General features: G+C 42.6%; 7 protein-coding genes and 1 long non-coding RNA gene across 14 annotated transcripts; 3 read left to right on the top strand and 5 right to left on the bottom strand.

The window, feature by feature from the left end:
* Nucleotides 1-1,445: 1,445 nt before the first annotated feature.
* rwdd1 (RWD domain containing 1) lies at nt 1,446-10,293 on the top strand. The gene is given in 6 exon segments (NM_001160642.2): nt 1,446-1,586; nt 2,005-2,070; nt 2,251-2,381; nt 6,115-6,397; nt 9,476-9,538; nt 9,690-10,293. Coding segments are annotated over 6 exon segments (729 nt in total). The 5' UTR covers nt 1,446-1,513; the 3' UTR covers nt 9,803-10,293.
* Nucleotides 10,294-12,095: 1,802 nt separating this feature from the next.
* LOC110485095 (amine sulfotransferase) lies at nt 12,096-18,527 on the bottom strand. 2 transcript variants are annotated; one of them, XM_021556158.3, is made up of 7 exons: nt 18,086-18,527; nt 16,695-16,856; nt 14,628-14,836; nt 14,112-14,238; nt 13,752-13,846; nt 13,457-13,637; nt 12,096-12,830 (listed from the first exon to the last, which is right to left on the bottom strand). In XM_021556158.3, the coding sequence occupies exons 1-7, from the start codon at nt 18,111-18,113 to the stop codon at nt 12,697-12,699; spliced, it is 936 nt and encodes a 311-aa protein (XP_021411833.3). In that variant the 5' UTR covers nt 18,114-18,527; the 3' UTR covers nt 12,096-12,696. The 2 variants fall into 2 exon arrangements, with proteins under 2 accessions (XP_021411833.3, XP_021411835.1); XM_021556160.3 differs by having other exon boundaries at nt 18,275-18,376.
* A 7,012-nt stretch (nt 18,528-25,539) lies between these two features.
* Nucleotides 25,540-45,682, bottom strand: zup1 (zinc finger-containing ubiquitin peptidase 1). Of its 4 annotated transcripts, none has more exons than XM_036943690.2 (12): nt 45,603-45,680; nt 43,416-44,065; nt 40,249-40,350; nt 40,035-40,091; nt 39,661-39,768; nt 32,729-32,838; nt 32,343-32,511; nt 31,824-32,012; nt 31,440-31,605; nt 29,538-29,701; nt 25,943-26,169; nt 25,540-25,705 (listed from the first exon to the last, which is right to left on the bottom strand). In XM_036943690.2, exons 1-12 carry the CDS (start codon nt 45,632-45,634, stop codon nt 25,658-25,660), a joined length of 2,022 nt encoding a protein of 673 aa, XP_036799585.2. In that variant the 5' UTR covers nt 45,635-45,680; the 3' UTR covers nt 25,540-25,657. The 4 variants fall into 4 exon arrangements, 2 of the variants coding, with proteins under 2 accessions (XP_036799585.2, XP_036799591.2); XM_036943696.2 differs by lacking the exon at nt 45,603-45,680 and adding an exon at nt 44,336-44,503; XR_016485389.1 differs by lacking the exon at nt 31,440-31,605 and having other exon boundaries at nt 45,603-45,682.
* Nucleotides 44,474-54,342, top strand: LOC110485096 (importin subunit alpha-6). Of its 2 annotated transcripts, XM_021556171.3 has the most exons (14): nt 44,474-44,666; nt 45,838-45,965; nt 46,383-46,484; nt 46,889-46,988; nt 47,360-47,454; nt 47,813-47,944; nt 48,560-48,648; nt 48,844-48,943; nt 49,159-49,322; nt 49,402-49,480; nt 49,596-49,721; nt 50,654-50,781; nt 50,994-51,172; nt 51,743-54,342. In XM_021556171.3, the coding sequence occupies exons 1-14, from the start codon at nt 44,663-44,665 to the stop codon at nt 51,928-51,930; spliced, it is 1,614 nt and encodes a 537-aa protein (XP_021411846.1). In that variant the 5' UTR covers nt 44,474-44,662; the 3' UTR covers nt 51,931-54,342. The 2 variants fall into 2 exon arrangements, with proteins under 2 accessions (XP_021411846.1, XP_090050061.1); XM_090193935.1 differs by lacking the exon at nt 44,474-44,666 and having other exon boundaries at nt 45,816-45,965.
* Nucleotides 54,343-65,515: 11,173 nt separating this feature from the next.
* LOC110485107 (G protein-coupled receptor family C group 6 member A-like) lies at nt 65,516-71,058 on the bottom strand. Its single transcript, XM_090216671.1, has 8 exons — nt 70,441-71,058; nt 69,982-70,147; nt 69,708-69,842; nt 68,797-69,579; nt 67,962-68,174; nt 67,245-67,368; nt 66,717-67,021; nt 65,516-66,479 (listed from the first exon to the last, which is right to left on the bottom strand). The coding sequence occupies exons 1-8, from the start codon at nt 70,992-70,994 to the stop codon at nt 65,613-65,615; spliced, it is 3,147 nt and encodes a 1,048-aa protein (XP_090072797.1). The 5' UTR covers nt 70,995-71,058; the 3' UTR covers nt 65,516-65,612.
* Nucleotides 71,059-78,979: 7,921 nt separating this feature from the next.
* On the bottom strand, nt 78,980-87,635 carry LOC110485118 (beta-Ala-His dipeptidase). The gene is made up of 12 exons (XM_021556194.3): nt 87,445-87,635; nt 86,589-86,729; nt 84,889-85,032; nt 84,601-84,763; nt 82,540-82,628; nt 82,077-82,274; nt 81,897-81,981; nt 80,946-81,106; nt 80,346-80,510; nt 79,799-79,940; nt 79,559-79,706; nt 78,980-79,436 (listed from the first exon to the last, which is right to left on the bottom strand). Exons 1-12 carry the CDS (start codon nt 87,469-87,471, stop codon nt 79,370-79,372), a joined length of 1,530 nt encoding a protein of 509 aa, XP_021411869.3. The 5' UTR covers nt 87,472-87,635; the 3' UTR covers nt 78,980-79,369.
* A 3-nt stretch (nt 87,636-87,638) lies between these two features.
* LOC110485134 (cytosolic non-specific dipeptidase) lies at nt 87,639-96,705 on the bottom strand. 2 transcript variants are annotated; one of them, XM_090193960.1, is made up of 13 exons: nt 96,579-96,705; nt 92,561-92,701; nt 92,251-92,381; nt 91,929-92,072; nt 91,555-91,717; nt 90,581-90,669; nt 90,207-90,404; nt 90,030-90,114; nt 89,662-89,822; nt 89,217-89,381; nt 88,896-89,037; nt 88,226-88,373; nt 87,639-88,050 (listed from the first exon to the last, which is right to left on the bottom strand). In XM_090193960.1, exons 3-13 carry the CDS (start codon nt 92,377-92,379, stop codon nt 87,978-87,980), a joined length of 1,497 nt encoding a protein of 498 aa, XP_090050086.1. In that variant the 5' UTR covers nt 92,380-92,381; nt 92,561-92,701; nt 96,579-96,705; the 3' UTR covers nt 87,639-87,977. The 2 variants fall into 2 exon arrangements, with proteins under 2 accessions (XP_090050086.1, XP_021411881.1); XM_021556206.3 differs by lacking the exon at nt 96,579-96,705 and having other exon boundaries at nt 92,251-92,379.
* An 8,732-nt stretch (nt 96,706-105,437) lies between these two features.
* LOC149984922 (uncharacterized) lies at nt 105,438-114,232 on the top strand. Its single transcript, XR_016485391.1, has 2 exons — nt 105,438-106,130; nt 108,294-114,232. It is a non-coding gene; the product is annotated as an uncharacterized LOC149984922 (long non-coding RNA).
* Nucleotides 114,233-118,996: the final 4,764 nt, after the last annotated feature.

Genomic DNA, 118,996 nt, shown 5'->3' on the forward strand with positions numbered 1-118,996 from the left:
GTGTAAATTTCCTGTAGGGCTAGGAGCTCGCCCCCAGTTATGGGCTGGGCAGTTTTCACCACCCTCTGTAGATCCACGTCCGAGGGCGGTGCAGCTGCCGTAGCAGGCGATGATGCAGTCAGTCATAATGCTCTCAATGCAGTCAGTCATAATGCTCTCGATGCAGCTCCAAGGTCCGCTAGAGGGTGCTATTATTGTCCTGACGTCAAGTAATAGCGCCCTCAGCGGGCCTTGGTGCTACTCTCGATGGTGCATCACACACACACACACACACACACACACACACGCACGCACGCACGCACACACACACACACACACACACACACACTTCCACAATGTTCTTTTCTCATTTGGGTAAAAGTCCATCCTCTTTCCTCCAGCCTCTCTCCTCTGTGACCTGGAAAACGATAAGTGGTTGAGTGGTCGAGGAAGTGCCAATTCTTTAGTAAGCAGATGTAGCCTATAGTCAAAATTTCACCGTAGAAACTTGGAGGCAATCATTTTATGTATCCCTCCATTACTTTGGCGTATCCCTCCATTACTTTGTATACCCAATGCCCACTGAAAAATAAGTTTGTATATGGTAATACAGCAATATACCCTCCAATACACCACTGCAGAGGACGGAGGAGAGAGGATGCAGGATTTAAGCAAACCAATTGAGGAAATGCCAATGACTACAGTATAAAGGAAAAGGCCAATGTCATGGCCCTTTACGAATATACTAGACTAAAATAATCTACTGAAGAAAAGTATAAAACGTTTCATACATGATACCGAACTAATAATACTAATGAGTAGATAATAACCTAAGAGATTTGAATGGAAAATGTATCCGTATCTAATAAATATAATTGCATAAATAGCCATTCGATGAGTAAACTTTGTCAAACCAACCTTCTGCGACTCAGAGTGCGAACTAAAAAGGATTGCCGATGTAGTCGATCAACAGCGGGCCCACAGACAGATATTTCAGTGGATGTATAAATGTGAAGCATCCGGTTGGCGTTTCCACTAACTACCAAATATGGTAGTGAGAGGAAGCCCACTGGCGCGCAGTGGGAGAAGATGTAACGAGATGGATTTTGGCCGAAATTCTACAAATCTTCTCATCAATTAAACATTTGATCTCAATATAGTTTTCTGTTCCCAAAACTAGAATATATTATGAACAGAACAGACTAAGTCTTGTAGACTCCGCCATTTTCAAACGTTTTACAAAATCACGCTGTTTAGGAGTGCAAAGTCGAATTGAGTTATTGCACACGAGCACTTCAAAGGGTAGGCGTTCCCTAACGGAAATATGCAAAATACATACTACAACGCGCCAATAGGATAGCGCTAGCGCTTGCTTGTTCTGCCCACTATGACTATTTTGTTCCCATTGGAAATGACAAGCTAAGGTTTATCTTGGTTATATAAAAGTCTTTGGTGGGCCCTTCTTTGAGCACGCACACGTCTGTGCCCGGTTGGTTAACTTTGCTAGCTCATTGATGGACCATAGTAGAAGAAAATGACAGATTACGCTGAGGAGCAGCGAAACGAGCTGGAAGCTATAGAGTCAATTTACCCGGACTCGTTTACAGGTTAGTTTTCTACGAGTTTGTCTCGGTTGGTTTCCAAGCTGGCAAACGCTTGCTAGCCAGCTGGCTAACGCAGGTTAGCAGTGTGGTGCCAATTTAGCTGGCTAGCTAGCAAGCCAACAACCCTCAATATCTAGGAGAGATTGTTTTAGCTAACGATCACATAATGAAACGCCCTCGATCACCACACACTCAAAGTTAGTCAGTGCCACTGTCCTCTTTAGCTAGCTAAACACACTCAACTGCACTTACAGTGCCATACAGTTAGTCAGGCTCTCCAGCAGGTGAGTTGATCATAGTCAACATCTTCCACTTTTCAATAGCGAAATTATTTTAGAGCAACTTTTTGATTTGTATTAATTTGCATAACAATGATGTGACTGCTCTGCTGACTTTCATATTTGTTTTGGCCCTCCTGTAGTGCTATCAGAGGTGCCCACCAGCTTCACCATCACTGTGACATCGGACGCAGGGGAAAACGATGAAAGTAACCTAACCTATCACTCTCTTTCCCGAGTCTTGTGTAGATCTGTTCAGCTACACTAGCCTGGTCCCATATGACTCGTCAGTCGAGTTGGCTAAAGCACTTACGGATCTGGGACCAGGCTAGGGTTCTACTACATTTATTGTTTGTTTATTTGTTAACCTAATGCCTCTGTTATTGTAGCGATTGAAGTGACTCTACAGTTCACCTATGTGGAGAAGTATCCCGATGAGGTGCCGCTGTGGGAGATATACTCCCAGGAGAACCTGGAGGATTCAGACGCAGAGGGCATCCTCACCTTACTGCAGCAGCAGGTCTGTTACACGCATGTGCACACACTCACTCATAGGGCTGTTACGGTGACTATTACCGAGTCATGATGGCAGTCAAATTCCATGTGACAGTTTAGTCACTGTAATTAGACTTCTCCAAGCTCTGATGCTGCTCATGGTCATTAGTAGCCTACCAAACTTGCTAACTGCCTGGTACTCTGCACTCTATTGTCCCTCAAATCACTGACATCAATGCAAATGTAATTGGAAATCAAATCAAACACTTCATGAGAGCTGATGAGCGCAACATTTCTATAGGCTATGCAATTGCGTGAAAAAACAGAGTAATGGCCTCTAGTAAATAGAGGAGGATCCCATCAGCTTTCTATAGGCTAGACCTACTATATTTATTTCTCAATCTTCCTAATATTAAGCACATTGCTTCTCTTTAAAACAGGAGTATAGCCTACCTGGCTGGCATGAAAATGAACCCCAATAGGGTCCTTCCATTTGCTATTTAAGTGCAAAGATGATGTATTTTTTTTTCCCCGCTGCCCCTGTTTCAAGACCGGTGCATGCATAATGGTCCATTTCAAAACAAATTTCACGCATATTATTTACTATATGTAAAGACTAAATTACATCAAGAATATTGTGATGGGTGACAATATTAGCCTTGTGAATGATGTGGTAAGATGGCGCCGAAGAGGATGGCTGTCGTTTTACATGCCGTAACCAATTGTGCTATTTTGTTCGTTTTTTTGTAATTTTTTTATTTTTCAATTTATTTTGTACATAATGTTGCTGCTACCATCTCTTATGACTGAAAATAACTTCTGGAGATGAGAACTGGGATTACTCACCACGAATTGGAAGAAGCTTTTTCCTTTAACAAGTTCGACGAGAAAGATACACTGCTCCCTCGGGAACAGGCCCAGATCCCCGTCATTTGAGTGAAGAAAAGGAGGAAAAGAGAACGCAGATCAGGCTGCCTTTTAAGAATCCGAAAGCGAGCGAGTGATCTCCCACTGCCATCAATTCTACTTGCTAACATGCAATCATTGAAAAATAAAATTGATGACTTATGATTGCCCTACCAACGGGACATTAAGAACTGTAATATCTTATGTTTCACTCATGGCTGAACGACGACACGGGTAATATAGAACTGGAGGGAGTTTCAATGCACCGGCAGAACAAAGAAGCTACGTCTGGTAAGACGAGGGGTGGGGGTGTGTCTTTTTGTCAATTATAGCTGGTGGGCGATGTCTAATACTAAAGAAGTATTGCACCTTATCGAGGAATTGCACCTTATGATAAGTTGTAGACCACACTATCTACCAATAGTGTATTGTAAGAGTGCATCTATATTATTCGTAGCTGTCAATTTGCCACCACAGACCGATGCTGGCATTAAGACCGCACTCAACCAACTCTAAGGCCATAAGCAAACAAGAAAATGCTCACCCAGAAGTGGCGCTCCTAGTGGCCGGGGACTTTAATGCAGGCAAATTTAAATCAGTTTTGCCAAATATTTACCAGCATGTCACATGTGCAACTAGAGGGGGAAAAAAACTCTAGACCACCTTTACTCCACACACAGAGATGCATACAAAGCTCTCCCCCACCCTCCATTTGGCAAATCTGACCATAATTATATCCTCCGGATTCCTGCTTACAAGCAATGCAGGAAGTAGCAGTGACGCGCACAATACGGAAGTGGTCAAATGATGCGGATGCTATGCTACGGGACTGTTTTGCTAGCACAGACTGGAATATGTTCCGGGATTCATCAAATGGCATTGAGGAGTATACCACCTCAGTCAACAGCTTCATCAATAAGTGCATCGACGACGGCGTCCCCACAGTGACCGTATGTACAGTTGAAGTCAGAAGTTTACATACACCTTAGCCAAATAGATTTAAACTCAGTTTTTCACAATTCCTGACATTCAATCCTAGTAAAAATTCCCTGTCTTAGGTCAGTTAGGATCACCACTTTATTTCAAGAATGTGAAATGTCATAATAGTAGTGATTTATTTCAGCTTTTATTTCTTTCATCACATTCCCAGTGGGTCAGAAGTTTACATACACTCAATTAGTATTTGGTAGCATTGCCTTTTGAATTGTTTTACTTGGGTCAAACGTTTCGGGTGGCCTTCCACAAGCTTCCGACAATAAATTGGGTGAATTTTGGCCCATTCCTCCTGACAGAGTCAGGCCTCCTTGCTAGCGCACACCTTTTCAGTTCTGCCCACACATTTTCTATGGGATTGAGGTCAGGGCTTTGTGATGACCACTCCAATACCTTGACTTTGTTGTCCTTATGCAATTTTTGCCACAACTTTGGAAGTATGCTTTGGAAGACCCATTTGTGACCAAGCTTTAACTTTAACTAACTGATGTCTTGAGATGTTGCTTCAATATATCCACATCATTTTATTTCCTCATGATGCCATTTATTTGCCAGGTGCACCAGTCCCTCCTGCAGCAAAGCACCCTCACAACATGATGCTGCCACCCCTGTGCTTCACGGATGGGATGGTGTTCTTTGGCTTGCACACCTCCCCCTTTTTCCTCCAAACATAGCGATGGTCATTATGGCCAAACAGTTCCATTCTTGTTTCATCAGACCAGAGGACATTTCTCCAAAAAGTTTGATATTTATCCCCATGGTTTGCAACTGCTTTTTTTATGGCAGGTTTGGAGCAGTGGCTTCTTCCTTGCTGAGCGGCCTTGCAGGTTATGTCGATATAGGACTCGTTTTACTGTGGATATAGATACTTTTGTACCTCTTTCCTCCAGCATCTTCACAAGGTCCTTTGCTGCTAATCTGGGATTGATTTGCACTTTTCGCACCAAATTACGTTCATCTCTAGGAGACAGAAGGCGTCTCCTTCCTGAGCATTATAACGGCTGCGTGGTCCCATGGTGTTTATACTTGCGTACCATTGTTTGTACAGGTGAACGTGGTACCTTCAGGTGTTTGGACATTTCTCCCAAGGATGAACCAGACTTGTGGAGGTCACAGAAGACATGGACTTTGTTTAGGGGCATCATTATGGCCACACAAAGGGGATGCAGCCGGGAAATTCAAGGCAAATTGTGAAAGAGACTGATGAAGTGTTTACAGCCTGCACAAAAAAAAAAACAAAGCAGAGCTCATGCCTTTCATACAACTTTTTTCATGTCATCTTTAGTTGCATCACGCAACCTTAGAATGTATTAAAAAATCTAAACATATATCACAACTAAAGTTACATAAATACCTCTGAATTAAACATATAGGAGTACCGGTTTCTTTGTTAACCCCTCAACACAGAATAGCCACATGTGCACATTCCCTCAAATAGTTTGGAGAAAATATCCTATCTATTTTATTCAGCTTTGTTTAATTGTATTCTTCATACTTTAAAATAACGCCACGCAATTCGAAGCAAATGCTAAATGAACTAGTGTAGCCCACAGCCATTTGGCATAGCCATTTTTCAAATGTAGATGTTCCAAGGGTCTGCGTCAGTGGCTTGTAGGCTATGCGTGGAAGACGGGAGATGCTAAATGTTTGTTAATTAACGGTCAATTTCCGCGAGACCGGCAGTTATTTGCTTTACAATCACTGGCTAACAGCCCTACTCATTCACTCACTCACGGTCTGTTTCATCATTCTCGCCTTACTGCAGCTCTGTATGTTTGTCCGGCAGTCTCTCTCCGCCTGTCTATTCAGCCTTACTCGGCAATGACAACGCGTACATCTGTGTTTTTACATTTTTCTAGGCTGAGGAAAACCTTGGAATGGTGATGATATTCACCCTAGTTACAGCAGTTCAGGACAAACTGAACGAATTAGTCGACGAGATAAAAAACAGAAGAGAGGAAGAGAAGAGGCGAAAAGAGGAGGCAGCGGAGGAGGCTGAGAAGGTGCTCTTCCAAGGAACAGTGGTCACCATCGAGAACTTCCTGTCATGGAAAGCCAAGTTTGAGCTGGAGATGGCTGAGTTGAGGAGGAAACGGCAGAAAGAGGAGGAACAACAGCAGGCTGGAAAGATTAAACTCACAGGTATGCGTCTACCCCCCAAACCCCTCTTCATCCCCAGCCAAGAGCCATCTGGATTAGGGTTAAATGGCGGGAACCTGGTTACTGAGATTTACTGGGATTTACAGCCCAAAATCACTCCCTTTTCCCAGGATCAATAACTGCGAGACACTGGTAAATATATTAAATTAGTTATACGAACAGCTTGGCTTGAAATGGAACTGTTAAATTATATGCAATGTCTAAATCTGGCTTCTCTACGGCCTCTATGATAAATCATGCGTGCTCAGGGTGGGGACAGACAGCCCATTTTAGTATGGAGCACAGTTCACAATGCATGTAGACCTATCATCTCATCATGGTAACTTTTCTTCTAGTGACAGGTACATTTGCATAGTCTATGCTTCAGTAATATAAAGACCAAATACATGTCTAATTTACCCATCTCCATCTGGCTTCTTTTTTTTTTTTTTTTTCAGGCCGTTTTAAAACAGCAGCTATCTCGAATATCATTGCTTTAAATCAGTGCACTTTGTCAGTCTCTCTCTCCATCAACGTCATTTAAATTGCATCCAAAATAGATAATCCTGTTCTAGATGTCTTAGCCTACCTCTTTCAGGTAATACATTCAATTCAGTATTAGCCTTATATTTAGCTAATTAATGATGGGTTATGCATAATAATCTTCTAACTTATAGCCTCGGTCTCTTGCGCAATAAGCACTCATCAGTGTTCCACTGGCCCCTCTCCTTTCCCATGCAGGAAAAGCTAGACTGGAATAGCTTGCTGGACATGATTTTTCATAGTATTTCTTATACCAATAGACTATTCGGAGACGGAAGCTCTTGTTTACTGAAAGTTGAATGCAGCAGCCAATAAAACTCACGGGTAGTTTGAAATAATAGTCAATGTGTGATGCCTGTAGACTATAGAAGTTATTTGTTCAGACCCATAGCCATTCAGTCTTTGAAGTGAAAGCCTTCTACATCTAATTCTAGTCCTGTATTATTCAAGGATGTCTTTAGAATGAAGATAATGCCAACTTTAACTGTTGAAAGTGAGGAAGGATTGAATCAACAAGAAGTAGGCTAATAACATTTGGGGAAATATTATGAAAGGTGTATATATGCGTCAGCCTACTAATTATACAAACAGACCCTATTATATTTCGATCAAATTCGCTAGCCTATACTTGTACATTTTACTGAGCAGCACATGCGGCCTACAATGTATTTTAATGTATGGCTCATCAGGCTCAGGTAGCATCAGGCTTGAATTTTCAATAAAATCCAGACAGGCCTATTTATATGCTTTTGAATGGCACTTCCAGTTTTGGCGGGAAATACCTGGTTACCGGTAGAGAAATGATTTATTCTCAGGATGGAACATTTGGAAAATACCTGGAAAATATTAAACCCTAATCTGGATGCTACATCTCCGCCATCATGTACAGTCAAAACAGGAACTCAAGTGCTTCAAGTTTCTGCATTTCTTTTATTTAACCAGGAGAAGTCCATTGAGTCTCTTTTAACAGGGAGACCTGGTCAAGAAAGCGGCAGCAGTCAATACAACATTACAAAATGTAAAACATACAATCAGCACAACACGATCCGGCCTACAGGAAACATTTACACTCCTCCTGAACATAGATAGTTAGTTAATTACATGCCTCTAGTGCACAGTAGGAAAAGGTAGTCCTAACTTGGTAATGGCCCTGGGGACTTTAAGTAGCAACCATATTGAAGACCATGTCTGTAACTGCTAGTGGTGAAGGAGAGCAGGCTACAGAGGTAGAGGGAGTTTGCCCAGAAGGACTTTATATTAGAGGTCGACCGATTTTTATGATTTTTCAACGCCGATACCGATTTATTGGACGACCAAAAAAGCCGATATCGATTTAATCGGCCAATTTTTTAAAAATTTTTTTATATATATTTTTTTTTAAACATTTTTATTTTGTTTCATTATTTGTAATAATGACAATTACGACAATACTGAATTACCACTTAACTCAATATAATACATCAATAAAATCAATTTAGCCTCAAATAAATAATGAAACATGTTCAATTTGGCTTAAATAATGCAAAAACAAAGTGTTGGAGAAGAAAGTAAAAGTCCAATATGTGCCATGTAAGAACAATAACGTTTAAGTTCCTTGCTCAACATATGAAAGCTGGTGGTTCCTTTTAACATGAGTCTTCAATATTCTCAGGTAAGAAGTTTTAGGTTGTAGTTATTATAGGACTATTTCCCTCTATACCATTATTTCATCAACCTTTGACTATTGGATGTTCTTATAGGCACTTTAATATTGCCAGTGTAACAGTATAGCTTCCTTCCCTCTCCTCGCTTTTCCCTGGGCTCGAACCAGGAACACAATGACAACAGCCACCCTCGTAGCAGCATTACCCATGCAGAGCAAGGGGAACAACTACTAGAAGGCTCAGAGCGAGTGACGTTTGAAACGCTATTAGCACGCGCTAACTAGCAAGCCTTTTCACATTGGTTACACCCGCCTCATCTCGGGAGTTGATAGGCTTGAAGTCATAAACGGCGCAATGCTTGACGCACAATGAAAAGCTGCTGGCAAAACGCACGAAAATGCTGTTTGAATGAATGTTTGTTTTTTAAGATAAGTTTAATGCTAGCTAGCAACTTAACTTGGTTTACTGCATTCGCATAACAGGCAGTCTCCTTGTGGAGTGCAACGAGAGAGAGGCAGGTCGTTATTGCGTTGGACTAGTTAACTGTAAGGTTGCAAGATTGGGTCCCCGAGCTGACAAGGTGGAAATCTGTCGTTTTGCCCCTGAACAAGGCAGTTAACCCACCGTTCCTAGGCAGTCATTGAAAATAAGAATGTGTTCTTAACTGACTTGCCTAGTTAAATAAAGGTATTTAAAAAATACAGATTTCCGATTGATATGAGAACTTGAAATCAGCCCTAATTAATCGGTCGACCTCTACTTTATATGAACACATACCAATGTAGCTGTCAGTGCATGTAAAGTGAGGTCCAGTCCACCATTTGAGACAAGGTTCTCAATGGTTGGTGAGCGTCTTGGCATTTGTACATGATTAACACTTTTTTTTCTCTACCAGGAAAAAAGCTATTTGAGACCGATCACAATCTTGACACATCAGATATACAGTTCCTGGAAGATTGTAAGTATAGCGGAGTTATACAACTGTAGTGTGTGTGTGTGTGTGTTTGTGCGCGTTTGCCTCAGTATGTCTGAGGTAAGAGAAGTATGGTGATTAGCGAGGGGGATCTGTAAAAGGTTGTACAATGACTTTGCGCTTCCCTCCCGTTCAGCTGGAAACAGTGTTGAAGTGGACGAGTCCCTCTTCCAGGACCTTGAGGAACTTGACCTGGATGAAGACGACCCTGACTTTGACCCTCTGGCACTGGGCAGTGATGAGGACTGAACTAGGAAGAAGAGAAAGATGCCATGGGCATGTTCCAGGCAGACCTGTTTTCAAATACTATTTATGTTCAATCAAGCCCAGAAGAAAGCATTTGAAATGATTTGAAATAGTATTTGAAACCAGGTCCGGTCCCAGATCATCTTTATTGCAGTCACGTTGCGCTGCACAGATTTCAGATCCCCCAATGCCTGGAGAAGTGTTTTGCATCTCAGGAACGACATCAATGAGATATAGAATTAGTCTGAGATGCGCAGCACGACTAATATTTACGACTTTGAACGCAACCGATACTAACAGGAGGGGATCATCACAGGAAGGGGAGTCACAGTATCTGACCAAGCACAGAGAAGACAACCAATAACTCCCACATTTGTTCTAAACATGAACTATAACTCCAGTTGACTGTAAACACAGAATCACCTCAAGGCATTTATAAACCCTTGTCAATGAGTTGATTTATACCCGGATGCCATTAAAGATGCACTATGCAGAAATCTCTTCACCATTTCCTGGTCACAAATATTCTAGTTTGCTTAATTTCAGTTTGACAAAACAAGTATAGTGTAGAGAATCATTGTACCATCTAAACCTCTGTGACATGTCTTTTCCATAAACAAAAATCTTGCCAGTAGTTTGAAGCTGGTGTACAAAACAAAAGATACTTAAACAGGTAGCATAGAAATAGCTCACATAGAACAGTCTGCCTCTTTCTTAGACTTGCTTTCGATGAGTGAATTGTTTTAAGTACTTTTCTTGGATGTGGGGGACTAAGGACTTTACATTGCCATCTAGATAATCTGAATGTGGAAAAATAGGGAATAGGTGCTTGCCGGCTTGGAATTCACAAGGCAGTTGTAGAAACCCTGACTGGTCCACAGAGGGCAGCAGCACTTTGTTACGGAACATAACCTTAAAGACTGGTTGAATTCACTGTTTCCTTATTCTATCACCATATAGCTAAAATGAGACAAGACAATTGATTTTAAAAATATATATTTCAATTCTTTAAACTTTATGAATATGTTTTTTATACATTAACTGACTGAAACTGTGGGTACAGCGCATGAGAAGTTACTGTACACTTGCAAAACTATTTTTCCCTCTGTAAAATAGATAACTTAATATACATTTTGGATTGATGGCTACTACACTGAACCAAAATATAAATGCAACAATTTCAAAGATTTTACTGAGTTACAGTTCATATAAGTAAATCAGTTGAAAAATTCATTAGGCCCTAATCTATGGATTTGCATGACTGGGAATACAGAGAAGATTCTGTTGGTCACAGATACCTTCAAAAGGTAAGGGTGTGGATCAGACAACCAGTCAGTATCTGGTATGACCATTTGCCTCAGAGCAACATCTTCGCATAGTTGATCAGGCTGTTGATTGTGGCCTTCGGAATGTTGTCCCACTTCTTTTCAATAGCTGTGGATATTAGCAGGAACTGGAACACGCTGTCATATGTTGATCCAGAGCATCCCAAACATGCTCAACAGTTGACATGTCTGGTGAGTATGCAGGCCATGGAAGAACTGGGACATTTTCAACTTCCAGGAATGAAAATCCTTGCAACATGGGGCTGTGTATTATCATGCTGAAACATGAGGTGATGGCGGTGGATGAATGGCATGACAATAGACCTCAGGATCTTGTAATGGTATCTCTGTGCATTCAAATTGCCATCGATAAAATGTAATTATGTTTGTTGTCTGTAGTTTATGCCTGCCCATACCATAACCCCACCGTGGGGCACTCTGTTCGCAACGTTGACATCGGCAAACCACTCAACGCCACATATGCTGTCTGCCCAGTACAATTGAAACAGATTAATTTGTGAAGAGCACACTTCTCCAGCATGCCAGTGGCCATCGAAAATGAGCATTTGCCACAGAGGTTGGTTATGATGCCAAACTGCAGTCAGGTCAAGAAACTGGTTGGGACACAGATGTGTTTCCCCGAGATGATTTCTGACAGTGTGCAGAATTTCTTTGGTTGGCTGGTCTCGGACGATCCCGCAGGTGAAGAAGCCGGATGTGGAGGTCCTGGGCTGGCGTGGTTATGCATGGTGTGAGGTCAGTTGGACGTACTGCCAAATTCTCTAAAACGGAGGTGTCTTATGGTAGAGAAATTAACATTCAACAGCTCTGGTGGATATTCCTGCAGTCAGCATGCCAATTGCACACTCCCTCAACTTGAGACAGGTGGATGGATTATCTTGGCAAATGGAAAAATGCTCACCAACAGGGATGTAAACACATTTGTGCAATGAATAACAGAAGAAATAAGCTTTTTGTGTGTATGGAAAATTTCTGGCATCTTTTATTTCAACTCATGAAACATTTTTGTTCAGTATAACTAGCTTATTAAGTTATCTAGGGTTACTTGTAACCAAGGCAGTGTTTTTTTCTGGATTAATAATGGGCTTAGGTGGTGGACGTGGCAGGGGCATGAATTTTAGAGAACATTTTAGAGACCCTCATCTTCGCCGTTTTAAAGCAAATTCCCTGCGATTCTATGCATTTTGCGATGGCTAATTCTGTGTTATTTTGCTCAAACATGAAATATGTAGTGCTAAATTAATTATTTGAGGGATTTTTCAATTGGCCCTGACTTTCTGACTTTCTAGTATTTATTTAGGTGACAGTTTTCAAAGGTTATTTTATGTAAGGGATAAATGCCCACATTCTGTACATCATAAACAAGTATTCAACAATGCTGTGGTATAAAAAAAGGCATTTAGTCATTTAAGTTTACAGTAAAAGCGTTTTTCCATCCTAAAAAAAATGTTTTTTCTTTTTACACTATTTGGACTTAGGTGACCTGAAAAAATGCTTAGGGGGCCCGCCCAAGGATTAAAAACATCCCTGCAAGACGTGACTAGGATGTCATCACGTGACACTAGTGATGTCATTGATGTCCCAAGCAAAAGAGAGGGGCAGGTCCTTCATCTTCTCCTGGAAGACACTGTCAAATCTCTCGCTCTGTGCAACAGTGAAATGGTTCTTCCAGTCCCCAATGGTCCCTGTCAGAGTGTGGATGGAAATCAGTCAATGTAAAAATAGTATTAAAAGGGCAATTCCACCATTTTCATTATCTCCAGCATAATACATACAGTATGTGAAAATGGCACATTTCGTATCTAAACATCTAAGGTTAAAGTTCTACCCGAGAACATCAAACACTAGGAGATTCGCGGTGACGTGCGGAGCAAGAAAATACCCTTCCTCTGGCTAGAAACTTGTTGTAAATCACAGTTTCTTACTTTTAATCCTATCCTGTGATGTCACAGATTTTAAAAAGAATAGGACATTAGCTTTTTAACTCACCATTTTCACATATGTAGACACAGGTATGATTCCAGAGATCATGAATATGAGGTTGAAAAGTGGCAGAATTGCCCTATAAAATCAAAAAGTATCAATTTAATTGTTCTTTAGGTTTGCACAGATTATAATCCGGATGGTTGTATATCTATCGGAACATTGGTTCAGTGTAAATGTGTGGGGGCCTGGTGTTACAAGTACAGTACTGTAAGGCCTTTGTGGTTGCCCTTGGCTTGATTAAGGCTGAAAGCTTGTGCAATCCTCATACCAAAGTGTATTGATTCTGTTATCACATTATATTATGACTTAGGTGTGACGGGCATACCTTTCCTCATAAACGTGCCCTTGTTGTGGTCAAGCAGGGAGTCGGGCACCGTCTTGTAGTTAGCCTGCGGGTTCTGTTTCATGGTTCTAAAGGTGCTGTGTTCCACCACACTGGCCATCTGCTCCTCTGTCAAATCCTTCCCTAGAAACCTGCACATCCTCTCCACCATGGAGCGCAGGTCCTGCAACACACACACCGTTCATGCTTTGAGACTCATGTAAACTCACAAGCCAACTCCGAGTACAGGACAGGATGGACAAGTAGATGGACAGGTAGGTTTTGCCACCATTGGTACCTTGATCATCTCTTCATATGTGATGTACAGGAAGTTCATGTTGTCTCTATTAGCGTACCACGTCTTGATGTGCTCAAACCAACAGTTCCCAAAAACTGCAACACACACAGCAAAGACTCAAATGGATGCTTCATACCCAGCCTACCACCATGAAAGCACAGCTGAACCTAAGGATACTACAGATGAAAGTGTTTAGAAGGCTTTCGACATCATTCATTTAAAAATAATCACAATTAACTGACTTAACTGTAAGCGTAACGCATTGTTGGCTAGTCCCCATAGAAAAAAAATACTTGGCTTTGCACATCATGTACGATATTCATAGTCCTTAATAGGACCAAAGGCACACATTCTACTTACCTTTCCCTTCCATGAATTTCTCAAAGAAATCATTGAAGTCCTTCGGTGTCTCCAGCATGGCTGCATATTTGTGGAAGTGGTAATAGGACACGAGAACATCCTTAGGGTTTCTGGCCACATAGATCACCTTAGGGAAGCAAGATCATACTGCATAGCAATAGATTGTCTACAAAAAACGATCCATCAATATCAGTGGTAATAATTTAATGAAAGTAATCCTGAAGGTAATGACAAATAGTGAAAATAGACTTCGGGTAACACTTAATTTAAAGCCTGCAGGTATTATGCATTCTAAGACTTATGATAAGCATGTATACTGACCATTTAGAGTATTTTGATACACAGAGATATAAAATATTAAAAGCCTTATAAGGCATTAAAAAGGCTCATACATAACAAGTAATAAAGCATTATACATGCAGGCTAACACCAATACCAAAGTGCTAATTATGCTAAGTGCTAATACCACAGAATAATACCCAAGTGTTACCAAAATTTGCCTTGCATTCCACTGACCTTTCCCCTCTTTTGTCTGATGGCGAGAGGCATGAACTTGTACTGCAGGTGGGTGACCCGTAGCCTGGGGGAAGGGGTAGCGTTAAACTCCTTCTCACTACCAATCAGCTCGATCCATGGGACGCGCTGCGCGTTGAGATGCTCTGTGTTTGGAGTGACGTCCCCTTTGGCTTCTATCAGAGTCAGAATCTGCTGCATCCAGATCGTCCCTGTCAATCACAGGTCACCCAGAGGTAATTTCAATTCAATTTAAACTTCAATGTCAGTCCTACCATACAATGTACAATACTGGATAGCTTGGCCCTTTCACCTCACTGCACTACCTTGATTTGATAACACCCACACACTGTTTAACTGACAATTCAGGGGTTATTTTTATTGGGGAAAATGTAGTGAACTTTTGTTTCTCAGGGATTTTACACTAAAAAGTATGTGGACACCTGCTCGTCGAACATCTCAATCCAAAATGGGCATTCATTTGGAGTTGGTCCCCCCTTTGCTGCTATAACAGCCTCCACTCTTTGGGGAAGACGTTCCACTAGATGTTGGAACATTGCTGCAGGGACTTGCATTCATTCAGCCACAAGAGCCTTAGTGAGGTTGGGCACTGATGTTTGCCAATTAGGCCTGGCTTGCAGTCGGCGTTCCAATTCATCCCAAAGGTGTTCGTTGGGGTTGAGGTCAGGGTTCTGTGAAGGCCAGTCAAGTTCTTCTGCACCGATCTCGTCAAACCATTCTGTATGGACCTTGCTTTGTGCACGGGGTATTGTCATGCTGAAACAGGAGAGGGCCTTCCCAAACTGTTGCCACAAAGTTGGAAGCATAGAATCGTCTACAATGTTATTGTACGCTGTAGGGTTAAGATTTCCTTCCACTGGAACTAAGGAGCCTGGCCCGAACTATGAAAAACAGCCCAATACCATTATTCCTCCTCCACCAAACTTTACAGTTTGCACTATGCATTGGGTCAGGTTGCGGTCTCCTGGGATCCGACAAACTCAGATTCGTCCGTCGGACTGCCAGATGGTGAAGTGTGATTCATAACTCCAGAGAAGGTGTTTCCACTAATCCAGAGTCCAATGGCGGTGAGCTTTACACCACTCCAGCCGACGCTTGGCATTGCACACAAGTCTAAGATCACCATGCGCAACTACTCGGCCATGAAAACCCATTTCATGTTGCTCCCGACTAACAGTTTCTGTGCTGATGTTGCTTCCAGAGGCAGTGTGGGACTCGGTAGTGAGTGTTGCAACCGAGGACAGACGATTTTTAATGCGCTACGTGCTTCAGCACTCGGCGGTCCCGTTCTGTGAGCTTGTGTGGCCTACTACTTCGCAGCTGAGACGTTTCCACTTCACAATAACAGTTGACCGGGGAAACTCTAGCATGGCAGAAATTTGACGAACTGACTTGTTGGAAAGGTGGCATCCTATGATGGCGCCACGTTGAAAGTCACTGAGCTCCTCAGTAAAGCCATTCTACTGCCAATGTTTGTCTATGACGGTTGCATGGTGGTGTTTGATTTTATTCACCTGTCAGCAACTGGTGTGGCTGAAATAGCCAAATCCACTAATTTGTATATATAGTGTATTTGAATGTGGACATTGTCCTGCCTACCATCACTGTGCTACTCCTGCTCTGATACGATGCTTATGGGACATCAGTCTGATACGATGCTTATGGGACATCGGTCTGATACACTTTAATCTAGCCTGGTTTAAACCATTGTTTTCAGCCAAGGGGAGAATAACAGGGCATGGCAGCATTCCACCTAATGTAAGGATGCGGGCAGGATTCTGCGCAGGGAGATTAGCGAAAATACCAGTTGTTGGCTTAAAACAACTAGGACATTTCTTTCACTTATCTGGGCTGCTGGACTGATACAGGTCGAGAACAGAGCCCATTAACAGATAAGCAAAGTAAACTCGCTGAACGAGATCTACTCAGTTGAGCTGAAACTGTGTAAGAGGATCTTAGAGATAAAAGAGGTATGCAGGAATGTTTTTTAAAAGTGGTAATCAACTGGGTATTCTAGGTAAGTACATCCATGCTGTCTCCAGTATTCACCTGACTTGGGATAAGTGACGGCGAATATGTCGGAGTCTCGGATCTCCCAGTTCTGGATTTGGTCGACCTCGTCGGGAGAGTGGACCCCATTGATCAGGTTGAAGTTCCGGTGAGGAACCAGCATATAGTCCAGAACCTGGGGATCAGTGGAATCCAAAGGATCTGAGAAGACAAGACATAGTCAAAGGCCCACTCATTCAAGCAATCTGGATCTATGTATGTAAGCATTAACACACAACAGGGAATAACGATACACCTCCAGCCGTGTGAGAAGGCACGAGGCCGAAGTCCTACTCATCAAGAGTTGAAACGCTGTGCTTGATTAGACAAAAATCTGAAATAAACACCCAAAAAGCCCAGTAATTAAGGCTGTTATTCCAAACAAATGTTTATATAGCCATCAGATCACAGGGAGCCTGGAGGAAGCCAAGTGGAAATGTTTAAAGGGGAAATCTGGGATTGCAAAAAACAACTGGTAAACAGCTGAGGGTTGGGGCTGGAGAAAAGTAAACATAAACGGAGTCATGGATGCAAGGACTGACCATTAATGATATCAAAATGATAGTTATGAAACCATATAGGGTTTGTTTAGAATAACATTGTTATTCTAAACAAATAACACTATTTTGGGTTCTGGTTGGGTAAAACAGTTGACCTAAACTCACGAGGCATTTACAAGTTATATTCTTCATGAAGCAGCAATGGCTCAAAAGTCCTAAAATGTATGTCACAATCCCAGATTGCCCCTTTAACAAAAGGAGACATTTAATAACATTCAAGTACCTATAAACAAAGCCTGGGTACAAAAAAAAAGTATTCCTATGAAGGACTAGCAAATATTTCAGTAAAGATAAATGGTGGGTTTGCTGTGCAACAATGCAGTTCTAGCTGTAAATCATAGAGGGGCAGAGAGCATGTTGTTCTGTTCACAGGCTGGTCTGAATCACAGGTTTAAAAAAAAGTTGCCTAGTTTGTGTCCATCAAGCTCAAGCCTTGGTCACCATTCATGGTCCTATGTAATCCTTTCTATCTCTTACAGGGTGAGACAGCTCTTGCATGCAACAGTGCATTATTTATATATATATATATATATATATATATATATGCGCCTGTGGACAGTAATGTACACTTCAGATATGCAAACATCTCACTGAGAGGTTCCAAATATGAATACAACAATAACACAATTACGCAACGAAGTATCACACAGAGAAAACAAAGTAATTACTTGTTTCTAACTATGCCACTCAGATTCTGGTTAAACATTCAATTAACATGATAAAATGGCAATACAAGGTTAGGCACTGTATTCTGCAATAGGCAATATAGCAACCTATTTGAACTCCCAACTATACCTCCACGCACTGCACAGAGCGCACAGTATTCCCTACCTGTCTTTGTACGGGTGGAAGTTGTCATTGTATGCCAATGTGACAAAATCCACAGTCGGTGTTGGCTACTATGAAATCCCTGGCCCCAGGTAGTTTTTTGCAGTCAATTAACAACTATTCTTAAAAATAAGGTTTTATGATGGATAGCGGGCAGAGCGAAGTTAAATTCACTCGGTGTCCAATGCCTACCCGAATATCACCTACTGTCCCAAATAGAAGACGCGGAAGACAAACACACGTTTCAGCTGGGTTTTTTATTCGTGTCGTGCTCGAGGAATACTGACCGCCTATACAATTTAAGCGCGTTCGCGCACGCAGCAGTAGGGTTTGTTTTTTTGCGCGGTCGCACCTCAGATTAATTTGCGTTTTTTAAACACAGCGTTACAGACTCCATGCAATATGCCATATTTTGCATCCCCCATGACCGACGAAAAACGGGAAACGATTTTGATTAGGCTACAGAGGAAATCCGGTATTCTTAACTAGTTTGTTTTACTGAGAAAATTAATTGAGAAACGTTTTTGTGAGGCCAAATTATTTTTTGTTTTGTCAACATTTTGTGCACTCACTCTCACACACACACGTTCCACCCTGTGCATCAGAGGTGGCACCACACGTACTAGAGTGGTGTGGTGAAAATGTATTATGGGGCTGTAGTCTTTCCTGTTCTGGTAACCTAACCAGGTAAAACTCAGGACCTTATACGGTATGCCGTGATTCATCTGTTGTATTAAGGTTTAACATGGGCTATGATGGGACCAGAGTTGTTCTAATCAGGTCACATGGTTTAAACAAACTAATGTTCTTGGGGAAGATGAAAATACTGTCAAACTGCAGCAACCTTGTAGTTTACATATTAATTATATTAGGACTTGGGTTGTTTACACAGACAGAGAAAGCAACATGATTGGACAAAGCTTTCTGTATGCGGGTTTGTTGCGTCATATTGTCCCGCCCTATGCAACTCTAGGCCTAATTAAAAATGTACTCAGCCTGTTAGCTATTGTGTTTATTGATTAATTCCAGTTAATCATTTTGGATTGAAAACGCCTAGGTAGTCGAGTCAGTCCAAGTTTGAATATAAACCAAATTTCATCCAATTCACATTTTCTCACAAACAAATTGGCTATAAATACACCAAGTTACTGCTTCCTTCACCCTGGCCAGAGACAGGGCACATAGCAGTGATCAGACTGAACAATTATATTGTTTCCATGCAATACAGCATGTCAGATCGCTAATGTTTAAGTGCATAGGCGGATACATTTACGGAGGAGTTATTTTTTGTGTCTGTCTGGTGTGATGCGTTATCAGGCTTGCTAAATAAATACCAGCGGAAAGTGGAGATTGCCTTAAACTTTGTGCATTGTGCCCAGCCCGCGTGACCTGCGATTTCTGTGAACCTGATTGGTTAAGGCATGCAAAGAGCCTGTAGCAGCGCTCCAGTGTGACTGAAAGAGATCTTGTCTTACTTAGAGTTGACAAATCATGAGGCAAATCAGTCTAAAATACAGAACTCCCCCCTTTTTAACGTTTTGCGTTGATATATTTTATTAAACTAAATTTAAAAAATGGTGATTGTCAATGGCAAATGTAATTTCTCCACGTTTTCTGGCCAGGCCCTGTCATGCATGGACCCTAATACTTCTGATCGATTCATATTTTGTTAGAGGGCAACAAAGCATAACCTTTCACCAGTTCGTGAAATTTCTCTAATATGACAGTAATATGTCCAATACATATTTATTCTCTGTAGAACTGATAAGGACATACGCAGTCGCAATCCACACATCTGTCAGTTATCAGTGAGCTGTCACATTGCTGAGAGGGCATGGACAGGAATCAGGACAGAGGCTTGGAGGAAAGATTGTACCAGAGTTCCTCCAACCAACCCACAGACTGCAGTCCTACCAGTTCAATAGTAATTAGAGCATTCCAGTCGGTGGCCTGGGAATAATATGTATTACAGAATGTCCTTTTCACCAGCAACTTTTTATTTATTTATCTGTCTTATTCTCACAGTAGTGATCATGTTGCCAGGTGACTTGCCAGGAGGGTGTGAGTGAGTGTGTGTGTCATCTGTGTTTGTGAGAGAGTATATGTGTGTGTGAGTGAATGTCAGTGTGTGTGTGTGTATGGGTTCCACCGAAGCCGCACATACCCAGAGGGCCCCAGCCCCCAGATACTGTAAGAAGATAAAAGCTGAGGCTGCGGAATGTTCCTCAATTGGAACAGGACAGAAGGATAAAGTGTGACTCAACACTAAATCATCAGTGGTCTCGATGTCTCCCCATGTAACCTGACTCATGTTTGAGAAAGGGGAGAACTACTTGGTCTTGTTTTCTGATTTGACAATACATGAGGAGGGGCTGGTCTATTCCTACTTCTAGTGAAAGACAGTGTGGGGCAAAGATGCACCAGGTGTGTCTCTCCATGAATGCACTCCGTTTATGTTTGTGTGTGTGTTTGTGTATACAGTGGGGCAAAAAAGTATTTTGTCAGCCGCCAATTGTGCAAGTTCTCCCACTTAAAAAGATGAGAGAGGCCTGTAATTTTCATCATAGGTACACTCAAACTATGCCAGACAAAATTAGGAAAAAAAAAATCCAGAAAATCATATTATAGGATTTGTAATTAATTAATTTGCAAATCATGGTGGAAAATAAGAATTTGGTCAATAACAAAAGTGTATCTCAATACTTTGTTATATACCCTTTGTTGGCAATGACAGAGGTCAAACGTTTTCTGTAAGTCTTCACAAGGTTTTCACACACTGTTGCTGGTATTTTGGCCCATTCCTCCATGCAGATCTCCTCTAGAGCAGTGATGTTTTGGGGCTGTTGCTGGGCAACACAGACTTTCAACTCCCTCCAAAGATTTTCTATGGGGTTGAGATCTGGAGACTGGCTAGGCCACTCCAGGACCTTGAAATGCTTCTTACGAAGCCACTCCTTCGTTGCCCGGGCGGTGTGTTTGGGATCATTGTCATGCTGAAAGACCCAGCCACGTTTCATCTTCAATGCCCTTGCTGATGTATCATGAGATTTTGAGTGAAAACTTCCTTCCATGGCCCCATTCATTCTTTCCTTTACACGGATCAGTCGTCCTGGTCCCGTTGCAGAAAAACAGCCCCAAAGCATGATGTTTCCACCCCCATGCTTCACAGTGGGTATGGTGTTCTTTGGATGCAACTCAGCATTCTTTGTCCTCCAAATACGACGAGTTGAGTTTTTACCAAAAAGTTATATTTTGGTTTCATCTGACCATATGACATTCTCCCAATCTTCTTCTGGATCATCCAAATGCTCTCTAGCAAACTTCAGACGGGCCTGGATATGTACTGGCTTAAGCAGGGGGACACGTCTGGCACTGCAGAATTTGAGTCCCTGGCGGCATAGTGTGTTACTGATGGTAGGCTTTGTTACTTTGGTCCCAGCTCTCTGCAGGTCATTCACTAGGTCCCCCCGTGTGGTTCTGGGATTTTTGCTCACCGTTCTTGTGATCATTTTGACCCCACGGGGTGAGATCTTGCGTGTAGCCCCAGATCGAGGGAGATTATCAGTGGTATTGTATGTCTTCCATTTCCTAATAATTGCTCCCACAGTTGATTTCTTCAAACCAAGCTGCTTACCTATTGCAGATTCAGTCTTCCCAGCCTGGTGCAGGTCTACAATTTAGTTTCTGGTGTCCTTTGACAGCTCTTTGGTCTTGGCCATAGTGGAGTTTGGAGTGTTTGAGGTTGTGGACAGGTGTCTTTTATACTGATAACAAGTTCAAACAGGTGCCATTAATACAGGTAACGAGTGGAGGACAGAGGAGCCTCTTAAAGAAGAAGTTACAGGTCTGTGAGAGCCAGAAATCTTGCTTGTTTATTGGTGACCAAATACTTATTTTCCACCATAATTTGCAAATAAATTCATGAAAAATCCTACAATGTGATTTTCTGGATTTTTTTTCTCATTTTGTCTGTCATAGCTGATGTGTACCTATGATCAAAATGACAGGCCTCTCTCATCTTTTAAGTGGGAGAACTTGCACACTTGGTGGCTGACTAAATACGTTTTTGCCCCACTGTATATATATATATAAACTCAGCAAAAAAATAAATGTCCCCTCAATGTCAACTGTGTTAATTAACTGTGTAAATATTTGTATGAACATAAGATTCAACAAGACATGAACTGAACTGAACAAGTTCCACAGACATGACACAGACGTGACTAACATAAATGGAATAATGTGTCCCTGAACAAAGGGGAGGGTCAAAATCAAAAGTAACAGTCAGTATCTGGTGTGGCCACCAGCTGCATTAAGTACTGCAGTGCATCTACTCCTCATGGACTGCACCAGATTTGCCAGTTCTTGCTGTGAGATGTCACCCCACTCTTCCAACAAGGCACCTGCAAGTTCCTGGACATTTATGGGGGGAATGGTCCTAGCCCTCACTCTCCGATCCAACAGGTCCCAGATGTGCTAAACGGGATTGAGATCCGGGCTCATCGCTCGCCATGACAGAACACTGACATTCCTGTCTTGCAGGAAATCACACACAGAATGAGCAGTATGGCTGGTGGCATTGTCATGCTGGAAGGTCATGTCAGGATGAGCCTGCAGGAAGGGTACCACATGAGGAGGGTGTTTTCCCTGTAACGCACAGCGTTGAGATTGCCTGCAATGACAAAAAGCTCAGTCCGATGATGCTGTGACACATCGCCCCAGACCATGAAAGACCCTCCACCTCCAAATCGATCCCGCTCTAGAGTACAGGCCTCGGTGTACGCTCAATCCTTTCGACAATAAACGTGAAACCGACCATCACCACTGGTGAAACAAAACCACAAAACGTCAGTGAAGAGCACTTTTTGCCAGTTCTGTCTGGTCCAGCGACGGTGGGATTGTGCCCATAGGCAACGTTGCCGGTGATGTCTGATGAGAACCTCCATGACAACAGGCCTACAAGCACTCAGTCCAGCCTCTCTCAGCCTATTGCAGACAGTCTGAGCACTGATGGAGGGATTGTGTGTTCCTGGTGTAACTCGGGCAGTTGCTGTTGCCATCCTATACCTGTCCCGCAGGTGTGATGTTCGGATGTACCGATCCTGTGCAGGTGTTACACGTGATCTGCCACTGCGAGGATGATCAGCTGTCCGTCCTGTCTCCCTGTAGCGCTGTCTTAGGCATCTCACAGGAAGGACAAGGCAATTTATTGCTCTGGCGACATCTGAAGTCCTCATGCCTCCTTGCAGGGACCCTGGGCATCTTTCTTTTTGTGTTTTTCAGAGTCAGTAGAAAGGCCTCTTTAGTGTCCTACGTTTTCATAACTGTGACCTTAATTGCCTACCGTCTGTAAGCTGTTAGTGTCTAAACGACCGCTCCAGAGGTGCATGTTCATTAATTGTTTATGGTTCATTGAACAAGCATGGCTAACAATGTTTAAACCCTTCACAATGAAGATCTGTGAAGTTATTTGGATTTTTACAAATTATCTTCGAAAGACAGGGTCCTGAAAAAGAGACGTTTCTTTTTTTGATGAGTTTATTACATACATACATATACATACACACTACCATTCAAAAGTGTGGTGTCACTTAGAAATGTCCTTGTTTTCCATGAAAACATACATGAAATGAGTTGCAAAATGAATAGTAAATATAGTCAAGACGTTGACAAGGTTATAATTATTTTTAATTGAAATAATTGTGTCCTTCAAACTTTGCTTTCGTCAAAGAATCCTTAATTTGCAGCAATTACAGCCTTGCAGACCTTTGGCATTCTAGTTGTCATTTTGTTGAGGTCATCTGAAGAGATTTCACCCCATGCTTCCTGAAGCACCTCCCGGAAGTTGTGTCAGCTTGATGGGCACTTCTTTTTTTATTTTACCTTTATTTAACTAGGCAAGTCAGTTAAGAACGGCCTAGGAACAGTGGGTTAACTGCCTTGTTCAGGGGCAGTGTCTGTGTTCAAGCTGCTCCCACAACAGCTCAATAGGGTTGAGATCCGGTGACTGTGATGGCCACTCCATTATAGACAGAATAACAGCTGACTGCTTCTTCCCTAAATAATTATTGCATAGTTTAGAGCTGTGCTGTGGGTCATTGTCCTGTTGTAGGAGGAAATTGGCTCCAATTAAGTGCCGTCCACAGAGTATGGCATGGCGTTGCAAAATGGAGTGATCCCTTTTTTCTTCAAGATCCCTTTTAACCTGTACAAATCTCGCACTTTACCACCACCAAAGCATCCCCCAGACCATCACATTGCCTCCACCATGTTTGACAGATGGCGTCAAGCACTCCTCAAGCATCTTTTCATTTTTTTCTGCGTCTCACGAATGTTCTTCTTTGTGATTCGAACACCTCAAACTTAGATTAATCTGTCCATAACCCTCCCCCCCCAATCTTCCTCTGTCCAGTGTCTGTGTTCTTTTGCCCATCTTAATATTTTATCCTTATTGGCCAGTCTGAGATATGGCTTTTTCTTTGCAACTCTGCCTAGAAGACAAGCATTTTGGAGTAGTCTTTTCACTGTTGACGTTGAGACTGGTGTTTTGCAGGTAGTATTTAATGAAGCTGCCAGTTGAGGAATTGTGAGGCGTCTGATTCTCAAACTAGACACTAATGTACTTGTCCTCTTGCTCAGTTGTGCACCGGGGCCTCCCACTCCTCTTTCTATTCTGGTTAGAGACAGTTTGCGCGGTTCTGTGAAGGGAGTAGTACACAGCGTTGTACAAGATCTTCAGTTTCTTGGCAATTTCTCGCATTGAATAGCCTTCATTTTTCAGAACAAGAATAGACTGACAAGTTTCAGAAGAAAGTTCTTTGTTTCTGGCCATTTTGAACCTGTAATCGAACCCTCAAATGCTGATGCTCCAGATACTCAACTAGTCTAAAGAAGGCCTGTTTTATTGCTTCTTTAATCAGGACAAGTTTTCAGCTGTGCTAACATAATTGCAAAAGGGTTTTCTAATGATCAATTAGCCTTTTAAAATTGTAAACTTGGATTAGTTAACATAACGTGCCATTGGAACACAGGAGTGATGGTTGCTGATAATGGGCCTCTGTACGTCTATGTAGATATTTCATTAAAAATCATCAGTTTCCAGCTACAATAGTCATTTACAACATTAACAATGTCGACACTGTATTTCTGATCAATTTGATGTTATTTTAATGGACAAAAAATGTGCTTTTCTTTCAAAAACAAGGACATTTCTAAGTGACCCCAAACTTTTGAATGGTAGTGTGTGTGTGTGTGTGTGTGTTTTATGATTTTTTTTTACAGTTAATTCTTGTCATTTACCAGTAATCTACAATGTTTGGTTACAGTCATTTCTGGTAGTTGAATAAATATATGAATAGATGTTCCATTCTCAGTGTGTCCTTACGACTTCTACAAGGTCCCAATTCTACACACAGGAATATGTTGAGGATTTGAACAGAACAGAGAAAAAGGCAATATTAAAAATACATCATTTATTACCTTAATAAAATGTCAAAGAAAATTCAACATGAAATGTTTTTGGCAGTTACAAATTTACATTCACAGTAAAATGAATGCGACAACTGCATTCCAGCATCAAGGGATCCTCTCGGCTTGGAGTGTTCTTGAGTTGAGAACGCGGGTCTGACAAACAAAAAACAAATCAATATCGAAATCGAATAGTTGATTCCCAGTTCAGAGCACATCATAGCAAAACACTTCACAATTTAAAGTCAAAACCTGTGTTCTTATTGGAGAATTTCAGGTGCAACCTCCCTGTTTCACTTCATTTCAAAGGGTTTTATCCTTACGGAACACCATCCAGATGACCAAATACTGTACCTGTATGCAGTTAAGAGCTTAAGAGCCACTCGGACTCACCTGTTTCTCCTCGGGGGAGAGCATGCCATCTACAACCACAACCTGGTACTGCCTATGTTTCAGGTTGCCAGAGAACTTCCTCATGCGGCGGACAGCTGTGCTAACAGTGGAGCCATCTTGGCTCAGCAGTTTCCTCACATCTCCAGGTGAACAGCCAGGGTCCAGGAGCAACAGGCACAGGCTGCCATTCTTCTTCTGTTCCACTCCTACTATAGAGCGGCTATGGCCTGAGGATGTCAATAGAAGACATGGAGGAAACACACTAAAGCCTTGTTCACACTGCATGCCTTAGTGCCCAAATCAGTTTTGTTTTTCAAATGCATTTTGGACTACTGACTTTCCACACAGCATGTTACAAGTGACCAAATCGGATTTGTGTGTGTTCAGATAGCATTCATTTGCTGACATGGCTATGCTAGTTTTCATAGTAACAACGGGTGTGTGCACAGTGCTGTAGGCTGATTGGTGGTGGTGCTCATGCTTCCCATCACTCAGAAGTTATGTATCAAGCTAAGGTAATAACAATGCCTGCCATGGATGTTTCCCCAGTTGCTTTGCATGTTCAAAAATCATAGTGTAAGAACACTTAAAGCCTTAAAAGGATAAGATGATCCAACTTTCAAATGGAATCATCTGGATAGCCACAGCAGTCAACTAGCTAGCAGTTTAGCTTTCTAGCATATTCACTCATTTGTTTGTAAACAATTAACAGGCAAGTTACTACCACATGTTCTTGTCAAACTGTCAACGGAGTAGCTAGCAACCAACAAGATATGCCAAAAAAGTCTAAAAAACACTGGAGGGCAAATAAATCTGGTTTGATCATTCACCCAAGTCACACGGCCAGGAATCAGATTTGTATCTGACTTTAAAAACACCTATGAAGGTGGTTTGAAATGTGGCTTGAAATATCAGATTCCATGTGCTTTTTGGCAGTTCAGACTGCAGGAAACAGAACAGATTTGAATCGGATATGCAAATAAATAGGATTTGAGTCACTTCAAACTGCCAATGTGAACACGGCTTTAGAGATAACGTAGACACCAGATGTACAGTCGTGGCCAATAGTTTTGAGAATGACACAAATATTAATTTCCACAAAGTTTGCTGCTTCAGTGTCTTTAGATATTTTTGTCAGATGTTACTATGGAATACTGAAGTATAATTACAAGCATTTCATAAGTGTCAAAGGCTTTTATTGACAATTACATGAAGTTGATGCAAAGAGTCAATACTTGCAGTGTTGACTCTTCTTTTTCAAGACCTCTGCAATCCACCCTGGCATGCTGTCAATTAACTTCTGGGCCACATCCTGACTGATGGCAGCCCATTCCTGCATAATCGATGTTTGGAGTTTGTCAGAATTTGTGGGTTTTTGTTTGTCCACTCGCCTCTTGAGGATTGACCACAAGTTCTCAATGGGATTACGGTCTGGGGAGTTTCCTGGCCATAGACCCAAAATATTGATGTTTTGTTCCCCGAGCCACTTAGTTATTGTCTTATGGCAAGGTGCTCCATCATGCTGGAAAATACATTGTTTGTCACCAAACTGTTCCTGAATGGTAGGGAGAAGTTGCTCTCAGAGGATGTGTTGGTACCATTCTATATTCATGGCTATGTTCATAGACAAAATTGTGAGTGAGCCCACTCCCTTGGCTGAGAAGCAACACCCCACATGAATGGTCTCAGGATGCTTTACTGTTGGCATGACACAGGACTGATGGTAGCGCTCACCTTGTTTTCTCAGGACAAGTTTTTTTCCGGATGTCCCAAACAATCGGAAAGGGGATTCATCAGAGAAAATTACTTTACCCCAGTCCTCAGCAGTCCAATCCCTGTACCTTTTGCAGAATATCAGTCTGTCCCTGATGTTTTTCCTGGAGAGAAGTGGCTTCTTTGCTGCCCTTCTTGACACCAGGCCATCCTCCAAAAGTCTTCGCCTCACTGTGGGTGCAGATGCACTCACACCTGCCTGCTGCCATTCCTGAGCAAGCTCTGTACTGGTGGTGCCCCGATCCTGCAGCTGAATCAACTTTAGGAGACAGTCTTGGCGCTTGCTGGACTTTCTTGGGTGCCCTGAAGCCTTCTTCACAACAATTGAACCGCTCTCCTTTAAGTTTTTGATGATCTGATAAATAGTTGATTTAGGTGCAATCTTACTGGCAGCAATGTCCTTGCCTGTGAAGCCCTTTTTGTGCAAAGCAATGATGGCACATCTTTCCTTGCAGGTAACCATGGTTGACAGAGGAAGAACAATGATTCCAAGCACCACCCTTCTTTTGAAGCTTCCAGTCTGTTATTCAAACTCAATCAGCATGGCGGAGTGATCTCCAGCCTTGTCCTCGTCAACACTCACACCTGTGTTAACGAGAGAATCACTGACATGATGTCAGCTGGTCCTTTTGTGGCAGGGCTGAAATGCAGTGGAAATGTTTTTTGGGAGGATTCAGTTCATTTGCATGGCAAATAATAATTTTGCAATTCATCTGATCACTCTTCATAACATTCTAGAGTATATGCAAATTGCCATCATACAAACTGAGGCAGCAGACTTTGTGAATATTTAATATTTGTGTCATTCTCATTACTTTTGGCCACGACTGTACACACAGACAAAACAAACAAATCTCAAACACACTAGTACTGAGCGATTAACCAACATTTCAGTTATATTTCAGTTTTTAATCAACTAATTTGACCGACATAGATTCAGTTATTTTAATTCCATTTCATTCGTTTTTGTTCTGTGAGCTCGATGTGCAGTTTCTCTAGCGATAAATCAGATCAAGCCCAAACTGTGTGATGTAGTGGGGAGTTGAAGCTTCCACCAGGTCATTTTTCAACATAGTTAAGTGCAGAAAACGTGGTAATTAACTACAATGACTATAATCCACTGCACGCCCACCTACTTGTCCGGTCTGTGTGGAGCAGACATGGTAATTAACTACAATGACTATAATCCATTGCGCGCCCGCCTACTTGTCCGGTCGGTGTGGAGCACGCGTGATCGAGTGAGATAGAAAGCAGTTACTTCGAGAGGTATCTCTACCTGAAAATACATGATCTAAGTGATTGATAGTTGCTATTCAGCAGTCATTAAAGTATGTCTTATGTACTTTGAAGAACCACTAAAATAGTGATTTTGGCAGACAGCATAGGCAGCAGCTCTATCGAGATGAGATGACTTGGAATTAAATAATAAAGTCATCAATTTAAACAAATGTAATATACACAATAACTGAAATATTTGATTAAATGTGAATAAGTGATAGTTAAGTGATAAGCAGTAATGGGCAGTCACTACCATCATGGGACTTTTATTGTTTTTGTATGTGTTGTTACAGCATTCAACCCACAAAATGTATAGTGCATTTAATATAAAAAAGTAATAAAAAATATCGAAACCGAAATCCGTGATTATTTTTGAACGATCGAACCAAAACACAACCGACCTCAAAAAGCACTAATCGCTCAGCACTAAACGACACACATGCAAACATAAAATAGACACATGCCATAAACAAATTCTACATTGGATATCAGTAACCCATCATCACCTAATCCATCCAATCCACTAAACCCATGTTAAGACTACCTTGGTGCTGGAGGTAGAGGGGCGGCTGTGTGGTCTGCACCACCCGGGGCGGTAGTCTGGCGCCTCTGGTGGCAGTCTGAGAGAAGTACTGCTTCACCCAGTCAAAGAGGCGGGGGTGGGTGTCTCCTGGACCCGTGGGCTGGTGGAAGTCTAGAACACGGGCACTGTGGGGACACAGGTTAGAGGTAACTGACTGAGAACAGACTCCATTTTCAACCATGTACATTCTATAGTGACTCTGTGTGTGTACACTGAGTATACAAAACACATTAGGAACACCTAATATTGAGCCCCCCCCCACCTTTTCTCCCTCAGAACAGCTTCAATTCGCTAGGGCATGGACTCTAAAAATTGTAGACCTCCACCATTCTGGTTCATCCTTGGGAGCAATTTCCAAACGCCTGAAGGTACCACGTTCATCTGTACAAACAATAGTACGCAAGTATAAACACCATGGGACCACGCCACTGTCATACCGCTCAGGAAGGAGACGCTTTCTGTCTCCTAAAGATGAATGTACTTTGGCGCGAAAAGTGCAAATCAATCCCAGAACAGCAGCAAATGACCTTGTGAAGATGCTGGAGGAAACAGGTACAAAAGTATCTATATCCACAGTAAAACGAGTCCTATATCGACATAACCTGAAAGGCCACTCGGCAAGGAAGAAGCCACTGTACCAAAACCGCCATAAAAAAGCCAGACTACGGTTTGCAACTGCACATGGGGACAAAGATCATACTTTTTGGAGAAATGTCCTCTGATGTGATGAAACAAAAATAGAACTGTTTGGCCATAATGACCATCATTATGTTTGGAGGACAAAGGGGGAGGCTTGCAGGCCGAAGAACACCATCATGTTGTGTGGGTTCTTTGCTGCAGGAGGGTCTGGTGCACTTCACAAAATAGATGGCATCATGAGGCAGGAAAATTATGTGGATACATTGAAGCAACATCTCAAGACATCAGTCAGGAAGTTAAAGCTTGGTCGCAAATGGGTCTTCCAAATGAACAATGACCCAAGCATACTTCCAAAGTTGTGGCAAAATGGCTTAAGGACAACAAAATCAAGGTATTGGAGTGGCCATCACAAAGCCCTGACCTCAATCCCATAGAAAATTTGTGGCACAACTGAAAAAGTGTGTGCGAGCAAGGAGGCCTGTGGGAAGATTGTGGAAGGCTACCTGAAACGTTTGACCCAAGTTAAACAATTTAAAGGCAATGCTACTAAATACTAATTGGGTGTATGTAAACTTCTGACCCACTGGGAATGTGATGAATGAAATAAAAGCTGAAATAAATAATTCTCTCTACTATTATTCTGACATTTCACATTCTTAAAATAAAGTGGTGATTCTAACTGACCTAAAACAGAGAATTTTTAGTAGGCTTAAATGTCAGGAATTGTGAAAAACTGAGTTTAAATGTTTTTGGCTAAGGTGTATGTAAACCTCCGACTTCAACTGTACATACAGGAAACTGTTGAGTGTGAAAAACCCTGCAGCATTGCAGTTCTGCACACACGGCGGTGTGCCTGGCACCTACTACAATACCCCATTCAAAGGCAATTCAATATTTTGTCTTGCCCATTCCCCCTCTGAATGGCACAGACACACAATCCATGTCTTAACTGCCTCGAGTCTTAACCATCCTTCTTTAACCTGTCTCCTCCCCTTCATCTACACTGATTGAAGTGGATTTAACAAGTGACATCAATAAGGGATCATAGCTTCCACCTGGTCAGTCCATGGCATGGAAAGAGTAGGTATTATTTTTATTTTGTATACTCAGGTCTGTGTGTCCATTCAGGTGTATCTAATTCAAATATAGCTGGCTATGCAAATGTGTTAAGATCTAATGCGTGTAGTATGTTATCGTTCTGTGTGTGACTCTCTGGGCTCTAACCTGACTCTGAGGGAGGTGCAGAGAGCGTAGATCTCTGTAGCTCCTATCCAGGCCCGTGTGCCCTGTAGTCGCTGGTTAAAGTGGGTGGCACCCTGTGGGTCTAACCCCTCCCGCCACGCCCCCTCTATCAACACCTGCACCTGTGGGATGCTGGGTACTGACCCCTCTGGGAGATGAGGGAGAGAGAGAGGGGGGCAAGGAAAAGATGCCATGATAGAAGATTTAAGAGAAAGTTAGTTTAGGAGATTACATGGCGAAACGGCTTTTTGAGAGGGCTGCATTCAACTGTTTCATTAAGTGATCCAGACAGCTACTGGATTTGAGAGAATGGTAAACAATTGTGGAATGTGAGGTTTTGGAATATGTGTCTCTGTCTCTGTGTACCTGAGAGACAGGTAGTGTAGGGCTCCATTCTTTGCAGAGAAGACAGGAGCATCTGGAAGTTTCTGTAGCCACAACCCCAGCCCTTATCCCCCTCTGATGAGCAGAAGTGGTCTGTGTCAGCACTCAGCCACACGTGGACACAGTCTCTGACCTCCCTCTGGTAGTAAACATACAGAGCACCCAGCACACCTGACAGAATGAGAGGAATACAATAAACAAAGAGAATGACAAAGACAGAGAGAAAGAGAAAGTGGGGGGGGCTAAGGTGGAGATGGCATTTCCCCCCCCCCACCAATAGAAAGAAGACAGTTATTAATGACAGGCTAAATAAAAGTAGGCTAAATAAAATGAAGGAAAAATATTTCTAAAACAGGGTTTAATTTCCTGAGAGATGGTAGATAGACAGCTGTATAAACAGATAACGTGATGTGATCTAAACAACACAGTTTGAGAACATAGTAAATTATGAGGGAGCTATGTTAGTCAAGATCCGGGTAAGAAATTTAATCACAGACACACCCTGCGTTCTGGTCCTGCCATCGTCGACCCCTGAGGCCAGAGCCTCCATCATCTCTGCTCTCTTGTTGTGGAAGTCAGCAGGCACCATGACACCTCGAGACACGGCTTTCTCCATGGTCCTCTCCATCTGTTTGCGGTAGCCCCCCCTCCCATCCACACCAAACTGCCTCTAAACACACACAACAAGGGGTCAGGGTAAGGTAACCACCACACTCAGCATTCATAAGCAGACACACATATACTGTAAATCATGCTTGCTGACGTGCAGAAACACAAATAAACCACACACTCCTACATAAGCCATGTGACCCAGGGTCATATGGTGCATCGTGCAGCAAGGTCAAATCCACTACTCCAGTGTTATTATGGTTGTACTTTATAAGAACCTGCAGCTTCTTGAACTCCTCTGCCTCCCTCTTGGCCTCCTGCTCCTTCCTCCTCTGCTTCTCCTCCTCCTGCAGCCGTCTGGCCAGCCTCAGGTCTGAGCCAGGGCTCACTGCAACACACACAGGGTCAGTCACAATTCCCTCTCTCTAACACACCATGGGAATCAATCTTGTAGTCACAAAACTGATGTGAAGACAGCTGCATGTGAGAGCTCAGCGGCATGTGCTGGCAGGTTGTATAAGTTCCGTTCAGTTCAAACTTTATAGTCCCCAGAGGGAAATTCATAGTTCAAAACCGATCACACAAAGGACAAATTACACATCATTATATTGCAACTTCAGGAGCTGGCTGGCAATAAAGTGCATGTGCAAATCAGATACGGGGTACTACACCATCCTCTATCTCTACCGAGACCCGTTGTTATAACATGGCTACATCTAAGCAGGAGATAAAACATGTTGGAAGCACAACTTGCAGACTTGTTTACGTGTTGCTGTGCGTTTTGTTGCCAACCTTACTTTGCTACCTGACAACTTTACGGTTTTTACTTTGTAATTACCGTTTATATTTTTAGTTTTTCCCTCACTCAACTTTTTTTTCATTCAACTTTTTCACTCGGGACGCTTTATCTGGACGTGGTTCGTCAGGGCCTCCACCAGCCGAAGCTAAGTGGTAACATTAACATGATGCCTTCTAATTGCAGTCGCTGTACTCATAATATACAGGAGAACGATCGCCTTACGGTGAGGATAGCTGTGCTGCAAGCCCAGCTTCAGACACAATCGTTAGGCAAGGGTAATTTCAGTGTAAGAAAGGATGAAACAGCGTCTGTGCCACCAGTAAGTACAGATAGTAGTATAAATCCTTCGCACGGTCCCCGCAGCCGGACAACTTTCTCATGGCTTCTGGAGGGAAATGCTGTAGGAATGCTCAACCGGTGTCGCTCATTCAGCCGACAGAAACTTTCAACCGGTTCTCCCCATTAAGCAGCGAGTCGGAGTCTGAGGCCGAGCCTTCTCTGGTCTCTACTCCTCCTGTTACGGGGTCTGAGATGCCGAAGCCTCCCAGCATTAGCTCTGACAAATTGAAAACCCTAGTCATTGGCGACTCCATTACACACAGTATTTGAATTAAAACGAATCATCCAGCGATCCGGGTATTTGTTTACCTGAGAAGTATATCTCTACTGTTTACCAGGGGACAGGGCTACCGACGTTAAGGCTAATCTGAAGATGGTGCTGGCTAAAGCTAAAACTGGCGAGTGTCGAGAGTATAGAGATATTGTTATCCACGTCGGCACCAACGATGTTGGTTACTGTTTACAGGCCTCCTGGGCCATATATACAGCGTTCCTCACTGAGTTCCCTGAATTCCTATCGGACCTTGTAGTCATAGCAGATAATATTCAAATTTTTGGTGATTTTAATATTCACATGGAAAAGTCCACAGACCCACTCCAAAAGGCTTTCGGAGCCATCATCGACTCAGTGGGTTTTGTCCAACATGTCTCTGGACCTACTCACTGTCCCAGTCATACTCTGGACCTAGTTTTGTCCCAAGGAATTCATGTTGTGGATCTTAATGTTTTTCCTCATAATCCTGGACTATCGGACCACCATTTTATTACGTTTGCAATCGCAACAAATAATCTGCTCAGACCCCAACAAAGGAGCATCAAAAGTCGTGCTATAAATTCTCAGACAACCTAAAGATTCCTTGATGACCTTCCAGACTCCCTCTGCCTACCCAAGGACATCAGAGGACAACAATCAGTTAACCACCTAACTGATTATTGCACCATTTAACCTTGCGGAATACCCTAGATTCAGTTGCACCCCTAAAAACATTTGTCAAAAAAACTAGCTCCCTGGTATACAGAAAATACCCGAGCTTCCAGAAAATTGGAACGGAAATGGCGCCACACCAAACTGGAAGTCTTCCGACTAGCTTGGAAAGACAGTACCGTGCAGTATCGAAGAGCCCTTACTGCTGCTCGATCATCCTATTTTTCCAAATTAATTGAGGAAAATAAGAACAATCCGAAATTTCTTTTTGATACTGTCGCAAAGCTAACTAAAAAGCAGCATTCCCCAAGGGAGGATGGCTTTCACTTCAGCAGTAATAAATTCATGAACTTCTTTGAGGAAAATATCATGATTATTAGAAAGCAAATTACAGACTCCTCTTTAAATCTGCGTATTCCTTCAAAGATCAGTTGTCCTAAGTCTGCACAACTCTGCCAGGACCTAGGATCAAGAAAGACACTCAAGTGTTTTAGTAGTATATCTCTTGACACAATGATGAAAGTAATCATGGCCTCTAAACCTTCAAGCTGCATACTGGACCCTATTCCAACTAAACTACTGAAAGAGCTGCTTCCTGTGCTTGTCCCTCCTATGTTGAACATAATACACGGCTCTCTATCCACCGGATGTGTACCAAACTCACTAAAAGTGGCAGTAATAAAGTCTCTCTTGAAAAAGCCCAACCTTGACCCAGAAATTATAAAAAACTATCGGCCTATATCGAATCTTCCATTCCTCTCAACATTTTTAGAAAAGGCTGTTGCGCAGCAACTCACTGCCTTCCTGAAGACAAACAATGTATACAAAATGTTTCAGTCTGGTTTTAGACCCCATCATAGCACTGAGACTGCACTTGTGAAAGTGGTAAATTACCTTTTAATGGCGTCAGACCGAGGCTCTGCATCTGTCCTCGTGCTCCTAGACCTTAGTGCTGCTTTTGATAGCATCGATCACCACATTCTTTAGGAGAGATTGGAAACCCAAATTGGTCTACACAGACAAGTTCTGGCCTGGTTTAGATCTTATCTGTCGGAAAGATATCAGTTTGTCTCTGTGAATTGTTTGTCCTCTGACAAATCAACTGTAAATTCCAGTGTTCCTCAAGGTTCCGTTTTAGGACCACTATTGTTTTCACTATATATTTTTACCTCTTGGGGGATGTCATTCGAAAACATAATGTTAACTTTCACTGCTATGCGGATGAGACACAGCTGTACATTTCAATGAAACACGGTGAAGCCCCAAAATTGCCCTTGCTAGAAGCCTGTGTTTCAGACATAAGGAAGTGGATGGCTGCAAACGTTCTACTTTTAAACTTGGACAAAACAGAGATGCTTGTTCTAGGTCCCAAGAAACAAAGAGATCTTCTGTTGAATCTGACAATTAATGTTGATGGCTGTACAGTCGTCTCAAATAAAACTGAAGGACCTCGGTGTTACTCTGGACCCCGATCTCTCTTTTGACGAACATATCAAGACTGTTTCAAGGACAGCTTTTTTCCATCTACCTAACAACTTTCTGTCCAAAAATGTATCCATGCTTTTGTTACTTCTAGGTTAGACTACTGCAATGCTCTACTTTCCGGCTACCCGGATAAAGCACTAAATAAACTTCAGTTAGTTCTAAATACGACTGCTAGAATCGTGACTAGAACCAAAAAAATTGATCATATTACTCCAGTGCTAGCCTCCCTGCACTGGATTCCTTTTAAGGCTGATTTCAAGGTTTTACTGCTAACCTATAAAACATTACATGGGCTTGCTCCTACCCATCTTTCCGATTTGGTCCTGCCGTACATACCTACACGTACACTACGGTCACAAGATGCAGGCCTCCTAATTGTTCCTAGAATTTCTAAGCAAACAGCTGGAGGCAGGGCTTTCTCCTATAGAGCTCAATTTTTATGGAATGGTCTGCCTACCCATGTGAGAGACGCAGACTCGGTCTCAACCTTTAAGTCTTTACTGAAGACTCATCTCTTCAGTGGGTCATATGATTGAGTGTAGTCTGGCTCAGGAGTGTGAAGGTGAACGGAAAGGCTATGGAGCAACGAACCGCCCTTGCTGTCTCTGCATGGCCGGTTCCCCTCTCTCTCTACTGGGATTCTCTGCCTCTAACCATATTACAGGGGCTGAGTCACTGGCTTACTGGTGCTCTTCCATGCCGTCCCTAGGAGGGATGCGTCACTTGAGTGGGTTGAGTAACTGACGTGATCTTCCTGTCTGGGTTGGTATCCCCCCTTGGGTTGTGCCATGGCGGAGATCTTTGTGGGCTATACTCGGCCTTGTCTCAGGATGGTAAGTTGGTGGTTGAAGATATCCCTGTAGTGGTGTGGGGGCTGTGCTTTGGCAAAGTGGGTGGGGTTATATCCTGCCTGTTTGGCCCTGTCCGGGGGTATCATCGGATGGGGCCACAGTGTCTCCTGACCCCTCCTGTCTCAGTCTCCAGTATTTATGCTGCAGTAGTTTATGTGTCGGGGGGCTAGGGTCAGTCTGTTATATCTGGAGAACTTCTCCTGTCTTATCCAGTGTCCTGTGTGAATTTTAGTATGCTCTCCCTAATTCTGTCTTTCTCTCTCGCTCTCGGAGGACCTGAGCCTTAGGACCATGCCTCAGGACTACCTGGCATGATGACTCCTTGCTGTCCCCAGTCCACCTGGCCGTGCTGCTGCTCCAGTTTCAACTGTTCTGCCTGCGGCTATGAAGCCCTGACCTCTTCACCGGATGTGCTACCTGTCCCAGATAGCAGTTTTCAACTCCCTAGAGACAGCAGGAGCGGTAGAGATACTCCTAATGATACTCTTAATGATCGGCTATGAAAAGCCAACTGACATTTACTCCTGCGGTGCTGACTTGCTGTACTCTCGACAACTACTGTGATTATTATTATTTGACCATGCTGGTCATTTATGAACATTTGAACATCTTGGCCATGTTCTGTTATAATCTCCAACCGGCACAGCCAGAAGAGGATTGGCCACCCCTCATAGCCTGGTTCCTCTCTAGGTTTCTTCCTAGGTTTTGGCCTTTCTAGGGAGTTTTTCCTAGCCACCGTGCTTCTACACCTGCATTGCTTGCTGTTTGGGTATTTAGGCTGGGGTTCTGTTAGAGGTCGACGGATTATGATTTTTAAACACCGATACCGATTATTCGAGGACCAAAAAAAGCCAAAACCGATTAATCGGCTCTTTTTTTGACAATTACAACAATACTGAATGAACTTATTTTTATTTTTATTATTATTTTTGTTGTTGTTGAATTTTACCCCTTTTTCTCCCCAATGTCGTGGTATCCAATTGTTTTAGTAACTACTATCTTGTCTCATCGCTACAACTCCCGTACGGGCTCGGGAGAGACGAAGGTTGAAAGTCATGCATCTTCCGATACACAACCAAGCCGCACTGCTTCTTAACACAGCGCGCATCCAACCCGGAAGCCAGCACCAATGTGTCGGAGGAAACACTGTGCATCTGGCAACCTTGGTTAGCGCGCACTGCGCCCGGCCCGCCACAGGAGTCGCTGGTGCGCGATGAGACAAGGATATCCCTACTGGCCAAGCCCTCCCTAACCCGGACGACGCTAGGCCAATTGTGCGTTGCCCCACGGACCTCCCGGTCGCGGCCGGTTACGACAGAGCCTGGGCGCGAACCCAGGGTCTCTGGTGGCAGAGCTGGCGCTGATGAACACTTATTTTAACTTAATATAATACATCAATAAAAATCAATATAGCTTCAAATAAATAATGAAACATGTTCAATTTGGTTTAAATAATGCAAAAACAAAGTGTTGGAGAAGTAAAAGTGCAATATGTGCCATGTAAAAAAGCTAATGTTTGAGTTTCTTGCTCAGAACATGAGAACATAGTTGGTGGTTACTTTTAACATGAGACTTCAATATACCAAGGTAAGAGGTTTTAGGTTGTCGTTAATATAGTATTTATAGGACTATTTCTCTCTATACCATTTGTATTTCATATACCTTTGACTATTGGATGTTCTTACAGGCACTATAGCATTGCCAGTGTAACAGTATAGCTTCCGTCCCTCTCCACGCCCCTACCTGGGCTCGAACCAGGAACACATCGACAACAGCCACACTCGAAGCAGCATTACTCATCGCTCCACAAAAGCCGCAGCCCTTGCAGAGCAAGGGGAATAACTACTCTAAGTCTCAGAGCGAGTGACGTTTGAAACGCTATTAGCGCGCACCCAGCTAACTAGCTAGCCATTTCACATCGGTTACACCAGCCATTAGGCTGATAGGCAGCACTGTGCTTCCGAAGAGCTGCTGGCAAAACGCACGGAAGTGCTGTTTGAATGAATGCTTACGAGCCTGCTGCTGCCTACCATCGCTCAGTCAGAGTGCTCTATCAAATCATAGACATAATTATAACATAACACACAGAAATACGAGCCTTTGGTCATTAATATGGTCGAATCCGGAAACTATCATTTTGAAAACAAAACGTTTATTATTTCAGTGAAATACGGAACCGTTCTGTAATTTATCTAACGGGTGGCATCCCTAAGTCTAAATATTCTTGTTACATTGCATAACCTTCAATGTTGTCATAATTACGTAAAATTCAGGCAAATTAGTTCGCAATGAGCCAGGCGGCCCAAACTGTTGCATAAACCCTGACTCTGCGTGCAATGAGTCAAAAGTGCATTGAAATTACTTAGGAAATTTGCACACTTTGGAGAGGTGTGTGGCCACTAGGAGACACCACTTAGTCCTCTCACTCAAACTTTTGTATTTATTTTGTCTTATGTTGCACCTATGCCCACATTTTCCAAGAATATTCTTATCATGTTACTGAATGTATCCAGAGTATTTTCAGATTTCGTTATCTACAAATGCAGCGAAAGTAAATGTAAAATGCACATGCAAACAATACTAATGTTTGGATTCAGTCTGAACTGTTGTGTCCTTTGGTCTAATAATTTCCCCATAATCGCCAAACTGTTCCCCTTCAACTGCTACCGTGGTTATTCATCTGCTTTTCATATTTCTTCCTTAAGATACACTTCCAATTCAACCCTATAGGACAATTCCCACAAGTGTAAACACAAAATCCCAATTAAACCTGTGTTCCCATCACATATGATTGTTTAAATCAAGCCATACCTGCACTAGTGACTGTGCCATTGTCAAGATGCAGCTCCACATGTTCCTGTAGGGAGTAGCAGTCTCCACACACCACAGAACACAGGGGACACTCATAACTCTTCCCACCTGAGGACGAGGTCAGGGACACACACAGCGGTTAAAAGGGATATCAACAGGGCATTTTTATTTAAATCATTATTCATCCAGGTTATTCTTGTTGAGATAAAACCTCTCTTGCAAGTTCATTTAGATTTTTTGGGGAATATTATACCTGAATCAGTAAGACATGGGCAGAGAGAGAGCCTCAACCTCTGTGGATCTGCCATAGGCAGGCTTCTTCCTCTGTTTGGTTGAACTATGTTTGTTCCTATGAAGAAAAGCATGAGACAAACCTGAGCTGTTGCTGGATGATGCTGCCTCGGTTGATGATGTGGCCCCCAGGACAGCCTCTGAAAAGACAGATACAGATTATGTCAGAGACTTAACACAATGGATTGGGCCTCATGTTCTGTCTGTGCTGAACTGTGTAGACTCGGACTGTCATGAGTTTGTACAGTCACAGTGTGTTCTATGCTGAACTGTGTGGTCTAACTGTAGATACTGTACCTTCAGCTGGGCTCTCTTCTAGCAAGTGCAATTCAACATGTTCCTGTAGGATGAAGGCATCTGTGCAGACCAGAGCACACATAGGACAGGAAAACTGCTTCTCTACAAAAGACACACAGTACATAACAATGAGACACAGGATGATGACAAGACTAATGCAATCCATAGCAAGGAGTTTTTCAACCCACTCCACACAGCACTTGAATGCCGCACAGGAGCAGCTTCGGTAGCAGGTTCATCCTCCCCAGAAGCTCCACAGAGCAGTTCAGAAGGCCATTTTTACCCACAGCCATGAGGTTTTTTAACGAGTGTAAATGACTAATTTATGATGCCTTCTTAATAGGAACGTTGTTATTGCTTGTTTCCCAGCAGTAGGATAGACAATAGTATTTATCTTAAACTTGTCTTAGGTGTCTTCTAATTCATTTTTATCATGTGTTTGTCATTGTCTTTGTAATTTATTAGTGATGCTGAGTGAAAACTATTTCTCAAGTTGGGATCAGTAAAGTGCTACTCTACTCAAACCAAAGATTATATACTGACAATATACGTCTCCCTGCCCTAACGATGGGAGTCGTTGTCCACAAAGCGGCAAGGCAGACTGTCTAGCTCCTGCCTATCTTTTCTTGGGATTGGTGGATTATTGTAATCCTTTTTTGAATATTCGACAAGGGTTGTTGACGTTAACCGCCTGAATTCAATGCGAGAGATGCTGCTAGCCTCATCCCATGAATATGCATAGCCATCTCCGAGATAGTGTTTGTTCTCAAGTGACAATGATGTCAGTACACTCATAACAACTTAAGCATAACAAAATGTATATTACAAATAAACTTCACATAGAAAATAAGCCATTAATTTTATTGTTGGCTAAATTCGACAATCTCTTGCTTGGTGGGCGAAACAACAAAAACCACCACCTGATGAAGACAGACATATTGTCCGCTGAGTTGGGCCTCTCTCTTCCGCTTCGGTACAACAAAACAACTAAACCTAATATCAGTCAGTACAAAAAAGAAACTGATGAGGTTTACAAAAACGTGTTGCAATTGAAGACGGATTAAAGTGCGGCAGAGCCCGCAAGCACCAGATAGCATGGACTGTTAATGGGATGCATTGGCAGTTCATCAATGGGCTATCAAACCACCTAATATCAGTCAGTACGACAAACCACTTAATATCAGTCAGTACGACAAACCACCTAATATCAGTCAGTACGACAAACCACCTAATATCAGTCAGTACAACAAACCATTTCAGTCAGTACGACAAACCACCTAATATCAGTCAGTACGACAAACCAACTAATATCAGTCAGTACGACAAACCTCCTAATATTAGTCAGTACGACAAACCACCTAATATTAGTCAGTACGACAAACCTAATACCAGTCAGTACGACAAACCCCCTAATATTAGTCAGTACGACAAACCAACTAATATTAGTCAGTACAACAAACCCCCTAATATTAGTCAGTACGACAAACCACCCATCATCAGTCAGTACGACAAACCATCTAATATCAGTCAGTACGACAAACCATCTAATATCAGTCAGTATGACAAACCATCTAATATCAGTCAGTATGACAAACCAACTAATATCAGTCAGTACGACAAACCATCTAATATCAGTCAGTACGACAAACCATCTAATATCAGTCAGTACGACAAACCATTTCAGTCAGTACGACAAACCAACTAATTTCAGTCAGTACGACAAACCAACTAATATTAGTCAGTACGACAAACCACCTAATATTAGTCAGTACGACAAACCACCTAATATTAGTCAGTACGACAAAACCCCTAATATTAGTCAGTACGACAAACCATATAATACCAGCCAGTACAACAAACCATCTAATATCAGTCAGTACGACAAACCATCTAATATCAGTCAGTACGACAAACCATTTCAGTCAGTTCGACAAACCATTTCAGTCAGTACGACAAACCATATAATATCAGTCAGTACGACAAACCAACAAATACCAGCCAGTACGACAAACCATCTAATATCAGTCAGTACAACAAACCATCTAATATCAGTCAGTACGACAAACCATTTCAGTCAGTACGACAAACCAACTAATATTAGTCAGTACGACAAACCCCCTAATATTAGTCAGTACGACAAACCCCCTAATATTAGTCAGTACGACAAACCCCCTAATATTAGTCAGTACGACAAACCCCCTAATATTAGTCAGTACGACAAAGTCCCTAATATTAGTCAGTACGACAAACCCCCTAATAGTAGTCAGTACGACAAACCCCCTAATATTAGTCAGTACGACAAACCCCCTAATATTAGTCAGTACGACAAACCATATAATATCAGTCAGTACGACAAACCAACTAATACCAGTCAGTACGACAAACCACCCATCATCAGTCAGTACGACAAACCATATAATATCAGTCAGTACGACAAACCAACTAATACCAGCCAGTACGACAAACCATCTAATATTAGTCAGTACGACAAACCATCTAATATTAGTCAGTACGACAAACCATCTAATATCAGTCAGTACGACAAACCATCTAATATTAGTCAGTACGACAAACCATCTAATTACAGTCAGTACGACAAACTAACTAATATCAGTCAGTACGACAAACCCCCTAATATCAGTCAGTACGACAAACCCCCTAATATTAGTCAGTACGACAAACCCCCTAATATTAGTCAGTACGACAAACCCCCTAATATTAGTCAGTACGACAAACCCCCTAATATTAGTCAGTACGACAAACCCCCTAATATTAGTCAGTACGACAAACCATCTAATATCAGTCAGTACGACAAACCAACTAATATTAGTCAGTACGACAAACCAACTAATATCAGTCCGTACGACAAACCCCCTAATATTAGTCAGTACGACAAACCATCTAATATCAGTCAGTACGACAAACCATCTAATATCAGTCAGTACGACAAACCAACTAATATCAGTCCGTACGACAAACCAACTAATATCAGTCAGTACGACAAATCATATCAGTTAGTACAACAAACTAACTAATATCAGTTAGTAAAAACAACTAATATCAGTCAGTACAACAAACCACCTAATATCAGTCAGTACGACAAACCACCTAATATCAAGTCAGTACAACAAACCAGGACAGATGTAACAACACCCTCTAAAATAAACCTTTAAGTGGGGAGGAGAAACGCTTCTGTTTGACTGTGGTGTGCTCTGCGGATCCCACTCCCACAGAGTCCTCAGCAATACAGTGTCTGCTAGTAGGCCTACTGGAGTCCTGAGCTGATCTCAGAAAGCCCGTAGACATTGAAGAGGTGGGTTCAACAATGGCCACTGCTCGCCCTCCACCGGACTCCCCCCTACTAAAAGCTTGGGGGGATACAGTCATTCGCTCCTTAGACTCCAGTGTGCTATTGGATGTCCTGAGTGAGACCCCTCCTCCAATGGTGTCAAACCTGTTCCCATTGGCTACTCCTTTTTCAGAACCCTCAGACCTAGACAAACCAATGGCTTGTTTGCAGTGACTGTCCACTATGGTGGTAGAGGGAGTAGGACTTGAGCTGGGCCTGACAAGACTGTGACCACCTCTACCCTCTGCTCCGTCATGGTCCTGCTTCTCTTTGTGTGTGGTATTGATGTGGAAGCGGAGTTCGTTGTAGGTGACTCCGGACCAGGAACAGAGGGGGCAGCCCATGTCATTCTCCATGTGGCTCAGGAGGAGATGGGTCTTCATGTCCTCGTCCAACACCAATTCCTTGCCACAAATCTCACACGTCAGCATGGCTTGTTGTTTCTGGTGCTCAGCTGTCACACTAACACTGAAATGAAGATAAACGAAGATAACATTAATTGTCAGTAAATACATAGGAATTAACAGGAAGGATATCAATCCAAATGACACCAAATATACCCAATAACGAAACAACGCAATGCCCACCTTTGTCAGCTAAGATAGCTAGCCAAATTCTAACTCGGCTATTATAATTTATTCTGAATTTGTCTAGCTAATCAACATGTCAGTCTATTGACTAAAACGTGACTTCAAAACGCTGAAAGATTGCTAACTATCTAACCATCATATTACTCACCGATTTCAAGAATATGGACGATGTGCCGTACTAATGCTTAACTTATGTGACTACTTTCAAAATATATGTGTTTCTGTTTCACTTTTCATTCATATGCCATCTTAGCAACGCTAGCTAACAACTTGACTTTACTGGCCCTGTTGGCTTCTCCTCCTTCAGTTTGAGCTGATGGATTTGACGTCACTGGTTGTTGATCCAAGGAGGGTTACTGGGAAATTTTTAAGCGATACAAGACGCCATATTGCTCTCAGCTGGACTCGGGAGTTTGCGTGAAGGAAATAATAATACCTAGCTACACCTAGGAGTTTCTGACATTATTCATCTGAAATGGGTAAGAGCAATACAATCGTCACAACCTTTTTATTGTTTTCTTTTTTTATCACGAATTATCTGGTAACTTGGCATGACGATGGTTGCTAAACGAGGGGACCGGAGAGGGGTGTAAAGGAGCTAGCGATGTAGCTAGCTATCGCTTGCTGTGTTATTAGCAAGAACAATCTCTTAAAAAGCTGTGGTTTGGGGTCTAAATGCAGTTTTGGATACCGTTGCCTATTATAATTGCTTTTACAGCTGTTTTAAGTATTATTTTGCTAACGATACGAATACGTTAGGTTTTTGAACACCATGTAATTTAATTCAATTAATACTAATAATGTATTAGCTAGGTAGCCAGCATGCTACTACTAGTTTCTGTGTGCTAGGCCAGTGGCTCCCAACCTTTTTGGGTTATTGTACCACCAACTGAATTTTGCTCTGCCCGGAGTACCCCTGAAGTACCCCATCATGTGCATTTTACCAATAAGCCTAAGGTCTCGTGAGCCTTCAAGTGCCCCCTGTGGATAGGCCAGGTACCCCTCCCCAGGCCAGGGGTCCTACTAGGTAGTACCGCTGGTTTGGAACCACTGTACTAGGCCGTACTGTACTACTTGCTAGAGAGGAACCCGGTTTCTTGCGATTGGAGATATCCAGCCTGGAAGACAACTGATTCCCCCAGAAAATACAACAAACAATGTAAATGTGACGCTGCAGCGAGACAGTGGTTAATGTTAGCTAACATTCATTAGCTGGCTGATGCGCATGTCATCTTTATGGCATTATTTGACTCGCTAGCTAACACAAAGATTACTAATAGCTGAGATCATCGAACGCTATTTTTGTTTTAGCTTGACTAATCTAACGTTGATTATATTATGATGACAGCGAGCGAGAAACATTTTATATTGTATTTCTTTGATCACCAGTCTTCTTCATCAGCTATCAAACTCACCCCAACTGCTGTTTTCGTGTGAAGATGTGCATGGCAGGGTCTGTCTTCAAATCCCCTTTTGGCCAACCAATCCAAATTCACATCGAGAGTTATTTGAATTTCCATTAAGTGCCTATGTTAACAACAACCTTAGCTAGCTAGTCAGTCCAGTTTGCCTGTCGGTGGCTGCTGTGAATTCACAAGTTCGTATATTTGATTGTTTAGGATAACGTTATGTTTATCCTTATTTCCCCAGACGAGATGGCAAGCCCAGGGAATGACCGAATGAAGAGTTACAAGAACAAAGCGCTGAACCCACAGGAGATGCGCCGGAGGAGAGAGGAGGAGGGGATCCAACTCCGCAAACAGAAGAGAGAAGAGCAGGTAGGGTGCTTCTAGTTCTTACGCCTGGACCACTGAATCAGCTACTCTCCATTTTTATTTATTTAACTAGGCAAGTCAGTTAAGAACAAAATCTTATTTACAATGAAGGCCTAGGAACACTGGGTTAACTGCCTTGTTCAGAGGCAGAACGACAGATTTTTACGTTGTCAGCTCGGAGATTCGATCTAGCAACCTTTCAGTTACTGGCCCAACGCTCTAACCACTAGGCTGCCTGCCGCGCGATTCTGTGGAGACAAACCTAATCTCATTCAATTTAACCATGTAAATGCCTTTTGAATGGTAAATCTTCTCCAGATATAAGTCATTTTTTTATTGACCTGTTATAGTTGTCTTTGGTTTGTTTGTGTTGTAGTGAGTCAGTGTCCTACTAACACTTACCTCTCCTTCTTCCCCCAGCTGTTCAAGAGGAGGAATGTGTGTGTGCCCTCGGGCGACGAGTCCATGTTGGAATGCCCTGTCCAGGACCCTGACATCAGCTCCACTGCACCAGTCTCAGGTGTAAGTGACCATTACTCCAATTGCCCCATTTTCTTACTCTCGTGGTCTACACTCTGCACCGAGGGACTAGTTACCTGTTGAAAGACAATGCCATTACTCCATAAAATAAGTAAAAAGAATGTTGGGGAAACAGAAGATTCTTAAACACGTGGTTACTTGTCTTTTCTCTTCAGTATCCAAACAAGACAAAGAGTTTTTGGTTTTCAAATCAATCTGCGATTAAAACAAGATGAAGGTCTTTAGTCCTAAGTGCACTTTACGTGATCAACCTGTCAGGTGTAGCCCTACATCGCTTGCCCTGCAATATGTGTATGTAGTGTCAGAGTACATGGTTTTGTATGTCATTCACATCTTTATTTATGTTGACGTGTGTGTGTGTGTGTGTGTGTGGTGTGTGTGTGTAGGAAGGTGTCATAACTCCAGACATGATCCAGATGATCTTCTCTGAGGATCCAGACCAGCAGCTGATTGCCACACAGAAATTCAGGAAGTTACTCTCCAAAGGTCTGTGTGAATCATTCAATTCATAACACCCCCAATGCAGGGCTCATGCCACCTGTATTATCTAGGTTGATTCCCCGATGGGACACAATTCCCTATTTAGTGCACTACTTTTGACCTGGACCCACTATATAGGGAATAGGGTTCCATTTGGGACAGACACATAGTTTGGTCTTGTATAGTATGTTTTCTCAACAACAAAGATGGGTTGTTCGTTCCAAATGCCTGCAAGAAATGCCGTTGTTGGACCTGATGCTATTCCTTCCACACCATATTGGAATGTTTCAGCATCACACGTTTTCAGCCATGAACCAGGAAGTATTTAAGCTAGTAGTGTGATGTCATTGTCATGCACTCTTCTCCCTCCTCATCAGAGCCCAACCCCCCCATCGATGAGGTCATCCTCACCCCAGGGGTCGTCAATAAGTTTGTGGAGTTCCTCAAGAGGAGTGAGAACTGCACTCTTCAGGTGGGTCAGGTGGCTGGGTCTCTCTCTGTCTGTCTGTTATTTGGATGTGCTGGGAATTCTTGGTTTGGTCTGTTAGAAATCGTAAAATGTATTCACTACACAAAATGACACTAACAAAAAGCTGTTGGAATATATGAAATTAAGTCAGATTCTTTAATGTTATATCGCATCCTGTTGGTATTAGTCGTCTGCATGACATCTGCATTGTATTGCTCCCTGCCAAAAGACCTAGCTAGTGAACTTTCCTCTGCCTCTTTATGACACTTTCAATCATAACTCTTCAGCCTGTGTATCTGTCTATGAGGGCTTGCACTATGCTCCCCATGTGACCATGGTGTGAACTGTGTGTGTGACACAGTTTGAGGCAGCCTGGGCCCTGACCAACATTGCCTCTGGGACCTTCCTGCACACCAAGGTGGTTATCGAGACGGGAGCCGTGCCCATCTTCATTGAGCTGCTCAACTCGGACTACGAGGACGTCCAGGAGCAGGTGACTGAACAGCCTGGGGGGGGCTGAAGCCCTTGGGGCAGGGTTGCAGCAGGATTGGGGGGGGGCTGAAGCCCTTGGGGCAGGTTTGCAGCAGGATGGGGGGGCTGAAGCCCCTGGGGCAGGATTGGGGGGGCTGAAGCCCTTGGGGCAGGGTTGCAACAGGATGGGACACTAACACATGGGTCACAGTGATAGCTAGCAGGAATGGGAATAAGATGTCATGGGATTTGTCCCGCCAAGAAGATTCTATCTGAATAGTAAACCAGCTATGTTTGCGTTCCCTAAATATAAATGCTGTAGCTGTATTCTGATTTTCTACCGTTCTCCCTGAAGTGTTCTCTTATTCACTCCCCTTCCATGGGTTTTAACGTAGCCAAGCATTAAGCAATCCCAGCCCAGTGTGGTCCTAGCTGTGTGGTTATATAGCTGTAGCAGTATATGGTATGGCCCTCCAAGCCCAGCTCTATATGGTGCTGATGTTTGTGTGGAAATATAGCTTAGCTGCAGCACTGTATACTATGGCTCCTAGCTGCATGCAAATATAGCTGCACTGTTACAGAATGGCAATATGCATGGCTGCTGAGTTAGAGGTGACGAGTGATTGGTGTGTTTCAGGCCGTGTGGGCCCTGGGGAACATCGCCGGGGACAACGCAGAGTGCAGAGACTACGTTCTCAACTGTGGCATCCTGCCCTCCTTACAACAGTACGTGTGTGTGTGTGTGTGTGTGTGTGTGTGTGTTTGCGCGCACACGGTTTTATCAGTCTGTAGGCCCATGCCGTTTTAACAAGGAGAAGTAGAGTTTCATACCATTACCTAATACATTGTATAATCCGATTAGTCAGGTTTTAATTGTGGTCAGAGAAACAAGGTGTACTAAACTGTTCTCTGCTCCTGCAGGCTGCTGGCTAAATCCAACCGTCTCACCACAACTAGGAATGCTGTATGGGCTTTGTCTAACCTGTGTAGAGGGAAGAACCCCCCTCCAGACTTCACCAAGGTAATAGGGTCTATTCCCACACTGCCCAATCAGAGGACAATTCTAACAGTCCAACAGATCTCACCTGTCAAATGCACAAACCACTCTGGGATTTTGACTCATTTCTCTCAAAGCCATTCTCTTAGCAAAACTTAATGTTCTCCTTTCACCATTATCCCTCTTTCTGTCTGTCTTCCTCCCTTCGCTCTTTTCTTCTTATTTGCTCTCCTCCCCAGGTGTCTCCCTGTCTGAGTGTGCTGTCCAGGCTGCTGTTCAGTAGTGACCCAGACGTGTTGGCTGATGCCTGCTGGGCCCTCTCTTACCTGTCTGACGGACCCAATGACAAGATACAGACCGTCATCGACTCTGGGGTCTGCCGCAGACTGGTGGAGCTACTCATGTAAGTACTACTAGACACAAACGCACACAAGAAATTGAGATGTTGGTGCACACTGACTGGTGTTTTTGGTCTTCCCCAGGCACAGTGATTATAAAGTGGTCTCTCCTGCGCTGCGTGCTGTGGGAAACATAGTGACAGGAGATGACATTCAGACTCAGGTAGAACTAGTTTTTATTTTCTTGCTACCTCCCCAATGGCTTTGTCTCTTCACCCTGATGTGTGTGAAGTTTTGATCCTTCACATGGTCCTAGCTGTGTCCATTGATTGTTCCAGGTGATTCTGAACTGCTCGGCGTTGCCATGCCTATTACACCTGCTCAGCAGTCCCAAGGAGTCCATCAAGAAGGAGGCCTGCTGGACTGTGTCTAATATTACAGCTGGGAACAGAGCACAGATCCAGGTGTGTGTGTGTGTGTACCTGTGCTTGATAGTAGCACAGTGTTTTAAGTAGTTGTCTGAGGGCTTTTATCATTGAGTTATACACTGAGTGTACAGAACATTAAACACCTTCCTAATTTTGAGTTGCACCCCCTTTTGCCCTCAAAACAACAGCAATACGTTGGGGCATGCACGTTACAAGGTGTCGAAAGCGTTCCACAGGGATGCTGACCCATGATGACTCCATTGCGTCGCACAGTTGTGTCAAGTTGACTGGATGTTCTTTGGGTGTTGGACTGTTCTTGATACACATGGGAAACTGTTCAGCGTGAAAAACCCAGCAGTGTTGCAGTTGTTGACACAAACTGGTGCCCCTGTCACCTGCTAGCATTCCCCGTTCAAAGGCACTTCAATCTTTTGTCTTGCCCATACTTTTGCCCATTTGTCTTGTTCAATCCAGGGCTCAAGGCTTAAAAATCCTTCTTTAACGTGTCTCCTCCCCTTTAACAGGTGACATCAATAAGGGATCATAGCATTCACCTGGTCAGTCTGTCATGGAAAGAGCAGGTGTTCATAATGTTTTGTACACTCTGTAGGTCATTAAATGTCACAAGGTGCAGAGTGTTCAATTTGCCTCCTGGGGTCAAGGAGACCCCCAGCTCTGGAAAAACCATTGACAACTACATGCTGTTTTCAAGGGATTGTTAAAATAACGTTAACTATTTGGTTGTTATATCATCCCCTTAATGGTGGCCGATATTGTGAGTCTACCTTCACGTATCTGAAATTACATGATCAATTTATGGTTACTGATCATGAAAAGCGTGCAGTTACATGCTTTATAACTCTGATGATAGAGCTGAATGTGGAATAATCTGAACTGTGTAGTTCTGGGGGGAGGGGGGGGTCTATATAATATGTCATCTCACTGTTCTATCTCTCTGTCTTGGTCAGACGGTGATAGATGCCAACATCTTCCCAGTGCTGATAGAGATTCTTCAGAAGGCAGAGTTCCGCACCAGGAAGGAAGCAGCGTGGGCTATAACCAACGCTACCTCTGGGGGCACTCCTGAGCAGATCAGGTAATAACGCACGTCAAATTCTTGAAAATAGAACCGGGGCTATCATTTTGGAGACTTGTTGCTTACACCAAGAATTCATGAAATGAATGTGAGTAGTCTCATGCTCAACTAGTTTTGTCCCAGTGTAGCAGGCCTGTATAACCCTATATCTGCTAAACCAAATGTAACAAATGTGAGTAAATCTAAATCTGTCTGTCTTGCTGTCCCTGTAGGTACCTGGTTAGTCTGAACACCATCAAGCCCATGTGTGACCTGCTGACAGTGATGGACAGTAAGATAGTGCAGGTGTCACTGAACGGCCTGGAGAACATCCTGAGACTGGGAGAGCAGGAGGCCAAGCAGAACGGCACCGGCATCAATCCTTACTGTGCCCTCATAGAGGAAGCCTATGGTATGTTACACATTCACACACCATCAGAGAATGGGACAGGCATCAACCCATAGATGTACGCTCAATTCTGTTTCTCCACCTATTCCCTGAAATTGCACATTTCTCGTGGATTTATAAGGAATGTACTGATGTAAGGAGGCAGAGGGAACGATTGCACTCTTTAGGGAGAAGGAGAAATGTCATTATGCTATGGATAATCACTTAGCCAGTAGAATGCACACACTGTTCCACTAGATGGCAGTAGAAATGTTGCTGTGAAGTGAATAGTGTACTCTGTAGTTCTTATCTAATGAGATGCAAGGACACATGCTGCCAAATTTAAACAGCCATTCGTTAGTGATTTATGACTCAGTATTGTCATGTGAGTCACTAAGGCCTGATATTAATTTGTGTGCGTATGTGTATCCGCTGGCTTTTCTTACAAGCACTGATTTTAGCTTATGGCTGCTTTATTTGAGAAAGTTCTATTTGCAATGACTGTGTAGATGTTGTACCTACCTTCGTTGAATGCACTGACTGTAAGTCGCTCTGGATAATAACATCTGCTAAATGTAAAAATGTCCACGGCAGGTCTGGACAAGATCGAGTTCTTGCAGAGCCATGAGAATCAGGAGATCTACCAGAAGGCTTTTGACCTGATCGAGCACTACTTTGGTGTGGAGGAGGAGGACGCTAGCATCGCCCCGCAGGTGGACCAGAACCAAGGCCAGTTTATCTTCCAGCAGCAGGATGGGCCCATGGAGGGCTTCCAGCTCTAACCACACCCTGACCTTTGACCTTCACCCCTTTGAGTATCTACCACCCCCCCAGGGGAGTCCAGTCTCCATAGGGCTGTTTAGACCTGAACTGATGACACTACCCCATCTCGCCTCTCTCACTGGACCCACCTGCTCTACCTCTCTCTCTCCAAATCTTCCTCTCCTGCAAGGCTAGCCTTGCCCTGCCACAGCACCCTATCTGGAAAGGGCGAAAGAGGGAGCATGAGAGAGAGAGAACCTGACTGACTGAAAGACTGACTGAGGACAGCACATTCTTAGTGTTTGAGACTTCCTGGAGCTGTATGCAGCGTTTGGGTTGTTTCTTTCTATTGTAAACTATACCGTCTGTGCAGTGGCAAGCCTCCTAACATGGTAGGCATAGGAAAGAAAGAGTTGGCTGATATTTTGTCTTACTCCCTAAAATGTTTTTTTATTTTATAATTTCCTGTGATATTATTATTATTATTACGACACTGGTGTCTCAATCACCCTCCATATCTCCTTTTTAAATGTGAAACTACCTCTTCAGTCTTCAAAAAGAAAAAAAAAGATATGAAGCATTTTGACTGAGGATTCTCTGGATTTCACCAGATAGTCCAAGTCAAACTCCTATCCCAACTAGTGTCCTGAAGAGGTTTAGTGACTGTATCAGCTCATTTCCTAACTTCTTGTACCCTTTGACCAGATCTGAGAGAACAGTTGGCTACAGACAGCCTACTGTTTTCGTTGGAGGATGTAAGATGATGATGATGTGTGTATTCCAGTGACATTATTATTTAAGTTGGAAAGCAGGTGGACATCTTTCTCTGGGGTCTCTCTTCAATGATAAAATTGACAATGGTTGACCTGGAGATTCCTAATCTTATTTATTCTGTTGAAATGTCTTTCAGTTCCTTGACCCTGGCAATATTAACTTTAGAATAACAGAACACCAGTTGCATCGTACTGACCGCAGTAATGTAGATGCATTGTGTAGGTAAACACTGCATGTCACTTGCTGCATTAGTCAGCATAGCGTTCAGCCAGGCTTATGCTTATCTGTAACAACGTTACGGTAGGATTGACACAACGTTAGGGTAACGTTGAGGAGTGTTCTGCTTGTGTGAGTGCTCCTTATTGAAGCGCCGCCAGCCAGCCACAGTACAGTGCCAGACGGGTTAGGTTCAGTGACTAGTATCTGTTGTGTGATGCAGTGTCTGTCTGTAACAATCTCCAGGTGAATAAAAACACAGGCTCTCAGAGTTCTTTTGTAGTTGTGTTTTTTCCCGTCATCTCACCATGAGTTATTATGATGTCATGACTTATTTGTTTTGCTGAAGTCTTTTTGTTTTATTGGTGGTGGTTAACCTTACATTGGACTTAACGCTATTGGACGTTGATATAAAATGCTCAGTTGAACTTGAGTGCTTTGTATATTATATATACACGTAAGAAATTATATGGGGGAGAAAATACCTACTAATTGGAAGGGGTGATTTATTAATTGCAGTATAATGTGTTTTCTGACTGAGATATGCAATGTTGTACTTATTGTTGAGTCTTTGCACACTTACCTGTTGCTGCTTTATTCTGATCTTTTGTTGGGTATGTGTTTGTTTCCTGGTTCCCCTCACCTTTACAACTGCTTCTAGAACATGTTTTGTTTTAAAACTGCTTCTAGAACATGTTTTGTTTTAAAACTGCTTCTAGAACATGTTTTGTTTTAAAACTGCTTCTAGAACATGTTTTGTTAAGGACTCCTTACATTTTTTTTTAAACTTTTTTTTTTATAAAAAATTATATGAACTCTTGATTGGTGAAGGAAACCCAACCTGGCTAAACTGAACTGCTGAGCCTTTATTAGTGTGTGACTACAAGTATTTCAGTATTCTACTTTTCTTTTAGTTTTAAACTCATCACTCCTGAATCCTGGCGCTTTACTTTTGGCGTGTTACATTTTTGGAAATTGAAGATGCTGTATACATTTTGAGTACCATATTAATTGATCTTAGGCCTTGGAAATGATATATTTACGTGAGATGGAAACAGTTTATAGTGCTACATTTTGTCATGCACATAAAAAATGGTGTATAGTTTTCTAATATTTCTTATGTTTGTACGATTGGATGATATATTATTTTTATGTTTTAGGTTGATTTATTTCTCCCCATTTGGGAATTGTTTTGGCTCTGATACAGAGGCTATAAGGACTGCTGTGGTATTCTGTCCAGAATTCTCTAGGTGGTTACCATATCATGCCGCCATTGTGGTTGTTTCCTTTAATCCAATGGACCACAGAGGGCTGTGTGTGAAGCTGGACTAAACAGCTCCTCTCTGTGTTACTCATGGAGCTGTTGTCTGGCTCTCCTTTGAGGGGTTAAGGTGGAGTTGACTGTAAAATAATGAAGAATAAAGAAATACAATGATCTGTTACACAAGGCCTCTTGTCGACTGGAATATTGGGGATTTTGTCTTCAATTTGTTTTCATAGGAACTTGTCTGTTCAATTCTTATGAATGAAACACACGTGACCTTACAATAGACATTGTCTAGCCTGTTACAGTTCTTAAGGGGGTCTAGTAGGGAGTCTGACTGCAGCTGATTTTAAAAGTCTGGTCCTGGCCCTGTTATCAGAGCATCTTTGTCTGCGGTAACAGTGCATACACTACTACATGGAGGCATTAGTCCTATGTGTGACTGCTGGAAGTACAGTGCCTTCAGAAAGTATTTACACCCCTTGAAGTGTTGCACACTGAATTTAAAATGGATTAAATTGAGATTTTGTGTCACTGGCCCTACACATAATACCCCATAATGTCAAAGTGGAATTATGTCTTTAGAAAAGTTTTACAAATGTATAAAAAATTATAATCTGCAATGTATTGAGTCAACTATTGAACCCCTTTTGTTCTGGCAAGCCTAAATAAGTTCTGGAATACAATTTTGCTTAAGTCACACATCACTCTGTGTGAATTAATAGTGTTTAACAAGATTTGTTAATCACTACCTTCTCTTTGTACCCCACACATACAATTGTCTGTAAGGTTCCAGTGAATTTCAAACATTCAACCTCAAAGACCAATTAGGTTTTCCAATGCCTTGCAAACAACAGCACATATTGGTAGATGGGTAAAATTATTAAGTTATTAATTACACTTTGGATGGTGTATCAATACACCCAGTCACCACAAAGATACAGGCGTCTTTCCTAACTCATTTGCCAAAGATGAAGGAACCGTTCAGGACAATGGTGACTTTAAAATAGTTACAAAGTTTAATGGCTGTTATAGGAGAAAACAGAGGATGGATCAACAACATTGTAGCTACTCAATAATACTAACCTAAATGACAGAGTGAAAAAAAGGAAGCGTGTACAGGATAAAATTATTCCAAAACATGCATTCTGTTTGCGATAAGGCACTAAAGTAAAACTACAAAATGTTTGCAAAGAAATTAACTTTGTCCTCCATACAAAGTGTTATGTTTGGGGCAAATCCAACACAACACCACTAAGTACCACTCTTCATATTTTCAAGGTGGTTGTGGTTGCATCATGTTATGGGTATGCTTGTCATTGGCAATGATTAGGGAGTTATTTGTTGGTAAAAATAAACAGAATAGAGCTAAGCACAGGCAAATTACTAGATTAAAAAACTAGTTCAGTCTGCTTTCCAACAGACATTGGGAGACATTCACCTTTCAGCAGGACAATAACCTAAAACACAAGGCCAAATATACACTGGAGTTGCTTACCAAGATGACATTGGTCCTGAGTGACCCAGTTACAGTTTTGACATCTTGGGAATCTATGGTAACACTTGATAATGGCTGACTAGCAATGATCGACAACCAACTTGACAGAGCTTGAATAATAAAAAAAAGTAATGTGCAAATATTGTACAATCCAGGTGTTTAAAGCTGTCAGAGACTTGCCCCAAAACACCCACACAGCTATAATCGCTGCCAAAGGTGATTCTAACATGTATTGACTCCGGGGTGTGAATACTTATGTAAATGAGATACTTTTATCCATTTTTAATTCAGGCTGTAACACAACAAAATGTGGAATAGGTCAAGGGGTATGAATACTTTCTGAAGGCACATATAACTCCAGACACTTTCTGTATGTGGGCACTGTATATGCAGCTGATCCAGTTCCACCCCCAGCTGATTCAAATAATCAACTAATAATCAAGCTTGGATCATTTGAATCAGCTGTTTAGTGTTACGGAAAAAAAACAAAATTAGCACCCCTTGGGGTCCCGAGGACCGAGTTTGGGAAATGCTGACCTAACCCAACCTCAGTGTGATTACAAGAAGAAACTAGTAGGAGTCCACCTGAGTGCGTCATACAGTACGTCACAGGATTGGAGTCATCTACTGCAAAACAACAACAACAACTTCACATCACACCACTGTTTACCACAGCTAGACAGACTGCGTCTCAAAATTACTCCCATCAAAGGAAACGGTTGTTTATTGTATATTTTTCACATCATGATAGCAGGTCTACAGAGCTTGCATATGTTGCTCTGTAGTTCTAACTGTTGTGTTGCACACAAAAACACCTAAACTCTCCCTATTTATGACTGTAAACAGTTTAATGCTACATTTTGTCATGCATATCAAAAATTGTGTATAGTTTTCTAATATTTCTCATGTTTGTACAATTGGATGATATATCATTTTTATGTTTTAGGTTGATTTATTTCTCCCCCATTTGGGAATTGTTTTGTGTTTTCATTTTGGCCTTGATACAGAGGCTATAAGGACTTCTGCGGCATTCTGTCCAGAATCCCGTAGTTTAGGTGATTACCATATCATGCCACCATTGTGGTTCTGTTTCCTTTATGCCATTGGACCACAGAGGGCTGTGTGTGAAGCTGGACTAAACAACTCCTCTCTGTGTTACTCATGGAACTGTTGTCTGGCTCTTCTATAAGGGGTTAATGTTGACTTGACTGTAAAATAATGACAAATAAATACATAAATTATCTGTTACACATAAGGCCTCTTGTCAGATGGAATTTAGTGGATTTTGCCTTCAGGACATCTGTCTATTCTTCTGCACAAAAGCAATGATGGTTTCGACAGAACTTGTTCAGTTCCTATGAAACACACACACATACCTAAAGACACTTTCTGTATGTGGCTGCTGTCTATGCATCTGATCCGTTTCTACCCCCCAGCCCTTTCACCTAACCCAACCACGAGAAGAAACCGGTAGAAGTCTACCTGAGAGCGTCATACATCACAGGATTGGAGACAACCACTGTAAAACAACAACGACAACAAGCACAGACTGTGTCTCAAAATTGGTCCCATCAAATGAAATGGTGTTGTTTATTGTATTTTTATGTTTGACCGTGGAAGCATATGTTTTGTTCACATCATGATAGCAGGTCTACAGAGCTTGCATATTTTGCCTTGTTGTTCTAATTGTTGTGATCCACATAAAAAACACCCAAACTATCCCTATGTATAACACATTGTCACTTTTTCTCACTAGCAAGTTGATTAGCCAGAATCCAGAATCAGGATTGCTGTCATAGAATAGCAAAGTATAAACACTTTCAGTTAAAGCTGGCTCTTCCTGCTCAAGGACGATTATTTCCTCAGAGTGTTAGTGACTAGGCATTCTAAGAGAACTATTCCATCCACATCCTATTTCAGTGTAGTATTTGTCCAATGTCAGTTAACTGGAATTCAGTTTATGGTCTGCTGAGATGGGTTCAAAGTTTGAGAATGGTGTAAGCTGAGTTGCTGTGGAACTCTTTCTGACTAATATTTAGCTGTTATATACTTAGTGAGGGTATCATCTGAATTAATTAGGGCACCCATTCTTGATAAAGATATTCTTGACAGAGATCATGGTTTCATTTTGATGCTGCCTGTAACCTCAAAGCTTCTACAAGACACTATCCCTAGGGACACCTGTTACCCTCTCTGTACTCTACCAACTCTCTTTCTTCCTCTCTTGCTCTCTTTCTCCACCCCTTCTCTCACTCCCTTTCACTGTCTCTCTCCTCATGGTGTTATCGTGTCATAACCAGACAGGCAGGTTCAGAATGGGGAATTCTCAGAGTAGAAGAAACTACATGACAGTAGATTTTCCAGAAGCTATCATCTTACGCTAGCAGACAGACGACAATGAGCTGCTATTATCCATGCTAAACCAACCCTCTCCTCCCATATTAGACAATGAGTATATTGTTTTTACCTTGTACCTCTGAATGTACATACATATGGTACATACATATGGTTACTATTTCTTATTCAAATACATTGGCTTGTGATGTATCTTTGTATCTGTGTGAATCTTTGAATGTCTGTCGGTTTGCATGCAGGTTTGCATGCGGTTTGCATCAACACACAGAGATGTGTACAAAGCTCTCCCTCACCCTCCATTTATCAATAATCAAAGTAAGACCCAAGTGCAGACTGTGTGAAGTAACAATGTTTTGTAACCACAGGGGCAGACAAACAACAGGTCAAGGCAGACAGGGGTTGATAATCCAGAGCAGAGGCCAAGGTACAGGATGGCAGGCAGGCTCAAGGTCAGGTCAGGCAGAGGTCGGTAATCCAGAGGTGGAGCAAAGGTACAGGACGGCAGGCAAGCTCAGGGTCAGAGACAGGCAGTGGTCAGTCGGGCTGGTACAGGGTCAGGACAGGCAAAGGTCAAAAAATCAGGAGGACGAGAAAAAGAGAGACTAAGGAAAAACAGGAGCTGAGACAAACCGCTGGTAGGCGTGAACAAACAAGACAAACTGGCAACAGGCAGACAGAAAACACAGGTATAAAGACACAGGGCTAATGGGGAAGATGGGTGATACCTGGAGGGGGGAGACAAGCACAAGGACAGGTGAAACAGATCAGGGCGTGACACCATTTGGAAAGTCTGACCATAATGCCATCCTCCTGATTCCTGCTTACAAGCAAAAACTAAATCAGGAAGTACCAGTGACTTGCTCATTACAGAAGTGGTCAGATGACGCAGATGCTAAGATACAGTACTGTTTTGCTAGCACAGACTGGAATATGTTCCGGGATTCTTCCGATGGCATCACTGGCTTCATCAATAAGTGCATCGATGACGTCGTACCCACAGTGACCGTATGTACATACCCCAACCAAAAGCTGTGGATTACAGGCCACATCCTCACTGAGCTAAAGGGTAGAGCTGCCACTTTCAAGGAGCGGGACTCTAACCCGGACGCTTATAAGAAATCCCGCTATGTCCTCCGACAAACCATCAAACAGGTAAGGCCTTAATACAGGACTAAGATTGAATCGTACTACACCAGCTCCGACTCTCGTCGGATGTGGCAGGGCTTGCAAACTATTACGGACTACAAAGGGAAGCACAGCCGCAAGCTTACCAGTGATACGAGCCTACCAGATGAGCTAAATGACTTCTATGCTCTTGTCGAGGCAAGTAACACTAAAGCATGCATTAGAGCATCAGCTGTTCTGGAGGACTGTGTGATCACGCTCTTCGTAGCCGATTTGAGTAAGACCTTTAAACAAGTCAACATTCACATGGCCACAGGGCCAGACGGATTACCAGGATGTGTATTTCCGAGCATGCGTTGACCCACTTCACTGACATTTTCAACCTGTCCCTGACCGAGTCTGTAATACCAATATGTTTCAAGCAGACCATCATTGTCCCTGTGCCCAAGAACACCAAGGTAACCTGCCTAAATGACTACCAACCCGTAGCACTCACGTCTGTAGCCATGAAGTTCTTTGAAAGGCTGGTCATGGGTCACATCAACACCATTATCCCAGAAACCCTAGAACCACTCCAATTTGCATACTGCCTCAACAGATCCACAGATGATGCAATCTCTATTGCACTCAACACTGCCCTTACCACCTGGACAAAAGGAACACCTATGTGAGAATGCTATTCATTGACTACGGCTCAGCGTTCAACACCATAGTGTCGTCTAAGCTCATCACTAAGCTAAGGACCCTGGGACTAAACACCTCCCAATGCAACTGGATCCTTGACTTCCTGAAGGGCCGCCCCAGGTGGTAAGGGTAGGTAACAACACAACTGCCATGCTGATCCTCAACACGGGGGCCCCTCAGGCGTGTGTGCTCAATGTCCTCCTGTACTCCCTGTTCACCCACGACTGCATGGCCAAGCACGACTCCAACACCATCATTAAGTTTGCCGACGACACAACAATGGTAATCCTGATCACCAACAACGATGAGACAGCCTATAGGGAGGAGGTCAGAGACCTGGCAGTATGGTGCCAGGATAACAATCACTCCCTCAACGTGATCAAGACAAAGGAGATGATTGTGGACTACAGGAAAAGGAGGATCGAGCACGCCCCCATTTTCATCGACAGGGCTGAAGTGGAGCAGGTTGAGAGCTTCAAATTCAATGAACTGAATGAATTCAATGAACTATCATGGTCCAAACACACCAAGACAGTCGTGAAGAGGGCACTCAACACCTATTCCTCCTCAGGAGACTGAAAAGATTTGGCATGGGTACTCAGATCCTCAAAAAGTTCTACAGCTGCACCATCAAGAGCATCCTGACTGTTTGCATCACCACCTGGTATGGCAGCTGCTCAGCCTCCGACCACAAGGCACGACAGAGTGTAGTGCATATGGCCCAGTACATCACTGGGGCCAAGCTTCCTGACATATATACTAGGCGGTGTCAAACATGGACAAAGACTCCAGTCACCCAAGTCATAGACTGTTCTCTCTGCTACCGCATGGCAAGCGGTACTGGAGCGCCAAGTCTAGGACCAAAAGGATCCTTAACAGCTTCTTCCCCAAAGCCATAAGACCGCTGAAAAATTAATCAAATGGCCACTGGACTATTTACATTGACCCCCCCCCCCCACCCCTTTGTTTTTACACTGCTGCTACTCACTGTTTATTGTCTGTGCATAGTCACTTTACAAATTACCTCAACCAACCTGTACCCCCACACATTGACTTGGTACCAGTGCCCGCTGTATATTTTATTTTACCTTTATTTAACTAGGCAAGTCAGTTAAGAACAAATTCTTATTAACAATGACAGTTTAGGAACAGTGGGTTAACTGCCTTGTTCAGGGGCAGAACGACAGATTTTTACCTTGTCAGCTCGGGGATTCAATCTTGCAAACTTTCGGTTACTCTACACTCAACACTCTAACTACTAGGCTACCTGCCACATTATTGTTATGTAACTATCTTGTGTTACTTTTTTTTCTCCATTAGTTTATTTAGTAAATATTTTCTTAACTCTATTTCTTGAACTGCATTGTTGGTTAAGGGCATGTAAGTAAGGGCTTGTAAGTAAGCATTTAACAGTAAGGTCTACCCCTGTTGTATTCGGCGCATGTGACAAATAAAATTTGATTTGATTTGATTTGGGCCTATCCGTTTACACAGAAATGTGCTCTCCTGTCTGCAAATGGCTCCTTTACCACAAAAACATAGTGACGTAGACTAGAGATGGTGTTCAGCTAGTCTCAAATAGCTGTGACTAGGGTCTGGTTTCAAGAACAGACTCTTTTGGCATAGGGGAACTTTGTCACTACCTAATTCACTACCATATTCGCTTGAATAAAATAGTAGCTAGCAAAATAGAGATCACAGAGTCATTTTAATAAGTGCATTTTGCAAGGAGCTAGTTTGGATCAACTACTTTCACTAAAACCAGCCAACTACGAATAACTTACAGTCACGTCAAAAGGTGCACCAAGAATATCAGCAAAGTAGCTGCATTTGCATTTGTTTAAGCTGTTTTATCGTGACATTTATTTGGATACATCCATAACGATAAGCTAATGAGCGGCGATTTTGCCTTGCAAAGCAAATGTGCTCTCTCGTCAGGACACTGTGGTTCCACACCTCGTTTCGTTTGACTTTTTATCCGCAAGGTTAACAAATCTCCGCTGTTGAAAACTAAATGTTAGTCTAAAATAAATGTGAGATAATGTCTAGATGCTTTTTATAGTGGATATCAAGTTTATAAATTGCTTGGCTGGGCTGATGAGATAGTGGATTGCGCAGTCAGATGGAACAGACTACATAGGCATTTTAATGTAATAGATTTAGTCGGTGGTAACTTGTGGTTTAGACACCAGCTGGAATGCGGTTCTAATCAACCAACGTTCAGGATTAGACCCACCTGTTGTTTAATATCTCATATGTATCCTGCTGGATCAGCTCCTAGAAAAATGCTGTTTACTGTACACATCGCGTACAGAAACTGCCTATTCAGGGATCCAACACACGACATGACAGTATGCCCATAGCAAATTCCGGCATCCCCCATGATTTTTACAGTTAAAACATTTCACAATAACATGGGTTTAGACACCATATGCAGTTCACAAATAAATCAGCCCTGTATACCATAGGAAATGAACCAATAGAAATATTGATAGATAAACACAGGGGCTTTTAACTGGGGACGGGGACGGGGAGGGGGGGGGACATGTCCCCTTCACATTCTGAAATTGCATTTCCCCCCAGTTTTATCATTGGAATGTAATACAAAACCAAACAACAGTGTTCTTTAGGACCATGAGGTTGCCTCCGAGCGGTCGGGTAGGCTGTTTGGAGTGTTTATCCGACTGGATAAAAAAATATACACAACCGGTCAAAGGTTTTCGAATACCTACTCATTCAAGGGTTTTTCTTTATTTGTACTATTTTCTACATTGTAGCTATGAAATAACACATATGGAATTATGTAGTAACCAAAAAAGTATCAAACAAATCAAAATATATTTTATATTTGAGATTATTCAAAGTAGCCACCCTTTGCCTTGATCACAGCTTTGCACACTCTTGGCATTCTCTCAACCAGGTTAACCTGGAATGCTTTTCCATAAGTCTTGAAGGAGTTCCCACATATGTCATCTGATGCAGCACACCATCATTCTCCTTCTTGGTAAAATAGCCCTTACACAGCCTGGAGGTGTGTTGGGTCATTGTGCTGTTGAAAAACAAATGATAGTCCCACTAATCCCAAACCAGGTGGGATGGCGTATCGCTGCAGAATGCTGTGGTAGCCATGCAGGTTAAGTGTGCCTTCAATTCTAAATTAATCACTGACAGTGTCATCAGCAAAGCACCCCCACACCATAATACCTCCTCCCCCATGCTTTACATTAGGAAATAAATATGCGGAGATCATCCGTTCACCCACACTATGTCTCACAAAGACATGGTGGTTGGAACCAAATATCTCCAATTTGGACTCCAGACCAAATGACAAATTTCCACCGGTCTAATGTCCATTGCTCATGTTTCTTGGCTCAAGCAAGTCTCTTCTTATTACTGGTGTCCTGTAGTAGTGGTTTCTTTGCAGCAATTCGATCAAGAAGGCATGATTCATACAGACTAATTTGAACAGTTGATGTTGAGATATGTCTGTTACTTGAACTGTGTGAAACATTTATTTGGGATGCAATTTCTGAGGCTGGTAACTCTAATGAACTTATCCTCTGCAGCAGAGTTAACTCTGGGTCTTCCATTCCTGTGGCGGTACTCACCAGTTTCACCATAGCGCTTGATGGTTTTTGCGACTGCACTTGAAGAAACTTTCAAAGTTCTTGAAATGTTCCATGTTGACTGACCTTCGTGTCTTAAAGTAATGATTGACTGTCGTTTCTCTTTGCTTATTTGAGCTGTTCTTGCCATAATATGTACTTGGTCTTTTACCAAATAGGGCTATCTTCTGTATACCCCTCCTACCTTGTCACAACACAACTGATTGGCTCAAACGCATTGAGAAGGAAACAAATTCCACAAATTAACTTTTAATAAGGCACACCTGTTCATTGAAATGCAATTATTAAATGTGTTATTTCATAATTTTGATGTTTTCACTGTTAGTCTACAATGTAGAAAACAGTAAAAATAAATAAAAACCCTTGAATGATTAGTTGTTTGAAAACTTTTGACCGAGAGTGCATATACAGTGCCTTGCGAAAGTATTCGGCCCCCTTGAACTTTGCGACCTTTTGCCACATTTCAGGCTTCAAACATAAAGATATAAAACAGTATTTTTTTGTGAAGAATCAACAACAAGTGGGACACAATCATGAAGTGGAACGACATTTATTGGATATTTCAAACTTTTTTAACAAATCAAAAACTGAAAAATTGGGCGTGCAAAATTATTCAGCCCCCTTAAGTTAATACTTTGTAGCGCCACCTTTTGCTGCGATTACAGCTGTAAGTCGCTTGGGGTATGTCTCTATCAGTTTTGCACATCGAGAGACTGACATTTTTTCCCATTCCTCCTTGCAAAACAGCTCGAGCTCAGTGAGGTTGGATGGAGAGCATTTTGCTTTATGTTTTGGATCATTGTCTTGTTGGAAGACAAATCTCCGTCCCAGTCTCAGGTCTTTTGCAGACTCCATCAGGTTTTCTTACAGAATGGTCCTGTATTTGGCTCCATCCATCTTCCCATCAATTTTAACCATCTTCCCTGTCCCTGCTGAAGACAAGCAAGCCCAAACCATGATGCTGCCACCACCATGTTTGACAGTGGGGATGGTGTGTTCAGCTGTGTTGCTTTAACGCCAAACATAACGTCTTGCATTGTTGCCAAAAAGTTCAATTTTGGTTTCATCTGACCAGAGCACCTTCTTCCACATGTTTGGTGTGTCTCCCAGGTGTCTTGTGGCAAACTTTAAACAACACTTTTTATGGATATCTTTAAGAAATGGCTTTCTTCTTGCCACTCTTCCATAAAGGACAGATTTGTGCAATATACGACTGATTGTTGTCCTATGGACAGAGTCTCCCACCTCAGCTGTAGATCTCTGCAGTTCATCCAGAGTGATCATGGGCCTCTTGGCTGCATCTCTGATCAGTCTTCTCCTTGTATGAGCTGAAAGTTTAGAGGGACGGCCAGGTCTTGGTAGATTTGCAGTGGTCTGATACTCCTTCCATTTCAATATTATCGCTTGCACAGTGCTCCTTGGGATGTTTAAAGCTTTGGAAATCTTTTTGCATCCAAATACGGCTTTAAACTTCTTCACAACAGTATCTCGGACCTGCCTGGTGTGTTCCTTGTTCTTCATGATGCTCTCTGCGCTTTTAACGGAACTCTGAGACTATCACAGTGCAGGTGCATTTATACGGAGACTTGATTACACACAGGTGGTTTGTATTTATCGTCATTAGTCATTTAGGTCAACATTGGATCATTCAGAGATCCTCACTGAACTTCTGGAGAGAGTTTGCTGCACTGAAAGTAAAGGGGCTGAATCATTTTGCACGCCCAATTTTTCAGTTTTTGATTTGTTAAAAAAGTTTGAAATATCCAATAAATGTCGTTCCACTTCATGATTGTGTCCCACTTGTTGTTGATTCTTCACAAAAAAATACAGTTTTATATCTTTATGTTTGAAGCCTGAAATGTGGCAAAAGGTCGCAAAGTTCAAGGGGGCCGAATACTTTCGCAAGGCACTGTATATTATGTCCCCCCCATTTATAAAACCAAGTTGCGCCCCTGGATTTATGCCTGTTTATCATATCCATATCAGTGTCAAATAAAGTGTTACCTAATTGCCTTGAATGTAAAATCCACAACCCACTGGGCAAAACACATGCCAGTAGACTAAGCAAAATGGGAACAGTCAAACCAAAGAGAGGATCACAGAGACACACTGTGTGATGTACCGTAAGACGTAAAAATTCCAGACAGTGGTCCACTCCACTCATAGGCTCATGCTTCTCCTCAGATGGTGTGGTCGAGTCAGCTGACCTGTGACAAACACTCCATGGTCTACTACGGTGCAATGGGTTGCAGGGTCAATGCTCTGAATGTCCTGGCCAATGGACCAACAGTTCTGAGGTGCTGTGGGTTCTATTGGTGTAGTAGACATGAAGAAGGAAGGTGAACTGATGGAATAAGAGTTACTGATGCACTTCCCTTCTGTCTGAGAGACTGACGTCTCAGAGACAGAGCTAGAGTCAGTAATGCCCTTTCTGGAATACTCAAACACGTTCTTCATGAAGGCACTCTTGGTGTTGTGCTCTTTCTTGAAGAGGATGACGTAGCACTTGGGGAAGAAATGACAGCTGAGGACGCCATAGTTGGAGATGAGGATGACCACCATCTCCACTGCTGGCAGGTACTTCCCCGAGGTGGTCACATAGACGGGCACGAACATTACCCAGGACATGAGGTAGAGGAGCATGCTGAAAGTGATGAACCTGGCCTCATTGTACTTCTGTGGCAGCTTGCGGCCTTTAAACGCACAGGCGAAACAGACAAGCGCCAGGACAGCGATGTAGCCCAGCATCACGCCAAACGCCACGTGGGAGCCCTCGTCACACTCGGCCAGCACAGTGGTGGCAAAGACGGTGGCCTTCTCCCGGGGGCTCTGCAGGACCAGCCACAGGGTGCAGGTGAGGACCTGTAGGGCCACGCAGAGACAGATGATGGCATAGGGTTGGTAGAGGCGGCGGAGAACGTCCTTCACGTCAGGGTTGAGCTGGAAGGCCAGCAGGATCTTCAGGGACTTGACCAGGATGCAGGAAACACACAGGGTGAAGCTGAGTCCAAACAGCACCTGACGCACCTTGACAATGAGATGAGATGAGAAGAGATGAGACAATGAGACAGCCGCATTCTCTCTTTTGTATTTAAATTTGCTTTCCGTTTACAAACTAAATTATTTACCACAAAGGTACAAAAGGTTCAGAACAATACACACACAATAAACCCTGAATTTACAAAATAACACTGGTACATTCAGACAACGTCACAGAACACTGCATTACATCAGTGTTTCCCAAAGTGTGTGTACCGTACATACCTTACACTGTAGGCTGCTGGGATGTCCTACAAAGAACACAGCACTAACAAAACTTCCCACTAGGGAGAGCAGGATGATCTGGGAGAGAGGACCCCCGGCAGCCTTCACAACGGGGGTCTGGTGGTGGTGTAGGAAGAGCGCCCCCACCAGGAGAACCAGGACGATGCCCAGGGCCGACAGCGCCAGCAGCACCACCGCGAAACCATCCTGCCAGGAGAAGAACTCCAGGGTCTTATGGGTGCACCCAGAGCTCCCTTCCAGGGACCACTCTCTCTTTGTATCACAAGAGAGACACTGGTCCATGTCTGGAGAGGAAAGGAGGATAGTGCTTGAACACCTGTTTAGCATTTAGAAATATGTCTGTTGTTGCCTAGTAATAACTGTTTTGGATAAGGACAGTGTTGGGAAATCTTAGGAAACATATTGAAGAAATGGAGGAAGATTGTGTGAACAACAGGGCAACTCTAGTTTACTGAGGAGAGATAGAGTACACTGGTGTGTATAGACAGACAGTACAAGAGAACTAACCAGTGTTGTTGGAGTAGTGGTTCTCAGTGCAGTTGATGCATTCATAGCAGCAGGTGTGCCGACCCTCCGCAGTCTTCTTGAACTTCCCAGGTTCACAGCTAGCTGAGCACACAGACACCACATCCTGCATTGGGATACGATGCACTAATTTAAATGGCTGACCCAAGAAAACTGTGACTGAAATCTATTAATAGTAGCATTTTAACAAGGCTTTACGTGTACGGCCAGTTTCCTGGACACAGTTTAACCTAGCTCTCGATTTAAAACCATGTTCAATAGACCAGGTGTATTCAAAGTATTCAACCAATATGCTCTGGTAATTATGAGTTTTGTGTTTTTGTTTTGTTTTTAGATCATCACTGAGATCCAACAAAAATGTGTGATAACAGACAGGTGCTCCCAGTGTGTGGAAGGTATGTGGTTTTCATATCCCCATTGTTTCATTGAGTTGGAGTTATTTCATTTCCATCTTTACTTGTTGTACAGTTTGGCTGAGAAGTCTCTCAAACAGGTATGTTTAGTTTTCTTTAGTCACTTTGAGGAAGAAAAAGTAGATTGTTTGTGTTTACGTCTCTATGTCAAGTGGGATAGGTTAATATGGATGTGTACTTGAACCTTTGTGTGGCAGCCTAGAAAACAGACTAAAAGAGAGTGAGACCTAACCTTATCCCTAACCCTAACCTTGACCCTATCCCTAACCCTCAACCTAACCCTTACCATCAGGTTAGTGATATTTTTGGTGTTTCCGCTGGTGTAGATGAAGCTGTTGTTGATTGGATGGTACTCAGCTACAACGTCATGGATGTTGATGACCCCTCTCACAGACCTCCACACGGTTACATCATAGCCCATGTTGATGTCTCCTTTCTGGTCAAACGTGTAGCTTTTCCCCTCCAGCTCAAACCGACTGCCTCTCAGGGCTTCAAGCACCTGAAATACAAGTTATCATGCCATAGACCCAAGCCATTTCCAAAATACACTGAGTATACAAAACATTGAGAACACCTGCTCTTTTCATGACATCGATTGACCAGATGGAATCCCTATTAAAGCTGTGATCGCTTATTCATGTCACTTGTTAAATCCACTTCAATCAGTGTAGATGAAGGGGAGTAGACAGGTTAAAGAAGGATTTTTAAGACTTGAGACAATTGAGACATGGATTGTGTATATGTGCTATTAAGTGCCTTTGAATGGGATATGGTAGTATGTGCCAGGTGTCAAGAACTGCAACATTTCTGGGTATTTCACGCTCAACAGTTTCCTTTGTGTATCAACAGTGGTCCACCACCCAATGGACATCCAACCAACCTGACACAACTGTGGGAAGCATTGGAGTCAACATGGGCCAGTATCACAGTAGACCACTTTCGACACCTTGTAGAGTCCATGCCCTGAGAAATTGAGGCTTTTCTGAGAGCAAAAGTGGGGGTGCGGCTCAAATTTAGGAAGGTGTTCCTCATGTTTGGTATATTCAGTGTATATTAGACGAGATACAGTATATAAGTAAAGTTTGATGTGTTGTAGACCTGAGGAATTGTGCAGTAGCTACCTGCCAGGGTTGGACATTGCCAGGTGTCTTGCAGTCCTTTCTGCTGCAGATATCAGCCACTGCACGGGCGATGGCACTGACAGCCATCTCCACATTGAAGACTACGTTCGCATAGCTGTTGTTTAACAGGATCTCTGCTGCGGCTGTGGAGGAGGACACAACCTTGGGGTCTCCCGACCCGTTTGGCAGGGAGTAGAACTCCTTTAGGAAGGAGTTGTTTCCTATGACATCATTGCTGTCACTCAGATTCATCAGGTAATGATGGAAATGAGCCAGGTTCCCTGTTTTGAAGGTGAAGCCCACCACATGACCAATATCTGGGAGGTCCATCTTTCCCAGGACCTCCTTGGACGAGGACCAGCTGTCACTGGCCACCCATACCCTCTCTCCCAGCCCCAACCCCAGACCCCTCAGCTCCTGGTATAGGTACATCATCTGAGTAGGCTTGGCGAATGACACCACCACCTTGACATTGGGGTTCCGGCGGAGGGTGGCGGCGACTTGTCTGACTGCTGATTCACCGTCAGGCCTGGTTAGCGAATTAGGGAGGATCTCCTTGAAGGCCACACAGATGCCTGAGGCGGTTGCCTGGGAGAAGAAGCTGTCCAGGGCAGAACGGCCGTAGTCTCCATCTGTTGTGACCACGCCCACCCAGGTCCATTTGCTGTCGCTAAGCAACTGGACCATGGCCCGTGTCTGGTACAGGTCACTAGGTACGGTCCTCAGGAAAGTAGGGAAACGTTTCTTGTCACTCAGGATGATGGCGGTGGAGGCGTAACTGATCTGTGATGATTTGAAGAGAGAATTAATTTCTGTCTACATTCTGTTGGATTGATTTGGCCATTCATCTGTATCATCATTGCTGTCTATTTCATTTATTCAACACAACTCAGTTCTTTATCGCTGCTTACTTGAGGGATGAGCTCTAGATTGAGTTGCCGGGCAACGGAGATGGAAATCTCAGAGGAAGAGGCCCCAATGACAGCCATGATCGGTGGGGAAGAGTTAGAGGTGTTGGCCCCTCCCCCACAGTCCGTGGTGGGCTCCTGTGAAGTAAAAAATGTACACCATTTAAATGAGATGCTGGCTAATGGAAGATAAACTATACAAATGAAAACAGGCCACACACTCATCTATACTTGCTGTGGATTGATTTGACAAACGTTTCGGCTAAAGAGCTTTTACCTGTGTGAAGTCAGCTGAGGCCCTCAGAGCGGTGGTGACATCAGAGCAGGAGTCGTGGATACGGTACCCCAGAGAGATCCCTAGTGTAGTCAGGACAGGGGATCTGTTGGCCGACTCTACAGCGTGGATCATAGCCAATGCCTGGGTGAACCCGTCCATGTTGAACCTGTGTGTGTGTGTGTGTGTGTGTGTGTGTGTGTGTGTGTGTGTGTGTGTGTGTGTGTGTGTGTGTGTGTGTGTGTGTGTGTGTGTGTGTGTGTGTGTGTGTGTTTGTGAAGGGTACATAAGGCGTAGTTGGATCATCACACTGTCTGTGGTCAACTTGTCAGAGTAAATCAACTCTCTCTCATGAACACTTAATCATACATGCGGACAGAATCACACACACCCCACAGAGAGAGAGAGAGAGAGAATCTTCGGGATTCTCTTTACAACACCAAATCTTATCTTGGCACTCACCTGGCACACTGTGATGCATGAGGTGCTGAGAGGTTGGCGGATTCCTCTACTCCCTCATGGATGGCAAACAGCCCTCCAATGATGATATCTCCTGGTGCTGTAGCTCCTGCTGCTTTGAAGTCTCCCACTTTGGCATTGCCTGTCTCCAACAAGGACAGGATGACTAACAGGTGGAGAACATCACCAATGGGTTCCATCACGTCTCTCTGGTGGTACTGTCCAATTCTCAATTTCGGTGTCACTCCTTTGCAGTTTCTCTCACACACTCCCGGTCTCTCCCCGACTGTGTCTGTACGTCTCTCTCTCTCCCTCTCCCTCTCTCTCTCTCTCTCTCTCTCTCTCTCTCTCTCTCTCTCTCTCTCTCTCTCTCTCTCTCTCTCTCTCTCTCTCTCTCTCTTCCTCTCTCTGTCTCTCTCGCTCTCCCTTCCGCTCACTTTCTCCCTGTCTCTCTTTCTCTCTTTGTCTCTCACTCTGTAAGCTCCTCTAGCAGACTGACACAGAGACCTGTCAGTATCTCCAGTAAAAACACACCTGTTGCTTCCTCCTAATCTCATCTAATGTCTGCATAACCCTGCCCCCTCCCAGCCCAGGCCAATATCTCTGACAGACATCCACACTGACTGACTCACCTTCTTTCAGCTAAAGATGACAGACAGACAAGTCACACAAATGTAAGTCACAGCTGATCTCTATCTAAAGTACAATATAAACATTTCTTGTTGAAGGTGAAAGACCTTGTTGACTCACCTCTTTTCACGGAAATGTTCTCACAATAACCAAGTGTTTTTTTAACACTTGGATCTTTTAACACTTGGATAACACTTACAGTGCATTCAGAAAGTATGCAGAACCCCTTGACTTTTTCCACATTTTGTTACGTTACAGCCTTATTCTAAAATTAATAATATTTTTTTTTAAATCCATCATCAATCTACACACAATACCCCATAATGACAAAGCGAATACATGTTTTTATACATTTTTGAAAATGTATTAAAAATAAACTGAAATATCACATTTACATTAGTATCCTGACCCTTTAATTAAAACCTCTTAAAGATCAGACCCTTTTTTTTGCATTTTTCGTCTAAAATGACATAACCAAATCTAACTGCCTGTAGCTCAGGACCTGAAGCAATGATATGTATATTCTTGATACCATTTGAAAGCAAACACTTTGAAGTTTGTGGAAATGTGAAATGAATGTAGGAAACTATAACACATTAGATATGGTAAAAGTTAATACAAACAAAAAAACATGTGTTGCTTTGTTTTCTTTTGTTCCATCATCTTTGAAACGCAAGAGAAAGGCCTGAATGTATTATTGCAGTGTAGGCGCAATTTAGATTTTGGCCACTAGATGGCAGCAATGTATGTGCAATGTTTCAGATTGATCCAGTGAAGCATTTCAATACTGGATAATATTTTGTATCAAGTCTGCCCAAATGTGCCAAAATGGTCAATTGATACATTTTGAAGTACATAACTATAGAGAACATACAAAAATGATATGGTAATATAAAATGTAAGTTAACACACTCCCAGGAATGTCATGATGGATTATTAGCTTATACTCTAACTTTCACACATCTAGATGGCCGGGTGGGATGGGTGTGGAGCCAGACACAGCAGGGGTTCAAACTGTAGAACCCAGTTCCTACAGTTGAATATCAAAATGTATTTTATCAAACAAAACTTTGCTACATTTTTATTTTTTGGATTTGGCTCTTTTAAAAAAACTGACGACCTATTGCATTGCTGTGTGCAGAATATAAAATTATATCTAAGTGTCTCTCAAACAGGTTGAAAGAATAACTAGGGCTGTTGGTCCACAAGGACCAGTCTTACAGTGTACCTGAATGCTCTATTGTTGATGACTTGTTTCTAATAAGAGATGTTTTAGACATTTGTAAACTGTCTGATGTGAATGTGGGTTTGCTTTCTTTGGATCAGGAGATGGATTTTGACCGTGTGGACCACCAGTACTTGTTCAAAACAATGAAAGCCTTTGGGTTTGTGGATGTTTTTTTTTGTCTTGAATGAGTTTACTCTACACTGGGGCCTCATGTATGGTGAAGGTGGGGGGGTGGTTTGAGCTGTCCCATCCCTGTCCATATGGGTATTAGGTAGGGCTGCCCAATTTCAGGACAGTTATATTGTCCGGCAATTGAACCAATGCTTTGTTTTTTAAGTGCGAGGCTTACTGGTTTCTCTGTGCCAGGGGTTATGAAGGGTCCTACGATAATACTGTTTGCTTATGCTGATGACGTGATCATTCTTATTACAGGGGGTGAGGATGTTGAGGTTCTCTCAAACGCTATGAAGGAGTATGAGGGAGCCTCCTCAGCTAGAGTTAATTGGGAAAAGAGTGACTCGCTGTGGGCAGGTCAGCTTCAGATAGGGTCTGCTCCACGGTTACCAGGGGGGCTTCAGATAGGGTCCGCTCCACGGTTACCAGGGGGGCTTCAGATAGGGTCCGCTCCACGGTTACCAGGGGGGCTTCAGATAGGGTCCGCTCCACGGTTACCAGGGGGGCTTCAGATAGGGTCCGCTCCACGGTTACCAGGGGGGCTTGTTCTGAAACTCTGGCACATCTGTTTTCACAGTGTTCCAGGTTGGTCAGGATGATTGACCTGATCACTAGCTGGTTCTCAGCTCTGGGAAAGATTTTCTCTTCCCAAATGTTTATATTTGGGCCAATGCGCAGGTTTAGTTGAAGGGGTGTAGTTCTCTTACTTAACTAGTAAGTTAAATTAGCAATTTGGAAGACACAAAAAGGCAGTATTCGGGGACAGGGGTCTGTGGACGTGGTGGGCATGCTGGCAGCGAGACTGAGGGTTGAGTTTGCCTATTACAAACTGGTTAATAACATTGGGCTGTTTATGAGCATATGGGTTATTCAGAGGTTGTTGTGTTTAGTTACTGCGGAGGTGTCACGTTCTGACCTTAGTTCCTTTGTTTTGTCTTTTGTTTTAGTATGGTCAAGGCGTGGGTGGGTGGGTTGTCTATGTTAGTTTATCTATGTTTTTCTGTTTATGGTGTGTGAATATTTTGTGGATTCCATTTTTCCGAACAGTTTCGTCCTGTTTGTTGGACTGAAGCCGTTACAGGAGGAAGATTTGGTGTTGTGTTTTTAATAGATGTTTAACCACATTTGTATTTCTTTGAGTGTTAATTGTGTTGTGGATAATAAACAAAAGTGAAATAAACAATATAAATTAAACAGTAAACATTACACTTCCAAATGTTCCAAAGGAATAAAGACATTTCAAATGTCATATTATGTGCAAATAGTTAAAGTACAAAAGGGAAACTAAATAAACATAAACATGGGTTGTAATTACAATGATGTGGTGGCAGATAGCCTAGTGGTTAGAGTGCTGGGCCAGTAACTGAAAGGTTTCTAGATCGAATCCCTAGCTGACAAGGTAAAAAACTGTTTTTCAACCCCTGAGCAAGGCAGTTAACCCACTGTTCCCTGGGCGACAAAGATGTGGATGTTAGTTAAGGCAGTCCTCTTCACTGGTTGCCTTCTTCTTGTGGCAACAGGTCACAAATCTTTCTGCTGTGATGACACACTATGGTATTTCACCCAGTACATGTGAGAGTTTATTGAAATTGGGTTTGTTTTCAAATTCTTTGTGGGTCTGTGTAATCTGAGGGAAATATTGTGTCCCTAATATGGTCATACATTTGGCTGGAGGTTAGGAAGAGCAGCTCCGTTTCTACCTCATTGTGTGGGCAGTGTGCACATAGCCTGTCTTCTCTTGAGAGCCAGGTCTGTCTACGGCGGCCATTTTCAATAGCAAGGCTATTCTCACTGAGTCTGTACATAGTCAAAGGTTTCCTTAAATTTGGGTCAGTCACAGTGGTCAGGTATTATGCCAGTGTACTCTCTGTTTAGGGCCAAATAACGTTCTAGTTTTCTCAGTTTTTTTGTTAATTCTTCCAATGTGTCAAGTAATTATCTTTTTGTTTTCTCATGATTTGGTTGGGTCTAATTGTGTTGCTGACCTGGCTCTGTCGGGTCTGTTTGTTTGTGAACAGAGCCCCAGTGTCACGACTTCCGCCGAAGTCAGTCCCTCTCCTTGTTCGGGCGGCTTTCTGCGGTCTACGTCACCGGTCTTCTAGCCATTGCCGATCTACCTTTCATTTTCCATTTGTTTAGTCTTGTCTTCCTACACACCTGGTTTCAATTCCATCATTACATGTTGTGTATTTACCCCTCTGTTTCCCCCATGTCCTTGTCCGGAATTGTTTATTGTAGTGCTTGTGCACGATCATGCTGGTGGGTAACGGGTTTTGTTTACCCATTTATTTATTGTTCTGTTCACGCTGGTTTTGTTTATTAAAGTGCGCTGTTGAAAATCAGTTTTTGCTCTCCTGTGCCTGACTTCTCTGCCGCCAATTCACACCCCCTGGAGCTGGACTTATACCTGGCAACCGTCCACCCTGCTCCTTTGGGCCGTAAGAGGGTGTCCGCTCTCGTCTCGTGCCTCACCGGGAAAGCCCCGGAGTGGGCCAACGCCTTGTGGAGAGAGGGAGATGCGGCGTTGGACCAGTTTGAGGAGTTCATCTCAGATGGAAGAGGCGTTCACCCGCCGCTCTACCCTCGGGTGAGTGGTCGAAGACTGCCCAGAAGCGGCAGGTGAACGCCTCTTGCATCTGAGGCAGGGGACGAGGAGTGCCCAGGAGTTCTCCCTGGTGTTTCAGACCCTGGCTGCCGGCGCGGGATGGAACGACAGGGCTCTGATCGAGCATTATTGTTGCAGTCTGCGCTGCAGTCGGGAGTTGGCCTGCAGAGACACCACCCTCACGTTCGACCAGTGGACCTGGAGGACCTGTCCATCCAGCTGGATAACCTGCTGGCTACTCGCAGACGTTCAGATCGGAGTCTTTTGGTTCCATCCCCCCGCACCCCCTCTCTGATACCCATGGAGCTGGGAGGCGCGGCGCGCAGGGAGACCAAAGGGGGTTCCAGCTCGTGCACCATCTGTGGCCGTAGAAGTCACACTGCCGGTCGGTGCCGGGTTGGTTCATCTGGGTATCGTTTAGGGATCGCATTGGCTGTTCCCTTCCCCGTTCACGCCTTAGATAGTCGACCATTAGGGTCAGGGTTGATTAGGGAGGTCACCGGACAGAATTAGTCTCTTCCTTATTGACTCTCATGCGTTTCCTGTGGTGCTGGGCCTATCTGGTTAGTGTGTCATGACCCCACTGATTCTTGTCCACAGAGGGCTCTCACGGGGTGGTCGCAAGAGTGCTCGGAGAGGTGTTTAGGGGTTTCCATTGGTACTACTACGGTGGAAAGTCCAGACCAGGTCTCCACCATGCGCATTCTCCCTGAATATGCTGATTTGGCTCTCGCCTTCTCCAAAAGGAAGGTGACTCAATTACCACCCCATTGACGGGGGCGATTGTGTGATAAATCTCCTGGTAGACGCTGCACTTCCCAAGAGTCACGTGTATCCTCTCTCTCAGGCGGAGACGGAGGCTATGGAAACATATGTCTCCGAATCCCTGCATCAGGGGTACATTCGGTCCTCCACTTCACCCGCCTCCTCGAGTTTCTTTAACGTGAAGAAGAAGGAGGGAGGTCTGCGCCCGTGTATTGACTATCGGGGTCTGAACCAGATCACGGTGAGGTATAGTTACCCGCTACTGCTCATAGCCACAGTGATTGATTTAATGCACGGGGCGCGCTTCTTCACCAAACTAGATCTCAGGAGCGCTTACAACCTGGTGCGTATCCGGGAGGGAGACGAGTGGAAGACGGCTTTCAGTACCACCTCAGGGCACTATGAGTACCTCGTCATGCTGTACGGATTGATGAATGCGCCATCAGTCTTCCAAGCCTTTGTAGACAAAATTTTCAGGGACCTGCATGGGCAGGGTGTAGTGGTGTATATTGATGACATCCTTATATACTCCTCTACACGCGCCGAGCATATGTCCCTGGTGCGCAGGGTGCTTGGTCGCCTGTTGGAGCATGACCGGTATGTCAAGGCTGAGAAATGCCTGTTCTTCCAGGAGTCCGTCTCCTTCCTAGGGTATCGCATTTCCACCTCAGGGGTGGAGATGGAGAGTGACCACATTTCAGGCGTGCGTAATTGGCCAACTCCCACCACGGTAAAGGAGGTGCAGCGGTTCTTAGGGTTTGCCAACTACTACAGGAGGATTATCCAGGGTTTTGGTCAGGTAGCGGCTCCCATTACCTCACTGCTGAAGGGGGGACCGGTACGTTTGCAGCGGCCAGCTGAGGCGGACAGGGTTTTTAGTCAACTGAGGGATCTGTTTACCTCGGCTCCCGTGCTGGCTCTTCCGGATCCCTCTTTGGCGTTCATAGTGGAGGTGGACATGTCCGAGGCTGGGATAGGGCTGAGCTTCTTCTCGAAGAAGCTCAGCCCAGCGGAGCGAAACTATGATGTGGGGGACCGGGAGCTGTTGGCTGTCGTCAAGGCCTTGAAGGCATGGAGACATTGGCTTGAGGGGGCTAAACACCCTAAACACCCTTTTCTCATCTGGACTGACCACCACAATCTGGAGTACATCCGGACAGCGAGGCTACTGAACCCTCGCCAGGCAAGGTGGGCCATGTTTTTTACCCGTTTTGTTTTCACCCTATACTACAGACCAGGTTCCCAGAACGCGAAGGCAAACGCACTGTCCCGGATGTATGACACAGCGGAGCGGCCCATGGATCACACCCACATACTCCCGGCCTCTTGCCTGGTGGCACCGGTAGTGTGGGAACTGGACGCGGACATCGAGCAGGCGTTACATACAGATCCCACTCCCCTCCAATGTCCATCTGCTGTCCGTGACCGTTTGATCTATTGTGCCCACATGTCACCCTCCTCTGGTCATCCGGGCATTGGTCGGACAGTGCGCTGTCTTAGTAGGAAGTGCTGGTGGTCCACTTTGGCTAAGGACGTGAGGGTTTATGTTTCCTCCTGCTCGGTGTGCGCCCTGTGTAAGGCCCCTAGGCACTTGCCCAGAGGGAAGTTACAACCCTTACCCGTTCCACAACGGCCATGGTCGCACCTGTCGGTGGATTTCGTAATTACCTAACGGATCTTCCTCCCTCACAGGGTAACACCACGGTCCTGGTCGTTGTGGATCAGTTTTCTAAGTCCTGCCATCTCCTCCCTTTGCCCGGTCTCCCTACGGACCTACAGACTGCGGAGGCCCTGTTTACACAAGTGTTCCGGCACTACGGGGTGCCTGAGGACATAGTATCTGATCGAGGTCCCCAGTTCACGCCAGGGGTCTGGAGGGCGTTCATGGAACTTCTGGGGGTCTCGGTAAGCCTTACCTTGGGATTTCACCCCGAGAGTAACGGGCAGGTGGAGAGAGTGAACCAGGATGTGAGTAGGTTTCTGTGGTCTAATTGCCAGGACCGGCCGGGGAAGTGGGCGGCATTCATGCCCTGGGCAGAGATTGCCCAGAACTTGCTCTGCCACTCCTCCACTAACCTCTCCCCCTTCCAGTGCGTACTGGGGTACCAGCTGGTTCTGTCGCCTTGGCATCAGAGCCAGATTGAGGCTCCTGCGGTGGACGACCCGGTTTAGGCGCGCTATAAACCAGTGCAGATCGCCACCGCAGTGAGGTCCCGGCACCGGGGTACCGGGTCTGGATCTTGACCTGAAACCTGCCCCTCCGCCTGCCCTGCCGGAAGCTGGGCCCCCGGTTTGTGGGGCCATTCAAAGTCCTGAGGAGACTGAACGAGGTTTGTTACAGGTTACAGCTTCCCCCCGATTACCGTATTAACCCCTCGTTCCATGTGTCTCCCCTCAGGCCGGTGGTGGCTGGTCCACTCCAGGAGTCTGAGGTGCAGGAGGTTCCTCCGCCCCCTTTGGACATCGAGGGGGCCCCGGCGTATGCAGTTCGATCCATACTGGATTCGAGGCGTCGGGCGAGGGGTCTTCAGTACCTCGTGGAGTGGGAGGGGTACAGTCCAGAGGAGAGATGCTGGGTGCCGGTGGAGGACGTGTTAGACCCATTGATGCTACGAGAGTTCCACCATCTCCATCCGGATCGCCCTGCGCCTCGCCCTCCAGGTCATCCCCCAGGTTGTCCCCGAGGTCGGTGTCGGCACGCTGCTGGAGCTATTCTTCAAGGGGGGGGGGGGGTTACTGTCACCGCCGAAGTCAGTCCCTCTCCTTGTTCAGGCGGCATTCGGCGGTCGATGTCACCAGTCTTCTAGCCATCGCTGATCCACTTTTCATTTTCCATTTATTTTGTCCACTTTGTTTCATTCCCCAATTACCTTTTAGTGTATTTAACCCTGTTTCCCCCATGTTTTTGTGCATGATTGTTTCTATGTTCTTTCGGTACGTTACGGCTGGATTTCGACGGGTGGTGTTTTCACCCGTGCGTATTTGATTACCGTTTATTGTTGGTCAAGTGTATTGTTACCTTGTGCCTTTATTTTGAGTAAAGTATGTTGCTCACTCATTCTGCTCTCCTGCGCCTGACTTCATGCACCAGCTACACCCACCTTCTGACAAATACAAAGATTTCACAAGACATGTCACCATTTGTCTTTGCCCCCTTTATTAGTTAATCCACAGTAGAATACATGCAACAAATACAAATAGTAGAAATAGTTATTCTAGAGGGGGCTAAAATGTTGTACTTATGCAATAACCCTCATTCAGGCTATGTAATAATACCTGTTCAAAGGTCGAATAGGGGTGGTTATATTTTTCCTGTTACACACATGTACAAGTGTGTAACCTATCCATTGTGTAGTGAAATGGACATGTGTTGGTTGCATATCCCACTCCCCCTGAGACACCCTGGGAGAGTGGAGTCACAGCATGGAATCAGACATTATTGACGGAAACCCGGGCACTCAAGTAGCACAATGCTGTCCCCTACAGCATATTTATCATGGTCACAGCTTGGATAGAAATATATCCTGCACCTACTTTACTAGTGAAAGCTCATAAAAATAAGCAGCAAACAGCTTCGTCCCCTCAATGTAGTTGTACCTGAGAGAGAAAAACAATATTCAGTATTTTACTGAAGATGATGTTTGCCATGATTCATCTGCTATGTAAAAAATGTAAAACTAATTTAGGGGAGAAACGTATGGAATCCTATCTCCTCTTACCTGCTGATCTTCTCGTTCTGAGAGTGCTCTCCATCATCATGGCCTCCTATAGGCAGCATCATCACACTCTTGCCTGTCTCCTCTTGGAAGTTCTGAGCGATAGGGATGGTGGAGCCCTCACGGATCAGTTCCGGTTCCACTCCAAACACTAACACAAGGGTAAACCGCATCTTAACTTAAACAATGAAGTTAGACATGGTTTCAATGAGAGAGGTTATGTAAATGGCCTCTACAACTGACCCTCTCTGACTGCCCTTTGTCCGGCAACGTACTGTGGGTTCTTCAGGTTAGCCACCCATGGTTTAGCCCCAACAGTTGCGGTCACCCTCAGCCTGTTAGGGCTTTTTAGAGTGGAGAAGACCTGCTGAAGGTGCTCCTTCACCTGTGAAACATGGCATTGTGACAGGGGAGAGTTTGACATGGAGGCTTAAAGAGGGTGGTTATGTTAACATTGGTCTCTGGGTTTTAAATATACACATTGACTCTTGGAGTGCCCAAGATAGAGCGGGCCAACATTTCTATACTGTACACTTACTCAGAGACCAATACATTTACATTTTGGTAATTTAGCAGACGCTCTTATCCAGAGCAACTTATAATCACTTACTACTCACTCACTGGTTACAGAGGTTATGGGGGTTGCAGGGTTTACGGGGGTTGCAGGGGTTGTGGGGGTTATGGGGGTTGCGTGCATGTATTTTGATCCTTAAAGGGTTTGTTATGGGTGTTCTCCTGTCCCAAGCGTGCTACCCCTGTCATTCAAACCATGACAGGTAGATACTCTTACCTTCCTCTCCACATCTGGAGGGTCCATGTTGGGGACCTGTCGGATGGAGAACTTCCCTGTGACCTGTTTGGGGATGACAGTTTTGGTGCCTGGTTCGGAGAAGGCCCCCTGGATCCCGTGGATGGACAAGGATGGGTTACGCCATCGAGCCATGAGGACTTCCTCCTGTATATATATTAACTCACTTTGTTTGTATCATGTTATACAGCTCAGATAGTGTATAGTCCCCAAAAAAGTAATCACCCTCTGTCAAACATCGACTTCTACACAACCCACTGACAAAACATGTCTTCCTCCTCACGCCCAGATTAGTTTAGTATGGGGCGGCAGGTAGCCTAGTGGTTAGCGTGTTGGACTAGTAACCAGAAGGTTGCAAGATTGAATCCCCGAGCTGACAAGGTAAAAATCTGTTGTTCTGCCCCAGAACAAGGCAGTTAACCCACTGTTCCTAGGCCATCATTGAAAATAAGAATTAGTTTTTAACTGACTTGCCTAGTTAAATAAAGGTACAATTTAAAAAATAGTATAGCCAACTCCAATGGTTGTTATGCCATTATCAATGTTTGGCATGACAATGACCATAATTGGTAAGACAAGTACCTTAGTGTCCTGTAGGAAGTGTTTGACCCCAGCCACACTCTTCATCTCCTCCAGGTCAAAGCTGATGTTGTCATAGAGCTTCCTCTCATCCTCAGTGAGGGGCGCGACATCATCAGTGACCCCAGGAACCAGGATCTTACCTGTGTGGTCCAACAGACTTCCTGTTTGGGAGGAATAAGAAATAATGAAGACATTTTGGGATGAAACATGTTTTAACTAGAACCAAGTTTGGGTAAGCACCTTAGCTCACATACACCTTTATCTTATTTTTTTGCTTGGTGCAGGGACTTCTGGCCTTAACTATAACGGAATGAAATGATCATTTTTTACTATCAGACAAGAGAGTTGCGCCTCTCTTTTCTTGATGATTGGATAGAGCTGTCAGTCAAACGCCTCTGTATCTCACTGTTAAGGGAATTTTTATCAATAAAGACTAATTATGTATACATTTCCATCAGGACTGACTAATCAGAATACTATTATATCACTGTATATGTATGAATTGTCTTTATAATCCTAGTACTGAATATAATGTGTGTAAATATAATCAAGAATTAGAACAATGACTGTCTGTTCCTTGGTAGAAATGAATGAACTTATAGCCAGACTGGCTAGAAGGCTTATCTACACAGGCAGACCTTGGCTCTGATCGTAAATGATCTTAGTAAGGATAGACGATGTGGGAAGGCTTGAGAACTATACAGCCTTTGTACCAGTGTCAAGAAGAAGAAGAGAACAGTTAGAAAACGCGACGTCATTTTCAGTTTATAACCTGTGGTAAAATGTATCATGGGCAGTACTCTCGAGAATAAACGTAGCTGGTTGATTTTAAAGACTGGTCTCTGTCCATTTTATACAAATAAGAGTCTTACAAATTCTTATGAATTGACAGAGTGTTTAATTTTAATTGGGTATTAAAACATAGAGGAATTTAATTCCTGTAACACTCACCCAGTAAGGCTATCAGATCTGACATGGGCTCCTGGATAGAACCCCCATACACTCCAGAATGGAAGTCCAGTTTAGGGCCATCAACCTGAAACACATAACAGAGGAAGATACTGAACAAATGGTGCCCTGGTAGAGTGGGTCATATTTTTATTTGACCAATCAAATAAGCTATATCAGCACCTCCACAAAGAAATAGCTGCTCCCTCTGGTTCCATAGGTCAGGGCTGGGTTTCTGGTCGCCCACACGTTGTCAGAGATCACTATGAAGTCCACATCTGCAAAGAAGCTGTCGTTTCTCTTCCTGGTCAACTCCAACAGACCGTATGAGCCCACCTCCTCCAGACCCTCAATGATGAGTTTGATATTCACTGGTATCTCCTGAAATCAATAAATCCAGGCAATCCTACCAGTCAGTGACCCATCTCTTATTCACATACTGTTTGACTCCACTACAATCCCACAGACTCACAGATTTTCCCAAACATTGAGGTTATGATACATGCATTACAGAATACCTTTAATAACCATTGCTATGTAAAGCAATACACAGCAATGGTTATTAATGTCTGAAAACTAACTAGAGACTACAAGCAGAACATTAAGATTCAGATTTCAGCTGTGCTGTTTCAGGGCAAATCCTAACCTTCTCTGTGGCCTGGTAGGACTCAACAGCATGAAGCCAGGCCAGGACCGGCCCTTTGTTGTCCGTGGCCCCTCGCCCATACAGGTTACCTAGGGAACCAAAATCTTGAGCCACCATCATTCTCATATTGTCACATTTGTAATACCAGGGTACATTAGCTAGCTCAAGCTGGCCTATGAATAACAGGCAGGCAACCTGGTTGTGATTATACCATCTAAGGTTTATTAAAAGATCCCGTACGGAAGCAGCAAAACAGTGAGTTGACATTCCTCTTTTCTCTAAGTAATCAAACTGATTTGTTTAAAATATCCCATTTTGGCCCAGTAAAACAGTGAGTGGACATTACGTTCCCTCAAAATGGACTTTTTGTCCAGCTCATGTTATTATTTTGGATGTACAGTGCCTTGCGAAAGTATTCGGCCCCCTTGAACTTTGCGACCTTTTGCCACATTTCAGGCTTCAAACATAAAGATATATAACTGTATTTTTTTGTGAAGAATCAACAACAAGTGGGACACAATCATGAAGTGGAACGACATTTATTGGATATTTCAAACTTTTTTAACAAATCAAAAACTGAAAAATTGGGCGTGCAAATTATTCAGCCCCCTTAAGTTAATACTTTGTAGCGCCACCTTTTGCTGCGATTACAGCTGTAAGTCGCTTGGGGTATGTCTCTATCAGTTTTGCACATCGAGAGACTGACATTTTTTCCCATTCCTCCTTGCAAAACAGCTCGAGCTCAGTGAGGTTGGATGGAGAGCATTTGTGAACAGCAGTTTTCAGTTCTTTCCACAGATTCTCGATTGGATTCAGGTCTGGACTTTGACTTGGCCATTCTAACACCTGGAAATGTTTATTTTTGAACCATTCCATTGTAGATTTTGCTTTATGTTTTGGATCATTGTCTTGTTGGAAGACAAATCTCCGTCCCAGTCTCAGGTCTTTTGCAGACTCCATCAGGTTTTCTTCCAGAATGGTCCTGTATTTGGCTCCATCCATCTTCCCATCAATTTTAACCATCTTCCCTGTCCCTGCTGAAGAAAAGCAGGCCCAAACCATGATGCTGCCACCACCATGTTTGACAGTGGGGATGGTGTGTTCAGCTGTGTTGCTTTTACGCCAAACATAACGTCTTGCATTGTTGCCAAAAAGTTCCATTTTGGTTTCATCTGACCAGAGCACCTTCTTCCACATGTTTGGTGTGTCTCCCAGGTGTCTTGTGGCAAACTTTAAACGACACTTTTTATGGATATCTTTAAGAAATGGCTTTCTTCTTGCCACTCTTCCATAAAGGCCAGATTTGTGCAATATACGACTGATTGTTGTCCTATGGACAGAGTCTCCCACCTCAGCTGTAGATCTCTGCAGTTCATCCAGAGTGATCATGGGCCTCTTGGCTGCATCTCTGATCAGTCTTCTCCTTGTATGAGCTGAAAGTTTAGAGGGACGGCCAGGTCTTGGTAGATTTGCAGTGGTCTGATACTCCTTCCATTTGAATATTATCGCTTGCACAGTGCTCCTTGGGATGTTTAAAGCTTGGGAAATCTTTTTGTATCCAAATCCGGCTTTAAACTTCTTCACAACAGTATCTCGGACCTGCCTGGTGTGTTCCTTGTTCTTCATGATGCTCTCTGCGCTTTTAACAGACCTCTGAGACTATCACAGTGCAGGTGCATTTATACGGAGACTTGATTACACACAGGTGGATTGTATTTATCTTCATTAGTCATTTAGGTCAACATTGGATCATTCAGAGATCCTCACTGAACTTCTGGAGAGAGTTTGCTGCACTGAAAGTAAAGGGGCTGAATAATTTTGCACGCCCAATTTTTCAGTTTTTGATTTGTTAAAAAAGTTTGAAATATCCAATAAATGTCGTTCCACTTCATGATTGTGTCCCACTTGTTGTTGATTCTTCACAAAAAAATACAGTTTTATATCTTTATGTTTGAAGCCTGAAATGTGGCAAAAGGTCGCAAAGTTCAAGGGGGCCGAATACTTTCGCAAGGCACTGTACATCAAACCCCTCCATTCATGGCATGTCACATGCAGCAATACCTTTGATTTCTGTTAGATTGAAGGGGTCAGTGGTCCAGCCATCCGCCATCTTGGCTGGCTGGACATCCACATGGCCGTAGATACAGAGAGTAGCTTTCTTTGGGTCCCTCTCAAACTCAGCCAGTATCACCGGTGGAAGTGGCACAGTCTCCCCACTGGGCAGCTTATGTGATAGACCGGAAAGGTACATTCTTTTTAAAAGGTATTTTAAGACAAATTATTACACCCAATTGTGTGACATTATCTGGAGAATAATACACTTGACTGGTGGTGTGTATTGTAGCCTACCTGATGAGTGCCTACATCTGCAATGTCCACTGTGCCTCCCATCTCTTGGATCCTCACTGCTGTCATGTTCAGGATCCTTTCAACTTCTCCCCATTTTGTGTGATCTCCTGAGTCACTCTGAACAGCAACCCACTCCCTCAGCCTCTGAGTCAGGCACCAACCAGGAGAGGGTCAGAATATTTCATAGATTGTATAATAATAACTGGACACAGCCATAGACTGTCTAGGGCAGGGATACGTGCAGAGAACACTGCAACAGCACCACTGACCCACATTCAGAATCATTTTGATGGTTTAATCAGTGATCACAGTATTTATCATGAAAGTGTTAAACCACTTCCCTTCAATCTCTTTCACTATCTATTGGCCCCTCTCTCTCTCTTTCTATCTCTCTCTTTCTCTCTCTCGCTCTTTCTCTCTCTCTCTTTCTCTCACTCACTCTCATTATTTTGTATTGGTTTCTCTCTATTCACCTCGCTACAGCACAAAAACATCTCTATTTGTATCATTCTACAGTTCAGTAAAAGAGAGTATGGTTGTGAGGTCTGGGGTCCGCTCACCAACCAAGACTTCACAAAATGGGACAAACACCAAATTGAGACTGCACGCAGAATTCTGCAAAAATATCCTCTGTGTACAACGTAGAACACCAAATAATGCATGCAGAGCAGAATTAGGCCGATACCCACTAATTATCAAAATCCAGAAAAGAGCCGTTAAATTCTATAACCACCTAAAGGAAGCGATTCCCAAACCTTCCATAACAAAGCCATCACCTACAGAGAGATGAACCCGGAGAAGAGTCCCCTAAGCAAGCTGGTCCTGGGGCTCTGTTCACAAACACAAACACACCCTACAGAGCCCCAGGACAGCAGCAGAATTAGACCCAACCAAATCACTGAGAAAACAAAAAGATAATTACTTGACACATTGGAAAGAATTAACAAAAAAACAGAGCAAACTAGAATGCTATTTGGCCCTACACAGAGAGTAAACAGTGGCAGAATACCTGACCACTGTGACTGACCCAAAATTAAGGAAAGCTTTGACTATGTACAGACTCAGTGAGCATACTTGCTATTGAGAAAGGCCGCCGTAGGCAGACATGGCTCTCAAGAGAAGACAGGCTATGTGCTCACTGCCCACAAAATGAGGTGGAAACTGAGCTGCACTTCCTAACCTCCTGCCCAATGTATGACCATATTAGAGAGACATATTTCCCTCAGATTACACAGATCCACAAAGAATTCGAAAACAAATCCAATTTTGATAAACTCCCATATCTACTGGGTGAAATTCCACAGTGTGCCATCACAGCAGCAAGATTTGTGACCTGTTGCCATGAGAAAAGGGCAACCAGTGAAGGACAAATACCATTGTAAATACAACCCATATTTATGCTCATTTATTTTATCTTGTGTCCTTTAACCATTTGTACATTGTTAAAACACTGTATATATATAATATGACATTTGTAATGTCTTTATTGTTTTGAAACTTCTGTATGTGTAATGTTTACTGTTAATTTTTATTGTTTATTTCACTTTATATATTCACTTTATTTATATATTATCTACCTCGCTTGCTTTGGCAATGTTAACACATGTTCCCCATGCCAATAAAGCCCTTGAATTGAATTGAATTGAGTAGGTATGAGTCCCAACTCCAAGTAGAATGTCATAATAGTGCTCGTTCCTCACCTGAACAAACTGATTTTGGTGGTCATCTATGTATTGAAACAGTTGTTTCAACATGCCTGCTGCTCCAGGAGAAGAGGAAGAGGAGGACGAAGAGGAAGCCGATGTGTGGAGTAACAAGAACGCAACAACAATGAACTTTGTCTGTGAGGGAGAGTAAGATGCCACAGGAAGCCAGTGATGAAAATAACCAAGTAATAACTTACTCCATAATGTAGCAATATTTGCCACAATCCCTTTCTACTGGCTTCTACTTGTACAGGTCTGGGTGGTTTGGGGAGTTTAGATTTCCATGTTCCTCCAGAGAGTGTAGGGGCATAGAAATAGAATTCCAAAACAACACACAGCAGTGACTTGAATGGAATTGTCTGTTCTAGTAATTCAATTTCTATGGTTGTAGGTAGTCTCTGGTATCTGATTGACTTGATTGGACTCGAGGATCAAAGATCAGGGTGCAGTATGACACAACACGCGACTTAGCACTGTCTCAACTGGGATTACTGTTTAACTTTCTAACATAACTAATACAGAGACCGGGAAGGATGATCCCAGAAGTTGGTACAGTTGGTGATGCCATAATACTGTTTTAACAATGTCTAGGCTACAGTACACTACACCAGCAAGGTTAGCTGCTCATGCAAAGCCTGTTATGCATGCATACACACTCCACTCAGATCATCATACAATCATATTGATGTTCAATATCAGACAAATTTTTCTGTTAAGTAATTTCACCCTTCTTCCTCCTCATACCATCTATGAACATGCAGCCACTTCTGTTTTTCCACGACAAAGTCTTTGTAGTGCACTTAATTAAGGAAAAATGTATACATGTTTTGCTAAAATAGTAAAGACTCACCATAATGCCGACGAAAAGAGTGTCCATGTGCCAGACATAAAGAGAGAACTGCAATTTTGCTGCTCTCGGTTTTTGTGGCTACTTTTATGCCTTGGTGGTGTGGTGGTATTGTGAAACAGTTTTTATATATTGGTTAACACTTGAAAATGTTATTTCTAAAGAATCCCAGATGAAAAAGATTAAGGAAACATATAGTGCGTCAAACCAGATTTATTTGCTGTTTCATGTAGATATTTGTGTGTGAACGAGAGAGAAAATGAGAGAGAGAGACATTGAGAGAGAATGGAGGAAAGTGAGGGAGGAAGAAAGATACAGAAAGAGAGAGAGAGAGAGAGGCAGAGTGTTGAGGCTATATCAGATGCCAAGAACTCACAGGGTTTCTGGAATGTTTTGCTTAGAGGGAAAGAATCCAGAAAAGTTACAAGTTAACGTCAGGAAAAAAGCTAAACAAAGCCAGACTCCACTGATGGGATCACATACAAGATACACATTATAGAACTGTCTTTTAACAGTGGTGATGAAAAGAGGTGCTCTCAGTCCTTCTTGAGATGGGCCACTTCATGAAGGTACGCAATGAACAACTTGGTCCCCTCTATGTAGTTGTACCTGGGAAAGGAATGGGTGAGAGAAAACAGTATGTCCTCAACCAATCCTTTAAACAGAAATAAGACTGTTGATACATCTGTGTGTGTGTTCGTGTGTGCATGGGTAAAAATCTATACATGTTCAGGGTTAAAAAATGTATACATACAGTACAGTATTAGCATATTCAAAGGCTAACCTGCTCATCTTCTCGTTCTGGGAGTGGAGGCCGTCGTCGAAGCCTCCGATAGGCATCATGATGATGCTCTTCCCGGTCACGTCCTCAAAGGTCTTGGCGATGGGGATGGTTCCCCCTTCACGGATCAGGTCTGGCTCCACGTCAAACACTAGAGGAAAACAATGACAAGTCTGACTGCGTCATAATGCATTATACCTGCAGTAGAGGAAAACCAACTGCAACCAGTGGGATTAGAAGCCAGATCTCCTGCTCACCAAGTCAATATCTTAACCGTTAGACCAAGAGTACCTCTGCAAGGTCCAAGGGTGTCATTTGGGAATACAAGCCTCAGACAGGGCTACCTCTTCGCGAGATTGTCATTCCAAGTCCTTTCTGCTACACAAAACATGACAATACCGCTGCACTGTCATGCCTTAACCACTGATAGGTCTACAGTAGAACCACAGCACACTGGCTTCATTTAGCGATAAGGATATGTATCTATGTCTGGTATCTTAACTCTAACAACTACAGATAGGCCTATGACTGTGAAGCTACTGTTGTGCAATAAATGTCCACAGTCAGCTACAATACAGTAATCATTACCCCTGTGACCACTGTTCATACAGACACACACACAGCATATGAAACGTCCTCTGAACATCTCCAGAGCAGAGTTGTCTAACTGTACCTCTCTTCACGGCTGCTTTCCCTGCCTCGTACAGGGGGTGCTTGGTGTCTGCTAACCAGGGCTTAGCCCCGATGATCATGGTCACCTTCAGCTTGTTGGGGCTCTTTCTCTTGGCAAACACAGAGTACAGGTAGTCTGTGACCTACAACAGAACAAATATGTAACAGGCATACATGCAGTCTTCACGTCTATTTAATTAACTGAAACCAAACTGAAATAGTGAGAACAATTCCAGAAATGTGTGTGAACTGTGTGTAACTGCATGTAACTGTGTTTGTTGCAACTGCACAATGCACTGGGTGAGAGGCGTGTACCACCCACCTGTTTCTTGACCACTGCTGGGTCCATGTTGGGGACCTGTCGGATGGAGAACTTGGCAATGACCTTAGCAGGGATGACCGTCTTAGAGCCAGGGCCAGAGAAGGCTCCCTCGATTCCATGGATGGTAACGGTAGGGTAACGCCAACGATGGGCCAGCAGATCTACCTGAGATCAACTCTTATTTGTCACATGCACCGAGTACAACAAGTGCAGACTTTACCATGAAATGCTAACTTATGAGCCCTTTCCTAACAAGGCAGTTAAAAAGTACGAAAATGTAAAAATGGATAAAAGACAATAAAATAACACAATAAAAAAAACATAACAAAAATTAACAATAACGAGGCTATATACATGCTGGCTATATACAAACAGAGAAACAGAGATAGGAGGAGCGAAAACCTTAAAAGAACAAAAAAAAATTATCCACTCCCCTGTGCATCACCTTGTTGCTGTACATGAGTTGGCTGACGCCAATCTTGGACTTAAAGCTCTCAATGTCAAACTCAATGTCCTGGTACATCTTCCACTCTTCGTCTGAGAGTGGGGCGACGGCCTCTCTGATGCCTGGAATGAGGATCTTTCCACTGGGGCTGATCAGTGTGTCTGGGGGGAGACATAGGCCAACACACACACGCAGTCCTTATAGACACACATTTGTAGGGACATCTAATACTTTATTATTTGTGCCAATAGAGAGCTCACACAGACACACGAACTATAGCTTTGCGTGCAAACATGAGCCAGAGATAGCTATACCGTAGGTGTTAAGATAGTATTATATTCTGTCACTCAAAGAGGTTAAAAACTCACCCAATATGCCGATCAGATCTGTCATAGGCTCTATAACTGTACCTCCATACACCCCTGAGTGTAGGTCCTGTTTTGGGCCCTCTACCTAGCAAACATATAAAGTCACCATTGCTATTCATTAATGATCTTGAAAAAGTTACGTTCCACAGAATTGGAAATGCCCCCAGCACGTCCTACCTCAGCAAAGAAGTAGCAGTTCCCCCTGGTCCCGTAGGTGAGGGCGGGGCGTCGGCTCAGCCAACCACAGTCTGAGATGATGATGTAATCGACATCGGAGAAGAACGTGTCTTTCTGCGCCACGATCATGGCGTCCAGGCCATTGGACCCGGTCTCCTCCATTCCCTCGATGATGAACTTCACATTGACTGGCAGGTCCTGCATGGGGAGAGGGCAGGGGGTGGAGAGGAGGAGGAGGGGGAAAAAAATGTTATAACAAAGGAAGGCTCATTAATAATGGGCAGATAGACTGCAACTTAACTTGTTTCACCACGTCTTATGTCTCTACATCTCCTATGAGTTCACTCTGATATCTCTTCTTACTGGACACTCACAATGCTGAGGGCCTGATAGGCCTCCACTGTATGTATCCAGGCTAAGACAGGGGCCTTGTTGTCAGACGCCCCTCTGCCGTAGAGGTGTCCTTAGGGGTAGAATCAAAGTCATTATTTTCAAATAAATGTCCATTCTGTTCACCTTACATTGACATTTAACATGCATGTATCAGTTACATCAGTTACATGACATTGGTTGAAAACATGTATGGTAAAAATCATCCCACACCCAAGTACTTGCTTCATTCCTTCACGTTAGTTACAATATCTCATGGCTGTTAGTTGTAGATAGATGTTTCTGTGTGTTGAGTCTAGAATGGATTAATGTAAAGCACTGTAAAAAATCCTTATAATACATTTCACGAGTCACTTTAATAACTCTACCTACATGTACATTTTACCTCAACTAACCGGTGTCCCCGCACAATGACTCTGTACCAGTACCCCCCTGCATATAGTCTCGCTATTGTTATTTTACTGCTGCTCTTTAATTACTTGTTACCTTTATTTCTTATTCTTATCCGTATTTTTTAAAACTGCGTTGTTGGTTAGGGGCACATAAGTAAGAATTTCACTGTAAGATCTACCTACACCTGTTGAATTCGGCACATGTGACTAATACAATTTGATTTGATTTGATTGCTGTGATTGTGAACGCCTGGAATCCATAGTTTACAGTTGGAACCTATAACCTACCCTTGGAACATAGCCTACTGTTGCAACCCATAGTCTACTGTTGGAACCCATAGCCTACCATTGAAAGCCATACCCAACCGATGGAATCCACAGCCTACTGTTGGATACCATAGACTACTGTTGGATACCATAGACTACTGTTGGATACCATAGACTACTGTTGGAAGCCATAGACTACTGTTGGAAGCCATAGACTACTGTTGGATACCATAGACTACTGTTGGAAGCCATAGACTACTGTTGGATACCATAGACTACTGTTGGAAGCCATAGCCTACCGTTGATGTCGGTCAGGTTGTAGGGTTCAGTGGCCCAGCCGTCCTCTAGCTTAGCGGGCTGGACATCCACATGTCCGTACACACAGACTGTCTGCTTACTGGGGTCACTGCCAAACTGGGCTGTCACCACCTTGGGTAAGGCCACTGTCTTGCCATCAGGCAGCTAAGCATGGTGATAAAGACACGATAGATGCAGAAAATGACCTGAATACAGTTTGCAAGGCAGGGAGCATTTCTGTTAACACCCAACTTTCAGTATTGCTTTCTGCAAACCAGTCTGATATGCCACTAAAGGACTCTAAAGACTAAGCTAAAAGCAAACAATAAGATCATATAACATAATCATTAAGTTGACCACATTTCAGAAAACTGACCTCTTGTATGCCGATGTCCACCAGTTCCACCTTCCCTCCCATGGCTTGTAGTTTCTCAGCCGTCATATCCATCATGCGATGGCAGTCTGGCCTCCTCAAGACATCACTGGAGTCGCTCTCTACAGCAACCCAGTCCCTCAGAGTCTAACACACACACAAACGCACACACGCACACACACACACACACACACACACACACACACACACACACACACACACACACACACACACACACACACACACACAGAGTATTTATTTATAATGAATATTGTATTATCAGATAATAAAACAGACAACATCATTATTCTGTTTAGAAACTTGCCTGTACATATTCCTCCTGATGGCTGTCAACATATTGGCTCAGCTCATCATACTCAAATAAGTGATGAGGATGAGGAGAGACACTTGATATAACAACAAGGAGCATGGAAGGCAGTTGCCAGATCGTCATCTCTAGAAAGAATAGAAGGATTTATTCACTGAAAATTAAGCAATGATGAAAGCAATTTAATAAGAGACATTAATTAGCAAATGATTACATCTTAAAAAGCTAATTGTTACATCTCATTATGTCTCACCACTCTTCTGTTCTTCAACTTTTAAACTATAACGACAAATAAAATGCATCTTACCGTAGCCTGGTAAGTTTGGTACTTGTTTAATGTTGCCCTTGTCTTCAGAACCCACTGGAGTCTCCGGGGACACACAGGGTTTTTATACCTCTGGTAACTGGCTCACCTCCTGATGGGAAGGGTCGCGAGGTCAAGCCTTTCCTGGAGAGAAGCCAAGAAACCTGACAAATTAGATTTTCTCGCTGACAGGCACAATTGATCCAACTCCAAGAAAGAATGCATGCTGTGTCCCCTCGACATGAACAACATTAAGTAATGAACAAAATACAGTGAAGGATTGATTAGTCCGGTAATTTGTGGGGCCTTGCCTTAGTAGGCCTTAAAAAACAGATGGCCTAACAGGGGAGTTGTAGAAGAACTACACTTGTTCACCTGCAACACTGGAAGCATAACTTCTGGCAGGGTTTAATAAACGGCTGGCCACATTATACAAAATAGAAACGTTATAGAGTAAAACATGTAGGTCTACATTCTGCATAGCTCCTGACCTAGGCCTTATTATAGAGTAATGGATTATATTTCCCACACATCTAAAATACTTTTCTTTCTAAAGCCTGAGCCTTGGCCGGTGCTTACTCCTCGTGGCGGAGGAGTAAGGATCAGAATGGAGTCTACAAATAAAAATAACAAACATGTCGATGAACGAAACAGCAAACAAAAACTGAAACTCAAATTATAATACAGTAGAGGCCTCATTATCAACCATGCTGACATTTCTTACTGAAATTCTGGCGTACGTGGAGATTCTAGGATGTACTAGAGGCTACGCATGTTTCCATTGATAAACAGAGCACAGTGGAGGTGTAGTGGAAATTTCCTGTATTTACCAAATCATGAGACCAAACCACCACACAAGTCAGAGTTATCATAAAGTCCATCTTTAATTATTATGAGCTCCATCACAACCCTGTGACTCTCAGATCAATTCAGTGTCTATAAATGAATTCTCTGAGAGTGCTTACAAAACAGTTCTTAGTATCATTTATAGCCAAGACACACCCATCTGAACTCACATGACGAATAACAGATCTTAGGAACATTACAAAGGAAGACTTTACTTGAGAGAGGAGTATCCCATAGCCAGACAGCATTAGCTATAAATTATCGTTCAGTTTGCACTCCTAAAACGAGGTTCTACTTCTCGTTCTTGGTACAACATAGTACCAAGACATTAGGATATATATCAATTGTCATTTTAGACACTCCCATTCTGGACAAGCTCACGGAGACACAGTGACTGGCACACAGACATTGTGGAGCCAAGAGATAATTGGTTCCCCCTCAATCACCCCTTCACATGGTTTAATATGAAGACAAGGTTGACCCCTCTCTGCGGCCCAAGTAACTGAACCCTGACAGAGAACAGATAACTGCAACCGGCCAACAGTATTATCCAAAAATAGACATTCTAATGACATATCTCACATAAGCATGCAATAAAAATAATAAAACATATTATTTATAAATGTTACCTAAATAATTCTGATTCTGCCACGACAGAGGCTCCTTGGAGGAGGAAGGGGAGGACCATCCTCCTCAGTGAATTTCATAAAAATAGTTTAACATTAACAAACATATACTTTTTAGATGAAACTATAAAAACTATAAAACTATAAACAGTGCATTCAGAAAGTATTCAGACCCCTTCTCCTTTTCCCCTTTTCCACATTTTGTTACGTTACAGCCTTATTCTAATTTGGATTAAATAAAAAAAAATGGCCTTCATCAATCTATACACAATACCCCATAATGACAAAGCGAAACAGGTTTTTAGATATTTCAGCTAATTTACAGTTTTTAACAATCACTTTGGCACTAATTTCAGAACCTTGTGGTCATTTTTCAAAACTCTAGACACAAAACTCAAAACGGTCATCACTTGTAACACAGGCTGTCCAATGTTCAAAACATTGCATTGTGCATTCATATATTTAAAGAAACCTTGCACTTGCAGAATCATTGGTTCAAATAACTTATTTATCATGAAATACCATAGGAACATTCATTTAGATCACCCACACACAAGATACCGATAGTTTCGCTGTGTAGTTTTTCATACAATCATTGAATATTGTAGTACAAAATATGTGATACATTTTTCATTATGCTACTACACGTAAATACTTCACTGTAAAATAACTAGTAGAGAGAATACTTCGGACACAGTGGAATCCTTGAACAAAATATGACATTTACAGTTTTTTACAATCACTTTGGCACTAATTTTGGAACCTTGATGTCCTTTTTCAAAACTCTAGACACAAAACTCACAACCAATGATCAAAATGCATTTAAGAAAAACTCAACACTTTTTCCAATTACACATAAATACACATAAAGCTAAGATCATTTGTTCATTGAACTAAAATCACCTGTCCAAAATGACACAACTTAACATCAAAGTATTACCATTTCAAAATGCAATTCACACATTACATCATAGATGACTGTCTATTCATTTCATTACAATGATCTAACTATCAATTGATACAACTGCCCAAAATGATAAGTAACTGTTGCGTTACTCTTAATGCATAGTTTTCCATGTTTCAATCATGAAAGTTTCAGGATAACGAGATCCATTGACACCAATTACCGTGGAACATGAACCAATTGGACTACATTATCTATGGATGTAATATTTCACCATCATTCTTTATCAGACACTGTTTCTATGGTCCCATGTACTACTTTTCCAGACCATGTTTTCAGATTTGACATTACTGTACACTCACCGGCCATTTTATTAGGTACACCTATCTAGTACTGGGTAGGAACCCCCTTTTGCCTCCACAACAGCCTGAATTATTCAGGGTGTTGTACGTTAAGAGATGCCCTTCTGCACACCACTGTTTTAAACAGCTGTTATTTGAGCGTTTGTGGCCTTTCTGTTAGCTTGAATGAGTCTGGACATTCTCTTCTGACCTCTCTCATTAACAAGGTGGTTTTGCCCACAGAAATGCCGCTCACTGAATGTGTTTTGTTTATCGCACCATTATCTGTAAACTCTAGAGGCTGTAGTGCGTAAAAATCCCAGGAAGGCAGCTGTTTCTGAGATGCTGGAATCACCATGTGTGGCATCAACAATCATACCACGGTCAAAGTTGCTTAGATTACTCATCTTGCCCGTTCTAATGTTTGGTCAAACAACATGTAAAGCTCTCTACTCTATATACTCTATATATTAAGTTGTAGGCAGCCACATGATTCGCTGTTTGAATGTAACCGTCCTTGATGAGCTAAATCAGGACTGTAGAGCTGATGGCGTGACTTATGTCATTGTGTGGGATAATGTCAGGTTCCACCATGCTCAAATGGTGCAAGCATGGTTTCAGGCCGATCCACAATTTACCAAGAGTGTGCAAAGCTTTTATCAAGGCAAAAGGTGGCTACTTTGAAAAATCTAAAATATATTTTGATTTGTTTAACACTTTTTGGTTACTACATGATTCCATATGTGCTATTTCATAGTTTTGATGTCGTCACTATTATTCTACAATGTAGTAAATAGTAAAAATAAAGAAAAACCCTTGAATGAGTAGGTGTGTCCAAACTTTTGACTGGTACTTATTATATAATGTACCTATGCGTCCAAAAATAGATAGCAACTACAGATTGCCCTTTTAAGTCTATCAAAAGTGTACAAGTTTGAACATGTGTCCATTAGGCCCATGGATTAATTTTTTATCAGCATAAATTAGATTGAGCAATAAAAGCCTCACTTTTATTCCATAGGCTTGGATCTGCACTATGCAGCTATTGTAAGAGCACATTTTTCACTGGCTGTCCACTGGTTTCAAAAACAATGTATAGGCAGTTTAAACTTCTTGAATTCAACCATTATTGGGTTCAAATACACATTTAGATTTGTGAACAGCCATCCACAACAACCACAATCCTTAAGACGCAAATAGCTACATGAGAGAGCAGCAGTGTGATTCACATCAATGCGCTATGTAGATATCAATAATAAGGGATATCCATATGCTGTAGACTACACCACTACTGTCATCCTTACCTCCAAGCGTTTATTCAAGTTGGATAATCCTTGGATGCCGACAGCAGTTGCACCATTGAAAGACATAGCTTGGACTGTAGCCTACAAAAACCTACTCCAGCTCTTTTCCCCGAGACCCATCAAACACATTTGGTGTGTCATCATATTGGTCTTTGACTCGCTCAGGTGGAACCAACTTAAACTTGCTCATTTTTTTAATGCTGATTTGAATGTCATTAAGAAAACAGAGAAGTGTCAAATATTTTGTTTCGCAAACATCCTTTCTGAATTTAAAAGTAATCATTGAAGTAATCATCTAGTTTTTCAAAAGTATTGGTAGTCTGATTACAATATTTTTGCTATTAATGTAACGGATTACAGTTACTGTTTTTTTTTGTAATGTAATCCGTTACTCCCCAACCCTGAACATAACAAAATGTGGAAAAAGTCAAGGGGTCTGAATACTTTCTGAATGCACTGTAAATGTCAACAAATAATTGATTAAATCAGCCTGTTTTGCAGTGAAAGTCTACAGTAGCCTCAACAGCGGGTAGCACCATTGTGTAGACCAGTGTTACTCACTATTTTTTGTAAGGGGACCACTTTGGGTTGAGACAATCATTTACAGTTTTTTACAATCACTTTGGCACTAGTGATTGAAGCAAATGGAACGAAACGGGGCTAAACATACCTGAATTTGCCCAATAGAAATTCTCATTTGTAACTAATGCCTATGTATATATTGTATTTTATACCATCAATTGCATCTTGCCTATGCTGCTTGGTCATTGGTCATCTGTAACAGTTTTCTTCATCTGAAGGAGAGGCGGACCAAAAAGCAGCGTGGTTGTTATTCATTGTACTTTAATAAAGAAACTGTACATGAAAAACTAAAAAAAACAACAAACGTGCGAAAACCTAAAACAGTCCTATCTGGTGCAAACACAGAGACAGGAACAATCACCCACAAACACACAGTGAAACCCAGGCTACCTAAGTATGATTCTCAATCAGAGACAACTAATGACACCTGCCTCTGATTGAGAACCATACTAGGCCGAAACATAGAAATACCCAAATCATAGAAAAACAAACATAGACTGCCCACCCAACTCACGCCCTGACCATACTAAATAAATACAAAACAAAGGAAATAAAGGTCAGAACGTGACATCATCCATGTATTTATATGTACATATTCTTATTCCATCCTTTTACTTAGATGTGTGTGTATTAGGTAGTTGTTGTGGAATTTTAGATTGTTTGTTAGCTGCACTGTCAGAACTAGAAGCACAAGCATTTCGTAACACTCACAAAAACGCCTCCCGGTGGCGCAGTGGTTAAGGGCGCTGTACTGCATCAGAGACCCTGGGTTCGCGCCCAGGCTCTGTCGTAACCGGCCGCGACCTGGAGGTCCGTGGGGCGACGCACAATTGGCCTAGCGTCGTCCGGGTTAGGGAGGGCTTGGTCGGTAGGGATGTCCTTGTCTCATCGCGCACCAGCGACTCCTGTGGCGGGCCGGGCGCAGTGCGCGCTAACCAAGGTTGCCAGATGCACGGTGTAGCCTCCGACACATTGGTGCGGCTGGCTTCCGGGTTGGATGCGCACTGTGTTAAGAAGCAGTGCAGGCAGTACGGCTGCGTATCGTATCGGTTGTGTATCGGAGGACGCATGACTTTCAACCTTCGTCTCTCCCGAGCCGGTACGGGAGTTGTAGCGATGAGACAAGATAGTAGCTACTACAACATTTGGATACCACGAAATTGGGGTAAAAATATATATATATATTTAAAAAAATAATAAAAACACTCGCAAAAACATCTGCCATGTGTATGTGACCGAAACGAAACAGTTCTGAAAGCTGACATACACATAACAGAAAATAATCACCCATGAAACACAAGTGGGAAAAGGCTACGATGATTCTCAATCAGAGACAACTAACGACACCTGCCTCTGATTGAGAACCATACCAGGCCAAACGCAAAACACAACATAGAAAAAGGAACCCACCCAACTCACAAAACAAAGACATAACAAAATAACTAAGGTCAGAACGTGACAGCTTGTGAGTTCGAATCTCATTGGGTGGGCTTATAACACATTTTGAATCTCTCATCACAGACTAATTTAGCATTTTTGCCAATTAGTAATTACTACTTTTTAGCTACTTTGCAACTGCTTAGCATATTAGCTAACCTTTCCCTAACCCCGACCTTAACCTTTTAGCTAACCCCTCCCCTAACCCTAACCTTAACCCTTTCACCTAACTCCTAAACTTAACCCTAACATTAACCCTAACCTCTAACCCCTAGCCTAGCTAACATTGGCCACTTAGCCACCTAGCTAGAATTTGTAACATTCAATACATTTTGCTAATTAAAGCGCACCTTTGCTAAATGATGCACCTGGACTAAATAATGCCTGAACCTACATCAACCTCACAATGTCTCCTCAGTCCTCAGGACAGAAATGAAGGCGCTTAAATGTCCTTCTATCGTGGCCTTCACCTGGACCATACCAGTATTGATCAATTAGAAACGTTGTCCCCACCCAACACCCATGATAATTGGTGCTTCCGAGATGCAGCTTTTTCTGAAATTCAACCCCCCCCACCTCCTACCCAAGCACAGCAGAGGAGTAAACAATTCACCTCTTCAATTCAGACAATATACACAACAGGTAAGTTTGCAAACATTTCTTGTTATTGTAGTGCTGGAATCTGTTTCATACAGTATTTAGCTAATAAGACTAAATATTTGATATCATTGTAAAATGTATGGATTCCATTATATATATATATATATATATATAAACATTGATTTAACTAGGAAAGTCCAATTATACAAGGCAAAACCATAAGTTACAAGGCATCACCTGCATTAAGGCATTCATAATCTAGGCATGATCAAAGAGGGAGAGAGAGACAAAGAAATCATGGCTCATACAGTAGCTCAAGGAGGGGTGGGCCTTTTCTCTTTTGTTCTCTAGTTCTCCTCTGTTGCTCCTCAAGCAAGGGGGAGGCCGATGACATCATGGAATCCCATCTGACCATATTCTTGAACTTTGCAGTTGTGTCTAAAAAAAACGATTTTGCTCAAAAATATGTTTTCATCCTTTGCTGTGTGTACTTTACTGTATTTATACTTGGAATACTCTTTTTGGTAACGCTTTATTTTGAGGGTCCCTAATAAACTATTTATAAGGCATTTATAAAGTGTTTTTACCATTTATTAATCTTTACTCCCACATTTATAAACCATTTACTAATCATTAGTATTTTGCAGTCCCTAATCTAAAGTTACAGCTATTTATGCTTTATACATGTTTTGAGTGACCAATGTAATTTCTCACTAAAGAGGGACATGCCATTGGTAGACGTTCCACCAGTACCTGGTAAAATATAAGCACAGAACACAGGATATTTAAGGAAATATACATTTGTGAATAACTAGTTTACTAACATTGACAAACGTGGGAGTAATGATTAATAAATGGTGAGCAAACTGATTTTAAAGGCCTTGCACTTTGTTTATAAATGCCTTATAAATGGTTTATTACAGACCCTTAAAATAAAGTATTACCCTGCTTTTCAACAGTAAAAGTTCAAAAATCGCAAGAGGTCGTCTTTAAGTTAACTTCCAATCAGATCATCAGACCTACAGAATGTGATCACAACAGCACCTCTGCTTCCCAGACGTGCCAAGATGGAGGCTCGGTGATAGCAACACTTAAAAGGAAGAATTCCTGAGAAGACAAAGGAATCCTTGCATACAACATTGTTGAGAGTCATTTCGGGGGCTGGCCTACAAAATGTAAATAGCGGTCTAATTACCAAAACATCTGCTCTTCGTACATTTGTATTGGTAACATTTATTTGACAAAACGCAAGATAACAAGTGCTAATATTAACAGAGCAACAAACTGTCCGCGTACGACTAGTCTGCAATCTCCTCTAACAGGGCCGAATACTCATTTAAGATTTCTGAGCATGAATCACATTTTAGCACAAATCTCTCATTGAAGTCAATAATGTAACTTTTGCATAACTGTATTGCCTGTTGATGCAGAATAATCACCACCAATAATGGCCGACACAATTGAGGAAATCCCTCCTGGTCACGCTGTGCGCACAGTATGGACACCAATTAAGAAACCAACTAATAGGAAAACCAAGTATAATCCCATTATCCTGCATGACCGTTGGACAATTGGTGCATATAAAAATAGGAACATTGCTTCCTGCTCTTTGGTGTCCTCAGTCCTCCCAACTTTATAGATGTTTCACTGTATCCTATCCCACTGGGATTCAGACAACTCTACAGATGTCACAGACACTGTGTTAACACAGCCACCCTCAGAACCCAATTCAGATTTTTTTCTCCATATCCAATCTTTTTTTCTGACTGTCTACACTCAGTTTTACATGGCTGTGTTTACAGAGGCAGCCCAATTCTGATATTTTTCCCTCTAATTGTTCTTTTGACCAATCACATCAGATCTTTTCACATCAAATATTTTTCTGATCTGATAGGCCAAAAGACCAATTAGTGAAAAAATATCAGAATTTGGCTGCCTGTGTAAACACAGCAGATGTGACCCATGTCAGATTTGCATATGCACACTGATGTAGCCTCTGAAGTAGCACACAGATGCAATGCTTTTTTTTTTCATTGTTCCTTTGAATGTGGGAGTAGTTGTCTTAGTTAATGCCAGGTCATGTGCAAAAAACAACAACACTTCAGAGCAAAAAATCTGAGCATCTAAAGTAGATAAAATATGATCTCAAAAGATCAGATTCCATGTGCTTTTTGTTGTTGTTGCTGTCTACACATTACTGAAAAGATCAGATAGATATCAGGTATGCCAAATATTTCAATAGGGTCTGGCTCCTTTACATACCTTCTCAGGACACAGATGCTGTGAGACATGTTAGCTGAGAAAGGATGTTGAATGTTGCCAGAGAGCTAGCTTCTAGATAGCTAGTGTAGCCAATTTGTCAAGGTGACAGCTAAAGCTTTGTTTAGACTCATTGTAGTGATTTTCACCCAAAAAGTACAAGTATGGTATTGACATTGTATGGCAAAACTAAAATAATCCTGAACAATTAGCTCACTCTCCCAATTTTGACCTCTATGATACGAACGCTGACACCTAACTAACATGAGGCACAGATTTGTAACATATCATACAAATTGTAGGGACAGCTACAAGAGCAGACATATCATAGAAATGTCACATATATGAAATGGAAGGATACAAGAAAACATCTACTATGTTACGGCTCGAGTTCAGTTAGCACGAACACACATTCGGAGATGCAAAAACACCATCTGAGACGCACGCACATACACTTTGATATTCACAGACTAGGTAGCTTCAGCCAACACCATCTGCAGCTGGATGCTTCTCAAAAAATGTACTAAAGATTTCAATTGGGCTGCCTGTGTAAACACAGCCAAACAGCTTAAAATAAGTTATAGATGCAATCCATCTATTTTTGACCTTCTTCCGTTGAAAAACAATACCCCAAGTATAAATACTGTCATGTACACAAGGGTAAAAGAACATGTTTTGAGTTTGAGTTTTTTATACACAACTGGAAACTTAAAGAGTTGTCCATTTAAGGACTTGGTCTGATGCACTTACTCTGATGTCATTGGCATCTCCCCTTGCTTGTGAGAACAATAGAAGAGCAATAGAGGACAAAAGTGGAAAGGTCAACTCCCCCACTTGTACCATGTCATGTCGTACAGTACCTGGACCCCCTGTTGAGTTGTGCCTTGTGTTAAGTAAATCTGGTGATACATGAGGTGAAAAGGAGCCTGGAGTGATTCTTTAAATGAAAATGCATAACAATATTACACTTGTGACAACACCAACACAAGGTGTACTCTAGTCTCTTTTAGCAGTCTTGTGTGTGTGTGTGTGAGTGTGTGCTTGTGATGTAGTGTTTCTATAGAAACAGATTAAGCGCATTCCTTTGAGATTAAACACTAGGAAATAAAGCATGCACCTCGTCACTACTTTATTTACAGAGTTGAAAATCAGATTAATTAAAATAGCAAGATCAAGGACCCTTTAAAACGGGCATACAATACACTTATTTATCCTTAAAGGTTGGAAAATAAGGGTTTACCTTCCCTCAAAAGTTTGGATTTTTAACCAGAAAACTCTTTGATTTGGCCTACTTTGCCCTGTATCGTTCTTTGTGTTTCTTAGTTCTCTCTCTCGTTCCCCTTTTCTAGCGTTTCTTTATCTGATTAAAGGTCAACAAAACACGTAGGCCTACCTAGCCAGAATGGGTCCTATTTGAGGTTCAGTGGTAAGTTCAATTTTCTCCTTAAAGTCGAAACAATATTATGACTATTTGTTGGCACTGCGGTGACGAATGAAGGATATGGCTTGTAACCGTATCTTATTGCCAGGATGGAAAATGTTGCTGTACTCCTATTTATCCCAATTGCGAAATCAAGAATATTTAAATACTTCTAGTTTATAAAGAAACATCTTTTTTTTGTCAGCATGCTAGGCTAATGCAATAGGAATTTCCAGGTGAACAAAACTTTGAGCAGTTGTTGATAAAGTCAATAAAAAATCTATCCGGTTTACTACATTTTATTTGTCACGTGCCGAATACAACATTTCACCTTACCGTGAAATGCTTACTTACTAGCCTTTAGCCAACAATGCAGATACCCCCCCCCCCCCCCCAAAAAAAATAAGATGAAGATATAAAAGTAACAAATAATTAAAGAGCAGCAGTAAAATAACAATAGCGAGGCTATATACAGGGAGTACCGGTGCAGAGTCAATATGTGGGAGCACCGGTTAGTCGAGGTAATTGAGGTAATATGTACATGTAGGTAGAGTTATTAAAGTGACTATGCATAGATAATAACAGAGAGTAGAAGCAGCGTAAAAGAGAGGGAGGGGCAATGCAAATAGTCTGGGTAGTCATTTGATTAGACGTTCAGGAGTCTTATGGCTTGGGGGTAGAAGCTGTTTAGAAGCATCTTGGACCTAGACTTGGCGCTCCGGTACCGCTTGCCGTCGGTAGCAGAGAGAACAGTCTATGACTAGGGTGGGTGGAGTCTTTGACAATTTTTAGGGCCTTCCTCTGGTACCGCCTGGTACAGAGGTCCTGAATGGCAGGAAGCTTGGCCCTAGGGATGTACTGGGCTGTACGCACTACCCTCTGTAGTGCCTTGTGGTCGGAGGTTGAACAGTTTCAATACCAGTCAGTGATGCAACCAGTCAGGATGCTCTTGATGGTGCAGCTTTAGAAACTTTTGAGGATCTGAGGACCCATGCCAATTATTTTCAGTCTCCTGAGGGGCAATAGGTTTTGTCATGCCCTCTTCACGACTGTCTTGGTGTGCTTGGACCATGTCAGTCTGTTGGTGATGTGGACACCAAGGAACTTGAAGCTCTCAATCTGCTCCACTACAGCCCCATCGATGAGAATAGGGGGGTGCTCGGTCCTCCTTTTTCTGTGGTCCACAATCATCTCCTTAGTCTTGTTCACATTGAGGGAGAGGTTGTTGTCCTGGCACCACACGGCCAGGTCTCTGACCTCCTCCCTATAGGCTGTCTCATCATTGTCAGTGATCAGGCCTACCACTGTTGTGTCATTAGCAAACTTGATGATGGTGTTGCAGTCGTGCCTGGCCGTGCAGTCATGGGTGAACAGGGAGTACAGGAGGGGACTGAGCACGCACCCCTGAGGGGCCCCCGTGTTGAGGATCAGCGTGGCGGATGTGTTGCTACCTACCATTCCCACCTGGGGGCGGCCCGCCAGGAAGTCCAGGATGCAGTTGCAGAGGGAGGTGTTTAGTCCCAGGGTCCTTAGTTTAGTGATGAGCTTTGAGGGCACTATGGTGTTGAACGCTGAGCTGTAGTCAATGAATAGCATCCTCACATAGGTGTTCCTTTTGTCCAGGTGGGGAAGGGCAGTGTGGAGTGGAATAGAGATTGTGTCATTTGTGGATCTGTTGGGGCAGTATGCAAATTGGAGTGGGTCTAGGGATGGGATGGTGTTGATGTAAGCCATGACCAGCCTTTCAAAGCACTTTATGGCTACAGACGTGTTCTTGGGCACAGGGACTATGGTGGTCTGCTTGAAACATGTTGGTATTACAGACTCAGACAGGGAGAGGTTGAAAATATCAGTTAATTAAGACACTTCTCGGTTGGTCAGCGCATGTTCAGAGTACACGTCCTAGTGGGGCCTGGTAGCATCTGTGGGGGGAAACTATTTGATTTTGTAGCAGAGAACTTTTCTCACTGGCTGTAGGCCTACTTTGTTTAGCAAACATTTTTCTATACTTTTCATCAGGCTGTCACCACAAGATGGCATGCTCTAGTTACTCATAGTGGGTCTCCTGAAGAGAGCAAGGATGTAATTGATGTTTCAATAATGACAGAACAGAACTACCTAAGGATGGTTTTGGCCATTTTTGGCCCTTTTGGACCTATAAACAGCTACTTTGTTCATATGGATTAAATGGTGTATTTGAGGAGTTGATTATCATTTAATTGTTGTACATAGAGTGCATTCGGAAAGTATTCAGACCACTTGACCTTTTCCACATTTTATTATGTTACAGCCTTATTCTAAAATGGATGAAATATAATTTTTTTCCTTCATCAATCTACACACTAAACAACATAATGACAAAGAAAAAACAGGGTCTTAGTCATTTTTGAAAATGTACTAAAAATAAAAAACTGAAATGTCACATTTACATAAGTATTCAGAGCCTTTACTCAGTACTTTGTTGAAGCACCTTTGGCAGCGATTACAGCCTCAAGTCTTCTTGGGCATGATGCTACAAGCTTGGCACACCTGTATTTGGGGAGTTTCTCCCATTCTTCTCTGCAGATTCTCTCAAGCTCTGTCAGGTTGGATGGGGAGTGTCGCTGCACAGCTATTTTCAGGTTTCTCCAGAGATGTTTCAAGTCCGGGCTCTGACTGGGCCACTCAAGGACATTCAGAGTTTTGTCCCGAAACCACTCCTGCGTTGTCTTGGCTGTATGCTTAGGGCCATTGTCCTGTTGGAAGGTGAACATTCGCCCCAGTCTGTGGTCCTGAGCGCTCTGGAGCAGGTTTGCATTAAGGATCTCTCTGTACTTTGCTTCATTCATTTTTCCCTCAACCCTGACTAGTCTCCCAGTCCATGCCACTGAAAAACTTCTCCACAGCATGATGCTGCCACAACAATGATTCACTGTAGAGATGGTGCCAGGTTTCTTCCAGACGTGATGCTTGGCATTCAGGCCAAGAAGTTCAATCTTGGTTTCATCAGACCAGTGCATCTTGTTTCCCATGGTCTGAGAGTCCTTTAAGTGCCTTTTGGCAAACTCCAAGCGGGCTGTCATGTGCATTTTACTGAGGAGTCACTTCCGTCTTGCCACTCTACCATCAAGGCCTGATGGAGGAGTGCTGCAGAGACGGTTGTCCTTCATGTTCTCTCATCTCCACAGAGGAACCTCTACGGACAATTCCTTTGACCTCATGGCTTGGTTTTTGCCCTGACATGCACTGTCAACTGTGGGACCTTATATTGACAGGTGAGTGCCTTTCCAAATCACGTCCAATCAATTGAATTTACCACTGGTGGACTCCAATCAAGTTGTAGAAACATCTTTAGGATGATCAATGGAAACAGGGATGCACCTGAGCTCAATTTCGAGTCTCATAGCAAAGGGTCTGACTACTTATGTAAATAAGGTATTTCTGTTTTTTAAGTTGAATAGATTTGCTAACATTTTTTAAAACATGTTTTTGTTTTGTCATTATGGGGTATTGTGTATAGATTGATGAGGATTTGTATTAATTTAATCTATTTTAGAATAAGGCTGTAATGTAACAAAATGTGGATAAAGGGAAGGGGTCTGAATACTTTCTGAATGCACTTTTGGTCTTGAAGCACAAGGTTTGGATTAAAAATGACAAAAAAACTGGCATATTTAATAAAATAGACACAAATTCATCAACACATAAATTAATCAGTACACAAATATAAAAAAACACAATAAAAATCAGTCACAAATAGAAAAGTATATAGTGTGTGTGTTCAGTTTGTAGCACTTTTCTTATCAGTATCCAATGACTGATCCAATGACGAGGCACATCCTCAATGAGAAGAATTGAAGAAGCAGTACAAGCAGTACAGCCTGCACTTGCCAGTCAGTCAAATGGGTTTGGATAGCTCGCCATTCTTTGAGATCTTTGAATCGGCGCTCTGGTCTCAGAATCAAGCATTACAATTTTTTTTTTTATCTGCCTAGAGCTGCACAGGATCTCACATAGAATGTTAAAGTTACCGGTAAAAGTTCTCAATTCTCAATGTAAACAAGACACTGACTCCATAAAAACTGCTAGCAACAGTACTGTAGCTAACATATATTCATCAAATAAAAGCTAGAATATGGATGTTAGAATAACATATTTACATGAAATAGCGTCTCAATATGATAAAACTCTTCACGAGGAAACAAGTTCATAACAGGAATAATAGTATCTCTAACATAAATAATAACATTTTCATTAAAATACCTTAGGTATCGGCATTTGACTGCATAAAAAAGCTTATAGTTCCACGAGCGGGAAGAATATGCCAATACACATTCTAAAACAGGGATGGGCAACTGGCGGTATATATACAGTGGGGAGAACAAGTATTTGATACACTGAAACAAAGGTTTCTGTACCAAATTTTAAGTTCTGCTTTTCTGATGTATCAAATACTTATATCATGCAATAAAATGCAAATTAATTACTTAAAAATCATACAATGTGATTTTCTGGATTTTTGTTTTAGATTCCGTCTCTCACAGTTGAAGTGTACCTATGATAAAAATTACAGACCTCTACATGCTTTGTAAGTAGGAAACACTGACGATTTTGCAGGTTATCAAATACTTGTTCTCCCCACTGTATACATATATACACAGTACCAGTCAAAGGTTAGGACACCTACTCATTCAAGGGTTTTTCTTTCTTTAGAATAACAATGAAGCCATCAAAACTTGAAAATAACACATATGGTATCATGTAGTAACCAGAAAAGTATTAAACAAATCAACATTTATTATATATTTTAGAATCTTCAAAGTAGCCACCCTTTGCCTTGATGACAGCTTTGCACACTCTTGGCATTCTCTCAACCAGCTTCACCTGGAATCCTTTTCCAACAGTCTTGAAGGTGTCCCCACATATGCTGAGCACTTGTTGGCTGCTTTTCCTTCACTCTTCGGTCCAACTCATCCCAAACCATCTCGATTGGGTTGAGGTAGGGTAATTTCATGCCGTCCCTGGTAGGGGTGCGTCACTTGAGTGGGTTGAGTCACTGACGTGATCTTCCTGTCTGGGTTGGCGCCAACCCTTGGGTTGTGCCGTGGCAGAGATCTTTGTGGGCTATACTAGGCCTTGTCTCAGGATGGTAAGTTGGTGGTTGAAGATATCCCTCTAGAGGTGTGGGGGCTGTGCTTTGGCAAAGTGGGTGGGGTTATATCCTTCCTGTTTGGCCCTGTCCGGGGGTATCATCAGATGGGGCCACAGTGTCTACTGACCTCTCCTGTCTCAGCCTCCAGTATTTATGCTGCAGTAGTTTATGTGTTGGGGGGCTAGGGTCAGTTTGTTATATCTGGAGTACTTCTCCTGTCTCATCCGGTGTCCTGTGTGAATTTAAGTATGCTCTCTCTAATTCTCTCTTTCTTTCTCTCTCGGAGGACCTGAGCCTTAGGGCCATGCCTCAGGACTACCTGGCATGATGACTCCTTGCTGTCCCCAGTCCACCTGTCTGTGCTGCTGCTCCAGTTTCAACTGTTCTACCTGAGGCTATGGAACCATGACCTGTTCACCGGACGTGCTACTTGTCCCAGACCTGCTGTTTTCAACTCTCTAGAGACAGCAGGAGCGGTAGAGATACTCTTAATGATCGGCTATGAAAAGCCAACTGACATTTACTCCTGAGGTGCTGACTTGCTGTACTCTCGACAACTACTGTGATTATTATTATTTGACCATGCTGGTCATTTATTAACATTTGAACATCTTGGCCATGTACTGTTATAATCTCCACCCATCCATTTGATTTGATTGTGGAGGCCAAGTCATCTGATGAAGCACTCCATGAGTCTGCTTATTGGTCAAATAGCCCTTACACAGCCTGGAGATGTGTTGGGTCATTGTCCTGTTGAAAAACAAATGATAGTCCCACTAAGCGCAAACTAGATGGGATGGTGTATCGCTGCAGAATGCCGTGGTAGCCATGCTGATTAAATGTGCTTTGAATTCTAAATAAATCACTGACAGTGTCACCAGCAAAGCACCTCCACACCATCACACCTCCTCCTTCATGCTTCACGATGGGAACCATACATGTGGAGATCATCCGTTCACCTACTCTGCGTCTCACAAAAATCTCAAATTTGGACTCATCAGACCAAAAGACAGATTTCCACTGGTCTAATGTCCATTGCTGGTGTTTCTTGGCCCAAGCAAGTCTCTTCTTCTTATTGGTGTCCTTTAGTAGTGGTTTCTTTGCAGCAATTTGACCATGAAGGTCTGATTCACGCCGTCTCCTCTAAACAGTTGATGTTGAGATGTGTCTGTTACTTGAACTCTGTGAAGCATTTATTTGGGCTGCAATCTGAGGTGCAGTTAATTGCCCATTTCTGAGGCAGGTAACTCCAATGAACTCATCATCTGCAGCAGAGGTATCTCTGGGTCTTCCTTTCCTGTGGCTGTCCTCATGATAGCCAGTTTCATCATAGCACTTGATGGTTCTTGCGACTGCACTTGAAGAAACTTTAAAAGTTCTTGAAGTTTTCCGGATTGACTGACCTTCATGTCTTAAAGTAATGATGGACTGTCGTTTCTCTTTGCTTATTTGAGCTGTTCTTGCCGTAATATGGACTTGGTCTTTTACCAAATAGGGCTATCTTCTGTATACCCCTCCTACCTTGTCACAACACAATTGATTGGCTCAAACGCATTAAGAAGGAAAGAAATTTCAATATTTACGTTTTAACAAGGCACACCTGTTAATTGAAATGCATTCCAGGTGACTACCTCATGAATATGGTTGAGAGATGGCCAAGAGTTTGCAAAGCTGTCATCAAGGCAAAGGGTGGCTAGTTTGAAGAATTTCAAATATAAATATATTTAGTTTGTTTTACACTTTTTGGGTTACTGCATGATTCCATGTGTTATTTCATCATTTTGATCCCTACACTATTTTTCTACATTGTAGAAAATAGTAAAAATGAAGAAAAACCCTTAAATGAGTAGGTGTGACTGGTACTGTATATATTTTGGAACTCAGTCTGAGTCTCAACTTACTGTTGAGAATTAAAATAGTAGAATACAAAATGTGCAATTTCAAAATTTTGTTGTGCATCAGCAAATTTTCTCTTGTTATGTCTGTCACTGACAGTCACTCAATTAGTGATTTTATTTATTGGTAAGTTATTTTAACTGGGGAAAGCTATCTAAACTTGTAGTAATCATGGTCAAATTATCAGCCGGGGACCCCTCACTGATTTTGTTAATCACTCTCACTCAGTTAACATATTACAAACTGCCAACATTTCTCTCCACTCTATGGCAAAATGTTTACAATTGCAGGAAATGAATTCTCCCCCGTCAGGAGGGGGGCCACTACAGTGTTTTGGTCACAATCAAAATTGCCCATCCCTGTTCTAGAATGACAACTCAGAGCAGGCCCCATCAGCAATACATGTAACTAGCTAGACATCATCAACACTTCACAAGAGCTAAAAACGAAAGAATACTTTATCTCATTTGCAAATCTGACTCATAAAGAAAGAAAACGTGAAACACTGTGCTAAACACTTTCTCTGTCATGAAACATTCTTGAAAAGAATACCGCTCAAAACACTGTATATTTCTATATTTCGATCTGGTGATTTCACTTTGTGGGGATTTCTACTAACTAGCTTGTGATGGTAGGTAGCTTATCTAGTAGACTTTTTCGAGACTAGGTCAGTGTTGCCTGAACCATACATTTTTTCAGCCTCCTGAGGGGGAAGTGGTGTTGTCATTCACGCGGCACGACTGGTGTGTTTGGACCATGATAGGTCCTTAGTAATGTGGACACTGAGGAACTTGAAGCTCTCAATTTTTCAGTGAGAAATGCTATTGGCTCCTTGATCTGTCACTAGAAACATGAGATTACATTGAGCCATTACCGCAACAACACCACAGCACCAATTTGCCTTTCTGCAGCACAGCTGCGGACCCGTTGCTGTTGCAGACAGCTTCTCACAATCCCGTTTGCGGCAGAATTGAGTGAATTGAGTCCCTAAATGCTATTAAAACCATAGGAAATCTCTGTGGCAAAACTCCCCAAAGGCAGCCTGAAAAGTAGCTAGTCTCTTTTACCAATAAAAGTCGCTAGAGGGCTCTGAAAACAAAGTTGCTAAATTGGCAACAATGGACTAGGTACTGTAGTGGAAAAAGTACTCAATTGTCATACTTGATACCTTAGTAGAAAATGACTCAAGTTAAAGTGAGTCACTCAGTAAAACACTACTTGAGTAAAAGTCTAAAAGTATTTGGTTTTAAATATACTTAAGTATCAAATGTAAATGGAATTGCTAAAATATACTTAAGTATCAAAAGTAAAAGTACAAATTATTTCACACCAGACGGCACAATTTTCTTTTCTTTTTTTAATTCACGCATAGCAAGGGGCACACTCAGACATCAAAACATTTGTGTTTAATGAGTCTGACAGATCAGAGGCAGTAGGGATGACCGGGGATGTTCACTTGATAAGTTTGTGAATTGGATTAATTTCCTGTCAAAATATAACGAGTACTTTGGGTGTCAGGGAAAATGTATAGAGTAAAAAGTACATTATTTTCTTTAGTAATGTAGTGAAGTAAAAGTAAAAGTAAATAGTAAAGTTCAGATACCCCAAAAAACAACTTTAGTGCTTTAAATTATTTTTACTTAAGTACTTTACACCACTGACTAGGTATCTGGGGCTTTCTCTTCTTACTCACAAACTGCTAGCTAGAACATTCTATGCAAATGTTTAATGCTATAGTGCCCTCTAGGGGAACTACAATGTTTTGAGAAAGGGATAACAAATTATACACTGTTGCTGCTTGTGGCAGGCAGATTGACGTAAATTGTCAAATTTGTTCTAAGGGCAAAAATAATCTGATTGGTTTAGGGGGCAGAACAAATTTAATTGCTTATTAAATGTCAATGGGCGGAGTTGAACAGATGCACAACTTTTGAAAACATGGCGAAGGTTTGAACTGAGAATCTTGTAAATAAAACGTTTAGTTACAAGTTGTAACATTTTGACCTGCTAAATTAATGGGGGTTACATGGTGCATGAGTCTCACAGATTCTATTTTGTATCACGACTCAGGATATGAACCAGATGCAGACACCGGAGGCGGATAGTACAGTTCTCAGATGATTTATTATAAACACGGGCAGGCGAGGGGCAGGTCGAGGACAGGCAGAGGTTCGTAACCAGGTCAGAGTCAGGCAGGTACAGGACGGCAGGCAGGCTCAGGGTCAGGGTGGGCAGAAGTTCATAATCAGGTCAGAGTCAGGCAGGCACAGGCTCGGGGTTAGTTCAGGCAGAATGGTCAGAACCGGGAAAAAATAGGAAACAGAACTTGAGGAACGGGAAGATATGCTGGTAAGACCTGTCAAGAAACTGGCAATAGACAAACAGAGAACACAGGTATAAATACACAGGGGATAATTGGGCAGATGGGCGACACCTGGAGGGGGTGGAAACAAGCACAAAGACATGTGAGACAGATCAGGGTGTGACATTTTGTCTTTCAGGAACTGAAAGCATGTTACCTTTAAGACAGTATGTTCCTTGCCAAAGGCATTTGCTAACATCACAGAGATAACTAAGTGGAAGTTGTGTTGATCTTCTTGAAAATATAGGCCCATTGTTTTAAAACATTACTTATTACATTAGCTAAAGTTTCAATTCATATTCAATGTATGACTTGTAATTCTATAATTTGTATTTTGTGTTTAATTTTGGTGTGCTTTTGTACTTGTCTAATGACATGTTTTTACAGGTGTTTCCCAGCAGTTTGTCATATGTTACGGTATTCTTATAAGGGGTGGCCACCCATTCTCTCAGAGACCCACAGAGTGGGCAGGATTCATGTTCAAGCCCTGTTCTACCACACCCGATTCAACTAATCAGCTTATTAGTATAAACATGTAGAACTGGGCTTGAACAAAGGCTTGCACAAGGGCTTGCACACCATGTGGCTCCTTAAGAGCAGGTTGGATCATCCCTGATTAGTTCATATGTCTAATGATTGTAAGTTTGGCTGTAAATAGTGTATTTTGTGATAACTCACTTTTATACAGGTATTTTAAAGTACTGTACATTTTCTTGTAAATATTCTGAAGAAAAATATAAACGCAACATGCAGCAATTTCAACAATTTTACAGAGTTACAGTTCATAGAAGGAAATTAGTCAATTGAAATACATTCAGAAGGCCCTAATCTATGGATTTCACATGACTGGGCAGGGGTGCAGGCAGGCCAAGCCAATCAGACCCCCACAAAAGGGCTTTATTACAGACAGAAATACTCCTCAGTTTCATCATCTGTCCGGGTGGCTGGCCTCAGATCATCCCATGTGGAGGTCCTGGCCTGACGTGGTTACACGTGGTCTGTTGTGAGGCCGGTTGGATGTAATTGACAAATTCTCTAAAACGACATTGGAGGCGGCTTATGGTGGAGAAATTAACATTAAATTCTCTGGCAACAGCTCCGGTGGACATTCCTGCAGCCAGCATGCCAATTGAGTGAATGAGTAGCGGATGTTGTCAACCTTTTGTGGTTGACAAAGTCGTCCGCAGAGAGGGTGGAATGCCAGTAGCACCGCCCTCAATCTCATGTCGCTTCAGCGGGTTGTGCGGACAGACAGGTACATCACTGAGGCCAAGCTCCCTGCCATCCAGGCCCGGAAAATCGTCAATGACCCCAACCACCCAAACCCTTGTGTCACGTTGGTATAAAGGGATCGGGAGACAGGCGCAGGAATGCGTAATAGGATTTTTTATTTACCCAAATTACAGTGTGCCATGTAAAGGCACAGGGACGAAGACCAAACATGTGGTTAGCACGCACTGCGCCCGGCCCGCCACAGGAGTCGCTGGTGCGCGATGAGACAAGGATGTCTGTCCTACCAGCCAAACCCTCCTTAACCTGGACGACGCTAGGCCAATTGTCAGTACGGCGTCCTTAACCATTGCGCCACCCGGGAGGCCCAGGCAGCCCAATTCTGATATTCTTTTCCACTAATTGGTCTTTTGACCAATCACATTAGAACTTTCACATCAGATGTTTTTCAGACCTGAAAGAAGCATCATAATTGGGCTGCCTGTCTAAACGCAGCCTTAGAGGGCCACAATAATAGCAATGACGACCTTAGGGGTGTAAACTCCTGAGGGATATTGACTTTTTACTGTGACACAATGTACAGGAAATTGTGTTCAGTGAAATATGAATGACAGAACATTGTGTGCAGTGCATTGTACAACAGGTGGGTCTAATCCTGAACGCATTCCAGCCAGTGTCTATTCCACAAGTTATCATCGGCTAAATCTATGACATTAAAATGCCCATTTACTCTGTTCCATCTGACTGCTTAATCCACTGTCTCATCAGCCCAGCCAGCAATGTATACACTTGATCTCCACTATAAAAAGCATCTAGACATTATCTCACATTTCTTTAAGACTAACATTTAGTTTTCAACAGTGGAGATTTGTATAAACCTTGCTGTCTGCCTCTCTGACATTTACAACATTGTTTCAATGTTCAAATTCAATCTCCAGCTGTCCTATAGTAATGAAGGTGTTGGGATGAGACAGACAGGCATGCAGCTTTTCACAGTCGAAATCATGAATCAGCATAATTTCTTTTGAAATATACAAAGAAATATCAATAGAAAACAGGTCAAACTAAACAAAGTGCTGCTGGTTTTCAGTCTGTCCATCTTCAGTTTGAAGAGATTGTGTTAGTTGTGTTGTTGGCTAGCTCCTCTGAACAACAGTGTCCTGACGAAAGAGCACATTTTCTTTGCCAGGCGAAATCATGCATCATTAGCTTATCGTTATGGATGTATCCAAATAAATGTCACTAGAAACAGCTTAAACAAACGCAAATGCAGCTACTTTGCTGTTTTAAAATATATATTTTTTTACATGACAGTAAATTAGGTTTAGCTGACTAGCTAGCGAGCAAGGGATAAGACCGTTGCCAGCCAGTACGGCAAAGGAACAAAAATACTGAATGACTAGGTTGCTCTCTGGCAACCAAACAGATAGAACGAACGACCATCCGGCGTGGGTAGCAACCCTAGATTTGGTCAGGACTATATATTGTAGAAGGATGAAATCGTATGAATAAATTGTTATTTGAATATGTTGGTAAACCGTTGTATAAAAGTGATAATCCCTGGGAATAATGCCGGTGTTGGGAGGACATATTGGCACGGTTTTCTGGCACTTGACGAGCAACACCCGCTTCTCGGGCATTACCCCTAAAATAATAATGGACCAAATAACAATAGGATAAAAGATTGAACAAAAAGTTGATTATTATAATGATATTATTATTATTTGTTATTACTACTATTATTAGTAGAAGCATTATAAATAATGTTCTGTCATATGCTTAACTGTTTTTACTATAATCATTTTCTAGTAATCATTACTCTTAATGCTGTTAACAATATTGTCAATGCTATAATATTAGTTGTGCTATTAAGGCTATTCACAATTGTATTTTTAAGTCTGCTTCCTAATAACATTTTACGAATTTCGACCATTTGTGTTATTGCTTACGATCTTCATTCATCTTCATTCATCTTAATATTCTATTTAGAAGGGAAATCGCCGAGGTAACAGGTTTATTCTTGCCAGGTCTGGCTTATTCTTGCTGGTGTCTCAGTAGTGGGGGTGTGTGCGTGTCGTCCGTGGCATTTCAATTGTTTCATTATGTTTATTGGTTGTTGTGTCACCTCGTCTTATCAGGGGAACATGACCTCTGTCACGTGGCATAGCCGTGCAGTTCTGCAGCATCCCAAATGATGGTGAGGTTCACGTAGACAGTTTACAGAAGGTAAGACTGACAAATTAGGGGTGATAAACAAATGTTTTCTACTGCCTATTATCACTCAGACTCGCACCACTATCGACATGAAAACACACAATAAGAGTTGGAATGATAACCTCTGCGTGAACCAGTGTTAGACAGTTTTTTTTGTAAATCAATGGGCTTCATTGATTCAAATTGAGGTTGCGTTGTACACAGTTTCTTAATTCCCACAGCAGTATGCTATCTTGCCCAAGTTGACAGCATAGACTAGCTAATTAGATGATCATCTAGCCTACATTAGTGATGATAAGTTGATATAGCCTCCTACCCACCCCAGGAGTGGTTCTAACAAAGAAGTATCCCCATCAAAGGTCTGTGCACGGCCCTCAGCTGAACCTATTATTTCAGTTATCTTCTCCTCTTCAACTCAATGTTTGGTATCGTCAAGTGAGCTCTCAGCTCCTTTCTTACTGAAATGTGTCGCCTAAAAGTTATTTTGTAATCTAGGTTAGGAATAGATTTATAAACCCCTTAACCCTCCAACAAAGTAAAGCTCTTTTTACTACTTGTTCTTTACAGTCATGTTAGGTAATAACAAAAGTAATTTATATGTTTCAACAATTCACATACAGTGGGGTCTGGAATTATTGGATCCCTTGTCACGTTCTGACCTTAGTTCCTTTGTTTTTGTCTTTGTTTTAGTATGGTCAGGGCGTGAGTTGGGGTGGGCAGTCTATGTTTGTTTTTCTATGTTGGTTTTTGAGTTCGGCCTAGTATGGTTCTCAATCAGAGGCAGCTGTCAATTGTTGTCCCTGATTGAGTATCATACTTAGGTAGCCTGGGTTTCACTTTTGGTTTGTGGGTGTTTGTTTCCGTGTGAGTGTTTGGGCCACACGGTACTGGTTCGTTTTGTTCACATCGTTTATTGTTTTGTTCCAGTGTTCAGTTTGTTTATTAAAAAGACATGAACACTTACCGCGCTGCACCTTGGTCCTCCTCTCTATTTCCAGACGACATACGTTACATCCCTTGATAAAGATTAGCAAAAAATACTGTATAAAACAAACAGTACAAATACTGAGCTATATTTTCTGCTTTTATACTAATGACTTTTCTCAGAGAAAGATGTAATAAAATAATTAATAATACAAAATAAAATAAAAAGAGGGGTCAAAATGATTGGATCCCCTGTTTTCAATACTCCAGCACCCTCTCCTTATGAGGATGATGACACTTAGCCTTTTTCTAAATTATTTTATGAGATTGGTGAACACATTATGAAGGACCATTCCTCCATACATAATTTTGCCAGATCCTTGATATCCTTCGTCTGCGCTTATGGACTGCCCTTTACAATTAAAACTACAGGTTTTCAATGGGGTTCAAGTCCGAAGACTGAGATGGTCATTGCACTATGTTGATTTTATGGACAATTAACCATTCCTTTGTGGATTTTGATTAGTGCTTGGGGTTATTGTCTTGCTGGAAGATTAACGTGGGTGATGAATTACCACATGAAAGTCCCCTGACTCAGATTGCTACTCATTCCACTGCGACAGAAACCCCACCCACTGAGCAGCCACAGAGGTCGGGTTAGAACCAGCCTGGTTCCAGGACCACACTCTTTTAGCTGTCCCCACACCTTTCTTGGAGTGACGGGTAAAAGTGAAGCAAATAGAAAAACGTCAAGATTCTGTTTGGAAAGTGATGACGATGTTGCTGGTTAGTTTCCATGAAAGCCGGTTGATGCATTCTGAGTGAACCTGCCTTCCCATTTCTTTGCGATGTATTGAGTTGGGGGGTCTGAGTCTCACAGCTCTCTCTCCCTAGATTTAAATAGGTGGACAGAGCTGTCTACCCTACCTAACAATTATTTTATATAATGGCGGAAACAGCGTCCATAGTAATCTCATGCAATTTGGCAATATAAATACATATTTTAAATGTATTTTAATTTGGTTGTATTGCATGTTTTAGTTTTAATGCTAGAATCCTTACTTGCTACCTACATTTTGGGACTTAGAAATCAATTATATACAGTATATTCATTGATTCCTAAATAATATAGCTTAGAAATGCCTCATGAGTTAAGTTCAATGGTCATACCCCATCAGAACTAAAAGATAAGCTTGTTTTACTCCAGTGTTCTTAAACAGTGTAAATGTAAACAAACACTATATAGCCGCAAAACATGGTTAAAACTATAATTGTTATATAATGGATGTCCCTGCATCCAAAGATCTTGAATTTGAATGTGCTTGAATTTCTTGAGGCCCATCCCTCAGCTTTTTACCAAAACACTGTTTCAATAAAGTCCCAGCTTTAATGTGACTGACATACAAGTGACAGAAAGTCACTGACTGTGGGTTGGCTGTGGTTCAGATTCATGCCAACCACAGAGCGGTGCAAATTTAAAGGGCAACGTGTTGAACTGAACGGCAGTGGGACACTGACTGCATTAGTGGGAATATCACAAGCTGGTTGACCCCCTAACTCAAAAGCATTGTTTTACATTATAACAATGTTACAGGGTTCTTCACACACACTTTGACCCTTTACTTTGACATTTCTGTGGAAAACCCAATCAAAAGACCACTCTGTGTATGAGGGCACTGAGGTTCCCTCTCAGCATGTCCCCTGCAGAGAAGGGGGCCTGATGGGGGGGTCACCTTGGGGTCATGATAGGGGCTGCACCAAATGATTGATGTATTATAATAATTATTCCATGTTGTATTAATAGAAGGGGAAGGGTTATAAGACCCTCCCTCACTACATCTATAGGGTCCTAGAGTACAGATTAACAATATATATATATATATATATATATATATATATATATATATATATATATGCATTATAAGGTTTAATATTGTTCCACAGTTCTTTTCTAGTCTCTGCTTCTTATAAGAAACAGTCTGAGAGATGTGTGAGTTGTTGCAGTCAAAACAGGGTGTCTGTGAGAAAGCGCCTCAAGGCTAAAAGAGATTCATAGACACAGAACCCTGCAGGGGAGTAAAGAGATAAGAGACAAGTCAGACATACCACTATAAAGTAAATTGGGGAGTGGAAAATGACTGCTGAGCCCTTAGAAAACACTGGAACTATTGTCTCTCCTGCAAGTTTGTATAACTGTATATGCATGGGCTTGGTCTCATGAGTAGAAGGTGTTGACTTAGGCAGTTACATCACTAGGGGTTGACGCAAGCATATTAAAGCAACTTGGATCCTTTCCTATTTTGCAGAACCTACTCGGAAACATGCGTGCTATGTTTCCGTTGTCAACTTCTGTCAGCAATTGT

Source organism: Oncorhynchus mykiss, chromosome 2 (genome assembly GCF_057628025.1).
Source record: "Oncorhynchus mykiss isolate SJ-2025 chromosome 2, ASM5762802v1, whole genome shotgun sequence".
NCBI classification, from domain to species: domain Eukaryota; kingdom Metazoa; phylum Chordata; class Actinopteri; order Salmoniformes; family Salmonidae; genus Oncorhynchus; species Oncorhynchus mykiss.

Coding starts and splice junctions, on each gene's coding strand:
- LOC110485096 (XM_090193935.1), top strand. CDS start 45,816: ATGTTTATCCTTATTTCCCCAGACGAGATGGCAAGCCCAGGGAATGAC. Junction 47,455..47,812: donor GTGAGAACTGCACTCTTCAG/GTGGGTCAGGTG, acceptor TGTGTGACACAG/TTTGAGGCAGCCTGGGCCCT. Junction 48,649..48,843: donor ATCCTGCCCTCCTTACAACA/GTACGTGTGTGT, acceptor CTGCTCCTGCAG/GCTGCTGGCTAAATCCAACC.
- LOC110485095 (XM_021556158.3), bottom strand. CDS start 18,113: ATGACAACTTCCACCCGTACAAAGACAG. Junction 13,847..14,111: donor GAAATTCATGGAAGGGAAAG/GTAAGTAGAATG, acceptor TGTGTGTTGCAG/TTTTTGGGAACTGTTGGTTT. Junction 12,831..13,456: donor GGGCACGTTTATGAGGAAAG/GTATGCCCGTCA, acceptor ACACTCTGACAG/GGACCATTGGGGACTGGAAG.
- LOC110485118 (XM_021556194.3), bottom strand. CDS start 87,471: ATGGACACTCTTTTCGTCGGCATTATG. Junction 81,982..82,076: donor GCAGCTATTTCTTTGTGGAG/GTGCTGATATAG, acceptor TATGTGTTTCAG/GTTGATGGCCCTAAACTGGA. Junction 81,107..81,896: donor AGATCTGATAGCCTTACTGG/GTGAGTGTTACA, acceptor CCTCCCAAACAG/GAAGTCTGTTGGACCACACA.
- LOC110485107 (XM_090216671.1), bottom strand. CDS start 70,994: ATGAGATTAGGAGGAAGCAACAGGTGTGTTTTTACTGGAGATACTGAC. Junction 70,148..70,440: donor CATGCATCACAGTGTGCCAG/GTGAGTGCCAAG, acceptor ACACACACACAG/GTTCAACATGGACGGGTTCA. Junction 69,843..69,981: donor CCTCAGCTGACTTCACACAG/GTAAAAGCTCTT, acceptor TTTACTTCACAG/GAGCCCACCACGGACTGTGG.
- LOC110485134 (XM_090193960.1), bottom strand. CDS start 92,379: ATGACGATCTGGCAACTGCCTTCCATGCTCCTTGTTGTTATATCAAGT. Junction 91,718..91,928: donor TGGACATCGGCATACAAGAG/GTCAGTTTTCTG, acceptor CACCATGCTTAG/CTGCCTGATGGCAAGACAGT. Junction 88,051..88,225: donor CAGAACGAGAAGATGAGCAG/GTTAGCCTTTGA, acceptor TTCCTTTCCCAG/GTACAACTACATAGAGGGGA.
- zup1 (XM_036943690.2), bottom strand. CDS start 45,634: ATGCACATCTTCACACGAAAACAGCAGTTGGG. Junction 40,092..40,248: donor AGAAGAGAGCCCAGCTGAAG/GTACAGTATCTA, acceptor CTGTCTTTTCAG/AGGCTGTCCTGGGGGCCACA. Junction 32,839..39,660: donor TGGCACAGTCACTAGTGCAG/GTATGGCTTGAT, acceptor TGTGTGTTGCAG/TGAGCCCTGGCTCAGACCTG.